The 144,179-nt window shown below is 34.6% G+C and overlaps 8 protein-coding genes across 11 annotated transcripts in view; 6 read left to right on the top strand and 2 right to left on the bottom strand.

Annotated features, from left to right (window-relative positions):
• The first annotated feature begins 2,948 nt into the window (after window positions 1-2,948).
• On the top strand, window positions 2,949-61,314 carry LOC120771408 (serum response factor homolog). 2 transcript variants are annotated; one of them, XM_040099382.1, is made up of 4 exons: window positions 2,955-4,786; window positions 14,455-14,703; window positions 59,968-60,391; window positions 60,746-61,314. In XM_040099382.1, exons 1-4 carry the CDS (start codon window positions 4,157-4,159, stop codon window positions 60,970-60,972), a joined length of 1,530 nt encoding a protein of 509 aa, XP_039955316.1. In that variant the 5' UTR covers window positions 2,955-4,156; the 3' UTR covers window positions 60,973-61,314. The 2 variants fall into 2 exon arrangements, with proteins under 2 accessions (XP_039955318.1, XP_039955316.1); XM_040099384.1 differs by lacking the exons at window positions 59,968-60,391; window positions 60,746-61,314 and having other exon boundaries at window positions 2,949-4,786; window positions 14,455-14,958.
• A 10,508-nt stretch (window positions 61,315-71,822) lies between these two features.
• Window positions 71,823-76,438, top strand: LOC120771317. The gene is made up of 3 exons (XM_040099257.1): window positions 71,823-71,903; window positions 72,820-72,983; window positions 75,824-76,438. The coding sequence occupies exons 2-3, from the start codon at window positions 72,842-72,844 to the stop codon at window positions 76,204-76,206; spliced, it is 525 nt and encodes a 174-aa protein (XP_039955191.1). The 5' UTR covers window positions 71,823-71,903; window positions 72,820-72,841; the 3' UTR covers window positions 76,207-76,438.
• A 9,755-nt stretch (window positions 76,439-86,193) lies between these two features.
• LOC120771602 (muscarinic acetylcholine receptor DM1) lies at window positions 86,194-90,656 on the bottom strand. Its single transcript, XM_040099682.1, has 4 exons — window positions 89,729-90,656; window positions 89,486-89,657; window positions 88,037-88,173; window positions 86,194-87,299 (listed from the first exon to the last, which is right to left on the bottom strand). The coding sequence occupies exons 1-4, from the start codon at window positions 90,649-90,651 to the stop codon at window positions 86,477-86,479; spliced, it is 2,055 nt and encodes a 684-aa protein (XP_039955616.1). The 5' UTR covers window positions 90,652-90,656; the 3' UTR covers window positions 86,194-86,476.
• An 11,119-nt stretch (window positions 90,657-101,775) lies between these two features.
• Window positions 101,776-103,693, bottom strand: LOC120772179 (activator of 90 kDa heat shock protein ATPase homolog 1). Of its 2 annotated transcripts, XR_005705043.1 has the most exons (5): window positions 103,390-103,693; window positions 102,678-103,311; window positions 102,478-102,613; window positions 101,936-102,407; window positions 101,776-101,860 (listed from the first exon to the last, which is right to left on the bottom strand). XR_005705043.1 is itself a non-coding variant. In XM_040100627.1 (4 exons), the coding sequence occupies exons 1-4, from the start codon at window positions 103,535-103,537 to the stop codon at window positions 102,264-102,266; spliced, it is 1,062 nt and encodes a 353-aa protein (XP_039956561.1). In that variant the 5' UTR covers window positions 103,538-103,693; the 3' UTR covers window positions 101,776-102,263. The 2 variants fall into 2 exon arrangements, 1 of the variants encoding a protein (XP_039956561.1); XM_040100627.1 differs by having other exon boundaries at window positions 101,776-102,407.
• Window positions 103,694-104,657: 964 nt separating this feature from the next.
• On the top strand, window positions 104,658-111,270 carry LOC120771692. Of its 2 annotated transcripts, none has more exons than XM_040099828.1 (4): window positions 104,658-104,728; window positions 108,078-108,142; window positions 108,208-108,591; window positions 108,658-111,270. In XM_040099828.1, the coding sequence occupies exons 2-4, from the start codon at window positions 108,119-108,121 to the stop codon at window positions 111,268-111,270; spliced, it is 3,021 nt and encodes a 1,006-aa protein (XP_039955762.1). In that variant the 5' UTR covers window positions 104,658-104,728; window positions 108,078-108,118. The 2 variants fall into 2 exon arrangements, with proteins under 2 accessions (XP_039955762.1, XP_039955761.1); XM_040099827.1 differs by having other exon boundaries at window positions 104,667-104,732.
• Window positions 111,271-118,385: 7,115 nt separating this feature from the next.
• Window positions 118,386-123,132, top strand: LOC120771019 (neurotrimin). Its single transcript, XM_040098794.1, has 6 exons — window positions 118,386-118,913; window positions 121,470-121,952; window positions 122,012-122,455; window positions 122,523-122,603; window positions 122,668-122,802; window positions 122,871-123,132. The coding sequence occupies exons 1-6, from the start codon at window positions 118,736-118,738 to the stop codon at window positions 123,080-123,082; spliced, it is 1,533 nt and encodes a 510-aa protein (XP_039954728.1). The 5' UTR covers window positions 118,386-118,735; the 3' UTR covers window positions 123,083-123,132.
• Window positions 123,133-124,088: 956 nt separating this feature from the next.
• Window positions 124,089-125,234, top strand: LOC120771020 (tubulin-folding cofactor B). Its single transcript, XM_040098796.1, has 4 exons — window positions 124,089-124,309; window positions 124,366-124,725; window positions 124,805-124,926; window positions 124,988-125,234. Exons 1-4 carry the CDS (start codon window positions 124,187-124,189, stop codon window positions 125,106-125,108), a joined length of 726 nt encoding a protein of 241 aa, XP_039954730.1. The 5' UTR covers window positions 124,089-124,186; the 3' UTR covers window positions 125,109-125,234.
• Window positions 125,235-128,917: 3,683 nt separating this feature from the next.
• LOC120771018 (neural cell adhesion molecule 2) overlaps window positions 128,918-144,179 on the top strand; it is a 17,877-nt gene continuing 2,615 nt past the window's right edge. Inside the window, exons 1-5 of the mRNA XM_040098793.1 lie at window positions 128,918-129,046; window positions 139,045-139,344; window positions 139,411-139,733; window positions 139,809-140,204; window positions 140,267-140,428. Of these exons, the coding sequence (XP_039954727.1) occupies window positions 128,980-129,046; window positions 139,045-139,344; window positions 139,411-139,733; window positions 139,809-140,204; window positions 140,267-140,428 (1,248 nt within the window). The 5' untranslated portion in view covers window positions 128,918-128,979. The remainder of the gene's footprint in view (window positions 129,047-139,044; window positions 139,345-139,410; window positions 139,734-139,808; window positions 140,205-140,266; window positions 140,429-144,179) is intronic.

Genomic DNA, 144,179 nt, shown 5'->3' on the forward strand with positions numbered 1-144,179 from the left:
TGCAGTGAAAAAGCCAAGTATCGATCAGAAATTCCGGCCTAAAATATTTGAAAATCCACCTAAAAATCGAAAAGTCTAAAAAAAATATAGAAATATGAAATGCCGTTCGAGCTCAGGCCCTTTGTAGTGAAATGTTTACACCACGGTTCCGTTAACAACAGGCTTCCATTACAACGACAGCAAGCGGCGTAAACCGTAACTGGCGCGAAATCGGATTCTTGGAGCACCTTCCTAAGCTCCGCATTGGTTGACGGTTGCAGCTGTACGCTCCTCAGCTGGCAGACAGTACGTTGCTGTTCCACATACTTTGTCTTCGCTGGGTCAACGACCTTAAAACTAAGACGTTCTCTACCAGCACCAACACTATTGGCATCTCCCTCACCTCACTGCTATCATTATATATCAGCTATACTTTACCTACAGGATTTGGTTCCGGCTGCCGCTAGTATTTTTGCCTTACTGAAGCCAGTCTTAGTCTCAATTATGTTGCTAATGCTAGCCTTTGCACTTAGACCAAGACATCTGCACTCTTCTGGGAACAACCATCCGGTTTTTTTTAATTTCCGGACTTCTTTAAATTTTTTTATTATTTTTTTTTTTTTTGTTTTGGCTTCTATTTTTGACCCACGGCTACGCAAGTAAGGTTAGCTAAGTATAGAGCCAGGTATCAGTAAGCTCCCTTCTGGACTGCGCCCAGCCAGGTTGATCCTCGGCACGGGTCGCAGGACACCTTGATCCAGTCCTTTCTGTACGCCCAATCATAGCAAGATTCCGCAGCTGCTCTGCTAATGAGGAGCAAGGAACATTCAAATAAGAAGTCAGACGTTAGCCAAATACATCACAACTACAACTCTTAAAGTTGCGGCCACTGACTCCGACTTTCGGTTGTAAACTTTAATAATTTCGACGCGTTATTGGATCGTATATCTCTCCATAATGAAATGGCAAATCTCACTGAAGAGAAATGTCAAAATAGCGGGAAAATATGGCGTCGAGACCGATAGGGACAGGCTACTTTTGTAGTGCCCTATTGAAAACCCTTTACGAACCCATAGTGACGGTCACTACGTTGTTGGCCAAACTATGTCAGGATAAATGTATCCAGTAAGCTAGTAAGCTTTCATTTTCTGCTTAGTCTGTAACTGCTTATATCTTTTAGCTTCTTATAGTAAGTTGATCTCTAACGAATCTATGTAGCTGTGGTCTTTGGCTCAATCTTTCTTGCAATTACTCGCTCAGAACACTTGTAGTTTCCTCTGGAGTTGGCTCTGAAGTTATGCCTATTCGATAATCCTTCGATACCATCGAAAAATATAGGTCTGTTGTCTAGTTATCATATACTGGTGTGGTTCTTGGTCTAACAAATCTAGAACATGATAATAGCACGACTCTCTTAACCCAAAAATAGTTAAAAAGATATTTAGATACATATGTATGTATGTATGCATGTTACAGAACATCGCATTTTAAAACCTATTCAAAAATCGCATTACGTAATCCCTTAAGTGTGCATTTTTGCCAGTCACTGTCCATCTACTCGGCTGCATGACATATTGGTGTGCATGTCGCTAGTATTCACCCATAAATTGTAACTATATCGGCACAATCACGTGTGTCGTTTGCCATATCTAATTGCAGGTGCTCTTTTAATTTGGCTATGATCGACATTTTACGCATCGTTGTGACAACAATGTTCCTTTTAGACGGATTCCACACGCTCGAACACCTACAAAAACGCTAAATATGGTCTACTTAGTTGATCCGTAACTAGAATAAAATAAATGATTTCAAAATTTTCACCAAACAAGATTTTCCTGCACATAACGGTACACATACAACTCTGTATGTATATGTGTATGTATAACCACATATGTCATAGCGCTAAGCAGCGCGCTTTAATAAAGGCCTTAACCACATTTAATAAACGTGTAAATAAAACGCTGAAATTACGGTAATCATTTCCTTTGCGCCAAGTGTAAATATGAAAAATTGCTGACAACCATTTGCATATGGGGCGCGTCACTCAGACACTTGTCTCCAAGCGCAATCACTCATAATAATGCCTAACGCCAAGCGGCATACGCGACGCCGCGCGCGGCATTCCTACAATGGGAGGAGTTTGCCAGCGATCAACCAATAGCACCGTAAATGTCTGAGCCGAAGTTATGATTACTGCTTTTTTCGTTTTTGTTGTTGCCCGCCACTCATGTGCAAGCGCCCGCATATATACAAGCTGGCTTAAATACATAAATATGTATGTGTATAAATTTACAAATCAAATCAAAATCGCGCGCGAGCTCGCGCCTTGGACACAACACACAACTGTCAATGTGGCGCGCGCGCGTGTGTGTATTGGTGCTGTTGTATTGTGAAAGATAAGGCCTTCATTGGCAGTAATAGTTAATTAAAGTCTGGCTTGAACGCTTTGAATATTCGTGAATGCCAAAAGAGAAGCCAATACCAAAAAAGCGTATAAGAAAACGAATGCACGAAAACAAAAACAATGCCATGAATGAAGCGCGCACCACAACGCCGCTGAGCGGAGCGACAATAAAGCAGCTAGCTAGCGAATGAAAACTCAGTTTGCGACTTGAAAGAGTAAAGCAATTAAGTCTCCACACAGGTAAAATCTCCAATACTGCTGGACAATGTGTGTGCTTGCTTACAAACTAAGAGTAAACTTAATGCGCGCGCGCTCCAAAACGAATGAGCTGTGTGGCGGCGCTCCGGCTGGCCTGTTGTCTAGCTGGCGCTCCAACAATATTGCTTCACGTGTGTGTGTTTTACTTGTCACCACAACAGCGATGGAGCTCTCCAGTTTGGTGTAGTGAAATAAGGAAAAATAAAACACGGTGTTGCTGTGTGACGCGATCGAAAGCGAGTTTATTCGGTAGCGCGCCTCCATCTAGAGAACATCAAGGTGGTCGCAATAACGACATAAACGCATAGATAATTTCATATTTGTCTGTTACAAGCGATATATTTCCGCAGTTTACGTATTTCTTGCCCACAAGCGAGCGTACATAAGTGGTAATAGCACTCCTTATCAGTTGGCGGAACGGCGTTTGGATTATAGCAATTTATAGCAGTGGCAGCAAGTGCAGCAGCGGTAGCAGCAGTAATCAGCGAAATATTAACAACATTTATGGTGGATATTTAAAAAGTTCTTGACCATAAAAAGCAAATAAACAACTTTATCATAATTTGGTGAAATTCTACGGCAAACAAAAAACAAAAATATTTACTACAACACTGTGGCAACAATTGTACAATAAAAGCACACATTTTGCAACACTGAAACAGCATTGAAATCAATTGACAGCGTCAAAAGAGCTGACAGCAACAACAACTGTGTAGAAAGCAGAGCAATAGAGAGAGAGAGGAGGAGAGCGAGCCATTTATAGTTTGACATTTGTTGATTCTGACAAGCGTTTAGTCGCCGCAGCTGAAAGGAATCGAAGAAAAGTAATAGACCAATAGTCCGGACTGCCAAATTTTCGACGGTACATTCCGTTTGGAATTTGTGTTACATTTAGTTAAAAAATTGATTGAAATTAAAAATAGGAATCGCAATCTCTGCGCGACGTGCTCGTTACCTGTGTGTTCGGTCGTTGTTTTAAGTGTGCAAGCAAATTGGACGAGCCACATGCGTTAATTTGACAGTTGCGTGCAGCTGTCTAGTCGCCTTCTTGTTGTGTGTGGTGTCCGATTCGATTCTAATACGATCCGAGATTCCCTCAAAAAGTGTCAAAAGTGCGTTTTTGTGTTTATTTTTGGAATTCAAGTGTTTGCTGTTTTGTACAGGCCACAAAAGGCACCAATAAGAGCACACACATTCCCCGTGTTTACTCTGCATATACGAATTTGATTCAATTTAGTGTTGAAACGAATGAGAAAGTGATATTACTAAATATTGTAGTGTTGAGGTTTGCAGTGACGTGCCGTGCTGTGCTGTTTGATATCGACTATCATAGCAAGTGTTCCTCCTGCTAACAGCTGCCGTTTACGGTGTATCAAAAGCCTGCGGCAACCACAGTACCACAGCGTTTACAAGCAACCGCTTTACAAACAGCAGTTGCTGCCAAGTGTGTGTGTACGTGTTATTTAATAAAGGTGTAAACATAAATTCGTCACGGTGGAGAACTTCTACCTTAGAATGGATCCTACGCGAGGTGACTCGCGCTACAACCTCAACTATCCTATGAGCGGCATCGGCCTAAGTTTGGCCGATCAAGCCGACTTGTATGGTGGTAATCCAGCGGCTGTTAGTGCGCTTGGCGGTCGTCCACCATCAGGCGGCCTCATACAGCCGATGGGTGGTGGTGCCGGTGTTGGGTTCAGTTCCCGTGCGAGCGGTCTCATGCCCAACAGTACACAGTGTCAATCGTTGGTTAGCGGTGCTGGCAACAGTACAGGTGGCCATACAAGTCAACAGCGCGGCATCAAACGTGCTGGTTCCGATTGTTATGAAGATCATCATCGTAGTAGTAGTGCTACGGGTATGTCTACACAATCGCTGCAAGGACTCGATTGTGTTGGCGGTAGCGCGCAACAAAGTGCACAACAGCAACAGCAGCAGCAACAACAACAACAGCAACAGAGTCAAGTGAGTGGCAATGTGCCGGATGTGGTGGACGACAGTTATACTGCGTTGCAAAACAAAAAGTCACCTCCTGCTAATGGCAAGAAGACAAAAGGGCGAGTCAAAATCAAAATGGAATATATTGATAATAAATTGCGTAGATATACGACATTTTCCAAACGTAAAACCGGCATCATGAAAAAGGTGAGTGTGTCAAAAGTAAATTTATAATAGATAAGTTACTTTTAAACGGGGAAATATGATAAGTGACACTTGATTTGACAGTATTTAATTTATGTATGACTTTGTAAGCCTTGTTAACAGTTATAAATGAATTTTTTGTGAGGCGCTATTGTTTATTGTTTGTAGTGGAAGAAGCAGCTGTTTCTGGCAGAAAAGAGTTAGGTGTAGTCAGATGTGTGAAATGAATTTTAAATACTGTTTTTGTCGGCTAAATATTTTATTTTACAAAAGTAAAAACATCACTAAAGGAGGTTTCAACTTGACTTGACAGAAATTTGAAAACAAAAAATTTAAAGGCATGGCAGTTTGTGTTAATCCATTTTCAACCGATGCTCCTAGCGTTGACCATCAATAATCCTTGAGACTCATCCAAAATCAATCTGAACAAAGAAAATTTAATAGAATAATAACGTAGTGTTTGATCGACTTTTTTTTTAATTTACAAAATAACGGCTTCGGATTTTTTTCTGCAGATTTTCGGGTAAAAACCAAGATAATCCAAAATAAAAAACAAACTCGATCAGGACTATTTTAACGTTTTCAAAAATCTGTATAAATATAATTCACCAGTGGTCACCCGTTCAAAAACATAAGATTTAGATTAATACTTTTATACTCAATTTCCGCAAAGTAATACCCAGATGCCAGAGTACCATTCCAGAACTCCCAGACACTCTTTACTAATTATCGTATTAACTCGAAAAGTATTTGTCGGTTTTACTTCAAAATTTCAGAGAATATTTCTAAGATATTATACTAAAAAATACAAAAATATCGATTGTTTTAAAATTCTTACTACACTTAATCTCTAAAAAAATTAAAAATACTTACGTACGTTACGAAATCATCGCACGATAAGCCAAACGCTTAAGTGGTTTTCATTTAGTTTAAGTCAAATTCTTAAAGTTTATTAAACACACAAATATACATGTGTTTATTTACCTATATTCTTGTTAAGTGCTCCTCTAGTTTGTGTCTTACCATCCATATTATTGGGTACGTGTGTATCCGCTTTCTATCAGTAGGCGTCTTATCTCTAAATGCAGCAGATAGACAAAAAATAACACGCTTTAAGTTTCACGGCCTTTTCTAAGTGCATCACACGAAATAAATCAATAACAAAACTTCAAGCAGTCCGTGTAGATATTGATGTGCTAGCTACTGTGTGTGTGCTTAATACAAAATGCGTTGTGAAAATGTTAAAGATGTGCGGCTTTCAATTCGGCTAGATTGTGCAAACCATAAAAAATAAAGTGTTAACACTTTGGCACACGCTTACGCATTTGCATTTAGGCTATTTTACCTTTTATCTCCATCAGCAATCGAATTTGGAATTTATTGCGGTTGCTAAGTTGGTGTAGTTAGACTTCTGGCTTTAAGCAATTCTTTACTTTTGGATTTAATGCTTTAATCCATACTTTTCGTTGTTAGTTTCTTATTATTTTTTTTATTTTGTAACGAAGAGCAATGTGTAGCAATATTCCTGAAGAAAAATAAATAAATAAAGCCTTATAAGAAAATTTTGCTTGAATTTCTGTCTTATCAGATATACGATTTTATTGCAGGGTAACGCTGTTCCAATTGGAATTTTGTTCGAGATTTTGTCAAAATTCTAATTGAAATCTTATTACAATGTTTTGGCTTTAATAGCACTTCATTTGCTGATTTTGTTTAACATGTGTATTTTGTTATAATAATATATGCAAAAATAATTTTTTTTTTAATTAAAACCAAAAAAAAATCGTTAATTCGGTTGCACCGAGCTATAACATCCACCATAAATAACAAAACAAGATAAACGGCTATCTCTTTCTCGCTACCTCGCTGCACGGAACTTAACACTCTTCCCCACTAAACCCAAAGCGACTATATTGACAAACTGGACGAAAGAGTACAGACTTGACCTTAATATGCAGTCGATGGCGTAATGATTCCGACTGTCAATAATCCTAAAATTTTAGATGCGACTTTTGACAGTCTGTGCTCCTTCACTCCTCATACAAATTCGATTGTAGCCAAAGTACAGAGCCGCAACAAAATCCTCAAATCGATAGTCGGTAGCAGATGGGGAAAGGACAAAGAAACGTTGTTGACAGCTTACAAGGCAATCGGCCGGCCGTTCTTTAACTACCAATTAGTCGCCTGGGGGCAGTGAAACGCATACGCGAAAGCTCCGAACTACGATCTGATGCCTCTAGATGTCTCCTAGCGAGCACCTTCAGAGTGAGGCCCGTATGCTCCCACTTAAGGAGAATAAATCATCCCTGCAGTCACTTGCTCGGAGCGGAACCGCTTCCTAGGAGCATCAAAAGGTCATTCCTCAACTACGTCGACGACATCAAACAATACGCCGACCAGACTTCGGACGCAACTAATTTCCGACAAATTCTGACCGCCAGTCACAGTGCAGCCATCAACACTTTCATCGACTCCCTCTCATTGAATGGCGTACTTGGAGTCAAATCACCACCCATTGCATACGAAGGCCTCGAGTTGCCTCGGGAAACGAGATTGACCCTTGCGCAGCTTGATTCTGGATATTGTAGCAGGTTAAACTACTATTTATTCATAATAGACACCTATGTGCATATCTAATATACATACATACTATGTCCAGCGTGCAATGAGTCCCCGCATGACACTGGCCACTTTTTGTATGCCCTGCTAAACCTTCTTCCTTTGATCCGACCTTGTTGAAACAGCGCCTTTCTTGGTCTTACCGTTGGATGACGTCGACGACAACTATTTTTACCATCTTAACCGGGATTAGGTACCCTTTACAACAACAACAACCCTTCACAAATACAAAAGATTCCTTACAAACACTTTTTTCGGTCAGCGTGCGTTACAGCTATATACATATACATATATATATATGTATATATGTTATCCGATCTGAAGAATTTCTTGGGAGATTACAAGAATGCCATAGACAATAACCCAAGTCAAGTTTCGTAAAGATATCTCGTGAAATGAAAGAGCTTTCCAGACAAGGACCTAACCTACGTCTATCAATTTATATGACAGCTAAAACCTACCAGTGATACTATATCGGCGGTTCCAAAAAATGGGCTGGTTCTTAGGGAAGATAGGTTGTGTGCAAAGTTTCAGATTGATATCTCTAAAACTGAGGGAGTAGTTCGCTTATATAAAGACAGACGGAATTTTATCCGCCTAAAGACTGTCAACTCGGCAACATTCCTCTAAATTTATTTCAGAAATGTTTTCTGCCGCTTTAACAACGACAAGAAAATCTGTATAAAATCGTTCTGTAAGATTTTACAGACCCTGTCGCCGACAGAAAAGAGAAATATCCCCGGCTCAGCGAATTATTTCTTAGACCGTAAACATTTTTTTATTGGAAACATCAGCTTATTCACACGAAGTTCAACGAACTCAGCTTACTTAGTCGAAGCAATATAGAAATAGTGCCATAGTCACACATTAACGGTATTTTCTTATAGTCTGCAATAAACAGGCACTGATTTGGACAAGAAAGTTGCCAAATATGCTTAATTTAGGACAAAGTTCTGCTGGTTAGTTAATAGAAATATGAAAAGAAAACAGCAAAAAACTGGAAAAATGCTTTGCATATAACGCACACACACTTATTCATGTATGCTATGTGTAATGGTGGTGTAAATAGCAACATCTGCCAGAGGTGGGTGGCTGTATTTCATGGTAGATAAGCAAAACTCTGTCAGCAGATGCTCGTAACTACCAAAATTGGGCAGTTTTTTTTTTTTGAGCATTTTGCGTGGTCGCTGACAGAGTTTAGGGCGCGCGCAGCGTTTAACCACGCAAGCGACCAGTGTCCACTGCAAGCTTGTACGTTGTTGTTTTCTTTTAATATATTTTCTACATTTTGTAGATACTTGTATATATTTTAAGTGCTAAATAATGCCAAAAAAGTATACCAAACACAATATTCGCGCACATGATATCATCGTGCGGCGTTCGACCCGGTTCATGATGAGCTGTGCTGCACAAGCCTGACTTCCATTAAGTTTCTTTTATTTTCCTCTTAAGCAACAACCACGCATGCGTGGGTTAAGTTTTGCTCATTTGACTACACAGTGACATGTTGTTGCCGTGTCATCATTCGCCATGTGTTGCTTGTATGCTTAATGTGTGTTACATAGCCATTATTGATATGAAATCTAAAGCGTAGAAACGCAAGAATATTGAAATCTGCACGCCTACAATGCTTGCAGCGGCGCATAATTATACAAATCAAAGTGTTTATTGGAAAATTTATTATTTTATTGTAAGCTTTTTATTATATTATACCTGTTCTGTGGAATAGATGATATATATACAATATTTTAGTAATTTTTTTAAATAAAATAAAAAAAGTTAACTTCGGTTGCAATATGAATAATACCCTTCATAAATAAAAAAGTTTCCATGCAAGCACTTGATTACGAACGTTAAGTTTGTATGGCAGCTATATGCTATGGTGAACCGATCTGAACAATTTCTTCGGAGATTGTAGTATTGTCTGAGATAATAATCCATGCCGAGTTTCGTGAAGTTATCTCGTCAACTTAGAGAGTTTTCCATACAAGGGTTTGGTTTTGATCGATCAGTTTGTGCGGCAGCTATATGCTATAGTGATGCGATCTGAACAATTTCTTCGGAGATTGCAGCATTATCTCGGATAGTAATCTATGCCAAATTTCGTGAAGATATCACGTCAACTAGAAGAGTTTTCCATACAAGCAATTGATCTCTTTCGTTCTGTTTGTATGGCAGCTATATGCTATAGTGATCCGATCTAAACAATTTCTGCGCACGTTGTACAGTTACCTTGAGCAATATTCTGTGCCAAATTTCGTGAAGGTATCTCGTCAACTAGAAAAGTTTTCCATACAAGTACTTGCTTTTTATCATTCAGCTCGTATGATAGCTATGTGATATAGTGATCCGATCTCAACAATTTCTTCGGAGATTGCAGCATTATCTCTGATAATAATCTATGCCGAATTTCGTGATGATATCTCGGCAAAAGAAAAAGCTCTCCATACAAGTACTAGATACTGTTCGTTCAGTTTGTATGGCAGCTATATGCTATAATGGTCCGATCTTGAAAATTTCATCACATATTTTAGCATTGCCTAGTACAATAATTCGTGCAAAATTTTATGCAGATATCATCTCAACTAAAAAAATTTTCTATACAAGCACTTGATTCCGATCGTTCGGTTTGTATGGCAGCTATATGCTATAGTATTCCGATATTGGCGATTCCAACAAATTAGCAGCTTTTTAGCGAAAAAAGGACGTGTGCGAATTTTCAGCCCGATATCACAAAAACAGAGGTCTATTTCGCATATACATATACCAACAGACGGATGAACAGACAGACATATAAGCGGATATGGCTAAATCGACTCAACTCTTCGTGCTGATTATTTATATATACACAATATAGGGTTTCCGACCTTACCTACTGCATGTTGCAAACTTCGTATTAAGCTTAATGGTATACCTTGTTCAGGGTATATAAATTTCAGTTACATTCCCATATGTCCAAAAGTCTATTTCTGCAGTCGCAGCAAAGCGTTGCAAGAATTTCACAAAGCTGCACACATGCGCATAGCGCATGCCATTCTGTCGATTGTGTAGCATGCCAAGGGGTTGCACTGTTGTGTCATTGCGGCTGCCACCATCAGAGCCACCGCCACCGCCATCAGTGCCTTGGCACACAGCTGCCACAGCACGATAAATGGCAGCCGAAACATGAATTCTACATAAACAAATACGAGCATGTGAATGCACTTTTTTCTCACATTGAACGCCAACCAACACTTCACAGCCCACCCCACACATACCCGCCCAGCCGCACAAGAGCGGCAACACGCTTGCGCTCGGACAGGATCAAATGTGTGGAAAAATTGTCGCACGTGCGATGACCACAAATAGAACATGTAAAACAGTGGTAAAAATTAAAATACAAATAAAAGCAGCAATAACAACAACAACACTAGAGTAGCGTAGCGCTGCCTGCGCCTCTTCCGCACTTTCCCCTGCCGGCGCAGACAGCCGCTTGTGGCAGCGCAATTGCGCGCAAAATAACAATGCATTTGTAGAGGCCAATCGGTAAGCGAAAAGGATGCCGCCAAAAGGTGTTAAATTGAATTTACGAAGGATTGCAGCGGCTTGTCGCAGTTTGTCTGCCAAAGGTGGCTGCCGAAGGCTGCTTGCGCCTGCCTGCTTGCTACTTGTAAATCTGCGTAGTTTTGCACAGAAGTGCCAAAGCGGCAGCAACACAACGCCGGCAACAAACACACTTGCATAAAATAACAACAACAACCACACAAGCTGGTTGCTACAACGAGCTTCACACGTCGGCATTACCACTGACAATGGTCTGCCCAGCAGCGCGCTCGTTTGTTCCGGGAGGAAGACACAGTTGTCTGTTTGTCTGCGCATGTTGTTGTTGTTATTGCAGTGATTTCTCTTGTTGTTTTTGCTGTTGCTGTAGTTTGATTGCGATTACGATGGCGTTCGATGCGGCGAGAGATCGGTTGGTTGGTTGGTTAAGCAGCGCGCGCGCGCGCGCACCTAAATTCAAGCGCTTACAACCGCGCGCTGATCGTCGCTTTCCGATAAAGCCCAAACATTGTGTCGCAAACACAAATAATCGCGTTCTAACAAATGATTTGGTCTCTGCGGAGCAAACAAACAAAAGCGTAAACGTAGATTTTACTCGGATGTTAAATGTATAACACGATTGTTGTTGTTGCTGCGCGCGCACAGTGAAAGAACGTACCGACGATTGGGCGTTCGGACGCGCCACGATTGTTGTTGTTGCGCGCGCACAGTGAAAGAACGTATCGACGATTGCGCGTTCGGGCGCGCCGTCATTTGGTCGCAACGTCGATCTCTCTGTTCGCGCGTTCAAGCGAATTGTAAGTCAACGAAATGCGACAACGAGCCAACGCGGAGCCGCGCTACGCCGCCTGTCCGTTGCGCGTACGAACCTCAACCGAACGTAGTTGCTGCTTCTTCTTTTCCTTCTTACCGCGCTTTGCTCCTGTGCTGTCTGTGCCTCTACTTTGTAATTTCCTTGTACTTGCTTTTACTTAAGCAGCTTCCTCAAGCGCTGCGCTCGTTTGCGCTGCTTATTAAATGCAAGCAACTACAACGCACGCACACATACACACACAGACGTACAATGGCTCTCAAGTTAATGTATGTGCCAGCGACTCGGATCGCACTATGCGCGCGCCGTTGGCGGTGCGTGCATGCTCGAGCGCGGCGCTGCGCACACGTAGGACAGGAGCTGCCTTTGGCGCACCATAGGCCTGTCAAGTTAGTCAATGCTGAAGTTTGCATTGGAAATTCAATGTGACGCATGCTTAACTAACCACATACAAACATACCTTGCTTTTATGCTGTATATGCTTTTTTCTGCTTAGCTCCATATATTTAAGTACATACATATATACATATGTATGTATGTATGTTTGCCAGTTTGTATGTGGATATAAATCTACCACGCGTCTAACGATTTAACATTGATTGTTGTGTGCCTGGGAATATTTAGATTGCCATACAAATACATTTTAACTTCTGCCATACGCGCTGATTGCCTGCCAATGTGCGCTTTGCTTGCTTGTTCTTGCCATTAAGCTTTGATTGCGCTTTGAGAAATTATCATTTGTATTGTAATGTTATTAGTTGTGTTGTTGTTCTTGTTGTTGTTGTTGCATTTTATTGCTTAACTAGCTAGCTAATCGTACCAATTATCATTCTGCATGAATACCTGCTCGGCGCAGTTCATAAATAAGCCGAGCGCTTGACTGACAGGTCCGTACAAATATTTTTACTTTGTTAGACAAGCGCGTTTGACAGTAAATATGATTGTTTACCATGTCGCATGTTGTTGTTATTATTATTGTTTTTATTTGTTGCAACTGTAGTTCGATATATATTTTGGTTTTGTATTGGTAATGAGTTCTTGAAATGTTGGCACCTATCTATGGAGACATTTTACTTAGTGTCGACACACCTTTTTTTGATTTGTCTCATACTGTGCTATATATGTAACAGGTGAATTGAAAGGTTTCCAGCCTGACACACATGTAGATGGCGCTACTAGAATTAAATCGATATGATTTTAGTAAGCCCTCAAAAGGAGGATGAAGTCATATGTAGAAGTTCACGTAAGTGAGGAAAGTGCTCTGAGCGCCATTAACTTAGGAGTCCGGAAACGATTCTTTTACGTATGGCGCAAGCAGCTTACGATTTCCGGTCTTAGACCAAATATTCCCTGGACAGCCAAACAACATCTGTTTGAAGTCAAGCTAAAGTGAGAAGGGGAACCATCCCAGGGTTGTGCGCTGGGTTTGGAATCCGCCACGTAAAAAAACGCCTCCAATAAAAAGGAAACAACAGACGCGGATGAGAGACCCTCCTTATGATGACGACCACCGCAAACGCATTAAGGATTTCGATTTAAGGGCATGCAGCTGGAATGTCCTGTCCCTTATTTAGGACGGTGCCGCTGCCCAGTTGGTTGCTGTCCTTGTAAGAGTAAAGACTGACATCACCGCTGTCCAAGAAGTGCGATGGACGGGACAAGAACTGAGACGAGTAGGTCTTTCTGGCATTTACTACAGTGACCATATATCATATCGTGGAAATGAGTTGAGGCTGATCGACTGTAGTATCTGTAGTACTAGATTTCAGCATAGGATAATGCATCAAGCTACATGGTTGCCCCCGGTTCGAAACGCCATCAACCAGATCGATTGTACCAGGTCCTAACATTGACCCAGACCACTATCTTGTTGCAACCAAGATATGCATCCGCCTCGCAAAAAAAGCACGTCAACAAACACAAGGAATGCTCGGCGTAGTGAAGCAGACACAGACAGCCGGACGATTTTCTACCCGACTTGCACTCCTGCTATCTGAGAGCACTCATCCGCATTTGAGGAAACTGCTGTTTCACCATGACAAGTCAGCGGAAACGACGGCAATAATCCATGAATTAGGCTTCACATGCCACCATACCTACCGTATTCTCCGGATCTAGACCCCAGCGATAATTTCCTGTTCACAGATTGTAAAAGGATACTGGCTGGGAAGAAATTTTCATCGAATGAAGAGGTGATCGTACTACAAAAATGTTAACGAAAAGTTGGATGGTCACTATAATCGGTGTATCACCCTTGAAGGGAACTGTGTTGAATAAAACCCCGAAGTTTGTCATGAAAATATGTTTTACTATGACAGGTTAGGGGCTTTTCAATTGACCAGCTTCCAAAAATCTTTCTATTCGGTCGTTCACCAAGTAATTTCGTCTGATGGCAACAACTGATCTAATTTGCCCAAGGAAGACCGAAAACAGCATTTTTGGCACTCAAACAGAAGAGGCCAGAATTGGTCAAGAGAATAAGTATACAGAACCTACTCCCTCAAGTTTAAGACATTAATACATTTAGCTACTGAAACCTTCCATAATATACTCCGACATTATGATTGGTCCAACTAGGTCAACTAGACACGATATGATTAGTCTAAGTCCTCAGACACTCTCTTATAAGTTATTTGTCAAGTTAAAATTTATAATATCCATAATTTCTACATAATTAACACTTGGTTTCCTTCCATTCCAGGCATACGAACTGTCCACACTAACCGGCACCCAAGTGATGCTGTTAGTCGCCTCCGAGACTGGACACGTTTACACGTTCGCCACCCGCAAACTACAACCAATGATCACATCCGAGGCTGGTAAACAACTAATACAAACATGTCTCAACTCACCGGATCCGCCCAGTGTGGGTGGCGGTGATCAACGCATGTCAGCGACTGGCTTCGAAGAGACCGAATTAAGCTATAACATAGCGGACGAGGACTCAAAAGTAAGACAATTAATTTACGGTCATCACGGTCACGCCCATCTCAGTCATCCGCAAGCGCCTGCATCACACTACGGACTCGAGCAGAGTATAATGCAATCGCCATATAGCGGTGGTCAACCATCGCCACTGTCGCATGCGCAAGCATATGCAACACATGGCGGGCATGCGCATCACACGCACGTGCCACATGTGCCACATTCGACGCACTCGCATATGTCGCATACGCATGCGCAGCGATAGGTTAGTTAGGCGTGCATGTGTGTGTGGGTGCCATGCCTGCCTACAAATTGCTGGCCGTTACGAGGTCTACGTTAAGCGTTAGTACTATATAGCAAAAATATAGCGAAAGCATAACAAGCTTTTGAAAGCTTTTGCCGAGCTTTCATGTTTATGAAAGCTTTTGCTGAGCTTTCGTGTTTATGACAGCTTTTGCCGAGCTTTCATGCCTATGAAAGCTTTTGTGAGCTGTCATGCTTATGAAAGCTTTTGCTGAGCTTTCATGTTTATGAAAACTTTTGTTGAGCTTTCATGCTTATGAAGCTTTTACCGAGCTTTCATGTCTATGAAAGCTTGCCACATATGCGCGCATGTGTTTTCGCGCCAGCTTTCGAGTGCGCGCAAAAGTTTGTCGTTTAGCGTTAGTTTATATACATATATTTTTGTGGCAATTTATGGTGTCAGCTGTCAACTGTCAGCTGTCATGTCATTATTTTTATGAGTTAACTTAACACTTTTTCACTTTTTCAACGCGTGTACTTAAACAGTTAAACAATTAGTTAAAATCCAGACATTCCAAACTGTGCCTTACATTTTAACTACCGTTATTTTGTTTGCATACGACAAAATAGTCGTTCATATTCGTAAGCTTTCTCCACTACAATTACACTTGGTTGTATGTAACGAATATAAACGAATATGAGTAATGATCTCGCCTCTAATTAGCACATAAATGCTCAATAATTTAATATGTTATGAACGGTAATATATACATACTTGTATATATATATTAATGAAAGAAAATACGAAAACAAAAACGTACGAATATACGAAACTAGTCATTTATGATGAGTTGACACGAAACTGAAAACGGTAACCAGACAAAATCCACAGACCAACCACTCTCGTACACACCCACTACCCACTCGTACATACATACATATCTACAATTCTGTTCGTAAATCTCAAGTAAGTTGAACTGTGCCATATTTTTACTTCAATTTCACGAAAAGAAGCTGAAACTGAGAACAATACTGCAACGCAGTCAAGTTTCAGCACGGACTGCATAAATATGGGGAAACGCGCTTTTAGGCGCATAGCCTAGCGTCATTGTCCCAACGTCTTCCCTACGTGCAATCACAACAACGTGTACCCCAGTGCCATAAATTGGAGCTTACTGTACCCACTCTAGCAAACAATAGCAGCAACAACACAACAGTTGTTGTTGCAAACGGACGAAAAGTGCAAAAAGCGCGCAAAGTGAGCAACTAGTGAATTGTTTTTTTGTTTAATAATTATTTAATGGAAAATCTTAAACTGAATTCAGTGCCATTTTTGAACCAACTCGAAGGCTTTAAGTTTCAAACGGCTATTTGCAGAAAGTAGAAAAAGTAGCAAGCAACAAAAGTGAAAATAAAAGAAAAATAAAAAACAAACTAAAAAAAATATTTTTTTAATTTCGAATAATTTGTGCAATAAACGTTTTACATACATATTTAATTACCAATTACATAAATGAAATGATATAGTTATACATGAATACATACATACACATATAGTATGTGAATAATATGCAATTATGAGTTGCAATATTATTCTGCTGCAGAGTCTATGTAGTGTTGGCGCATGGCGGATATGAGATTGCGCGTGATCACGTGGATAATGTGTTTGTTTTCATATATACAAGTAGTATATAGTTATAGATTTTGTAAGTAGTAAGTGTTTAGTTGTTGTAAGCTTATATATATACATATATAGACATATATACGTAAAAGAAATTATTAGACACAGTTGCTTATTATTGTTGTTAATGTAGATTTGCAAAATCGAAATGAAAAGACAGCATTTTAATGCTTCCAATGCGTGCGTGTAGTGGTTGAAGAGTTGCAAGAAAACAACAATGCGTGATAATTTCAAACGAAATAACAAGTTCAGTTAATTATAATGTTAAAAATTATTTTTATAAAGTTGCTAGCTCGAAAAGAAAATAAAAAATATTTATTAACTGTTAAAAAATTAAAATTATGTTGATAAAGATTTTACCTTAAATAAAAAAAAAAATAATAATTTTTGCCTTATTTTTTACTAAATATTAAATTTTTAATTTCAAAAAATTTCCAATGCATGTAAAAATTGTTTTAATATCAAATAATTTTAATGATAAAAATTATTTTGATAAAATTATAGAATTAAGTTCTAATATTTTTACCAAATATTTTCTGCAAGATTTGTGAAACAACCATATTTTTGTTTAAAGTTTTTCTTTTAATCCAATACAAAAAATAAATATTTTCTAAATTATTTTGTTACAAATGCATATTAAATAAGTATTTATTAAAGATTTTAGATAAATACAAAAAACAAAATTCATAACCTAAAAACTAAAATCCAAATGTAAGACAAAAAAAATTTACAAAATAAAAACATACAAAAAATAAATAAAAAATTTATTAATATAAAATAATAAAAAAAATAATAATTCAGAAAATTAATAAAAAAATTTACAAAATTACAAAATTTAATTAAAAATAAATTAGCTAAAATAATTAATTAAAAAATTACTTAAATAAATAAAATTAAAAAATATTACATTTACGTATATTGTTTACTAACCCTTTAACAAAATTTGCGAATACTTGTTTTTAACCTCAAATGATTAAACCAAAAACTTTAAAATTATTGTTTGCGCTAAAAATTTACTATCAATTAATTACAAGATTTTAATAAACAGGATAAACTCAATAAATTTTTAAAAGTTTACTAGCAAAAAAATTTTAAAATATTTTTTTTTACAACATTACAAAGATTTTTATTTATAATATTACAAAAAACGTTAATAGAACAACTAAAAATAATACAAAGCAGTAATATTTAAAAAAAAATAATATTAAAAAAAAATAAATATTATAATAATAGAATTTTTGAAATTTATACTGTTTTATTACATATTTGATTTTTTTCTAAATTTTTTATTAAACAAACTACAATATATAAAAAAAGAATAATGATATAATAAAATTAACATTATTACACATATTTTGTTTTTAATTTTTTTATACATTTTTGCTTACTATAATATTCACTTGTCTGATGTAGCAATTAAAAATAACAATTAACTTGCTACAAGTTAATAAAATAAAATAAAATTCTATAAATTTAAAATTAAAAAAAAAATTACAAAAATTTCACAAAAATATTTTTTACAATTTTTTTTTTATTTTTTTAAATTAAAATAATCCGTTCGTGCTTCATAGGACAATAAAAAATGATATAAAACAGAAATAATATAAAAAATTGTATACATACCCATATATAAAATCATACCAAACTTTCAAGCAATATTTATGTAAAAAAAAATTACATAAAAATTTTTCTAAAATTGCAGTTAATAAAAAAATAAAATTCTATAAATTTAAATATTTTTGCGAACAAAAAAAAATTATAAAAATTTCACAAAAATATTTTTTTACAAAATAATTTTTTTTTTAATTATAAAAATTTTTCCTGCATGATGGGACAATAAAAACAGAAATAATATAAAAATAATATGTAAAAAAATCAAACAATAAAATAATAGAATTTTTGAAATAAATATTTTTTACACATTTTTAAACTTCTTATTTTCAAATTAAAGATATTAAAAAATACATAGCAAAATAGCATAAAATTAAGAATTTTTGTTATAACAGATTTATTTATGAAAATTCTGTTACAACAATATTCTCTAGTCTAACTACAAGTTAATAAAAAAATAAAATTCAATAAATTTAAAAGTATTTGCCTTTTTCTTGGCAAATATATTATACATATAATTGACGATAATTTCACAAAAATATTTTTATTATAAAGATCGGAATTATTTTTTTTACAAATTTTTTTTTTTGTAATAAAATTTAATTTTTTTAAAACATTAATATTAAAATTTTGGCCAAAAAAAAATTGAGAATAATTCCACAAAAAATATTTTTTTTTACAAAATTAAATTTTTTTTTTACAAAATAAACTTGTTTTAATTCCATAAAAATTATTTTTATTAAATTTTATTTTTTAAATAAACATTTATTCATATAATTAAAATTATCTCTTTCTCCCTGATGTGACAATTAAAAATAATTTCAAAGGAAATAATCGATATACAAAAAAAGTCAGGCTTCAAAATAAAAGAAGTTTTGAAATTAATATTTTATATACAATTTTGAATTATTTTCCCAAATTTTGTTAAAATAATTTTTATTACAAAATTCGTCCTATCAGTTGATAAAAAATTAATATAAAAATGGATATTACATAACCCACGTATCAAAACCCTATCTACTATTAATAATTATGTAAAATAACACAATTTACAAAAATATTAAAAAAACTGAAATTTTAAAATTCAAATTTTATAGTAAATGTTCGAAAGTTTTTTCCAATACCACCAACCAATTTTTGGCAAAAAATATGAAATTACTTAAAATGCAAACTCTTCAACCATTACACGCCACTCAAGAAAAACGCTCTATATATAATTTTCTAGAATTTTTATGCTTAGCACGTTTGATGTAGAAATTTTTAGTTTTATTTATCATTTAGCTAGTTCTTTTATACATATACATACGATTATTTATTTCTGTCGAACAGAAATTAAAAAAAAGCGTAGTGAAAATACAATACTTTATTTGTATTAATTAATTACAACAACAAAAAAACAAAAATAATTATTTTTAAGCTTAGCAAATGCACTATGAAATTAATCAAACGGCTCCCGAACTATTTTTTAAATAATATATAAACAAACAACATTAAAAGTCAGAGATCAAATAACCGCTGTAATTATTAAACAACAACAAAACAAAAAAATAATAATAATAAATACAAAACTATTGTAATTTTAGTGAATTTTGTAATGATTACAAAGATAACTGTTTGCTTTATTTGTTGAAAAAGTGTGCTTGTGTGCGAAAAACCGAAAAACGATTTCGAACAGCCATCATTAATTTGAATTTTAGGCAGAAATTAAAAAAATTCAAACTCAGTTGCTTCAATTTCAATTCTGTTTGCTGCGCTCAAATTTGACTGAGAAAATTGTCAATCGCTAGAACACAATTGAAATTGAACTCTCTTCTCATCACTTTTACCTTTTCTTAAGCTGCTTATTAGGGATATTCGATGGTTTTGAAACCAAAGAGTGGTTTCTGCTAGCCTTATGTGCCTTGTTTTTCGAATTTTTGAAACATATTTGAACAGTGCTTTGAGCTTTTGTAGTATGCCCACAAAAGTTAGGTCGATCTTAAAGTTTTCTAATGCTTTTTGTTACGTTAGTTTGGTTAAGTTAGCTGGCTGATTCCCAAAAATGGGGTGATTCACACTTAAACTGCTATCTATAGTCCTTTGTGAGACCAAAAAAACTCTTGTAGTTGTCTATAAAGTCTCAAAAAAGAACGCCTTGAGTCTTGAATCTAACACAAATCTGCTTAGGAGCTTTATTTCTTCTTCCGCTATTTAATCTGGTTGTCTAAAAGTATCTCGTACTTTTAGCTTTTAATTGCCAAAGGAGGAAATTCGAGTAAGAAGTGTTGATATGCTTCTATCTCATCTGTTTCGGTGTCCAGTTAAAACTTCTTTAACTATTGAACGGTGAACTTTGCTTTGAGAGCGAAGAGCTCAAGTCTCTTACGGATTACTCAGAGCCAAGAGGCTCTTTTTTACTCCGTTCTTTTTTTTTGTTACTCAAGATTTTTTTTGTTATTCTGTTAACATAGACCCAGAATGACCGACCGACTGTCGTAGGCACGTTATTGCCAGTAATGGTTCCGTGAATTATCAAACTAAGAACGAATTCGATCAGTTTTTTCAGTCTTTTATGATTGGTAGTTCTTCAGGTTTTTGCTTCAATTTTGTTTCTTAATTTACTTCGGTTAGTAGCTTCAGATTTTTTTTTTTGCACTTGATAGAAGAGACTGTAGGAACATGATATGAATACTAGCTGGGCCCCGTCTGTTGGCGACACAAGCCCGCAAAATGGGGCTGACAGATCGAGAAGACTGCACGAAATATCTAGAGGAGCGCACCAGGGAAACTTGGCAAGACTACGCTGTAAGAATCTGGGCTCCCCACATTATGACACACTAAAGGAGGTACCGACAGTGAGGCCGCGGAGTCTGTTAAAATTTGTGTCAAGCAAAGACACCTTAGACGATGACTACTCTTCTTAGATTTAGCAAGTGAACTCGATCTGGTATCGAAAAGGATCAAACTGGTCTATACGTGGCTTATTGGCCTACCAGATTAACCTAACCTAACCTATCTTCTCGCATTACTATTTCTAAGTGATTCTTGAACTCAACTCCGAAGCGTTCGCCGGTAGACCAATATCTTGAACGTAGTAAATGCTTTTCACTCATTGTTGGTGGTTGTTTCAACAGCATATTAGAACGCATAAATTGCCTCAAACTGCTGACTTACCTGATTCGTCTTGTTGAAAGGTCTGAAAATTGCCATACTCGTGTTTTTTACTACTTACAACTTTCCGGAAAAAATATTAAAAAATAAAAACGTATAGCTTAACTTCTCATAATCCCCTTCCAAAACCATAAAGATTGGTTACTATTGTAAGCCTTACACTTTTTTTCTTCGAAACCATGGACCTAACCTAGTAACTGCATAAACTCAACTTCCTGAACTGTGTAAAACAGCAAAGTTAGCAAAAGTAGATTTTTTAATCTCTGTGTCAGGATATATTAAGATTGCCATGCTTAGATAGTAGTTGGTATAAATGATCAGCAAGACGCGCTGAACCGATTTAGCCATACCCGCTAATCTATCTATATATATGCCAACAAGTCCGTTCGTTTTTGAGATTACGTTCTGAATTTTTGCACATGTTCATTTCGCTCCAAGAAGCTGTTCATTTCTCAGAATCGACGATATCAGAGCACCATAGCATATAGCTGTCATACAAATTGACAGATCCAAATTAAGTCCTTGTATATAAAACTTTTTTATTAGAAAATATATCTTCATGAAATTTTGTATGGATTATTGTCCAAGACAAGTCTACAATATCCGTAGAAATTGTTCAGATCGAACCACTATAGCGTATAGCTGCCATACAAACTGATCGATCCAAATCAAGTTCTTGTATAGAAAACTTTTTTATTTGAAAAGATGTCTTCACGAAATCTGACATATAATATGGTCAAAGGCAACGCTACGATCTCCGAACAAATTGTTCAAATCGAACCACTATAGCGTATAGCTGCCATACAAACTGATCGATCCAAATCAAGCCCTTGTATGGAAAACTTTTTTATTTGAAAAGATATCTGCATGAAAGTTTGTATGGATTATTGTCCAAGACAAGACTACAATATGCGTAGAAATTGTTCAGATCGAACCACTATAGCGTATAGCTGTCATACAAACTGATCGATCCAAATCAAGCTCTTGTGAGGAAAACTTTTTTATTTGAGAAGATATCTGCACGAAATTTTGTATGGATTATTTTCCAAGACAAGACTACAATATGCGTAGAAATTGTTCAGATCGAACCACTATAGCATATAGCTGTCATACAAACTGACCGATCCAAATTAAGCCCTTGTATGGAAAACTTTTTTGTTTGAAAAGATATCTGCACGAAATTTTGCATGGATTATTGTCCAATACAAAACTACAACATCCATAGAAATTGTTCAGATCGAACCACTATAGCATATAGCTGCCATACAAACTGACTTCGTGCTTTAAGAAATGCACCTGTGAAAGGCATTTTTTTCTTGTTTTTATTTGACTAATAGCAGTCGATTCATTCATTATATGGCAGAAGCGCTGACTTGATTACTCATACATACGCCTATATTGTTTTTTGTGTTTTTTTTATAAATTTACATATATTTTTTGAGTCAATATGCGTATTAAAATGCATATTGCGTTGTCGCTTCCGCTGCTCGTAAAACTACCGCTGTTGAGCCTACACAAATAACAAAAACAGCAAATTTATAATATGAAAAATATAATATATTAATCATATCCATACATACATACATATGCATTTAACTAGAAAATTATTGCGTTGCTATTGGCTCGGGGCTTAAGCGCAGCTTCACAATCAATCAAGCATTTTGATTTATACCGAGAAATTTCTTCGTTAATTATTGTGAAATTTACAGGCAATTCACGCGCCTGCTACTTAATTTCTAATTTTCCACATTCACTGAACTACGCCAAGCTTTTCCGCACTCTCGCCACATGCCGCCAAACACATTTTTATTGACTCGCGCGCCATACGAATAATGTCAATGTCAGTGGCAGTGGCAGCGTTGTGGACATTAAAGCGTGGGACACAATGACGTGTGCCACATGCCGCCCAAAAGTTTGCATACTACTTACCACACAGTTACGCGAACGCGCACACATGTATACATATTCAGGCTTGCTTAAATTGTAGGCAGCTGAGCGCATGCGCGCAAACGACTTTGCCGATAGCACGAAGCAAATTACAAAAAGTGTTTAAAAAATCACAAAAAACTTATAAATAATATTAAAAAATCAGAGCAACGCGCTGGCTAAAGCTAAAAGCAAAATCTCAGTTTTCCACTTTACAAAGTTTGAAGCTCGAAGCTTGTTAAGCGTAATCGCCAGTTTAGATAGTAGGTGTTACTTTTTAATTTATTTATAAGCGATTTTGTTTTTCCTATGCAAAATAGCGACGGTGTCAGCGGCCGGCGCGCTTGCTGCGCGCTTCGCTAAGTGATCTTCATTATGAGCAACAAGTTCGGCGTCAGCGTTCGCGTCAGCATTCATTATCAGCACTACCTACCTATTGCGCGCGCTTGCGCTTGACTTCTGCGCCACTTTGTAAACAATAGCTGTTTGAATAAATAAGAAAAAAATACAAATATATATTTCTTAGCTTTAATTTTATTAATTTTTTATTGAATGCATATATTTAGAAACGCGGCTTGTTGGCTTGCCGCTTTAGTAGACCAAATTTGGTCGGCGTTGTGCGCTGTGCGCTGTAGGTAATTTCACATACATGTGCGCCTAGCAAATGCATAGCTATAGCGTGTGTGTGCGTGTGTCGCGCTGGTGTTTGTTGAAGCGCGCACGTTCGTATGAATGAAGTATCGCGTGAGCGCGCGTTTGAATTTGTCAATGAGTTGGTAAGCGTTCGTGTCAATGTATATCCGCCATACACACACGCGTTCATGTGTGTGGGCTAGCATTTTTTGCTTTACGTATGTATAGTATGTGTGTGCGTTTTCGTGTTGGTGAATGGGTTAGTGATTCCAATGATGCCGCCAACTCGCACTCGCTGCACAGCTCGCTGTCAAGGTTAAACGCTGAACCGCGCGCGCACCGGTACGCCGTTTCTGGTAGTGGGTTGCGCGTTTTTTAATATTTATTTTTGTTATTTTTTTTTTAATAAAATACAAACATATAGCGCTTTTAATTGTTATACTTAATTTCTGTGTATAATTTTTGTATTTTTTTTATTTCCACTCATTTGCGTCCCTTAGCATCTACTTACAAGCGCGCGCTTGTCTATTTTATTGACTTTTTCTTTGCGCGGGTGTGTGATTACATATTCGTTTTGTTTTTTCCTCTATGTGCGCGCTGTTTTACACATGTATGCATATGTGTGTGCTGCTGCGCTCTTACCGTGACTACCATATATGGTTTGGTTCTGTTCTTTCATGATTTTTCGGCTGCCGCATGGCGTCTCATTAATATTAGTTGCCGTCAATTTAGCAATTCTAAGCGGACAAACAATGTTTTTAGCTGCATTCAATATTCAGCTGCATATACATACATACATATGTATTTGGACTTGTAAGTGCCATTGCATGTGGAGTTCAGTTTGCTCGTATAAATTGAAATTGTTTTTTGTTGATTTAAAATTTACATTTTGAAATTTTTACTAAAAAATTTTTTGGTTTTTTTGTATATTCTTTATTTATAGCTGGATTTTTTGTGTTTTATTTTCATTTTTATTTTTTGTATTTATTTTACAAGTATTTTTATTTATTTTTTTTTCGTTTTTTTATGGTTTTCATGTAATATTTTATTGTCAAACTTTTTTCTACAAATATTTATATTACTTGCATGTTTTTTATTTATATTTTTAGTTCTTTAATTTTTGTGTTTTTTTATTTTCATTATTATTTATTGTTTTTTTGAAATTTATTTTATGATAAAATTTGTTTTGTTACAAATAATTTTATTAACATATATTTTTATTCCTTAATTTTTTTTTAGTTTGTTTCAGTATATTTTGTTTTTGATTTTTGATTGCCTAAAATCTTTATTATTTGTATATTTGTTAATTATATTCTTATTTGTATTACTTTTTTTTAGTATTATTCAGTATTTTTTTTTGTATTTTGTCTTTTTTATTTTTATTGTGTTTATTTTTTTTACTAAAAATATTTTTATTATTTTTATTGTAAATGTTTTCTTACCACCAATAATTATTGGTAAAATTATAATTTTATTAATCGTGTATTTTTTATTTATATTTTTATTATTTAATTTTTTTAGTATTTTTGTTTTCTAACTTTTTTACTTTTTATTTTCAATATTTATATTTATTTTTGTTAATTAAAATTTGAAATTTTCAAAGTTATTGCTACAAAAAATTTTTTATAATTTATTTTTTTCATTTTTATAATTTATCCCTTTAATCACCATTTTTTTTTTGGTATTTTTGGTTTCTTATTTTTATTGTTTTTATTTAATTTTTCGTTGTAAATGTTTTTTTTACTACAACTAATTTTTTAATATTTCTTGGTTTTTGATTTCATTTTTCTAATTTTTATTTTCACTATTTTTTAGTAATTTTTGTTAATTTAAATTTTTAATTTTTAAATTTTTTACTACAAATGTGTTTTTAAATTGTATATTTTTATTCATACTATTATTTTTTAACGCAAAAAAATACTAAATATTTTTAAATATTTTTTTATTTTCACTATTTGCCTTACTTCTATTTAATTGTTTTTTTTTAACATTTTTAAATTAAATTTTATTTATGATATTATTTCGTTCTGCTTTTGTTGCAACGTTTTTATTTTTTATTTCATCGAGTTTTTTTTTATTATTTTTTTGTTATTGTTTTTATAATTTTTTTATTTATACAGTTTTTTATTAATATATATTTTGTTTTTAATTTATTTTTTTTATATTGTTTATATAGTGTTTTTATTCGGAGTTATTTTTATTTATTTTTACAATTTTATTTAATTATTATTTGATTCTTTTTTTTACTTTTTAATCGAAATAATTTTTTTTATTATACAGCCTTTTATTTTTATAATTTTTTTATTTGGATTTTTTTAATATAGTTATTTTTGTTGTTATTGTTTTTAAAATTTTCTTATTCAAAATAATTTTTTATTAATAATTTTTTTTGTTTTTATATTATTTTATTCGGAATTATTTTGATTTTAATTTAGTTTTTTTTGTTTTTTGTTTTTAAATTTTTTCATTCAAAATAATTTTATAATTTTTGTTATTAGTACAGTATTTTGTTTTTAATTTAGTATTTTTTGTTACTTTAGTTTTAATATTTTTTAATTATTAATTTTTAATTATTTTTTTTTTTAATTTTTTTATATTAATTTTATTAAAAATTTAATCTTACTATTTATTCTTTATTCTAATTAGTTATTCATTCATTAAAATTTTTATTATTTTTTATGCATTTTAAATTAGTTTTGTTTTATTTTACCCTTTTTATTATTTTTATTTTTTTTTAATTATTATTGTTTTTTTCTTTTTTTTAATTTTTTTTTTGTAATTCCATAAATTTTTTCTATTACTTCGCAAATTCATTTATAGTTTTGTTAATTGAAAATTTGCGCGCAGCCGCCATAAACGTTTTCCATAAACTCATAGATATGTGCATGTGTATAGTATATTGTATTGTGTGTGCGAGAGTGTAGTAGTAGTGTAGTATATGCCGCTGCAATTTGAAGTCAACCGCCATTTGTTTTATCTATGCGCGGAAGCATTGAACTTATGCCGCGCAGCTGCAGCTAATTCGCATGGCGTTGCGCACACCCACACATACACACATTCAATAAATATATGCGCATTTGTATGTCTATGCATTGCGCGGCTAAACTTCCTGCACACGCCCTACAACCAACCTTCAGCTGACCGCCTTCACATGCGCGCCCTTTTCATATAAGCAGCAGCAGCAGCGCGACTTGCATTGCGTATCAAGCGCCGACGCGCCCCCGCGCCCTGTGGCATTTCATTGCTTTTTCGTTAATTTCGTACGTTTTTAGTGCATAAGGCCTTTCGACTATTTGGTGACCACGTGCGCTTTTACATTGGCAGCATTCGTAAATTTAATTGCGTGGCAGTTAGCGAACGCGATGACGGCGGCGGCGTTGGCGGCAGCATCCAAAGCATTTGAAAAACAACGGCACGCGTTTGCTGGCCGCCGCCACCATCGCCACCGAAAAGCATTATCCTTTGACTAGGCGTATGATTTTTCGACCACTACGGCAGCTACGTGCCTTTATGCTATTGTTGCTGTTGTTACTGTTGACTCATCTGCCTGCCAGCGCGGCAGTTAGCCAGTCAGCGCTGCGCAATTGTTGCTTATTGCGCCAATGCCGCCAACAACGAATATTCGAAATGCATTTACTCAGCCACGACAAGAATCTTAGAAAGCATTCCGCATTGTATTCACCTTTGTGCAGTTTTGCGGGCGCGTACCACAGAAATATTTCGTTACTTCGTTACGTTTGTGTATATACAGCGGCATAGGCGGCGGACGGGTGCGCACACGCGGTAGCACAACGCGTTGCGCGTTGACTGCTCATCTCCTTACCTTGCGCTTTGTTATGCGTCGCGCTTCAAAGGTAACGCGCGCGCGTGCACACATAGCAACATATGCGCGCGAGTGTGTGTGTGTGTGTGTCACCCGTCGCGGTGGTTCAGCTCAACTTATGCCCTCTTAATTTCAATAGTCAACCTCATCGTCTACTTAGTTGCATGCTGCGCCCACTGTTCCTCCGCTTCTTCTTCTTCTTATGCTTGCTTGGCCACACATTTCCCTACGTCCAGCGTCCAGCTGCAGTGCTTGCTCGCAATACTGATAATATCGTCGCCTAAGCGTACTATTTTTGTAATCCAATTGATTGTTTAGTAGTCGCTTCTGGAATTCGGCATTTTTTCTAAAGCGCTGCTACCACGGCAGATATGAGCGCAGCTCACACACATTACTAGTCGTGTGTATGTGGGTTTTGTTGTTGTTGTTGTTCTGGCAAATCCATTGTAGGCTTGCTTGGCGGCGGCTTAACGGCGGTGGCGTCTCTTAAATACGCCTTGCGGATTCTGCAAAAGAAAACGACAATCGGTAAGCTTTGTCTTGCGTAAATATTTGAAAGAATAATGAAAAGATTGTTACAGCGGAGGAGGTAGAATCTTATGCGAATAAGCATCTTTCCATTGCACTGTGTACTGTTAATTGATTTTAGCGTATACTTTTTAGTAATATGGGTAGTCGAAAAAGTCTTTTCGTATTTCTAATCAAACTTCAACTTAAGCAAACAAATATGTATCATTTACGAAAAGACTTTTTTCGACTACCAATAAAATCAAAGTGGTTAACATTTTGAACATCTGGCAATATGATTTTACCGTAATATTTTCTTGCAAACCTTCTCTTTTTCTTTGCTTCGAAGGTAACGAGGGAAAAAGGAAAGAAATATATACGTAGGAAACATTAAAATTGTGATGGCAATACGAGAATCTTAATTCCAATGTTGCTTATGTACATATATTTTCCCTTCTTCCTACTCTTAGCTTCGCAGTTTTCCACTTTTTTTTACTAAAAAATCCCTCTTCAATCCCTTAGTGTCATATCCCTTAGCGTCATATTTGCTACTATGAATTCTCTAAACTCCCGAAGATTTTTGTAGCTCTGGAGAGTAGAAAATGCATCGTAGGTGTTTTAGGAACAGAGCTGGCTGTTGTTGTAACGGTTATCTACTCCCCGTTACCACACTGGCAAGGTTCGGGTTATTTTTCATCGAGTTCGCCCAACAGTAGCCCCAGGAAACGTGCTGTTTCGACGGGGTCAGACCAAAAGGAGGGAAGTGTCAGACCTGTAGGGTTGCCTGGGTATGCAAAGAGGTGGTTAGTGTCATGCGGGGTCTTGGGTAGGTTCCATGTTGTGGCTAATCCAAATAATTATCTTGGCGCTCTGAAGGAACACAGGTTTTGTGTCAAAATTTGGGCACTAAATGGTGTGTATTTATTGACCTTCCTCAATTTCTCTCAATTTTAAGAGTTTAAAAAGTTAATTCTCCTTTTTGAATGCTTATATTTTCGAAAAAACGCCTGCTCAAAAGCGATGTAGGTTCTTATTACCCTGAGCAACGCTCTGAACGATTTTTTTTTGGCTAAAAATTTCGGAATACTTCTCTCTTTTGAACTCAATATACTCGTACATGTATTTTACTATTTGAACATTGTTCCTCGAGAAAGTTTGTGGTATTTACTCGTCATATCATTAATGAATTTAGTAAAGGTAGCTCCAATATCTTCTGGGGTATATAGATAGCGCATCTCTATACTATTTATTTTCCTTCAAATGCGGTCTTCAACTAAGTAAAGTCCATCTCTATACTATTCCTTTTCCTTCAAATGCGGTCTTCAACTAAGTAAAGCCCTTTGACTTTTATACGATTAGAAAAGTGATCATTGATTGAGACGACGGGTATCGAGTTGTTTTGATCTTATTAGACATTCTGCCAAGACCTTTGCTTGGCCGAAATTATCCCATTGTATCGTCGTATATACATTAGGGTACGAATATATTTCTCGGTTGGTACCCTGAAAAATAGGTTCTTAGACTCCTCTACAAATACCTCTCCAAGCATGAGCTCGCTTCCAACTACTTGAAAAAATATGCAAACCAAACAACTGATTTTGGTCGACATTAGCGAAATTCGTCTTGGCGTGATCTACGACCTCGAATGAATTCACCATACCATCGATAAACACTGGTTCTTGGTGGAGCTTCATCGTCAAAAATTGAATTAAGTGCAGCTATGCACTTTTGATTAGTTAATCTACGTTGCAAGTTGTAAAAAATAATTGCGCGAAGATGTTCGAGCTTTATCACCATTTGTCGAGAAGAGTATTTTAAGTTACTGTAAGCAACACAAACAGCGCTCGTATGTGAACATGTTCTGAGTATGCATGCCATCAAAAATGTCACTTTTGCGATAAAGTTTGAGCTGCCAGATGGCAACACTAATGTTACCAAATTCAGAAATCTGAAAACACATAGTTCTTGCTCTTCAAAAAGGTCTCTTAAGGTCCTTTGACGTTGAGAGGTATCCGATAGTCGGGCATCTTTTCGTTCTTAATGTAGTAAATTTCTTGCTTTACAAAATGGTCTTTGAAAGTACTTTGACGTTAATAGGTTCACAAAAGTGATCATTGAGATACTTAGTCTTACAATCTGTCTGCTTGGCTGAAATTATCTCATTCTAGCGCCGTATTAATATTATTGTTGGTGAGTTGACCTTGTCAAGGAAAATTTTTGATTTTCTATATATGTACATATGTGTTTGGTGTATTGCGAAATATGTTGGTTTTTGTTAAAAATTGTATTACTTATTCAATAGTTTTGCGTGTTATGATAGAAGATTTACATATGTTATCCGGTACTAGACACCCCTTAATAGCTAAAAAGTGTAGTGCTAAGAAGGAAGCTAGTGCTTTTCCATCTTTCTACTCGTTTGACATCTTTTTTCATAATCAATTTTGCTTTGATAGTGTAGAAAAATTATTTCTTTGACAATTACCACTTTTTGGGTGTGTATGCTGTCTCACTTGATGTTCTTTTGTAATTCGTTTGCGCTAAAATATTCTTAATGGTATATCTGACCAGCTGAGCTATAGCATTACTCCAAGCGGGTTGCAAATAAGCGAATTTTTTTTAATTTAAAATTTTTGTCGCAAAGTTTTGTCCCAAGTAAGCTTTAGCATTCCTGTAAGGAACCAAGAGAAAAACTATTTCTTTGACAATTACCACCTTTTGGGTGTGTCCGCTGTCTCACTTTATGTTCTTTTGTAATTCGTTCGCGCCAAAATATTCTTAATGGTATATCTGACCAGCTGAGCTATAGCATTACTCCAAGCGGGTTGCAAATAAGCGAAATTTTTACAAAACAAAATTTTTGCCGCAAAGTTTTGTACCAAGTTTGCGCCAAAATATTCTTTATGGTATATCTGACAACTTGAGCTATAGCATTACTCCAAGCGGGTTGCAAATAAGCGAAATTTTTGCAAATGAAAATTTTTGTCGCTTTGAAAGTGCCGCAAAACACACTGTGCGTGGTTTTTTTTTGCCTTGCGCATACCTTTCTGGCCAACAAATGCATAAATGAACAGTATTTATGCAATTTTGGTTTAAATCTAATTGAACCGAACCGCTGTGCAACTCTGTACCGACTCGCAATCATTATAGAACAATAATGAGAGCTCTTCACAGCCATTAAACGAGCAACACAAAGGACACACGGCAGACGCAAAGCAAACAAACGAATGAATTTCGGCAAGAGTCTGCGTATATTTGTAATGCGAAAAGTAGTTACAAGCGTTGGTTTGCTTTTTTGTTTTGATATTTCTTGCATTGCCTAAACTAATAGGGCTTGCGCAGGCGCCTGTTGTCAGCGATTTTCTGTACCATTGTGCTATTCTCACATTATCATATTCATGTTTCCTTTATTGTTTTATTAGTGCGTCTAGATGCATTGTCGCATATGATTGTGATTGCAAGTGCATATATCGATGTGTATATGCTTTTATGGATATATATATGTACATATGTATGCATCGCGCTGTCTGCTGAAATGACTCTACTTGCTGCTGCGCCAACTTATATGCGGCCTTATGCGGGTCTCAGCTAACAACTCATAAAACATATTGTTATTATATTGAATTTGTTTGTTGTTGTTGGTGCAGTTATGATTATGTAGACACATGTTCCGCGCCAATTTTGCATACAATTTTGACTGGATGCACAACAAATACACAAGCCACAGCAACTAAATCAAAAAATTAATAAAAATGATGACACACAGTTAAATCAAAAACAAAGGTACCTAAAACAACAACAACAACAGCAAGGCAAAGCGAAAACTCATAGTTCTTCCTTTGCGCTGATTGCCATTAAGATGTCAAGACGACGACGACGACGGCAAGCGACGGACGACCTTTTCGCTGCCGTTGATGGCGCCGCATCAGCAATTCATTTCTTGGCGGTCTGCAATTATTTGTGAATTAACGTATATTACACTTTACACTGGCTGGCTTAGCTGACATTCGGCCTCACAGCCATCACTGCGCGATTGACTGAGTGACTGAGTGGTTATTGTGGCAAGCTGGCAGCGGCAGCAGCAACCACACACACACACACACACCTACTTACCTACAATTTCATATGTAGATGGCTCAATATTTATTGTGCTACTCATTATGCTTGTTGTCGTTGTTGTTGTTGGTTTCGCCCTGGTGTTTATGGTTGAGTTATTGCTGCGTCGCGGCCAGAGGAGGAGTTTACTTAAAGCGATACCTTTGCACATTGCAAATCAAATTGTTTGTTTCTCCTTCAACTAAATGCGCGCTGAATTGCAAGCGTTCATACAAATATATGCACGCCTGTGGTCAATAAAATGGTTGCAATCGGATTTCGTATGCATCCTTTGTGGCTGATTAGAATTTGGAATTATTATTTTGCATGGGAATATTCGTTTAAGTTGTTATATTCCCTTCGAAGTCAGAATTCATTGTACTTTAGTAACACTGGACAACAAATTTGAGTGAAAAATTTGGGACTGATGAGTTGAGAGGTCTGTGGGATATTTGAGGTGTCGTGATTACGAATTTGAGTTCAACAATTTTCCATCACGTTCAGCTGTTTTTGTTATTTTTGTAGTAGTAGTAGTTGCTGTTGTGGCAGCGGCAGAATTCTGCTGAGTTGACAGTCCTCCGCCGGATAAAAATCCGGGTCCGTTCCGGTTACGTAGACCCGACTGTCGGTTGTTATTTTAATAACTGGTGCTGGTTTCAACCCTAAACTCCCTAACTACAACACAAATATCCAAAAAATCAATTAAGAAATCTTGCCTGTAAACTAGTGTAATTGGTGATTTATTTTGCGAAAATTTTAATTCCCTTAACCCTGTAGCCGATCTCCAGAAAAACATCTGAAAAAGTTGACTAGCTTGGGTTTAGCTACCTAAAATTAGCCTGTAAACTAGTGTAATTGGTGATTTATTTTGCAAAAATTTTAATTCTCTTAACCTTTTAGCCGATCTCCAGAAAAACCTCCGAAAAAGTTGACTAGCGGCGAGACAGATTTTTCTGATGGTTTCCCAAAAATGCTTCGTAATATTTGTAAGAAAATTTATACCTTGGCGTAGCTAAAAATCGAAATTATTATCAAAAATCTTATTCTTTCCGTTATTACCTGAAAAAATAGCCACAAGTCGATCGGTTAGCCGTTTAGGAGAAATTTACTATCAAAAATCGTATTCCTTCGCTCAATACTTGATAAATATTTCTTCTTTACTGGCGTAGACACCGCTTACGCGGTTATAGCCGAGTTAACAACAGCGCACCAGTCGTTTCTTCTTTTCGTAATGTTCTTGCGAGGATGTAGTTTATTTTTCAATGGCGGCGTTTTTTATGTGGCGGGTGCCAAACCCACCGCACAATCCTGGATGCCTTCAAAAGGATGTTCTTTGCTACCCAGAAGATATTTGGTCTAAGACCGGAAGTCGTGAGCTGCTTAAAACATATGTAAAAGAATCGTTTTTGGCCACTCCAAAGTGAATGACCCCAATACACCTGTGCCAAAGTTTTTTCCAATCCTTGAAACAGTTCAATTTCCAGAATAGCCTTTAATGCGTGTAGCGATCCATGTTTAATGTCTTCAATTGACTCAAAACGGTTTCCACGGAGCACTCGCATAACACGCAAATAGTATTCCTTGTTGACAGTTTGGCTGGTCGGAAGGAATTTAGAGTGCACCACATCTCAATAATTGAAGAAAATTGTCAACATAACTTTGATTTTTGATCTGCTTTGGCGTGTTTTATCGGCTTCGGCTCACCTTTGCCACGATATTCGGCCGATTGGTCGCCTGTTTCCGGGTCGTAAGCAAACTTGTATAGCTTATCTGTTAAAATATATGAAGTTTGACTATTTAACTCCTCATCTTAGAACATTAGAGCTTATTCTTTGCTTTTGCTCTCTTATTTAACACTAACATCTGATAATCTATGTGAAAGTTGAATGTTAATACTTGTATATCTCTTTTATCTTCCAATTCGCTTCTTTGATGTTTTAACGTTATATCTTGAATCGAAATTGGAAGACGTGTTTCGAAAATAAAAATAATACTGATGAACCTCCGAAGAGTAAAATTATATTTAAAATCAGATTAGAGATATCGATCTGTAACTGACTGGAGAACTTTTTCATTTTCATTTGACAAGACGACGCTTTTTTCTAGAGCGTCGATCATATCCACCCATCCAGCGCTGTTGAAGGCGTTTCGGACATCTAAAGTCGCCAGCAACACTATTCTTTTGTATTTATGCCATCTCCGCTGTGCTTCTTCTACACTTTAAATAAAGCATTTTATAGCTCCTAAAGCTGATCTGCCGGGTCTAAAGCCGTATTGTCTAGGGATAGTCCTCCAGCTTCGTTGATAGCCGCTTCGTGTCTGGGTTTAAGTAGTCTTTCATAGAGTTTTCCCGTTGTGTCAAGCATGCATAGTGGACGGAATGCTTACGGCAAGTTGGGATCTCTTTTTTCCTTACTAATTAGCACCAGCCGTTGCCTTTTCAGGGTTCAGGGAATATGCTGGCTTCTAGGCTGGTGTTGTACATATTTAATAGTACTGCTGTTCGCTCTGCAGCGATTATTTTCAGGATTTCTGTTGGGACCCCGTTCGGTCCGGTAGCTTTGTTGGCCTTGAGCTTGCTAGTGGCTAGTTGCAGCTCTTCGAGGGTAAACCTTGGGGATTTGCGGAAATCTTACGAGTCTGTGCTGGATCACTAGCCCCTTTTTCGTGTGTGGGGAAGAGTGCGTTTACGATGTGATCCATTTTGTGAGCGGTTAAGTCAGGTGGTCTTGCTTCATTACTATTTTATACCCAAGTTCCTAGGATTTTTGTTAACATTCTCGCTTAGTTACTCCTATTTTCTCCTTTTGTTATCACCGATGGCGTGCTTCAGCTCCTTGTTTACTGCTTGGTATTGCTCGGCTTATAACAATAAAGCATGATGGGAAAGACCTATTCTGTACCTAGCTATTGGCATACCAGCCATTATTACAATAAATATGCCGTACCCACTGCCATGACCACAACTGTACACATACGCTTGTGCAGATTTTTATCTCAATTTAATTTGTGTGTAGTAGCGCGCTTAACTGGTGGTAAGTTTCTCGAGTTAACCACTACGCCCAGGCTAATAGCGGGCCATAAGCGCGTTGGGAAAATACTTAAAATACTGAAGCGCATTTACTCGGGTTTAACATGCACGGATTTAGTGCGTCAACTTGATGTCCAGACGCTAAAAACTTCACAGCCATCACACCTTTTTTTCGCTTACGTGCCGATACTACGAGCGGCATAGAATATGACTTAATGCGAGCGAGTGTGTGCGTGCGTGTGTGTGCAGTGCCGCTGGCATGTTTCGCTAAATATCCGTTGAATTGCTCGGATATCCATTACATTTCGGTTTTTTGTTTATATTTTTGCTCTTGTTGTTGTTTGTTTTGGAACCTGCAGCATAGCACCTTCGCATTGTAGTACTTGGCTTTTGGCGTTGATTGTTGGTGTTTTTGTTTTGGCACGTGTGGCATTTTAACCACAATTTTGTCTGCTGTGTGTTTGGTCATTGCATGTTTTGTCTTTGCTCAATAGGCGTTGATGCTTGGCTGATTCCTGACATGTTTTTCCGTTCTCTTTCACTAATTCAAGCAAAAGCCACTCATTTACTCAGTTTTCGTGTAGTTATGTTGTTGTTGTTGTATTTCGAAATGCATTATGTCAACATCGGTTATATTGTGGTTGAAGATCAGCATTCCTTTTTTCATTTAGTTTGATTAAAGCAGGTCTGTTTTGGGATTTCTATGGAGTGTGGATATCCTTTGTGTGAGCATTGCATTGATTGCGGTGGAGAATATAGTGTATATTGTGCAATTATATATATGTACATACATATGTATAAGTATGTAAATATGTGTATAGTCGCTTCTGAAACTCAAAAATTCGAAGATTTGTTGCACTCTGAAATTTTCCTTCAGATATAACTCTAAAATAATGTTCTATCACAAGTAGAATTTCTTCAGCTAAGCCAGCTGAGCTCATATGGCTTTATCACTGTAAGAAATTCTGTCATAATGAGTATTATGTGAAGGTTTTTCATGGTAGAAATACTTTTGGAAGCTAACCATTGCTTGTCGAATGGTGTTCCCTATTAGAAAAGATACCGAAGATGAGAAAACAAACTAAAAATGTCTTCGGTGCCTGTCGTCAAAAGAATTTTTTGTGAACAGCCAGGATTACAAACCTACTGATCGTTCAGTTAAGGGGATGTTCTGATCTAGAGGCATGAATTTCCGGGTAATTTTGGAAATGTCTTAAAACAAATGCAACTAATAATTTTACTATTTCTTTTTTTGTTGTTTTTTATTACAAGAATAGACAAAATATTCAAAAAATTCAAAAATGCAAAAATTTTCGAAAATGGACAGCTGATGAAGCGGGAATTTGAAAAAGTTGGCTCGTGATCATATCCACGATTTCAACCATCCTAGCAATCTGAATCTAAAAAATATTAATCCTGACTATGACGGTCTGAGAAAAACTTCTTTTACCATTTTTTTTTGACTGACTATAATTTTCGATTTGCTTCATAATTTTATAATATAGTAAAAATCGTATTCTGGGCATATGCTTAGTTGCACCCATAGACAAGTCTACAAAAAAGACTCCAAAATTTTCAGACAACTAGGACAAGTCGAAACTGAGAAATAGTGGGTATCGTTTTGAAAAAGACAGTTTAGATGCGTTCAAAGTTTCCTGAACTGACATAACCTGTTTGAATGCCGTATCACCAAAATACCTACTTATGTCTCCGCAAATAATTTAGTTTTGATTTTTCTTATTTCTGGACCAGAATACCCTCTGAAGCTAGACAAAGGACTGACCAGGGCACGGTTTGTCCTTATAACATATGTTGCCTATGGAAAGAACATTCATGAAGTGATCTAAAGAGGAAGTCAAAGATTCGTAATCTGCGACCGAGACTGCAATACATGTACATATATGTATTATGCTTAGTTTACTCTGGTAGGCTAACAAGCCACGCATAATCCAGTTACGGTCCTTTGCGAAATACATGTATATTACTTATATAAATCAAAATAGTTGGGATGTCTCTTTGTCAATTGATACTTAGCCCACTTAACCAACCAAATATAGTTCAATGCAAGCAATTTGTGTTTGATCCATTAGCTCGTCTATTTTAGTTTACATTAAAACTGATCGGTTATTATTAGAAGTTGTGAAGTAGACCAAAATTTCGGAGCAAAAGTTCACTCATTTAGTTTTCTAAGAATAATGTTTGGTCACGTGGTTCTTCTATTCATTAATGTTTCTTCTTATACACGGTATATTCTATACTGTGGACAAAAAATAGTAAGACTTATAGCTTAAACTTCGAGCGAAAACCCATTCGTCAAAATATTTTTTTCTATCCTATCCTATATTTTTGTCAGTAGCTTGTAATTGCACTCTTAGTTAGGCATGCGTTTTTGACTAGTACAAATTATTGAAAAAGGGTGGAAACATCAACTGATGATTTCATTTAGACCAAAGAAAAGTCGTATTGCTACTGGCGACGTTTAATCGGCAGAATATCTGGACAAAGGTAAGCCGGAGCCGAAAAAACCACGTCAAAGCAGGTCAAAAATCAAGTTAATGTTGACAGTTTTCTTCGATTATTGAGCTGTGGTGCTCTCTAAATTTCTTCCGATCACCCAAACTGTCAACAATAATACAATTTGAGTGTTATGCGCCGTTTGCGCGAAGCTACTCCTATACCGCATTTATTCTTTGTGTATAAGTGGCCAAATTTTCAACCAAGATCGTGCCGCAATCACCCTATTCGAATGATTTAGCTCCGTGTGACTTCTGGCTTTTCAGCAAACTCTAACGATCGCTCCGGGAAAACCGTTTTTAGTCAATTGAAGACATTAAACGTGAATCGCTACGCGCAATGAAGGTTATGCCGGAAATTGTCTTTAACAACTGTTTCGAGGATTGGAAAAAACGTTGGCACACGTGTATTGTTGCCAAGGAGGATTATTTTTTGGAGGACGACATAGATTTTGGGAAATAAATAAAGAATTTTAAAATTATGTACAAAGTTTTACTATTTTTTGCCCAAATTTTTCAGTATTTTATAATATCTTTCTTAATGAGGCGTCTTGGCGTATTTTTTTATATAACTCTCTGTTTGTATGTCCACTTTGATCCTATATTTTTGTCAGTAGCTTGTAATTGCACTCTTAGTTAGGCGTCTTGTGCCATTAAATTTAAAATAAATAGTTTTCAATTCTTTGTTACGAAGTGTCAAGATTTCTTATTATTTATTTGAAATTTAAAAAAAACAAAGTTTAGTTATTAAAGTTTTTGAAAAAAAAATCAAAGTCTATTGTGTTTTGGTTTGATTATAGCACATAAAGCTACCATCTGTTTTTCAATATAAATACATACATACATAAACGCTGGTATTACACGTCGTCTAACTATACTTTATGACACACTTCAAACGATCACCTCGTTTTTGCCGTTTCAATGCCTTAAAAATCACATAGCGAAATTGATATTGAGGACACTTCGTGTGAACGTACACATGTTTCATTTTGTATTTTTTTTTTATTATATTTTTTCTGTTTTATTCTGTGTTTTCGTCAAAAATCTGCAAGTGTTGTGAAATGTTAAAGTCACAACTGAGCTGCGCTGAGCTGCTTAACGGCGCGCTCCAGTAGCTTGAAAGTTAAAAACTACTTAAAATTATCACATTTTTTTATCAGTTGTCAAATCAATTGACTACCGAATTCTCAAGGCGATGAAAAAATGCGCCGCCGAAAGTGTGCAGCCAAAAATGAGCAGAATAAAGAGCCAAAAAATACAATAACAATGCTTGCGGTACTTGTATGCAACCGGTGAGTTGAGTGTGTTCTAAAGCTTAGCTGCCGCAATGTTTGCTTGTTTGTGTGTATTTTTTGTTGTTGCTGCTTTATTTTGTTGCAGTTTAAATGCATGTGTGTGTGTGCTTGTTTATGTGCTGCAGTGCGCTGCGCTTCCGTCGTTGCGTCACAGAGTGCTGAGACGCTGTTGCGGGTTGGTCGCTTGACGTCTTCACGGTTTTGAGTATAATTATGATATTTTTAGTTTTAACGTTTTTTAATTTATTTTATTGTTTTATTTATTTATTTATTTATTAATTTTTGTTGGATACATTTTCTTTTATATTATTATTTTTTAATTATTTTACTTCTAATTTTGTTAAATGCAAATGTTCATGTTTTGCAATGAGGCCTATAAAATGTATGTATTGGGCAGTCGAAAAAGTCTTTTCGTATTTCTAATCAAACTTCAACTTATTTTTTTTATATTTATACTAATAAATAAATAAACAAATATATACCATTTTGGTCGACCACTTTTTGCCATTTTTCCGTTAGAGACATTATTCCATCAGTGTACAACTTTTATCAGTCTAAATCGAAATTTCCAGAACGGAAGCGAGCGAACTATTATTGTGCTACACGAACTGATACAACATGGTCTCCGTAAACTTCACAAATTCCATTGGTGGCTTGCGTGGCATTCTTCCCTTTTTTATACAAAAATTTCAAAATATTGGGTCGTCGAAAAAGACTTTTCGTATTTTGTAAACAGATGTCGTTGCAGTGTATATACTCGAACTAGACTCTCAAATCTTGAGATATGGGTCTGAAATTTTTTGCACGTTCTTTTCATACCAAGAAGCTGCTCATTTGTCGGAAACGCCAATACCGGACCACTATAGCATATAGCTGTCATGCAAACCGACCGATCCATATTGAGTTCTTAAATGGAAAACCTTTTTATTAGAAGAGATATCTTAAAAAAATTTGGCAAGGGTTATTGTCCAAGACAATTGTGCAAGCTCCGAAGAAATTGTTCAGATCGGCTCACTATAGCATATAAGTAGCTGTCATGCAAACTGACCGTTCCAAATTAAGTTCTTGTATGAAAAACTTTTTAATTTCAGCAGCTATCTTCACGAAATTAAGCATAGATTATAATCCAAAGCATTGCTACAAACTCCGCAGAAATTGTTGAGATCGGCTCACTATAGCATATAATTAGCTGTCATACAAGCTGTTCGCCAAAATTGAAATTTTTGTATGGAAAACTTTTATAGTTGACAAGATATCTTCGTGAAATTTGGCAGAGACTATAAGTTAAGTTAACGCTACAAACTCAGCAGAAATTGTGCAGATCGGTTTGCTATGGCATATACATATGTAGCTGGCATACAAACTGAACGGTCAGAAACAAATTTTTGTATGGAAAAGTGTTTAATTTGTCTCGGTATCTTCAGAAAATTCTGCAAGGATTATTAGCTAAAGCATTGCTATAATTTTCGAATATATTGTTCGTATCGGATCACTATAACTTATAGCTCTCAAACAAACTGACCGATTAAAATTGAGCAAATATCTCTTTATAGCCTTTTATGCTATAAAAAATGCATTTGTGAAGAGTATTATAGCTTTAACGTTTTTTGTTTTTTTTTTTTGTTAAAAGCCGTTTTTTCACTTTTTATTTTAATGCAATTGATTTATCATAAATATTATAAATTTTTATTTTTAAATTTTATACATTTGATACATTTATACATATTATTTTATTTTATTTTTTTATTTTTATTTTATTAATTTTTTAGTTTTATTTTATTAAATAATTTTTTTTTTTTTTATTAATTTTATTTTTATATTTATATTTTTATATTTTTATTTTTCTTAATTTTATATGTTTCAAATTAATTATTTTTTAATAAAATATTTTAATTTCTTTGTACAGTATGTTAAGTTACCTTAAATTTCTGCTAATTATTTTTTAAATATCAATAAATATATTCTTATTATTCTTTTTATGTTTTAACATTTATTTTTTATCAGACGCCCATCTTTGCGCCCTCACGCTTTATACTTCTATAATTTGGCATTTTTCCTGCATAACCAAATCTACTACTAAGTTAGCCATACAATATAACTCCACATATGTATGCATGGCTGTGTGTCGCGTGCTGCTACGTCGCCAACGCCAACGACGATCATATGTTCGCCGTACGCCAGTAGCAGACACCAGTCAGCAGCAGTCAACAATCAACAACAGCAATAATCAACGTTGATCGTCGGCCAAATGCAATACACACACACACACATGCGCAAGCAACGGCAAAAGTAACCGATCGATCGATTGGCCTGATCACCAACGATCGTCGTACATACATACATACATTAGTCTGTGTGTTTGCTTGCACTTTGCTTATATATTTTTTCGCCACTGTTGCAAGCAGGCTGCGGTTCTTTGCACACACTAGCTGTGTGTTTGTAAGTTTTCGCATGTTTGTGTGTGTGCGTTCGTGCTGGTAGAGTTCACATTGCGCCGGTTGTTGTTCGGTCCGCAGACTGTCATCGATTGTTGTTTGCTGCTGCTACTATTGCCTTTCAGTTGCCTCGTCATATCATCCGCGCTATCAACGACCATATGGATCTTCTAATCAAATTTGGCCTTTCATATGTCAAATTGTGCATTTAACTTTTGATGAAATATTGTAATTTTCACCACAATCAAACGGAAAGTGCAAACGCAAATCATTTCCAATGCATTTGAGCGAAGTTACAGCTTCCTCACTTCACATGTGTCATCCTTATTTGGAAGCTTGCAATTATTTTTCGATTTTTTTTCTGTTTTTTGTTGTTGTGTTGTTCTTACCCACCAACTACTGTGTGTAAAAGTGATCAATTTGTTTGTAATGGCCATAGCGACTGGCATCGCCGCTGCTCGCCGTTCGCCGCTGCTCCTTGCCCGTTCTAAGACGTTCGTTAGTAGCTGCAAGGGGGTAATGCATCATATGCGCATTAGCTAGCTGCCTGCCTACACACATGCAAACATATAATTTTTTTATATACATATATGTATGTATGTATAGTGTGGCACGTTCGTACGCTGCGGCATATAAACTTTTCATGCAACACTTCTTTTCGAAATAAATAAAAGTGAGTAATTGTAAGAAAATTAAATGAAAAAGCGCGCAAGCACACATAAATACATACATTATGCATGTATATGTGTATGTATGTATGATCGATATTGTGAAGAGTTTATTTAATGCTTGTTTAATCGCTTTGTGCGCCTACTGATTGCCTCACCAACAGCCACAACTGTTGCTTGAAACGTGGTTGCTTTTAGCTACAACAGCAACAATGTGCATGCAGACAACAACAATGCACAAGTATACAGCAACAATGCATGTGGCATACATACAAACATATTTATGCGACATTATATGCCGTTTAACATTGGCATTTGGTCAGTCGATTTTTCGCCGTATTTTTTTTTGTATTTTTTTTGTATTTTTATTTGTAATTTTGTGTTTTTGCCTTTTTTTGATTTTTTTTAATTTTGTCTCTTTGTTTTTTTTTGCATGCTTTTGCTTTTTGCGTGGGTCACATCTGCACGTAAAATTCTATTTTTATTGATTATAAAATGTATATCAAGAATGCAATTAGGCTGCAATTAAGCGTAAATCGTGCAAGACGACCTTTATGTTCGAAAATTTGTGCGGTGAGAGTTCACTGGCAGAGGGTTTCGTGACATTTCGAAATAAGCAGAGCAGCCTACACAGTTCCACTATCATATGTATGTATATATTAGAGTGGGTGAAAAAAAATTTAAAATTTGTTTTTTAGTTGGGAGACTGAATAAGTTCCATATTAGGGTGGGTCGAAAAAAATTTAATATTTGCTTTTCGCTTGGTACGCTGAAAAATAGGTTTTATATTAGGATGTGTTGAAAAAAAATAATATTTTTATTCGTTTGGTATTCTGAAAAATAGGTTCTTAGACACTTCTAAGGAAGTCCTTCGAAATATGAGCTCATAAATGTAACGGGAAGGTCTTCCGTCTTACAGTTTTCTATTTTTTCTATTTCTATCATTATTATCAGCTATAAAAATTCATATCTCGCTTTCAACTACTGGAAAAAATATCTGGTTTCAAAGATTTTTTGGTAAAACGAATCGTTTAAAAGACTCTAACCGTTAAAAAGTTTGAAAATTTTCAAATAATTTTTTTTCTTTTATTTTTTACTTTTTGTTATAATTTTATAACGTAATAAAAAAATTAATTATAAATCGGAAAACTCATATTTTTGTAGAAAATATACTACGCTACCAAAATATTATCTGGTGGAACTATATTTAATAACTCTTACTTGGCGAGACTTTTATAGAGGTCTTTAATAACCTATTTTTTACAGTACCAACCGAAAAAAAAATAATTTTTTTTGACCCAACCTAATATGTGAACAAAAATATTTGATTTTTTTTACCCACCCTAATGTGTTTATAAAAAATATTGATTTTTTCTACCCACCCTAATATATGTACATATTTGTATATGTATGCATATATACAGTTGTCTGTATGTACTCGTATGTTATATAAGCTGTAGGTTTATAAAATTGTTGTGCTTGATCGATTCTCGTTTGAAACCAATTCTTTTTTATTATATAAAATGCGTTGGTTGTTTTAAGTGGTTGCTTCTCTGTAATAATTGTCTTGTTGTTTAATGAATGAATGATCTCACTAAAAATTTTGAACACATTTTTTAAATGATTCTAAACTTCTTTTGTTGGCGATTCAAAAAATCGTGCGACCTTCTGAGGTGATTGGTCTGCTCGTATCAACGATGAAAAAAAAATAAATCTAAAATGAGGTTTGCACTGCGACACCACTGTCACAACGACTCACATAGACTCAGCACACTGATAAATTACAGTAAGCTGCTTGGTACATGCATCCAAGGTCCTTAACCCAGCGTCTGTAGACTGCTATGCAATACTTTTCCCTGTCCACTCTTTTCTCCTTGGGGAGCAGCTTCTTCATGGTATGAGGACCAACTGCAATACAGTTTTCCGGTCCCATCATTCCAGTAGCAGCTGCAGAGCGGGCAAGCTCGTCAGCCTGTTCATTTTCGGCTATACCCTTGTGACTTGGTACCCAGATAAGGTGCACTTGGTTGCAGCCTGAGAGAGTATTGAACCGTTGTATGCACTCCTGCGCCAATAGCGATTTAATCTCGTAAGCTGAGATCGCTTTAAGCGCCGCATGGCTATCGCTGAGTATCGCGATACTTTCATTCCGATAGACACTCGGAAAACGTCCCTTAGGTATGGAAAGTATGCTGCGCAGTCCTGCGACGCTTGTACCAATTCCTTTCAATGTTTTCGAGCCGTTGGTATACCACTTAATTGTGCTATTCCTTGGTAGTAGGTCAATTGTTGAGTCACTGGAGTCAATCGTAGAGTCCATAGAGTACTGTCAAGGGTAATTTTGAACTTCTTTGTGAAGTTTATCTTTTTGATAATATAATCCCTTGGGAGAAGAGCCAGTGTTGTTTCATCACCTATTTCTTAAGTTCTTCCCTGATCTTTTCTTTGCCAAACTCTTCTGCTGTTATTTGAAGCATTTAATTAAACAATATACCAACTGTGAATGCCTTGCTCTCTCTACCCGTATAAAAGCTTACACGCTTTCAAAATACGAATATCATGACTTTGAATTATAAATTTACTAAGTCACTTCTTAAACTAAATTTTCCTATCGAAGAATTTAGAGCAAAAATTTATTTCGGCTTGTATTGGAAACTAACTATCGTTACGGACCCAAAACTCGACGATGCGTGGCTCACTAGCCTACCAGAATAACCTAAGCTGTACTTGAATCTCAACATCTTAGGACTTGAACTTAGCTTTATTCCTAAACCGAAAAAATTACTGGTGTTTTTTAATTTATAGGGGTTTTCTTCGAGCCAAAAAGGGCTTCTATTTAATAATTTTTTTAAATTAAATTTTGTTCCCGAAGTTTTTATTATAAGATACATATTTTACAAAGATTTTGTGAAATTTGCAAATTAAAATATGCGAAACTCGGCCATTATTGCTTACAGGGTTATCAGAAGTAAAAAGAAAAAATACATGTTTTTATTAAGATCATAAAGTAGCTATTGGACGAAGGAAAAAATAAAAAATGGAAAATTAAATTTTTAGCAGAAGTTTTTACACAAAAAAATAAAATTTTGGTGAAAATTTCTAGAACTTTTTAAAATAGTTGCAATTGAAAAAAAATCCTTCGTTCGACTTTGTAAAATATATCTCAAAAACCATGAAAATTTCTCGATGTTTTTTTTTAATAGTTGTAATTGAAAAAAATTCCTTCCTCCATTGAAAAATATATCTCGAAAACCTGTGTAAAATTTTATTAATATCGGTTAAGCAGTTGCGATATGTCTTGATAAACGATTTTGGAAACACAGTTTCTAGAAAAACGCATTCAAAGTTTTAAGTGTCTCTATAGCTGACTTCGAGCGCGTTAATTTTCAAGGCTGTATCTCCAAAACTATTACTCAAATCGACATGAGTGTTCAGGACAATATTCTAAAATGTTATAAAATTACATAAGGCAATAAAAAACGATTTTTGAAGCCCTCAAACCCATGCAACCTCTAAAAACAGTATACTGATAGTTGAAAAAATCTTACACAGCATATTTTATGCTAAACTCACAAGCATAACCCCAGCACTTTTCTTAATATTTTTCACACAAACACTTCTGCAAATTTAGAAAAAAATTCTTTTTCTTAAAAATATAGTTATTTATTGCCGCAGTCAACGCCACTTATCGCATTTTGCCTTATTGCTGAGTAAAAGTGATTTATCAAAACATTTACCGTGGCTTATTTGATTCATGCAACTACCGTAAAACGCTACGCACTGCACGAGCAAGGCATTACAAACACACACACACACACACACAGGATTGTATGTATGTGTGTTTAGAAGATGGACGGCCGGCGGTGAACGATGAGCGAGTAGTCAAGCTGACCCCACAACAGATGCACTGACAATCGGGTGGAAAGTGATTTCTTGTTTGGATTGCGCCGACTTTTCGGCCAAATAAGCATATTGCAGTATATGTTAGCATGTATGTGTGTATGTATGTGTGGCTTATTGTACGCCTGTGCATATTTAATGCAAAAAGCGCATGCGCATTGTTTAACCCGTATGCAGATTTTGCGCTGCTGGCTTCTTGTCGCCGTCGCCGACAGCGGCACCGCTGCTCTTCGCTTGCTTGCAGTTGGCCAGTGTCGCTGGTCCTCTGCATAGGTAAAAGCCGCAAACAGCGCGCCAAGGCATTACAATCAAATCTAAATTATCTTATATTACATTATTTCATATTTTTGCGGGTCAGATGTCAACGACATTAATTTAAATGCAGCGTCAATAAATACTCGTACAATTTTTCTAACAGTTGTTGCTTATTGGCAATGTTGCCTGCATGTGCGTGTGTGTGTGAGTTTGGAGTTTGCAAAATTTACGGTGGATAAAGCGAAAGGATATAGGAAGCATTTAAAACGGAATAGTGTGTTCACCCGCTATCTGAGGCACACATATATAGTACATACATACATATATGTATGTACAGTATATGGTCTCATGTGTTTATAAAGTGAGGTTAGAAGTTCTTTTCGTTTTTTGCGCTTCAGCCGCACACACATAAATTCAAATAGAAGACAGTTAAATACATTTTTATTATTTTTTATGATTTCTGTGTTTAAACTCCCGAACGAAGAATACGCATATGCCGCTATTGTGTGTTTTATGTGAAGCTCAATAGGTCAGAAGTGTCAAAGCTTAGCTTCAGCAAAGAATTGCTTATGGTTGTATGCTTAAATGATAAAAATATTAATTTTGAAAAAAAAAACAAAAACAAGAAAAAACTTCGGCTGCAAACGAAACAATAATAACCCTTACAAATAAAAAAGTTTTCCTTATAAGAACTTAATTTTGATCGGTGAGTTTGTATGACAGTTATATTATATAGTGGACCAAACTGAATAATTTTTTTGTAGATTGTAGCGCTGTCTTGGGAAATAATCTATGCCAAATTTCTTGAAGATATCTCGTCAAAAATAAAAAAAATGCTTCCATACAAGCAGTGGATCTCTTTCGTTCTGTTTGTATGGCAGCTATATGCTATAGTGAACCGATCTGAACAATTCCTTCGGATATTGTATAGTTACCTTGAGCAATATTCTGTGCCAAATTTCGTGAAGATATCTCGTCAAATAAAAAAATTTTCCATACAAAGTCTTGATTCCGATCGTTCAGTTTGTATGGCAGCCCTATGCTATAGTGGTGCAATATCGGCGGTTCCGCCAAATGAGCAGCGCTTTGGAGCGAAAAGGACGTATGCGAAATTTCAGATCGATATCTCAAAAATTAAGTGACAAGTTCGCATATATACAGCCAAACATGGTTAAGTCGACTCAGCTTGTCAAATGTGCGATAATTGTAGTAGGAGGAGTAAATATATGTGAAATTGTCGTAGCTGATTACCATTTTGATACCTGTTAGAGCTTTCTTTACATTTTATGATATACATACATACAAGTATGTCTTACATGTGTCGGTTTCAGATAGACTATCAATTTCACCAGAAACTCTTTTATGGCTAAAATAGACTAAGAGATTTGCAATTTCCTTCCAAGCATTCTTATAAAACCAAAACAATATTTTACCGTTATTAGTTGCAACTGAAATCCCACCTAGTTCCTCTAAGCAGTAGTGCGCATCTTTCACCGCTACGCCAAGGCAGTAACCCACTAGCGCTTGATCGTATTTAAATACGACTGGCAACTCATACTTTTAACCGTATCCTATAGATACGAACCCAACACTTTTTCTAACGTAGCATTGTTTGGTTAAGTATGTTGGGTAAATAGGGTCACGTGAGGTCACGAATAATCCGACTTGGACAGCTAGAGACGATTGTCCGTTGTGATAAAAGATGATAAAAGGGAGAAACACGTTGATTTTCTTGTTGGAAAACTTATAGCATAGTCATGGAAGACTTAATCTGTAGGCAACGGAAATATACCTCAGGTTTCTAGTGGTGTTTGTCATGATTTTGAAGATGAGTTAGATCTTAAAACTCTTTTTGTTTTCGTTACTTTTTTAGTTTATAAATTTTAGACGCGATTTTCTCAAAACTACTTTTTCAAAGTCCGTGTTCACTGTCATTTCAAAGCTACTTGACCGCTGCTTTTCAGACTTTGTACACATTTTTAACGTATAAAATATCTCCCCCCTTTGTTTAGTTAATTTATTTTTTTTTTTTTTGTGCCTTCCACCCAAAAAATGGGGAAATTTTTAGTGGAAAGTAGCAGTTTTTACTTTTAACGGCCGCCAAAAATTTTTAAATGAAAAAAAAAAAAATTGTCAGAGAACGATGGGGGAAAGATTTGAGTATAATTTGATAATTTTTTTTTGGCTTTTTTCTCTCGGATAATTTTCAGTCGAGTTATGGGTTATGGTCAAAGTCTTTTTTTCTCAAGTCGTTCTGGGAGAAGCTCTGTTACCAGCTTATGCTTCATTATTTCTGCTTGAAAAAATTACCCTAGACTGTCAAAAGTATGGTCAGTAATGTACAAAAGGTCCGAATAAAATTACTCAATCCGTATTTAAGAAATAAATTCGCAAAAAAAGTCGTTTTTTTACCTTCAAAAATTAATTAATATTGGAAGCGACCGTTGAATCTGCGCTTAGAATCCTCCTTAACCCACCAAACTCAAGCAAGCCGATTTCAGGGCGCTAATCATAATACAGTTTATAAGTCTGCATTGAAACAACCGCTATTGATGCATTGAATACTTTTTTTTGGAAAAGCAAAAAGGCGATACTAATTTCTTCTCCTATAAAAATCTATGAATTCTTTTCGGCTGTGCTCTATGGTGTATGAAATTTTCTTCAGCAGCTATGCTTTAAAGAATTTATACTACCTACATTTGGAGAGAAGCTTTCGTACATATATTTTAAAAGATATGTTGCCAATTGTAAAGTGGGGAAGAAATTTTTGTTTAAAATTTACTTAGTTCTCAAAAAAGTGTACATGCCTTGTGGTTTCTATTGTGTTGAGTTAGATGGCTGATCCCTCGGTATGGCGGCTGGTTCACACTTAAAATGTTATGTTTAGTCCTTTGTGAAGCCAAGCCATAAACTTCTATCGGCAAATCACTTTGAACCTATCACAAATCCTACAACCATTTAAAGGTGAACCTTGCTGAGAGCGAAGAGACCTTTTCCAATTTGCCGTGTGCCAGAAGGACCTTCCAAACTGCACAGCTGCTGGTAGTTGACCAACGCTTGCTGAACTGCTTTGAAGCCCAGCGGTTTGGAAAATTTTTTAACTTTAATTAGTAGTTATGTGGGGCTGACAGATCGAGAAAACTGCAGCAAATGTCTAGAGCAAGGCACCAGGGAAACAATGGAGCATCTATGCAAATGTGCACTTGTCCCGTATTGACAAGACTCCGCTGTAATCATATGGGGTCCCCACTATACCGATGAGGAAGTACCGATAGTGAGGCCGCAGAGTCTGTTAATATTATGTCATGCGCAGGCATATTAAAGGATCACCACTCCTCATGAACCTAGCAACTGAACTCCATCTGTTATCGCAAAGAACTAAAACTGGTCTATGCGTGACTTATTGGTCTATCAGAACTCAAGGCTAACCTAATTTGTTAACAGGACATTTCAAATACCCCACAGAACTTTTAGCATATCGGACGCAAATTTTTCCTTCAGTTATGTTGAGCAATGTTATTTTACAATTCATTGAAGGACTGTGGGAGATTTGTAAATTTTTTTTGGGGTTATGAAATCGCATTAGAGTTTCTAATATGGTCTATCCATCGATAGCCGAGCTTTTTTTTTTTGGAAATTTGTGCTAATGGGTTAACTTGAAATACATTTTGAGACCGTTTAGTAGCGAAAACCTTGATGAACTAAATTTCATTCTTGCAGTTGAAGCTGAAGCTGTGATATTTTTCCATAGTTAGATCACATTTTATAAAAGCTTTAGTTTTCCTCATAAGCTTTATATTCACTTTATACAACAACGAAAACTGAAGTAAATGAAAAAGTGATTTGAACACTTTATTATACAACAACAAAAACTAAACTAAAAAAGTGTTCAAAAAAGTGAGTATAAAGCTCATTTAAAAATCAAAGCTTAACTAAAATAAGATCTGACTATGAAAAAATATCACAGTTGTAACTTCAACAAATTAAGAATTAAATTTTGTTGCTCACGGTTTATACTACTGATCGGACCAAAAATGTATTTCAAGTTAAAATATTGGCAAAAATATTCTATAAAAAATTTTCATTTGAAAAAACAGACTACTATTGACACGAAAACACTTCAGTGGTTGCTTAAACGTCAAAAAAAATTTTAAAAAATAAAATAAAAATTCGCAATTTATTGTATTTATAAAATATGAAGTATTTTGCACATTTTTTGTAAAATATTGGGTAGTCGAAAAAGTCTTTTCGTATTTCTAAACAAACTTCAACTTATGTTTTTTTATTTGTAATGAACTTTATTAAACAAAATATGCACCATTTTGGTCGAACACTTTTTGACATTTTTACCAAAATTATTTAATGCCATGAGCGAGACCCGTTCAAACACTTAGGGCTTAAAGCTTGTTAAAATTTGTTCGAAAGTTTTTTTTTGTTCTAATTTTCTGATTGCTGAAGCACACTTTTTCAAATACAATAAAATATATAAAAATATTTAATATTCAATATAATTTTTATTATTTAAATTTTTTTCTAAATATTTTTACTTAATTATTTTAATATATTTTTAAATTTTTTTTAAATATTTTTTTTAAATATTTTTTAAATTTTTTTTTTTTTTTTTAATTTTTTTGTTTTTTTTTTTTTTATTTAATAATTTTAATATATTTTTTAACTTACCAATTGATTTGCAGATAAAATTTCCTCCATATTTTTCGTAATTTATAAAATTCACTAACTTATAAAATTTCCAACACAAAATTTGACTTGAACACGATTCACAAACAGTCACTTGAGTACAAGAAAGGTTTTTCTAAGCCAACACCAACAATGTGCCGACGTCGAAACGCCTCGTGAACGGCTACTGATTGGCACGATCAGCGTTGACACAGTGAAACTTAGAAACTGAGCAATCGCTGCGCCTGACAACTCGTCATTATGCCACAGAGCACACAGAGCAGCTGAAAGAGCATGAAAACGACTGCTTTGAGCACACAATAGTTGAGCGCGGAGCGCAAGCCAAGGCTTGAAAGCTTAAGAGCTGTTGGAGCGCCACAAAGTGGAGACTTGTGCTCGTCGTTGTGCCTCTTCGACGCAGCAAGAGCGTGTCCACAACGTGTTTGTGTGCATGTGTTGCGCTTAGTTGCAAGTCTACTCTTAGGCGCGCACTCCTGGGCGTGTCTTAAGCGCTCATTTGAGCTAACAAGCACACACATTTGCACAAACATTTGTACGTGCTGGCGTATATATGATCGTATGACGATCTTTTTTTTTGATTGCTTGCGTGTATTTGTATTTTTATTTGTTTCTTTGCGGTTTTGGGGTTGAGCTTAGTTTGACGGCATGACAAATTTTATTTGACAGTTGAGCTGACCGACTTACTACTGTGACACCTACTACATGCATACATAAATAGTCGTTGGCGCGCACTACTGTCTACTACTACATATGTACACATACATATATATTCGCATGTAGGCATATAAATGCCAGGCGTGTGTCCAATACATACATACATCTGTGCGTTGCCTTTGGCTGGGCTTGGAAATGCTAAATGTAGAAATTCATTGTAGAAAAAATTACAACAAAAAAATTGAAAATAAAATTTACGAAAAAACAAAAACGTCCAATGAACGGAAGAAAAAATAAAGTGGCAAAGAATTAGCTATTTTTAAGTGTTATGTGGCAATACTTAAGGCATAGGCAGCCGCTATTATGGCCGCACTTACAAGTATTAGACCCCGTTTTGTACAGTTGCTGACAAAGTTAAGCAGTTTTTTTGGATTTTTTCAGTAATATTTATTTTATTTTACTTTTATTACTGCCTGAAATCAAAATGGACGCATTCATCGAAAGTCAATAAACTCATAATTATTTTCAATACATACATACATACATACATGTGTATAAAACTAGCTAATGACTGTATGAAAAAGTAAAATGCCTTAAAGGCTTTATAAAATATTTGCAGTGGGTGCTTTAGTTTTGATTAAAGCTGTTTAAAATGGTTCGTGTATGAATTTTATTTCTCGAAAACACCGAAAGGGTTATATGCAGTTGTGAATTTCAAAATATCTCGATGTGATTTTCGATAATATTGGGTAGTCGAAAAAGTCTTTTCGTATTACTAATCAAACTTCAACTTTTTTTTTTTTTTATATTATATATCAATTATACATGAAAATATTTTCAAGTTGATCCAGCAACAAAGTGATCCATTTCGGGGTTCTCTATTTTTTTTAAAGAAAAAAAAAAACGCTGAAACTTCACATTTAATGAGAAACGTTTATTATCATACGAAGAAGCACCCCTTGGCATTTCTATTTTGAAGATTATCTTTGAGTGTTGCCCGCGGCTACGTCTCAGATGCTTCATCCGTTGAGTCCAATTTTCGTTGACTCGTTCGGACATTTCTACTGGTTACTAGCGAATGACACGCGTGATGTTTTGCTTTAAGGACTGAATCGAAGCGGAATTGTCCGCATAGACTTTAGGCTTTACATATCTCCACAGAAAAAAGTCCAACGGTGTGATATCACACGATCTTGGTGGCCTATCGACCGGCCCAAAACATGAAATTATCTGCTCACCGAGTGTTCTCTCAATAAATCCATTGATTGTTGCGATGTGTGGGAAGTGGCGCCGTCTTGTTGAAACCAAATGTCGCCGAGATCACGAGCTTCAATTTCAAGTGTCAAATAGTCGGTTATCATGGCGGGATAATAGTTCGGCATAATATTTGAAGAAATATGAACCAATGATGCCACCGACGCACAAACCACACCAAACAGTTGTTTATTTTCTGAATGAAATAACAGCTCTTGAATCTCTTCAGGTTGCTCTTCGTCCCAAATGCGGCAATTTTGCTTGTTTATATACCCATTGAGTTAGAAATGAACCTCATCGCTGAACAAAATTTGGCTCGAAAACGTCGGATATTCTTGCAAATTTTCAAGGGCCTTCATAGAGCGAAGCTATGTCGTTTGGGAAGGTTGAACGGCTTCAGTTTTTCCACAAGCTGTATTTTGTACGCTTTCAATTTAAAATCTGGACGTAAAACGCGACAAGTCCTTCCATATGTCAGTTCGAGTTGCTGCGAACGTCGCCGAATAGACTTTCCCCGGCCTCCGTGAAACCTCTCAGCCACGGCTGCTTTATTTTCGACTGTTGCAGGTCTCCAGTAGTAGAACACACGGGCAGCACCAATCCGTTCCTATTCTACTGATAGCGTGGCTATAATACCCTTTCTCACCAGCTCATCAGCTTTAGAGTTGCCTCCGATTCCGCTGTTGTCTGCCATGCATACTATTAATATCATTAAGTGATTCCTTACCATTGATAACGAGGTTAGGTATTCCTTAACTAATCCTGAACGCACGGTTAGTGTGCTCAAGGCTACTATCGCCATCTTGCTGTCAGAGTGTATAGCCACCTTTCTGAAAGAGACTGCACTCCAGAGTAGTATATCTACGGACAGCTTAATGACAGCAACCTCGGCTTGAAAAATATTGCAATAGCCAAGGCCAATATACCCATTCAACAATCTTCCCGCCAAGCTTTGACTCATCCGTAAAGATGATCACTGCCCTTCTCCTCCAATGGCTTCTACCCACTCACAACTCCCCCGCAGATATGTGGGCAAGAGAGTTTGGTTTGACGGCTCCAAGCTCCGAAAGATCACGTATAAAGGCAAAGGGTGTGAAGATGTCCGAATGTTCGGACATGTGCTTACAGAAACTCATATTTTCTGAGTCTGCAAGCAACTTTTGCGGCCATACAACTTCCAGCGATATCTATAGCACCCACACGAAAACTCGCATTAAGTGCCATGATTGGAGAGGACCCTAGTGCACCACACATGCTGATGATGCTGATGTGCGTCGTCCGTTGAAGGCGCTCGAGCTGCCTTGCAAGTGTGTTTTTTTCGAGGACTCTACACCACACCATGACCTCATAGAACAAATGGACTTAACTATGGTGTCATAGTGCCAGATGACTACTTTTAGTGAGAGACTCCCACTTTTGCCAATAGCTTCTCCGTCTTAAATAGAAAAAATCCTTAAAGTTTATCGTCTAAACTTTCCTAAGCTTAAAATTCAGACTCCTTTCTCTCACCACTTATTTCCTCATACAACAAAGTAAATTTTCAATTCTAACTTTACAATACGCCAATTTACATGGCCAACTGTACCATCGGCTGCCGCCGGCTGTCCGAGCCAGAGCCACCAACAGTCAATGCCAGCAATCATATGCGCGCATGTGCTCGTACATATGTAAATGGGTTTTGGTGAATCGTGTCACCACCCGCCCAAATGCCAAAAAAAAGAAGAAGAAGAACTTAACAAATGGAAAAATGGCTAACAAAGAAAGCAATGAAATTCATGCGCCCCCAAAGACAATGCGATACAGTATAGTACTCTGGGGTACAGTACAGTTGGCAGGCAACAATTGTGCGTTAGATTTAAGATCGCAAGCGCGTAATACAATTTGCATATTTGTACGAGTGCGCCGAGTCACATGAGTATTCTTCCACTCGTATATTTCGTACGAGCGTCTGCCGAGATGTGCGACAAGCAGATTCGAATATCAGGTTCAAGATTAAGCGGATATCTGAACCTAATCTAGACAAGATCCAAAAGATGCAAAATATCGATATTTTCTTAAACTAAGCCAAAAAACTTCTTAACTCATCGACCAAAATATTTGCGAGCTTATCAGTTTAAGGAACTCAAGTAATTAGATTCTCTTATATCTTTCTTTATCTTCTGTATTAAAAATTTACCTGCCCATTTAACCACACTTTCTCCTTCGTCATATTCTATGCCGAGTTCGACAAGATTTCAATTATTGCTGGAAATGCAATCGGATACCCACCAAATCCACAGCTCTTACGAACTAACCCGAAAACCAAATTTCTCTTTTACCAAATACAATTTCGTTCTGCAAATTCGTTATCTATTTTTGAGTTCTTTACGGTCGAGTCGAGTCTATTGAATCGATCACTTGATGTACTCTAGGTTCATATTAAAATTAAAGTTCCTCTGAAAGATATTTTCTAAGCTCAGAATTTTTAATAAATATTAAAAATATTAAAGAAATCTTTAAGCTGTTTAAGATCACTAGAATCCTCTTGTTCTACGACAATGGAAGGGCACAGACCTCGAATAGCAAACAAAAAAAAAAATTTAATAATAATTCAAGTCGGTAAAAAATGGGGAAAATTATTATATTTTCCCCTTAACTTGTCATTTTGTTGGAGGTTTGCTTTAATGGACGATATCGTCTTCGGTTAAATGGGGTCTGTGAACGCTTTATGCTGTTATATTTTTGTCGACAAGAAGAAATAGTCCAGACATTTTGAGTTATAACGACGAGTTGACAGATCCTGTCCGAATACAAATCCGCATACGCTCCGTTTACATAAACCTGACCACTCCTGAGCTAGGAACAACATTAAGATGGCTGTCTCATGCAGGCTTATCTATGTCTATATTCGGTTAAGACTTTAGATAGACTTATCTGGAGTCAGTTTTGAGCTAATTCAGACTAGCACTTGTAAGGAATTGGTTTCGATATTAGATAGATTTGTCTGGATTAGGTTTAGGTATCTGCTAAATCGTTATTTATAAAGCCAGTGAGACAATAAGGATAATAGCAAGCCATGTTCTGTAGGATTTACCAAGACTTAAATAACTAAGTAGTTGTAGTTGTTGTAGCGGCAGAAAACATTCCTCAAGTAATTTCAGAAAATGATGCCGAGTTGACAGTCCCTGAATGTTCAACCAAGGCCCACTCCGGTTAATTAGACCCGACTGTCATGGGAACCTGGGACTGTCGTCGGAAGTAGTTCTCATTCGCTTCTGTCTAGCATACTTTTGGAAGCTACTCCATAAGGCAGACTGATTTTCATGTTGACTTTTCCCTCCGTAGTTTAAAAAAATTGTCATAAGTCTGGATTTATCCTCAAATTTTCAAATACTTACACAGTGTTGCCAGATTTGGAACCCGTGCTGGGTGACTCTCGTTCGCTCGCCTCGTGTGTATGCATATTTATGCGAGCATATTCATTGAAAGCGCAACCAGGCGTAATGGAAAAGCGCCATCATCAATGAAACTGATCCCTTTGTGCATTTTCGCCACAGTTGAAGGCGCGCTGTCGCTGCCGCCGTCGCTGCTGCTGCTGCTTATTCGTTGGTCATTTGGTTGAGCATTTGGTTTGTCAGCTTGCCGGCTGGCTGGCTGGCTGACTGACCGCGCTACTGGCTTGGCTTAGCAGCGGCTAAGCGTTACTGGCTCTAACTATGCGTGCGCGATGACGCGCCGTTTTCTCGAGCTGCTGGCTATGGTCTCTGTGTTGACTTTGGGCTGGGCTGGGCACGCCGCAACCAACTATTATTTGCTTGGCGCGTATCAACGGCGGCAGATGTAGAAGTTGCTTGCCTAAAATGCTAACGCTATAGCCGCTGCTGTATTTACAAGGCTGGCCTGTGACGACCCGTCCGTCCGTCCATCCGCCCATACGTCCGTCCAACTGTGCGCCTGTCGCATGCGCTGTATAATATTCGTGAAATCGAGAAGGTGCATGCAACATGCACCTACTACAACAACAAAACTCACAATGCATTTCTGCATACACTTAATGCGACGGAAAACTCACCGTTTGTTTGGCCGTCTGTCGCCTTGTGGCTTTGTCCAATTGTTGCTTCAAGTGTATCTATTTTCTTCTACTTCACTTACTTTGCGTATTGTACTTTGTTGTTGTTGTTATTGTATTTTTGGCGGCGTTGGCGGCACGCTTTGCCTTTCAACGCTGCGCTCCGCGAACACATGTTATCCCCTATGTATGTTTGTGTGAGTGCGTGTGTGTGCGCACAATTCAAATGTCCAGCGCGCGGCTCAGCTTTGGCGACAATGCCGTGTAAACTGTCTTAGAATTATCTAAGCTTTATGAGCTCAATTACTGTCAGCGCATTCACGAAATCCAATAAGCTAACTGCCAGTCGCCGTGCAGCATTCGTGTGTTTTCGACCGCAACTGCTGTTGTTGCCATTATTGTTGTTGTTGTTTGTTTGCGTTCGATTTTCGTGCGTAATTAGCCGATATTCGCATAAGCGCTCATGTTTGGCGGCGAAAAATTGCAACAAAGCGTATTAATTAATTTGTATTTTCGAACAATTAATAAAAAAAAGAAAGATTTTGAAACTAGAAAAAAGTCAACTTCGGGTGCAATGCAGCTATAATACCCTTCACGGGTGAATTTCTTAACGTTTAAAAGTGTATAAAAAGTACTTACTCTTATTGCAGTTGATGCGGCATAAAGCATTCCTGAAGTAATTTCGAGGAATGGTGACGAGTTGACACTCCTTGGATAAAGATCCGGATCCGTTCCGGTTACTGAGACCCGACTTTCGTGGGAACGAAGATCCTCCCCTTCATTTTTATCGATTAGTTTGTATGGCAGCTATATGCTACAGTGGTCCGATCTGAAATTTTCTTTTCATAATTTTTAGAGTTGCCTCGAAGAATTATCTATGACAAATTTCGTGAAGATATCTTTCCAAATAAAGAAAGTTCTCCATACCAGTACTTGAGTTTGATCGTTCAGTTTGTATGACGGCTATACGCTATGGAAGTCCAAGCTCCGCAATTTCTGCTGAGACTGTAGGAATATCTTAAATAATAAGCTCTGCCAAATTTCGTGAAGATATCTCGTCAACAAAAAAAGGTCTCCATATGAGGACGTAATTCCGATTGTTCAGTTTGTATGGCAGCTAGATGTTATAGTGGGCCGTTATCGGCGGTTCCAACAAATGAGTAGTTTTTTGAGGAGAAATAGACGTAAGCAAAATTTCAAAGAGATATCTCAAAAACTGAAGGACTAGTACGAATATATACACACAGACGTACATCGACTCAGCCCATCACACTGGCCATTTATACTTTATATTCTATAGAGTCTCCGTCATTTCCATCTGCGTGTTATAAGCTTTGTGACAAACTTCGTACAACCTGTGCTGGGTATAAGTATAGAATTTCTTTGGCGATTATATAAGTTGTTCTTCTGAAATGTTAATTTCGAAAAATATTTTTACTTACTTGTTGACGTCCGCTTTCAGCGCCTCGTAGGCGGTTTTGGCGACACATATGACTGATTTCAAATGACTCAGCTAAGTTGCAATATAGTTTCAAGAACAAACGATGAGCAATATCTGGTCGAATTCGTTGCACAAGTGCGTTTATATCATGAAACCAATAAGAATATATACAAAATATGTCGACAGTATTTCCAACAGCTCTCACCAAAGGTTGTTGTGGTAGTGACAAAAAACAATCCTGAAGTAACAAGTAATTTCGAAGATTGCTGCCGAGTTGATTGTTGAGTTCTTGCTGAAAATTCCGTGTTCGTTTCGGTTACTTAAACCCGACCAACGTAAAAACGGCTCTCACCACAAATATACCCACCTCCCGCTCTCTTTCCGACGACAACTCTGAGACAGTCTGCACTCTAGCGGGCTATAGTGAGCACTAGAAAGGATCCCCACTTTACGGCAGACCTCAGCAATCTGCATTTACTACTTAGTCGGAAGCTCTTTAAACTTGTGCAGCTCAATTGTAGTTTTATGGGAAAGTTAAGTTTACTAAAAATTCATATTGTGTGATCTTAAGGTTTCTTCAGAAAGCAGTTATGATCATTTTAGGACTCTTCGTTGCTATTGTCGAGTTTATTTCAAAGCATGTGATGCTGGTTTGCATCGAGTGCAGAACGTTTCGTTAGATTAGTAGCTAGAATTTTGTGTTCCTTTGGGTAGAGGAGTTATTGAAGTTTGAGAACACACTGTTGCCACTTTTCTGATACCCAAAGAGACGTTAGATATACAGAATAGAGTAGAAAAGCCTTTAAACTGGTAAAAAGTGAAAGGAATTTTTGAAGTATAAAACACCAATGGAAAATGCTAGAATCTTTTGACGCCAGAATTTTTGTTTGAAAATGAGTCTTTTTTCGATTTTAAGTCGAAGGTTTCCTGCATTATATTTTAAGTAAAATATCGGTCTTTGGGAGTAAGTTTACATGAAATTTCGCGAAAGAAATTTTGTTTGTACAAAAACTTGTTTATTTGAATTTTTCTCATCAATTGTGAGGTTATGTGAAAAAAGTGTGAACACAAAAGTAGTAGATCTTTGCTTTACCTACAACTTTGTCCCATAACTTTTTTCTATAGGACTTGTGATTTTGCCGGTAGTCGAGTTAAACCGTTTTTAACGCTTAAAAATTCAACCACGCCCCTCGCCTATCTCACCTCGACCTCAGATCGCCTGTAAATTATTTTTCTTTTCATTTTTGTTATTTCCAATGGGCTTCATCCTACTATCATCTTTTTTTGCTACCAAAAAATATCTATCCTAGTCTAATAAGCAATCTAATTATAAGATTACCTCGAGTTCCCTAGTAATTATGTCTAATTTTTCTTATTTTTCGACATTATTTTTATCGCACACTATACGTTCTCCATTCTCTTCACTTGCAGGAAGATCGTTCACCCCTTTCGTCTGGCAATGAATCGGACGACTCATCCGATGCTGAATCGCCGGGACCCGCGCAATTGCAAGCCGTGAAAAACAGCGCTCTCACCGACGCGAGAACACAGGATAACAGCAAACAACAAGCTGCAGCGGCCGCAGCAATGCCTTCCACATCCGGCGGCGCTTCAACGTCTGCTATGACTAATAAGAATATCGGTTACGCAATCGCCGAAGACTTGACACACAATGCCACAGTGGCTGAGACGAAATTGAAGCACAACACAAATATCGCTAGGCAAGAGCGCCAAGCGTTGACGACAGCCGAGTGCCTCACTAGTTATGCGGCACCGTCCGGCTTGACAGGACTGCCGCAGGATATGCTATTGAAATTGATACAATCTGGCCACTTGCAGTTGCACACAGAAGAAGGTGATCGAAATTTAAGAAAATGTGAAAAAATATTTTTTTTTGGAATTTTTTGGGTTTTTTATATATTTTATTTATTTTTTTTAGCTTTAAAATTATTATTATTTTTTTTGCTCACAGTAGAATGTGATGCAAATTTATCGATAATGTGAAAAAAGGTAAATTTTGGGATTTTTGAGATATTTTATCAGATATTAATTTAATTTTTTTTCTAAATATTTATATAATTTTTTTTCTAAATATTTATATAATTTTTTTTTTATTTATTTTTTCCTTAATTATATGCATATATTTTTTTTATTTTTCTAATTCTTTATAAGCAAATTCCAATATTCATCCATCTATTCGCCTCCACAGATGGCAGCGGCCAACAGTATATTTCAATACCGTTAACAAGCAACGCTGCTCAAACACTGAAGTCACCGAAGGAGCCCAGCACACGCACGGGCAACATTGAGACTGCCAAGGACATGCGCATGAAGGACATGAAGTCGGCGCAGTCGACAGCCAAAGCCGCAGCAACAAATAGTAATAGTGGTGCTGCTGCGATAGCTGGCTTGCCCATAAAGCAAGAGCTGGAATGAGATAACAAAGACTTGTTGCTTGCCAAAAAAAAAACAACAACAATAACAAAATATTAAAAAGTTAAAGCAAAATTTATAAAATTTTAAAAACTGTGTCGGAAAAATGTGACTTCATTTTTAAGCCAATCATACACACACATACATGCATACATACAACACATTAGTGTTCCTAAATTATACTCTCCATGATAAGTGAAGAAGTGGTGCAAGTACAACAACATAAAACCCCACAATCGTGAGAATTTAATATGAAAGTTATTGTTAAACAATTTTGTTACTTTCTGCTTGTGTTTCGAAGCCAAACTAAATGAAAATAAATATTTATACCAACTATACCTATAATATTGAAAAAAAAACGGTGTGATTCTTGGAAGGTACTCAGATTTTATACATATATACAGTTTATTTTTTTTTATTTTATAATATACATACATATAAGTATGAGTGTTTATATTTGAAAATATTATTTTGGAAATTCCGAATTTAATGATTATTTTCTTTTTCAGTTTTATATCTAATAATTTTTAGTTATGTTTTTATTATTTTTTAGTTTTTTTTTTAATTTTGATTACTTCATTTTAAATTTATTTTATTTTTTATTAGTTTATTTTGAAAATTTAAACATTAAAAAAAAATTAATTTTATATATAAAAATGTAAATACAACTTGATTTACTTTTATTTAAATTAATTCTGAATATTTACATACATACATATATCATATAAAAGCAATTAAAGACAAAGCCTATCAACATGCTATTTTTATTTTTAATATTATTTTTGATTTAATTTTTTTCAAAAGATTTAATATTTTATTTCTAAATTTATTACCACTTTCACAACAATTAAATTTTAAAAACTGTTATTGTTTGTTCTATCATTTTTGTTGAAAAATATCTCAAACTCAAATATTTTTATTAATATTTTAAATTGTTAAAATCGACTGTGACAAACTTTTGTAACAAATTACATATGTATTTATGTTTTTAATTTGCATATTACAGTTTGTAATATTTGCTGGTATGTTTTTGTTTAGTTTTTTTTATTATTTTTAACACTTATTACAAATATTAAGATATGTACATATATTACTGTTTTTAATATTTCTTCAAAAATTTTTCAAAACTTTCTTTTTTTTATTTATTTGCATATCTATTTTTTGTATATTCTTTGTTTATTATTATGGTATTAATTAGTTATACAACTTTTTGTTAATTTTTTTATAATAGGTAATAATTTTTTTTCAATTATTTTTATTTTTGCTTTTTTATTGATTCCTGATATATTTTTATTAATTAAACATTTTTTAATTATCTTAATAATAATTTTATCTAATATGTTTTAATTATTTATTATTATTATTAATTAGTTATACAATATTTTTAAATTTTCCTTATATTGTTTTTTTCTATTTTTATTTATTTATTTTTTTTACTTTAAATTATTATTATTATTGTTTTGTTTATTGATTTTTATTTCATATTTATTATAAAAATATTAATACCATTTTTTTATTTGGTTTCTAATATTTTTTTCAATGCTTTTATTTTTTTATTTTATGTTTTCTTTTTTAATTTTTGACTTTTGTTTGATTTGCTATTTTTAAAATACTGATTAGTTATAAAGTTTTTGCTTCAATTTTCTTTATAATATTTTTTCTTTATTTATAATATTAATTAGTTATATTTTTTTTTAATTTTTTATAAATTTTTTTACGAGAGAAAATTTATAATTTTTATTTTCGATTCTTTTTCTTTATACTTTAGTTTAAATTATGATTCTTTGATATTTTTATTATTGTCATACTATTTAGTTATACAATATTAACAATATTATTAAATTTTCTTTATACTCTTATTTTTTCAATTTTTATTATTTTATTATTTTAAATAATAATAATTGTTTTTTTTTTAATTTTTAACTTTAAAATTTTTTTTATACTATTTTTTTCAATTTTTATTATTTTATTACTTTAAATAATAATAATTATGTTTTTTTTTTTAGTTTTAATTTTTTTAAATTTATTATTTTTAGAATACTAATTAGTTATACAATTTTGGTTTTAATTATCTTTACAATATTTTTTTCTTTAATTATAATGTTAATTAGTTACACGTTTTTTGGAGAGAAAATATTTTTAATTTTCTTTAATTATAAAATTAATTAGTTACAATTTCTTTTTTAATTTCTAAATATTTTTTTGCGAGAAAATTTTGGTTTTAATTATCTTTACAATATTTTTTTCTTTAATTATAATGTTAATTAGTTATAATTTATTTTTTAATTTCTTAATATTTTTTTGCGAGAAAATTTGAAAATCTATAATTGTTTTTATTTTCAATTCTTCTTATTTATTTTTCACTTCAAATTATGGTTTTTTTGATCATTCAATTTTTATAATTTTTATTATAATACAAATGCGCTATAATTTTTTTTAATATTTCGGTTTAATTTTCTTTAATTGTAATATTAGTTAGTAATATTTATTTTTAATTTCCTTTTTAATTTTTTCAATACTTTTTATTTATTTATTTAGTATTTATTTTAATAATGATTTTTTTATTATTTTTTTAAATTATTTTATTAGGATATCTGCTGAAATAGTGAAAGATTTGCAGGAAAAAACTAAAACTTCTAAAAACTTGCTTACTCTCTTCTAGAAAGAACTATTTATATAATTCATATGTGTCTTATAATTTATTTAAATTCTTGTTATTTCGTTATAACCATAAATTAAAGCCAATTTACTTATATATTTTATATTATTATAACAATTTGTACTGTGAAAAATTACTGCACAATAGCTTTTAATTATTGTTTTTGTAAAATATTACTTTTTCATATTTTTCAATTCTTTGTTAATTGCTCAAATGTGTCTATTATTATTCTAGCGTTAATTTCCTTATGTAAATTTGCCTGCAATTTTTATAACATTATTCAATCTTTTCATTTAAGCCTTGCTTTGTTAACTTACACACACATACATGCATATATTTAAGTCGATTCTACATATTTGTGCCATTACTGTTCGAAAATGAATATGTAAACTGTAGTCTAATTGCACGCGGTCGCGTCGCCAGCTCCATTGCTAATTGTCTAACTCGCTAACTCTGGCTTATTCAGAACTTAGCAATTTGATGACATTATTTTTATCGATTATGAATTATTGTCGTGCGCACTCGCCGCCAATGTAAGCTCACTTAGCATGCTCGACATACGAACGCTGACTTGCGCATGCGCTTCTTCTTATCATGCTTATCCCGTACGGCCGTATGAAGATAGTTATGCACCGGATGAAATCGCACTAACACGCTTCCCGTAGCGCTAAGCAAATAACAATATGCACGACTGTATGTGTGTGTGTGAGTGTTTGTGCTTGTTGTTGCCTTTATTACGCATTATTAATTTGAAATTTGTGTATGCAAATGTTGTCGGCGACATTCGCCCGAAATGGTAACACAAATTTTTCAACCAATTTCTTCTTTTGTGTGGGTGGAGATGTGGAGCTGGCGCACAAACACACACACATACAGCTATGTGAGTTATATGATGACTACATGCATACTGTTGTGTGTATGTAGCTATGTCATATATAAATATAGCTGTAAATATGTACACTTGGGCGCCCACAATGCAAGACAGGTTAGCGCTGCACACACACACACATGCACACATGTGTAATAGCATCCAATAGCCGCAGTCGCTTTTATCGGCGGCTGCCTCGCCTTGCGCCAGCCTCATCCAGATTTCACTCTCATTGACAAGTGTTTTTGTACAGAAAAGGGCAATTGCAAGTTTCAAAGTTTGCAATTTTTGCTTTTCAGTTTTTTGCTCTCCATCTGTTTGCTTTTGCTTTTATTTTTCGCTCTGTGCTGCATTACTTTATAAGGCGTGTGGCGTTGATTTCATGGCTTTGTGCTTAACTTAATCTAATTAGTTAATTTTAAAATGGTTTTTACATAATATACGTATGCACATACACATACACATGTACATAAATGCTTATAAACGTTTGCGCAAACAAGCGACTTTCTCTTTAAGAGACTGAATTAAATTATTTTTGCAAAAAAAAAAAGAAAAATAATAAATTTTTCATTTTCCAATTGGTATGATGATATAATTTTAAAAAAATTGTATTAAGCTTTAATAATTTGATAAAAAATTAAATGTATTTTGACTAAAAAAAGTTTTTGAGAATTCTTTTCACGAAAATTAAAAAAAAATATGTAAAAAAGTTTCAAAACAAAATTAAAAAAATAAAATGGTAAAACAAAAATTTTGAAAAATATACAAATTAAAAAAATATTTTAATTAAAAAAAATATAATATAATTTAAACAAATTCTTTTATGATTTTTTTTCTATATAAACGCGTCCTGTTCGGAAAAATATTGAAAAGTAAAAAGTAATTGTAAAAAATTTGCTTATTTCAGTGGAATTGCAAAAACTAAAAAAATATGTAAATAATTTGTACATAAATGTTCTACTCTTTAATATATTTAGGCAAAAAGAGTTTCTGAGAATTCTTTTAAAAAAGTTTGAAAAAAAAATTTGTAAAAACAAAAATTAAAAAATGGTAAAATGAAAATTCTGAAACAAATTGAAATCTAAAAAAAATTTCAAAATTACTTGTTTGAAAAAATATTGAAAATTAAAAAAATTGTGCAAAAATTGCTTACCACGGTTGAATTGCAAAAACTAAAAAATATGTAAATAATTTGTATATACACACACATACATACATACATTAGAGCGGGTCGATTTTTTCTATAATAACCGTTTTTTATTGCTTGTTTGGAAAAATATTGAAAAGCAAAAATAAATAAAAAAATAATTTGTACATACATACATACATATGTACATACATACATTAGAGCGGGACGATTTTTTTTATATAAAATCGCATATGGGGGAAATTAAATAAAGTTATGGAAAATCATTTTAACGAAAAGTTTGAAAAAAGTTAAAATGGAATTTAAAACAATATTACAAAAAAAAGAAAATTGTAAAACAAAAATCTTAACCAAATTCAGTTTAAAAAAATGTTGAAAATTGCCTGTTTGGAAATGTTAAAAAGTAAAAAGAAATTGTAAAAAATTTGCTTATTTCGGTAGAATGTCAAAAACTAAAAAAATATGTAAATAAATTTTTTATACACACATACATACATATATGTATGTATGTATGTACATTAGAGCGGTTCTATCGGTTTATTTTTAATTGCTTGTTTGGAAAAATATTGAAAAGTAAAAAAAATAATTTGTACATACATACATATGTACATACATACATTAGCGCGGGACGATTTTTTTTCTATATTTTTTTTCATATAATCACGTATGCGGGAAATGTTCTACTATTAAATATTTTTGGACCAAAAAAAGTTTCTGAGAAGCCTTTTAACGAAAAGTTAAAAAAAAATTATTTTTAAATTTAAAACAAACAAAAATTTTTCTATAAAATTGCCTATACGGAAATGTTCTACGGATCATTCTTAACAACTTTGCCTAAGGAACTATGAATCTAAAACTGTTTTCGAGCCAGCAATTTTTAAGGTTAAGTTAAAAACTGAATAATCGGTTGTATGTGAGATATGTGATTAAGTTGTTCGATCTGGCCGCTGCCGACAAATGTTCAATAGAATGTGAAAATGCAACTACTTAATGAATTTCATTCGGATAGCTCAAAAACTGACGCACAAATTTGTATAATCCCCAGGCAACTTCATCTTAAAAATCGCTGGCTCGAAAGCGGTTTTAGATCCATAGGCGCTTAGGCAAATTTGTTCAGAAAGATCCACAGAACATTTCTAATTAGTTATACAATTTTTATTTTAAATTTTCTTTATATATATATATTTTTTTAATTTTGTTTAATTATAATATTAATTAGTTTTAAATTTGTTTTTTTTTTCTTTATAATTTTTTGTACAACAGATTTTTTTTTTTAATTTTCTCTAATTTAATTTAATTAATTTCTTTAATTTAATTTAATTAATTTCTTTAATTTAATTTAATTTAATAATATTTATTAGTTATAATTTTTAAATATTTTTTTACGAAAAATTTATAATAATTTTTACTTTCAATTCTCCACAGAACATTTCTGGCATATGTGATTTTTTCGTTTTTTTGACTCCCTATAAATCGACCCGCTCTAACATTCATACATACACTTACGTGTCATATTATTTATATACATATTTATTTCTATTACGTTAACAAAAGAATTTTAAATTTTTTGGATATTTTTTCTAGTTGTCAATATTTTATTGAAAAAAATATTAAATTAAATAATTTTTATAAATATTAAATAAATAGCTGGCTTTAAGGAGGTTGTCTAGAGATATGAATTTCAGTTAATTTTTAAAGTGTAGAAAAAAGGCAATTAATATTTTTATTATACATTTTTTTATTAACATTACAGAAATGCAGGTAAAGACCAAGAAATACAAAAATTTTTAATTTCAAAAATTAGCAGCTGATTACTGCAAAATTATACAAATAATTAAAAATAAAAACTAACTAAAAAAAGTATGAATAAATACCATCTAAACAAAATTTAATAAATATTTACTGTAAAATAGTCGCCTAACCATAACTAATACCCAATACCCTACCCCATAGGATATCAGCATATGTAAAAACTTCCGGTAAATGTGATAAAAGTAAGTATTTCAAAAGCTAAAAAGCATATTTAAAAGTACTTTAAACAATTTTCCAAAAAATAATTTCTGCACTCACAAATTTTCTAAGAATTTGCTTAATCGAAAATATTTTTAGTAAGATTTGCTAAAAATTCACTAAAATTTCCTAAAAATTCAAAATTTGCGCGTATCACACGCATTCAGTCGCTTTCACACACACCAGCAAGCGCCATTCCGTGCGCTGCAGCGAAAATAAAAATTGCGTACCGTTTGTCAGATTTGTCGCTTTCCACCAGGTGCCCATAATCGTGCAGCAGGCGGCTGTCGCAACAAAGTTGCCAGCCACATGTTGCTGGCACTACAAGTGGCCGATAAAAATCGTGCTGCCAGCTTGTTTGTTTATTACGTATGCATCACTTACTTGATTGAATTCGTACAAAAATTAGGTGTAATTCTCAAAATTTTGTGAAAAATAAAAACAATTTGAGTATTTTGTTACGTAAATTAGTTTTTATTCATATAATTACTCACTTATTTCGTTACAATTAAGCAATCTATTGGTAGAAGCTGAGTACACTGCCTTATCGACGCGCGTTTGCGCAGTGTGGCACCCCTGTTGTGCCCGCATCGCTTTGTAAACAGCTGTTTGACAAACAACAAAGCAATAATAAACAAAGTGGACAACCAATAGGAATGCATTTCTCGTTTATTAAATTAATATTTGTTATTATGGCACGAAAACGAATACAAACACTTTTTACTAAAATAAATAATATTGGTATAATAACTTAGGTCTGCAAGTAATGTTTTAAGCGACTAGCTGCAGAAATGGCAGCATTATACAAATTGGATGTGTTGCCTGCCCGTGGCTGCGGCTTTGGCTGGAACTTGCAAAGCTGGAATGTGATTGTTTCATGAATATAACGCCGGAAAATTGAAAGTACAGGATGAGTTTACTCGAGTGTTCGCTCAAGTTGTAGCGATTGCCTTTGGTGGTTTAACGGATATTCTCAAATATTTTATGCCGATGCTTCCTTTAAGACACCAGCGCTAAAATATTTAACAAATGCTTATGGTACGTATTACACGCTTGGATAACTTATAAATTTTAAAAATTAATGTTTGACAATATAGCAATATACATTGTATTTACAGATAGTAACATTGTCATGTTACTGAAACTGCAATGTACTTTGTTCCTGTCGCTTGTGATTGATATAAAGTCATTCAATTTACTGTCTGCTTGCTGCGGCAGCGTGTGTTGCCGAATGATGTTGTTGGAATGATGTCGTTTTGCATTATAAAAGGACAACTATTGCAGCAGGAGTATTGTTGGCAATAATTTCTGTATTATTTTAACAGTCAAATGTAGATTCTTAGTAGCAGGATGGACGAATTTTCCTAATGCGACAACTGTAACTACATTTGAAAAAAGGATATAAAAAGCTTAAAGATAATAATAATGTGTATTCGTAAATCAATATTAATGTAAAAGTTAATTACTTAATTGAGAAATAAAAAGCTTTATATACTATATTATACTCACAAACTTCTTTCGCTACAACAACAACTATATTATGCTTCATTTTGTCCCCACACCACTGACAATTCAGTAGTATGATTTGTACCCATTTATATATGTATGTAAGTTTGGTTACTCCAAATATTTCAAGATCCATACGTGCATATATGTACATATGTATATAATATATAACATGTAGACAAACAATCACTAATATTAAGAAAGTTGTCAATGTCAAGATTTTAGGTCAATACAAAAGATTTTAGGTCAATGCTAACAAGGCATACGAAATATTAATATTTGTACAAATAAGCTATTAATGCATGTATGTATGTATGTTTATATGAATTAGATAAGCGCAAGCATGCAAGGAAGTGTTTAGATAAGTGCAGCTTTTACTTAAGTGCATATAGAGGTAAAAAAAGTTAATTGAAAAGTGTTAGTTAATTAGCTAGGAAATAGTATAAGCAATATACATACATATATGTATGTATGCTTAATTCATAGGAATCTAGCATATAATGGGTAGAAATTACAATTTATATACACACATAACTAAAGGAATTCCTTATAAAATTCAAGATAATTTTCTGTTTTCTTATAACAGTGAATAAATAATGTATTTTAAAAAGAATATACATACATACATACATACGTATAATACAAAAAAAAAATTAAAAAATTTTAATAAAAAGAATTTTAATAAAAAAATTAAACAAAAAAATAAAATAAAAAAATATCTAAAAAAAAAAAATTAAAATAAAAATAATAAAATAAAGTAAATTAAAATAAAAAAAAATAAAAAAATAAAATAAAAAAAAAAAATATATAAAATAAAAAAAAAATAAAAAAAAAATAAAATAAAATAAAATTACTATTCTTAACGATGTCGTAAGGAAAATCAGAAAATTATTATTCCGTTATCACGACAGTCGGCTTTACGTAACCGGAACGGACCCCGATTTTTGTCATTTTTATCCGTCCAAGGACTGTCAACTCGGCAGATTTTTACGGCTAAAACAACAACAACGACAACAAGCAGAAAATACATGACTGTAAAACTTATAAAAAATTTCCTTTAGAAAAAAATTAATTATTTTTAATTGTCTATAATTTGTTAGTTATTTTTTAATTATCTATAATTTATAAATATATTTTTTAATAATAAATATTATTTAATGATGCAATTAAAGAATGGTTGAAATTGTGTGAAAAATTGTGATTTTTGCACGTGCATTCGTAGAAGGATATGTTTGTGTATATGTAAGTATGTCTTTATTAATAAAAACAACGGTTTGGTTGCACCGAAGCTAAAATAACCTTCACAGCTAAATTTCTAACAGCAGGGATATGAAAAGACCTCTATCTTAGGCGCAGAGAAGCAGCATCCCGAGAAGTCGATCCATACAAATCAGCAAAAAAGAAGCTGAGGCACGCCATCGAGGAAAGTAAAAAGAAAAAATGGAAAGAACTATGTGAGGATAATAACAAAAACCCCTAGGGAGTTGGGTAAGTAATGTAGTAGTAATGAAGAAACTCGTTGTTCAAGCAAATCCACCTGACTTAACCGCGACCAAAATGGATCAGATCATGGACGCTTTCTTCCCCACACACGAAAAAAGGGCTACTGATCCAGAATATACTCTAAGATTTCTGCAAATTTCCCAGTTTACCCTCGAAGAGCTGCAACTAGCCACTGGCAAGCCCGGACGGGATCCCAGGCGAATAATCACTGCAGAGCGAACGCAGCACTATTGAATATGTACAACGCCTGCCTCGAAGCCGGAATATTCCCTGAACGCTGGAAAAAGGAGATCCCAACTTGCCTTCCACATTCCGTCCACAATGCATGCTTGACACAGCGGAAAAGCTCTATGAAAGGCTACTTAAACCCAGATTCGAAGCGGCTATCAACGAAGTTGGAGGACTCTCCCCTAGACAACATGGCTTTAGACCCGGCAGATCAACTCTAGGAGCTATAAAATGCGTTATTGAAAGTGTAGAAGCCGCACAGCGGAGATGGCATAAATACAAAAGAATAGTGCTGCTGGCGACTTTAGATGTCCGAAACGCCTTCAACAGCGGTAGATGGGTGTATATGATCGAAGCTCTCGACAATGTGTGCAAAAGTTCAAGCCGATATCTCAAAAACTGACCGACTTGTTCACTTTTATATAGACAGACTGACAGACGGAAATGACTAAGTGGACTCGGCTCGTCGCGCTGATCATTTATGTGTATGTACTCGTATTTTATAGGCTCTGGGACGCTTCCTGCTGGGTGTTAGAAACTTTTCCTCTTGCTGTTCAGGGCATAAAAATCTTTGCTTATGAATTTTATATGACCTGTTAATGCCAAATATTTACCTAGCACGTTGTAATAGCCCATATACTATGTCTGTATAAGCACATGTGTAATAAATATATAAATTAATAACATATAGTTACAATAAATACATATCTACATAATATAAATGACCAATGGGCATGCATTAGCGCACTGACTTACTGCCGCTCAGCGCAATTAACTTATATTCAACACGTAAACTAACATTTAACTAACGCTGACGTTGGCCACAAGTGATGTATGTATGTATATACATATGTATATACAGCTATGCGCCCACATTCCGGCCTTTTGGTCGTATATTTCTGAGTTGCGAATCATGACACTTTAGTCCTGTCCGAATGATTGAACCGGAAAGTGCCGATAGTGGCGCAAATTTTTTCTGTTTTCGTTGCTGGAATGGTTGGACAGTAATGACGGTGTGCACAACATGTAAAATAACGGTTATTATATACAGACAGACATGTGATTTGCATGCATAAAGGCATTAGAGGAGAGCGAGTTGTGAAATATATGAGTTAATGGCACAAAGTCATTGGGGAAAACCACATCAATTTACAAACAAATGAACAGTTATGTAGTTATAAGCATATGTATGTACATATGTATGTATATACACACGTAATTGGAATATTTGCGAAATCCATAGATCTAAAACTCTATCAGTCACACAGTGTGGCTGACATTGATTTTGTGGCTTTGTGGCCAACTAACTCGCAATAGTCGCAACCGCAAACTGCAGACGACGATGACAACGAGCACGACAACGACAATGTCTGTTGGCGGAAATCGAATCATACACGACTTTGAAACTAAAGTAACAGGATGTCAGCTTCAAGTGAATGCTTGCCAAGTGTAATGTGTGCGGTTCAGTGCTGAAGGACATTATCCTATCATACATATATGTATATGTACATATGTGCACGTGGGTGTGTGTATGCCAGTTATTAGTCGTGTGTGTTTACATGTGGCGGCACTATTATGTGCATATTTAATCTGTAGGAAATTGTCATAGTTTTGATTGCAATGGACACTCGATCAGAAATCGATTGACAGCGGGAAATTACAGCCGAACATTCATATATGCATGCAAACGTACAGACATACAGACAGACATTTCGTTGCGAACGCAATTAGAATGGCAGTCATTAGAGTAAAAAACAATTAGTGGCAGGAAAAAAATAAATAATAGTAAATAAAAAAAAGACAGAAAAATACAAGAAATAAGGAGAAATCTAAATAGAGAAAGAAAAATTAAATACAAAAAAAATTAAATAGAAAAAAAATTAAATAGCAAAAGAATACTGACAAACAAAAAATACAATATTAATTTAGCTTATAGCCATCGCCCGTTAATATGGGCTGCTCAACTTCTACGCCAGCCGTCAGCGAAGCAAACAGCAAAAGAACCTTGTCGGCTAACAAAGTGTGTGACAACGCCACGGATTCGAAATTGAAAATGGGTGATCAAGAAAATAGTGGTGAAAAGGATACATATCGTAAGTAAAATTAATATACACAAAAAAAATAATATAACATGTATGTATGATGTTATATAAAAAAATACATATATGCATGCATAATTTTTTTTTCGAAAATAAATACAACAAAATTTTTAGAAAAATTACAAGAATACACTTTTATAACAAAATAAATACATAAATGCTTTTTATAAAATAAATATTTTATAATTAAAAAAAAATTATAAATAATAATATAAAAATTAAAAAAATAAAAAAATATTAATATACACATATGTACATATTATATAACAAAATATATACATGCATATATTTTTTATCAACAAAATATATATAAATAAATTTTTATAAAAAATAAAAATGCTATAAAAATCTAAAACTACTAATATACACATATGTATGTACATACATACATATTATATAACAAAATGCATTTATAATGCATAATTTTTTTTACCGACAAAAAATATTTAAATAAATTTTTATAACAAAATATACATACATATGTATGTATGTATGTATATGTATAATTTTTTTTACGAAAAAAATACATATGTAAATACATTTTTATAGCAAAATAAATATATGTATACTAAGTACATTTTATAAAAAAAAATACATACATACATACATATGTATATACTAATAAGTACACCTAGCAAGGCACTACGTGTGCGGTATTTCGTGAAAATAATTTAGAAAATTTAAAATTTTAGACAAAAAAATTGCTGTGAAAGTGACGAAATTGCTATTTGCATTAAAAAAAGTAATATAATACATACAAAAAATAATAAAATACATAAGAAAATATAAATACATACATATGTACATACACAAAATTATTAATATAAAAAAATTAAAAATTACTGGTTTTGTGTAATTTAAAATATTAGGCAAAAAATGGCTGTGAAAAGTGTCAAAGTTAATATTTGCATAAAAAATAAAACAAAAAGTAATGAAATACAAAAATATATGTATATATAAATACATACATACATACCTACATACATATGTATGTATGTACATATATAAAAAAAAATAAAAATTACTGTTTTTTGTAAAAATTATTTTTAAAAAAAATGCATTGCAAAGTAGTGCTTTTTAATTAAAAAAAATTATTGAAACAAAATTTATAAATTTAAACGAAATATATACTAATTAAAAGCTTTGTGGAACTCCAATTCTACTTATACAAATACTTGCATATGTGTATGTACATATGTACATGTATATACATACAAACATATACATATGTACATACAATAATACATATAATGAACATAGGCTATAAAAACATTAAAAATTACTTTTTTTTGTGAAAACTATTATTTTTAGATACAAAATATTTAATTGTAGCAAATTTATAAATTTTCATCGCAAAACAAAAATGTTGTTTTTTTAAAAAAAAGTCATTTATTAAAAATATTTTTTTTACTTAAAATTAATTAAGTGCTTTTTCAGAGCTCCGATTGATTTTCTGTCAAAGATATTTCAGTATAAAGTTTTATTTTTTAAAATACAAAATTATAAAAAAAATAAAAATTAGCAATTTTCCCTTTTTTTTATTTTAAATTAAAATTCGCTAAAATTTTTTGTTTTTATAAAAAAAAAATGCTAAAGTTTTTTCGTTTTTTTTGTTTTTATAAAAAAAATTTAGAATTTAAAAGGATTAGTTAAGTGCTTTTTCAGAACTCCGATGAGCTACAGATATAGTTTTTATTCGAAAAAAAAAAACAATTTTTTTATAAAAAACATTTTATTTTTTTAGAATTCACAAGAATAGGTTTTTTTATTTATAATTTAGTGGAATTAGTTAATTGATTTTTCGGAACTCCGTTACTACTAAATTCAGTTTCAAAGCCACAAGGAAATTTCAATAAAAATTTTATGTTTAACATTACAAAATTATCGAAAAAATAAAAATTTGTAATATACATATGTACATACTATGTATATGTTTTTTTCAATCTATGTTAATAAACATAAAAATTGACAATTATTTCTTTTTAATGATTTTGTTTTTTTTTTGCAGAAATTTTAATGCTTAGTTTTAATAAATTTAATTTGTGCTCTTTCAAAATACAAAACAGACAATAAAAATGGAATAAAGCAAGAAAACCCTTAACTTCGTCTTTGCCGAAGCTATATACCCTTCACAAGTCTATTTTTATAGCTTAAAAGGGGTTTATAAAAGAAAGATAAGAAGAAATCAAAGTACAATTTGTATGGCAGCTACATATATGCTATAGTAGTTCGATCCGAATAATTTCTTCGTAGATTGTACCGTTATCTTGAATAATCTATGGTATGTCAAATTTCTATCTGATAGCTTGTCAAATAAAAAAGTTTTCCATTCAAAAACTTGATTTCGATCGGTCAGTTTGTATGGCAGCTATATGTTATAGTGGTCCGATCTGAATAATTTCTTGGTATATTGTAGCTCTGACTTGAATAATAATCAGTGCCAAATTTCGTTAAGATATCTCACCAAATAAAAAAGGTTTCCATACAAAAACTTAATTTCGATCGGTCAGTTTGTATGACAGCTATATGCTATAGTAGTCCGATCTGAATAATTTCTTCGTATATTGTAGCTTTGGCTTGGATAATAAACCGTGGAAAATTTTGTGAAGATATCTCGTCAGATAACATGTTCAGGCTATAAGAAACCTCGACGTCATATCCTTTTTTTTAGAGAAATATCGCCAAATATATTTTTTTTAAATATTGATAGTTTAGGCAAATACACATTTTTTTTTTATTACTTATTAATGTTTTTTGCATATACTATACACTTTTATACTCCGCATTTTTAACCTTCAACATTAACAAAATCTCCCTATCTTCACTTCTTCCAGCCGCTTCGGAAGCCTACATAATACCGTTAAGCGATGACACTGAGACGAAAGTTTACGCTGCAGGTGCTCCGGAAGCAGAGGACCTACTCGCTGCTACAGTGAAAAAGCAACCACCAAAACGCATACAAGAATTGATGGAACAAGCGGCCGAAAATGAGACGGCCACGCTAAATCTACAAGATTTGGAGGAGAAACTCGAAAAAGCGGAAGAGCGACGCAAGGAATATTTGCAACAAAAAATTACAACAATACAAAAGACAACACAATTGCTGACACGTAGCGGCAGCAAGGAACTCTTAGATAAACTAGAGGCAACACAAATTTTTGATGGCAAGGCAGCAGAGAAAGACAATCCAGATGACAAAGAGGCGGTGAAGAAGTAAATATTTTAGGCTTAAAACTATCTTATATTACAATCATATACAGCTATAAGTGAATAATTATATTAAAAGTATGAAATAAATTGTGTTTAAAGAAATATGCGCCTAAAATGCTGCTTCAAAAATAAGATATTCATTTTAAAATAATTTTAAGCTGTTTTTCATAATTGTGTTTTTCAAAACTTACCTTTTATGCAAGAATTAGTTAGATTTAGAAGTGAATTTGCAAAAAATTTAAAAAGAAATGTAACTTTTGATAAAACAAAATAATAAAAAAATTTGAAAAAAATGTTCGAAAATATTATCCGTATAAAAACATGAAAACTTTCTTTAAATTTTTTTTTGGAAATTACGTATAATTTATATAAAAAAATAAATAATTAAAATTTTAAATTGTTTTTTTAGTATCTACATATGTATGTATGTATGTACATGTACATATATAAAAAGTTTATAAATATTTTTTATTAATACATTTTATTAAAAAAATTAAATTAATTCAATTTTAATTACAATTTGTTTAAATTAAATTAATTAAATTATTTTTATGAATATTTCTATAAAAAAAAATGTTATACATATATAATTAAATTGCTTGTTAAAAAAAATGTATTTAAAAAATTTAAATTTTCAATTATTTGTTAAAAAATATTTTCCGTTTATAAGCATAAAAATATTTGTTTTAATGTTTTTATGGAAATTATATTTTTAAGTAAATGTTTTACAAAATGTTTTACGAAAGAAACATCAATTTAATAAAAATAATTAAAATTTTAAATTGCTCAATTTTAAATTTAAAAATTAAAAAAAAAATCGCAAAGAAAAATTAAAATTTGTTTCATAATTTTTCAAAATTTTACCTAAATGAATGTAAAAAACAAAACATTTAAAACAATAAAAAAAAGTTAAATAAATAAATAAAATAATTAACTTAATTAATTAGAAAAAAAACAATGAATTAATTATTTAATTAACTTAGTTTTTCAAAAAAAAATTATTTTTTTAATAATTTTTTAATTTTACCTAAATGAATAACATAAATTAAATAATTAAAAATTTAAATTAATTTGATTAAATATTTTTTTTGTAAAAAAAATTATTATTTTTTTTAAATTTACCTAAATGGACGTAAAAAAATAATAAAATTAATTAATTAAATTAAAATAATTTTTCTTGTCAAAATTGGTGTAATTTATAAAAAATAATAACAAAAACAACAAACAAACGCAAGCGAAATCACAATAAAAATATGTTCTAATAGCAAAAATTTAATTTAAAAATTAATCGTTAAGAAAAATTTAAAATGTTTTGTATACAATCAAATTTAATTAAATAATTATTAACTATTTTTTTTGTCAATAAAAATTAATTTGTTTTAAACATTTATCAAAAATTTACCCAAATGAATGCAAAAAAAATTAATTAAAAAAATCAAATTAATTTTTTTTTGCAAATTTTTGAAAAATGTTTAAAACAAATTATTTTTTTTTGACAAAAAAACAGTTAATAATTAATTAATTAAATTAAATGAATTTTTTTTGTCAAAATTAATATAATTTATAAAAAATAATAACAAAAACAACAAACAAACGCAAGCGAAATCACAATAAAAATATGCTCTAAGAGCAAAATGAGACCACATTTGCGTATATTTTCAATTTTTGAACTTTTATTTGAACATTTAGATCTTGAAGTTTACGCGTTTTTGCTTCAAACTATTTACAGTATTAATACTATAACCATTTATCGCCAACTGTGTTTTGCTTAATTTAATTCCACCTTTTATTTATTTCATTTTTTTTGTATTTTTGTGTGTTTTCTCATTTTAATTACATCCAGTGTGTGTGTGTGTATATTTTTCCGTACGCCATGTAACGCCGCAATGCACACAGACACATCTAGTTCGTACATACATAGCAAATTTGCCCTAAACTCTATTGATCATTGCAGATTGCACTTAAACCTCTAAGCATTTTCTATTGCGTTTGTGCCCAACTTGTGTTATTTTGCATATATTTTCTTTAGTGTGTTGTTGTTGTTTTGTTGTAGTATTTTGCAATTTCAAATATTTGCACAGTTTTCATTATTCATTTATTTGTTCTTGCCATAATAAAGTTCTGTGGTGGGATTGAATATACGAGTATTTGTTGCTATAAGTACCATTTGTGTTGTTGTTCTTGTTGTTTTTGTTATTATTTTCTTCTGATTTTTGTTAAATATAAAGTAACGAATTCCACGCTTCAACTCTTACAACTTCTATAAACGCTTACTGAAATGTATTAATTCATAGTAGTGTGTGTGTGCGTGTGTGTATGTGTGTGTAAGCGCCTAGTCGATAACTGAGTTGGCATTTGCCTTATTGTGTTGTTGTAGATCGCAGTTTGTGTATGAATTAGGAAACTTAATTAATGCATTAACAATTATAGTTGAATTTACAAATATAACAGATACATATACTATATAATATAACGGTGTTATTGTACTATTTCTCAAACGGTTTGCATTGATATAGTATGTAAATCTTGTTTTAATTTGTACATATGTATTTTTTACTATTTTACTAATAATTAGTTGTATTTTTTTATAAAAAGTCATGACGAATGAAATTTGGTAAAAAAAAGTTTGGATTGTTCATACATACATATGTATGTACATGTATGTACATATCGTCACCTAAAATGCAAAATAACGGAACAAAAATTTTCATAAGCCTACAGGTGAAGGAAAAACGTTATGATAGAAGTCACTCACATTGTAACAAAATTTAAGTTTTGGTTATAAAATGGTTATTATTTTGGTTATCATGTTGAAGTCAAATATGAATTTTGGTTACAAATGGTTATTTATTGATTATTATATCCGATAGCGATTTTGGTTATTTTTTTAATGACACGTTGTTTTGCATTTTAAGTGATGATATGTATGTATTGATTTATGTCTGTATGTTTGTATTTGCAGAAAATATGTTTTCACGACTAAAAGGAACACTTATTCGGTAAAAAATTATTTTAAACCAAAAAAAAATAAAAATAATAATTTAAAAAAATATATTAAAAATAATTTTAACTTTATACATACATATATGTTTGTATGCTTGTATGCATGTATGTATGTATGTAAGTTTGCGGATTTAATATTCGTTTAGGTCCCACTTTTATTTATTTTTAACAGTTTTAGAATTCTGCAAGGCAAGGTTCGGGACTAATACTCGTAATACACATATACTAAAACGCATTAATTACTCGTATATACATATTATGTATATGTTAGTTGTATGTATGTAAGTATATATATGAATTATGTCTCTGTAAACGTAACATTTTTTAATCACAAATAAAAAGTCTTTGGTACAAGCAATTATTTGTTTGTTTTTCTGCTCAGCTATATATTCGTTGTTTAGGAACATTACACAGAAGATTGGTGCAAAAAAAAATTAAAAAAAAATAAAAAAAAATAAAAAACTAAAAAAAAGTTAAAAAATAAAACAAAATTAAAAAATATAACAAAATAAAAAAATATGAAAAAGTTAAAATTATGAAAAAGTATAAAATAAATTTTAAAAATTAAAAATTAATTAAAAGTATAAAAAACAAAATTTAGAAAATTAAACATAAATAAAATTAATAAGAAAATTAAAAGAAATTTTCAATTTAAAAGTATTCAAAATATAATTAAGTAAAAAATAATAATAAGTCAATCAAAAGTAAAAAAAAACATTAGTAAAATTGAAAAAATTAACAAGAAAATTAAATAAATTATTAATAAGAAAACTAAATTAATTAAAAGAAATCTATAATTTTATAATGAAGTATAAAAATTTAATTAGAAAACTAAAATAATTAATAATTTATTCAAAAGTATACAAAATAAAATTAAAAAATTGAAAAAATATACAATATTAAAAGTATTTAAAAAAATGTATAATAAATAAAAAAAATTAAAAAATAAGAAATCTATTAAAAAGTATAAAAAAAAAAAAATAAAAAATTAATAAGAAAATTAAATAAATTAAAAGAAATTCATAATTTAAAAGTAATAAAACTACAATTAAATTTAAAACAAAAATCAATTAAAAGTATAAAAATTATGTTAGGAAAATTAAAAAGAATTAAAAGGCATTAAAAATTAAATTAAAGTATAAAAAATAAAATTAAGAAAATTAAAAAAAATTAAATGAAATTAAATCGGAAGAGCACACGTAATGAAATTATAATTGAATTAAATAATAATAAACAAAAAACAATAAATAAATTAAAGGTATCTAAAAAATAAAATTAAAAAAATTAAAAACAATAAAATAAAAAATTAAATAAAATAAATAAAAAATCAACAAAATTACATTAAAAATAATTACATTAAGAAAATAAAAATTTATAGCTTAAAATTAATCAAAATGTAATTTAAAAAAATAAAAAATATAATTAATTAATTTAACGCAAAAAGAGAAAAATAAAAGAAATTAATAAGAAAATCAAACATAATTAAAAAAAATTATAATTTAAAAATATACAAAATGTAATTAAATTAAAAAAATTATTAGAAAATTAAAAATAATTAGTAATTTATTCAAATGTATACAAATATAATTAAATAAAAACAATTTAAGAAATACCCAACTCAGACGTATGTATATGCCTCCGTCTACGCAGATCCTACACGAGATCAATACAAAGCAGCAAAAAAGGAGGCACACCAAAAGGAACAAATAGGAAGAACTACGCGAGGATCTTAGCAAAAACCCTTGGGTACTTGGGTATAAAATAGTAACGAAAAAACTTGGAACTCGAGCAAAGCCGCCAGACTTAACCGCTGCCAAACTGGATCAGTTCGTCGGCGCACTCTTCCCCACACACGAAAAAAGAGCTAGTGTGCAGAACACACTCAAAGATTTCCACGAACACCCCAGTTTACCCTCGAAGAGTTGCAATTAGCCACTGGCAACACACCCGGCCCAAGTGGCATCGTTGCAGATATAATACAAAAAATTGCAGCAGAGCGACGCCTGCCTCGAACCCTGAAAAAAAACAACGACTGCTGCTAATCAGTAAGGCAAAAAAAAGATCCCAATTTTCCATCAGCTGCGGAGCTCGCTTAGCAACAGAAAACTACTTGTACCAAACTCGAGAGCCGATCAACGAAGCTGGAGGACTGTCCCCTAGACAACATGGCTTTAGACCCGGCAGATCAACTATAATAGGAGCTATAAAATGCGTCATTCAAGCGTAGAAGTCGCACAGCGTTGGTGGCACAAATACAAAAGAATAGTGTTGCTGGCGACTTTAGATGTCCGAAACGCCTTCAACAACACTAGATGGGTGGATATGATCGCTTTAAAATCCCCGACTACCTCAGCTGCGGAGCTCGCTTAGCAACAGAAAACTCTTGTACCAAACTAGAGAAGGATCACGACAGAGGATCCATTTTCGGCCCAGACTTGTGGAACATCAGCTACGACGCTTTATTAAAACTCGAAAAGCCAGACGAATCGTACTTAATTGGCTACGCGGACGACATTGCAGGAAGAGACACGGAAGAGGAGCGAAGAAAGATTAATCAGGTCATGATACGGGCACAAGCATGACACGACTCAAACAACCTCTAGGATCTGGGCAGAGGTGCTTAAAAAGGAAAAGGTAGTGGTCAAAACTCTATAAGTCACTCATAATTCCCGTCCTGCTATATGGTGCAGAGTCTTGGACGATGTTAGCAACGGATGAGTCGACGTTGCGAGTTTTCGAGATTTATGGTCCTTTGCGCGTTGGCCACGGCGAATACCGCATTCGATGGAACGATGAGGAGATAAAAGCAGTACATCGACTACGAATTAAAAGACAGCTACGCTCAGGTCTGGTTGTCCGGATGGACGAGAACACTCCAACTCTGAAAGTATTCGACGCAGTACACAGGAAAGACAGCGAAAAGAGGAAGATCTCCACTCCGTTGGAAGGACCAGGTGGAGAAGGACCTGGCTTCGCTTGGAATATCCAATTGGCGCCACGTAGCGAAAAGAAGAAACGACTGGCGCGCTGTTGTTAACTCGGCTATAATCGCGTAAGCGGTGTCTACGCCAATTAAGAAGAAGAGATGTGGTCAAAGTGCAAAAAGATAGAAAAATCTGAAAATGATGGCTTCCGACGGGAAAAGACAGAAAAATCTGAAAAAACGAGAATGGAATCTATGTATATTTCTACGAGTGAAATTTCGACGAAGGGTTGTTGTAGAAAGAAGTTGGGCATAATTTTAACGAAAAATGGTATAACGTACTTTGAGATTCTAGGAATTTAAAAAAAAGATTCGAATTCGAAACTCCAAATGGAAGCTTTAGCGACTTGGAGAAGCTCTAACAAACGGCTTCTGGAATTTATAGTTAGATAGTAATGACAAATCCTACTTGGAAAGTATTGCGACAGGGATTTTAGTCAAGTTTTTACTAGTGAAAAAAAAACTATTATACACTCTGCAAAATTTTGCAAGTGCATAAAAATTGAAAACGACGCACCCTAATACACACTGTCGCATAATGGCGGAAGTGCACTACAACCGTGCGAAATTTGTGTAAAATTAAAAGGCTTAAAACCTCAACAGACACTCCATTGTTGAAGTGCAAAAACAAGAAAAATCAATAAAAGTAACAAGTAAATGTATATGTGAGTGTGTATGTGTGCACGTGCCTTTGCCACATGTACAAACAACTTTTGCAGCTATTTTGGTATGGATGTACATATGTATGTATGTTAGTAGGGTGTTGTGAGTTGGTAGGTAACGGTGTATACAAAACTGCATATATGCAAGCGCACGAAACGGATTAACGATATAACGGTATGTGTACGCAGTTGACTAATGGAGTTTACGCGTAGCTGGCACAGCTCACCCATACAAACACATGTATTATATATGCTGGTATGTGTTTACAAGGCAAACATGCAATTTTCACAGACACACACACATATATGTATACCTGCATAGATATCGATATCGATATGGATACATTTATATTATTAGCATTTATCTATATATAACTATATGTACATACATATATGTATGCGTGCGTGTGTGTATGTGTGCGTATACTTGCTTGCTGCCGCGCGCAAATGCTGGTATACTAGTGTAACGGTATGCTGCTATATATTATATGCATTTTTTTATTATTTTTTATTTATAAGCGTGGTGTTTCAGTTTTCATAGGTCAACGCCTGTATGTACGAGCATAATTTCGCATGTGCTTAGGAAATTAAATTTATTCGCTAGTTACGCTAATGATTTTTTTATTGTTTTGTGTTTTCTTTTTGTTTTTGTTGTTGCTTTTTTCTGTACACACAATTACATTTTCGTTTATTAAATTTATATATGTATGTATGTAGGTATGCATGTATGTTTGTATGTATGTGTTAGTAATTTGTTTATATTTTTGTAGTATTTTATTGTTCTAGGAATTACGCTAAACTTTATATATGTATATGTATGTATAATACTTTTTCAATTATATTTACGAGTATTTATTAAAAAATCAGTACGTTGGCGGTATAAAATTGTTTCCTATTGCGCGAATACTTATAACAAAATATACACAAAAATAAAGGAATCAAGTCTTTCCAGATAACACAATTATCCTTACTTAGGTCCTTAGGTTAAATGTTATATTGGTTTAATTTTTTTTATGTTTTTGGTTGTTTTTTTTTCATTGTTGTTGGTGCCAAAATAAAAAAATTTTATAATCTAGTTGATACAATACACATATGTATGTCTTTAAATATGTATGTATATATAAATGTTTATACGTATATATTGTATATACGATTAGTTGGGGCGCAAGTACGTGCACACATACACATACATACATATGTGTATATGTACTTATAAACAGGGTTGCAAATAAATAATGTTTAAAAAATAAATGCATTAACATTTAAATGAAATTTTTTTATTTTGTAGGCGCAAAAATATTAATTAAAAATATTTTTCAAAATTCTGATGCCAAAATCGTATTGAAAAATAATAAAAAAAGGTCCGAAGTTATAATTCCTAAACAAATAAAAAAGTTTTCCATACAATAACTTGAAGCCAATAGTTCAGTTTGTATGGCAGCTACATGATATAGTCATCCGATTTGAATAATTTCTTCGGAGATCGTATCATTGCCTTCGGTAATGATTTATGCCAAATTTCGTGAAAATATCTCCTCAAATGAAAAGATTTCCCATACAAGCACTTAAATCCGATCGTTCCATTTGTATGGCAGCTATATGCTATAGTGATCCGATTTGAACCATTTCTTCGGAGATCGTATAATTGCCTTCGGTAATGATCTATGCCGAATTTCCTGAAAATATCTCCTCAAATGAAAAAGTTTTCCATACAAGCACCTGATTTTTATAAATTAGTTTGTATGGCAGCTATATGGTATAGTGCTCCGATATCGGCAATTCCGACAAATTAACAGCTTCTAGGAAAGAGAAGCATGTTTGCAAAATTTCAGATCGATATCTCAAAAACTGATAGACAAACAAACGGCTAGGACTAAATCGACTCAGCTCGTCATTATGATCATTTACATATGTATACTCCTTGTAGGGGGCCACGATGTTTTCTTTTCAGTGCTACAAACTACGTCGCAAACTTAATAATATCCCGTTCAGAGTATAAAAAAAGTTGATCCTAAGAACCGTATTGACCAAAAATTTATTTTGCATTGCAAAAATTATTTTATTAAAAAAATAAATAAATTTTCAACTTTCAACTCCGTTTTTGCAATAATTATATTTAAAATTTTAAATAAAAAATTCGATTGCAAAAATTATTTTATTAAAAAAATAAATAAATTTTCAACTTTCAACTCCGTTTTTGCAATAAAAAATTAAATTTAAAATTTTTGAAAACTTAATTTTTTTTATTTTACATTTTTTAAAATTTATTTTTCTTTAACTAAAGTTATTATTAGATTTAAAAAATTAAATTTTTAAATCCTTTGTCGCAACTAAGAATTAAATTTTTTTCGTAATTTAATTTTTTTTAGTTTAATTGCAAAAATTATTTAAAAAATTTAATTTTCAACTTTTAATACCGTTTTCGCAATAAAAAATTAAATTATAAATTCCAATAATGTAATTAATCAATTTTTAATTATTTAATTTTTTTAAATTAGTTTTTCACTTTTTAATAAATTATTTTTTTAATTTAATAGCAGAATTATTTAATCTAAAAAAAATCATAAGGTTACAAACTTCGTGGCAAAGTTAATAATATGCTGTTCAGGGTATATAAAATTAAGCCCAAATAGCGGAATGTAAAAAACCTGTTTTTTTAATTTAATCGCATAATTTTTTAAACTAAAAGATTTTTTTACCCTGTTCAGGGTATACAAATTGAAGCCCAAATATCGAAATGAAAATTTTTTAATTACAAAACTTAATTAATTAAAATAAATTAAATTTTTAATTCCGTTTTTTAGTGGTTTAATTTTTTCAAATTTAATTACAAAAATTAATCAATTTAAAAATAATTTAATTTTAAATTTTTCAAAAATTAATTATTTTTAATTTAAGAATAATTAAATTTAAAATTTTTCATTATTAGTTTTTATCTTATTTAATTTGAAAATAATGAAAGATTTTTCACAATTTTAATTTAATTGAATTTTTCATAATTAAGTTTTTTTTGAATTTAAAAACCATTAAAATTAAATTTTAAATTTTTCATAATTTAATTTTTTTTAATGTAATAATAATTAAAAATTAAATTTTCAATACCAAAATCGTAATTAAAAACTGAAAATCTGATTTTTAGTCCAATATTAAAAAAAAAATGCAACCCTGCTTATATACCACACACACACATATGTATGTATGTATGTATGTTGCAAGTACGCGTGTTGTTCCAACAAACCGGAAACCAACTGAACCCACTTTATACCTATGTAGTATATGTATATGTGTGAGTATGTATGTGTTTACCAATATAGTATATCTATGTATGTACTGCTATTGTTAATATATGTAAAGACAATATCTAAACCACATTACTGAAACATATAAACGCTAATATACAAATAGTATGCTACATACACATTGTTCATGCAGATTCCCCGCCAGCTGTAGCAACGAAAACCGTTAGCTTCACACGTGCCGCAACGCACCGTACCGCACCGAGCGCCAAGCCAGCGCTTAGCTTATGGCTTACACTTTCATTATGAATTAGTTTTAGGATTCTGCTTCAATTCGAAGAGGCCAGCATTGCCCTCGCGGCGACGCATAATCGTCCCCTCCATAGGCCTTACTCAGTTGTACACGCCACGCGTCATACCCTCCCTATTGCGTGTGTGCCACTTGCAGGTGAGTATGCGTATATAGGTCTTGCGGAAGGATGCATTGCACAGCGCATAGCAAACCGGATTTATGGTCGAGTTGATGTAGCAGAGCGCATAGAAGAATTGCCACAATTCATTCGGTATGCAATCGGAGCATGTGGTCAGCGGTTTGATTAGCACCAGTATATTGTATGGCGTCCAGGTGATGATGAAACTCAAGAGTATGGCCGATAGCGTTTTGGCCGCTTTCGATTCTTGACGCTTCTCTTGCGACTTCTTCTTCTTCTTGGCGACGACGCGCGATGTGGCATGCACATGTTTGACCAATTGTCTAGGTATTACCTTCGCATTGAGCGGTATGCGTACATCGTGTGAGACGTGCGACATGCGTCGGCCCAACGGTAAACTATATTCGGAATCACGTGATGAGAGTGGTCGTCGTGGTGGCGGTGCTGCGCTTATGATCGGTAGCGATACGTCTTCGTGTATCATTTTGATAGATGGCGCTTCTGGGCCATTATTGGCGCTAGCCCCATCCGAGGGTAGCCGTATTAGTATTGTATAAACGGAATCTTGACTTACCGAACGTGAACTGATGCGATTATTGCCGGGTAAGGAGCGTGAATCGCGTGCACCCGATGCAGAGGAGATCTCTTGCAGTTGCGACAGTGGTGTCAGGGGCGGGCGTAGTGGTGTGGGTGAGACATCGGGTAGGAGTATGCTTGGCGGACGTACGCCGCAGGCGCTGCCGCCTAGTGAATAGTTGTCGCGTACCACGCTTACGGATGTGCAGCTGAAAGGGTTAAGAAACCGTAGAATGTTATTGTCAATCTAATCATAATAAATTATAATAAGATATAAATAATTAGAAGGGAATAACGACTAGCGCCAGCGCCTAAAATTATGCAAACGATAAAAATTTATATAAAAAATACCGTTTTCCGATTTAATCATTTTGGAAAATATTTTTAATAAAATTATGCAAATCATAATTTTTTTATTAAAAAAAGCGTTTTTCGATTAATTTATAATATAATTTCTGTTGGACGGCATTTCGGATGATAATAAAATTATCCAACGCCTAAAATTATGCAAACGATAAAAATTTATATACAAAATACCGTTTTCCGATTTAATCATTTTGGAAAATATTTTTAATAATAATAAATATTTAATTAATAAATATTAATGGCTAGCATCAGCGCCTAAAATTATGCAAAACGATAAACATTTTATAAAAAAAAATCGATTGTGCTATAATTTTTTCGATTATCTTATAATTTCTGTTGGACAGCATTTCTGATGATAATAAAACTGTCTAACGCCTAAAATTATGCAAATGATAAAAATTTATATAAAAATTCGGGTTTCCGATGTAATCAGGTTGGATAATATTTCCAATAATACTAAATAAGTATTAATAGCTAGCATCAGCGCCTAAAACTATGTAAAATATTTTTTTTTATAGAAATCCCGTATTTTGTAATTTTAAATCAACTAAACAATAAAACAGAAAATTTTTAAGTTTACCCATAATCCGAAGGTTCCTCTAACTCATAAGGGAAATCATCGGAATCTTCCCGTCCGGAATGCCACCACGCAATACACCATTCCTTAATGCCACCAAAGCAAGAATATGATTTTTTGATCGTGTTGGTGCTTTTGATCTGTAAGAAAAAAGGGTGTATTATAGTAAAATGGTTATAAAAAAATGAATTAAAAAAATAATAATAATATTTTAGAAAAAGTTTAAATATGTATAGTAAAAAAAAATAATAAATAGACTAAAAAAAGTTATCAAAAATTAAAAAAAATAGTAAATATATTAAAAAAAAAATAGTAAATATATTTCAAAAAAATATAAAAATAGTAAATATACATATTAAAAAAAAATTAAAATATATGTATGTAAAAAAAATTATTAATTATATTATTTTTTTAATTTTTGAAAATAATTTTCAAAACAATTAAACTATTATACTGGTAACAAAAACATATAGTATTGACAATTTTTACAAACTTATTAAATTTTTGCCATTTTCGGGCGCTGAAAGCAATATTAGCAATGCTAGCCTAAATGTAGGCTATAATGAAAGCTGTTTACTTTTAGTAAGTAAGACATTCGTTTCTGTTGAGACTAAGTAATTAAACAGTAAATTTGTTTATATTTTTGAAATTTAATTTTCTACAGCTTTGTCACCTCATTGCCATCCTAAATGTAGACTTTGTTTTTTCAATAAGACACTTTTAAGGAGATTTTGAAAGTTCGTTAATAAGTTTAAGTTCAAAAATTGTATACCCTGAGCAGGGTATATAAAAGTTTGATTGTAACACCCAGAAGAAAACGTCGGACACTTTATAGAGCATATATAAATGGTGATGAGCTGAGTCGACGATTTCGCCATGCCTGTATGTCTGTAGTCACTCAGTTTTTGAGATATCGATTTCAAATTTTGTACACGTCCTTTTCCTCTTAAAAAGCTGCTCATTTGTCAAAAATATCGAAATCGGAGCACTACAGCCTATAGCTGTCATATAAACTGAACGATCGTAATCAAGTGCTTGTATGGAAAACTTTTTTATTTGACGAGATATCATCGCGAAATTCGGCACGGATTATTATACAAGTCAAATCTACCACATACAAAGAAATTACTCAGATCGGTCCACTATCGCATATTGCTGCCATACAAACTGAATGATCGAAATCAAGTGGAAAACTCTTCCAGTTGACGAGATATCTTCACGAAATTTGGCACAGAATATTGCCCAAGGCAACGCCACAATCTCCGCAGAAATTGTTCAGATCGGACCACTACAGCATATACATACATATGTAGCTGCCATACAAACAGAACAATTGATGAACTTTGAATTTTTTGATAAGATATTATTAATGTAGGTTGTAAATAAAAAAAAAATAACTTTTTGAAAGCAAAAATTTCTTAATGAAAATAATATAAGCCAGACAATACTCACACTTGATCTGCGTGAATGTAGACCATGATAACCGGTATCAATGACCACATTGGTCATATAAACACTCTCAGCATCGGCAGAGGATTCGGAGCGCGGTCGCCGCCAATCATGGCCATCACCAGCATTCCCAAAGGGCAACATGCCCGTGTGATTGACAGCGGTATTCTCGTCACTGCAAGCAAATTAAAAATTACACAGCTTTAGTAAGCATATATTAGAAACATAGAAGCATGCAGCGCTTACCTTGAGTTCGAGCGCTTTGACGAGTCCTTCTTGCCCGCCTGCAAATTGGGCAAGTCCTTCTGTCGCTTCTTCGTCTCACGCCAAATGCGATAGTATAGCACGCACATAATCGTTACCGGAAAATAAAACGCCGCCAACGCTGTGCCAAACGTGATGTACTGATTGGTCTCGATAAACTGTATATAGCACTCGTATTGCGGCACCGTGCGTTGCCCCTCAATATATGGCCAACTGTAAATCCACGGCGGCCACAACAGCAGACTAACGCCCCAGGCAGCGCCAATCATGACCGCTGCCCGATTGGTGGTACGTTTAGCGCGATATGTCAGTGGTCGTGTAACGCTAAAATAACGATCAAAACTGATGATCAACAAATTCAGCACGGATGCATTCGACGCGAGATAATCCAGTGCGAGCCATGTATCGCAAATATGTGGACCCAATGGCCAATAGCCGAGTATGGTGGTGACCGCAAACAGTGGCATCGATATGAGGCCGATGGCGAAATCGGCAATGGCCAATGAGAAGAGAAAGTAATTACTGATTGTTTGTAGTTGTTTGTCGATTTTGAATGAGATCATAACCATAAAATTGCCCACCACCGTCAGCATGCTGAGTATGGCGGCAATTAAGCCCATGAACACCATTGATGAGATGGAGTAGCTGGGTCCCTTTGGGCCGTAGATGCCGGTGGCGTTTGTTTGATTTTGTGCTATTTCATTATCTAAGATAATCACTGTGGTCACATTGTCCAACATAGCGGTGAATACTGATGGCGCTAATGTTGTTGTGGTTGTCGTAGTTGTTGTTGTGGTCGTCGTCGTCGATGTTGTCGTTGTGCGGAATGACGGTGCCAGCGGTTCCAGTATGCTGGGCGGCCCGTGCGCCGGCATTGCCAGACGTGCAAAAAATAGTGGGCCCATTTTGATTTGTTGTTGTTGTTGTTGTTTGTTTTTTTTTGTCTTAGTTACAATTACAATTTTCCTTTTTAGTTTTTGTTTTTGCTTTAGTTTTTTTTTGTTGTGTGTTAAGTTTTTGCTTTTTTGCTTTTTGGTTTTCTGTTTCTTTGTTTGCTTGTTTAGTTTTAATTATTCCACTGATAGTTTTGTGCAAATATACATATGTATTGCTGTTGTTCTTTAATTAAAGCTTTTGTTGCCAAGTACCCAGATGATTAAGCTTCGTGCAAAACGAATGTATTACGAAAACGTACGAATGTGTTGCCCATTAACTGGATCTGCAAAGAAGCATAAGAGCATTGTATAAGTAAAATATATGAAAATATATATGTGAAATATGTATGTATGTAGATAAGATTATATAATATATGCTGCAGTATGAAACTATAGCTTCGTATTTTTAAGCACCGACAATGATTTACGGAAGTCCAGTTCACACTACTGCCGGTTCTACGTTACCAAAATTGACCAGAGTTTAACCAAAGGTTTTTATTTCGGACAACTTACCACTGTATGGATAGGAAGAAGCATGTTAAAACGACTACAGTCGGATCAATAGTGGAAGTAACAAAGAACTCAGTTCAAAATCAAAGGCTAATAAGGGATTATATTCACTTTTAGCGGTAGTCGAAAAAGTCTTTTCGTATTTCTAATCAAACTTGTACCATTTTGGTGGAACACTTTTTGCCATTTTTACGCTACATAGAGACATTATTCCATTAGTTTTAAACTTTTCTGGTTTCTCGGCGAAAAATTTCGACAAGTAATTTTCACAGGCTGCTCTTGAAGCCAACTTTACTACACTAGGGGAGTTCTGCATTGACCGCAACAAATGTTAGTCCGATGGTGCAAGGTCAGGGCTATATGGTGGTTGCATCAAATCATCCCAGCCAAGCTCTCTCACTTTATGCCGAGTTATCAAAGATGTGTGTGGTCTAGCGTTGTCCTGATGTAAGACGAAGCCCTTTCTATTGATCTGTTTTGGCCGTCTTTTTTCGATAGCTTGCTTCAATCTCATCAGTTATTGACAGTAAAATATAGAATCAATCGATCGACCAGGCTGGAGCAGCTCATAGTGGATGATGCCTTTCCTATACCACCAAACACACGGCATAACCTTTCGAGGCGTCAATTCTGGCGTTGCGACCATTTGTTGAGCTTCACCATGCTTGAATCATGATCTTTTTCGCACATTATTGTCGTATTTGATCCACTTTTCGTCCCCTGTTACCATTCGCTTCAGAAATGGTTCGATTTCATTTCGTTTCAGCAAAGAATCGCAGATGGTACTTTGGTGCATTAAGTTTTTTACAGACAGTTCATGTGGTATCCAAACATTGAGCTTCTTTTTGTAGCTCGCCTTTTTTAAATGGTTCAAAACTGTTTGAGGATGAATGCTAAGTTCCTTAGCGATGTCATGGCTGCTTATATGGTGGTCCAGTTCAATCTTTTTCACAATTTCAACGACTTTTTCAACGATAGGTCGACCAGAGCGAGGTGCATCTTTCACATCCAAATTTCCAGAACGGAAGCGAGAGAACCATTGTTGTGCTACGCGATACAGCATCGTCTTCGTAAACTTCTATACTGACTAGACATCATAGATGAAATTGGTCGAAAACTTGCCCTAGACCCTATATGAAACATACCAAGTTTTTCGAACATCCGGCTGACCTTACTCCATATGATTGGTGATTGTAAGTGAGATACCTAGATGAAATCCTGGGAGCATTTTTATTAATCTGTGGCATATTAATTATAAAAACTTGGTTGCGAATCGAACAAAGTAGTATAAAATAAATATCTGGAGTAATACGACTATAAACGGTATACAACTTTCTTATCGATAGAAATCTTTTATTGTATTCACGCGAATATAAAAACAAAATTGCAAGATTTGAATGCATCGCCCACCCAATGCCGATGCCATACAAAATCAAGTACCTGTTATAACTGTAATAAGCATGAGTACCTGCATTGCTCAACGAGAATGAATGGATGACGGAAGTTTCACTTCCAATTCAACACGTCCGATATGTTGATCGATTCGTTGGTGTAAGCGGCAGTGGCAACTATGCCGGATGTTGCATGAACAGCTGATATGCGTGTCTATTTTAACTGAGTGACAAGTATTATGCAAAGATTGCTGTAGAAAATGTAGAAACATAGCAGACACGATATTACGATATCTATATTAGTGAGTTTCTGCTATTGTTTGTTGCAAATATCAATATCAAACTCAGGTTAAGAGGCTTTTCTGCAGAGTTGCAGGTTCCAAAATCCTTGAAGCATTAGCATATCACTGGGGAAGAGACCGACCCCACGTGTTGTGGATATATTAGAGTTTTTGTATCGCAATGAACGCTATAGTGGTAGCCTAGTGGCGTATGAAGTGCGATGCTGACGCGGAATATAGCAACTCTGTTAATACTCGATACAGTTTCTTTAATACCTTACCGCTGGTGGGGGGTATTAAAGACTTATATTGAGTGAGAATTAATGCATTCTAATTTTTATTCGATATTTCTTTTGCTTTTATACAATTTTTAAATCTAATTTATTTGATTAAATGTATGTGTATTAGGGTGGGTCAGAAAAAAATTTTCCTTAGGTGTCATTAAGTACCTCACATACAATTATCAATCATATGGAGTAAAGTCAGCCGGATGTTCGAAAATCCTGTTACGAAGATATACTGTTATGAGTAAAACACGCTCGCTCTTTTCCAATGAGATAACTCACATATTGGCGGATACATACGGTATAAAGTCACCCGGGAGTTCGAAAATCTTTATAAAAGGTATATAGGGGCTAAGGGAAGTATTGATCTGATCCAACCCATTTTTGGACATACACACGTACTGTTATCAGGAAAGGATTATGCCTGAATTTTAATTATATATCTCACACATTGCAATATATTTGCTGTAACAAGTCGACTATAGGTGTTGGGGTCCAAATATTCGGTACCTAGTGGCTTGAACGGTTCGATTAAGAAAAAAAAAATAGGAAACCGTAAAGAAAGTTCCTCCGCCATAGTTACAATTAAGAATTCATACGTGGAGAACCTATCGCAGAGATTTCTACCAGGCAATTTTTCAGAGTATCAAACGAAAAAAAAACATTCGAATTTGGATCCACCCTAATGTGAATTTTTGTATATTTGTATATAATAAGGTATATAGCCTCTTTTAGAGGTATCTATTAGCCAGTTTTCCATAGAATCAAATGAAAAAACATTCGATTTTTTTAACTCACCCTAATCTGTATTTGTATATTTTTGTTTATAATATAGTATATATGTAGCTTTTCTTAGAGATGTCTAACAGCCAATTTTTCAAAGTACCAAATGAAAAAAAAATTCGGGTTTTGACCCACCCTAATGTGTATTTGTGTATATTTGTATATAATATCGTATATAGCCTTTCTTAGAGGTGTCTGTCCGCCAATTTTTCAGAGTACCAAACGAAATATTTGGGGTTTTTTGACCTACCCTAATGTGCATTTGTGTATATTTGTATGTAATGTAGTATGGAGTTGTTTTAATTGTGTAACTCAATGCATGTGCATATATGTTTTTTATGTTATCTAACTATTTTATGTGTTTACACATATGTATGTATATGTAGTTTACGATAAGTTACTGTTATTATGCAGTGCACAGAACCATAATGCCTAAATGTATTTTTGGAAACACTATTTGCATACAGTTATTTCTGTGTGCATGCGTAAAATGCTATGAAATGCATATAATTTGATATGTTTTGTATTATCTCGGCATTATCGCTGACATACGTGTTCCAAGATATTAAAAAAAAACTCCAAAACTAATTTCCACATACCATTCTATACAACTAGCTGTGAAAGCTTTGAAACTAGCTGTGAATAAATGTTTATTACCAGCGAATGGTTGAATGCTGTGTTTCTTTATATGCCAGTGTAGAATTATGCGACATTCATAAGCCGACAGTGCGAAGAATCTATAAAAACTGTCACTCCTTGATTTTTATATTACATTTAATCCTGGTAAAGAGCTTCAGAAGTTCTAAAAATGTAAAAAATATTTATTAAATCAGAGAAAAAATAGTTTGTTTTTGTTTTCCACGTATTTATAGTCTCCTCGAGATCTGCGGCAATCACAAAAAGCAATTATATCTCTCATTAAGGAATCTCACGAGCTCATTTGTAATACAAAGTACTAGAGGAATGGTTTTGTAAGGGTCAGCTCAAAAGTAGACAGTACAAAGTAAATAATTTAATCAGTCAAAGTTGAATGCTGAACAGGATTGCAGGGTAGTTTGTCTAACGCAGGTGCTGAAGCAGTGTTTTGAATTTTTGTATACAGATTAAATCGAAATCAGGTCTGAAAAATCAGCAATACACGATATTTTTACAAGTGTTCACGGCTCTTTAGAACAATTTAAGCAAAGCTTACTTTGTTGCCACCACTGTCGGATCTACCTTACCGAAGCAGAAACGGACTTTTAGACGGCCAAGGACTGTCAACTCAGCTGAATTCTTCGTAATTACTTCAGGGATGTTGTTATTGTTGTAATGGCTGAATTTCTGCAGAGTTGACAGTCCTTGACCGGATAAAAAATCCGAGTCCGTTCCAGTAGACCCGACTGTCGTGGGAACGGAATTCACTTCAGGGATGTTTTCTACCACTACAACAACAACAACAACATCATGTACACTTAACTAGGAAGCTGTCGATATATTTTCGTGCAGCATATATTTAACCAGATGCTTACTAAGGTATATATGATATTGGCACAATGTCAGCAAGAACAAAACAACCCGTTATATAAACGGGAATGGCTCGGATTGCTTGAAGAAGTCTAGGGTTCTATGATTTTACAGTCAGTTATGTCAAAAGTTGTGGTTCAGAGCTATTAAAAGTGTCTCCGATTTCTATCTAAATTTCTTATACATTGAACAGGGTATATTAGGTTAAGCCGTACTCGTCTGTAAGTCTGTATATATGCGCACCAGTCCATTAGTTTGTGAGATATCGATATAAAAATTTTCACACGTGCTTTTCATCCTAAGAAGTTGGTTATTTGTCGGAATCGTCGTTATTGGTTCAGTATAGCATATAGCTGCCATACAAACTGAACGATCAGAATCAAGTGCTTGTATGGAAAACTTTTTTATTTGACAAGATATCTTAACGAAATTTGGCACGATTTATTATACAAACCAAAGCTAAAATATGCGAAGAAATTATTCAGATCGGACTACTATAGCGTATAACTGCCATACAAACTGACCGATTAAATTCGAATTCTTGTGCAGATTTTTATTTTATTTGGCGAGATATCTTCACGAAATTCGGCGCAGATTATTGTATAAGGAAATCCTACAATCTCCGAATAAATTGTTGATATCGCACTGCTATAGCATATAGCTGCCATACAAACTGATCGATCCAAATTAAGTTCTTGTATGTAAAACTTTTTTATTTCATGAGATATTTTCACGAAATTCGGCACTGATTATTGTGTAAGAAAATGCTAAAATATCCAAAATAAATTGTTCAGATCGTACCGCTATAGCATATAGCTGTCATACAAACTGACCGATTAAATTCGAGTTCTTGTAGAAAAACTTTTTTATTTCACAAGATATCTGCACGAAATTTGGCACAGATTAATATCTAAGACTATAATGCAAGATCCGAAGGAATTGCTCAGATCGGATCACTATAGCATATAGCTGCCATACAAATATGGTGAAATATGTTCTTAAATTAATCTTATCACTTTTCACTGACCGCCAAGCCCTGGTCGTACTCCTTCTCCAAATCTATATTTTGTACACTAATCTCTCGTAGTTGTGTCTGCCTCACCCAGAATGCATGATACTGCCACTAATGCATTTTTAATGGCATACAAAGAGGCGCACTGTCTGCGCGCATGCATCTCAGCATGTAAATATTGACGTATATATGTATTTTATGTACATAAGTACATATAGGTGAGTGTAACACATTTCATAGCTGTTAATATTCAATACAAATAGCTGATTTGTTCGATTTACTCTCTGATATACATATACATACATACATACATAGTTAGGGACTTACCGCATTGTGTTTGTGATTGTGCGTGCTGGCGTTGCCACTGCCTCTACTTCGGCTGCTGCTGCTGCTGCTCCAGTCAATACTTTTGTCTGCAGTTGGCCGTTGTTGTTATACCGCTGCTTATCGTTTGTGTAGCTGTTGTTGTCGTCGTGGTCGTCGTTACTCATGCGAACTCGTCGCATTGCCGCTTTTGTTAGCGCCACAGTTTGACAGTTCATTTTACATGCAAATAAAGGAGTTCCTGTCTTGTGTCCTACTGCCACACTGTCAAGCTGGCTGTCATGCGGGCGATTTCACGTCTCAACAATTGACATACATACATATATATATACACAGCTGTTGTAAATACATACGCATGTATGTATGTATGTGCGTGTGTGTGTTTGTATGTATGCGGATATGGATGCGAATGATTGTTTATTTTGTTTGCGGTTGACGTTGTTGCTGCTGTTGGGCGATAATACAATACAATAGTTGTTGTTATTGTTATTATAATTATTTTTGTTGTTGTACGATTCTTAATATATGCTGTTGATATTGCGGTGGCTTTAAGTGCTATTTTGCTATTGTTATTGTTTTCTTATTATTTGCAGTTGTTTTTGTTGGCATTATTGTTGTCATTATTGTTTTTGTTGTTGCTGTTGTTGTTACAGCTGCCATTGTATTAGCCCGTCACCACACTTTACTAATTCACAAAGTTAATCAAAATGAGAGCACTGGAAAAGCACTTACACACACACATACAGAGAAACACCTATACACGCACACGCACGCACGCAGGCGCGCAAATAAACAGAAATCTGTATGTAATAGCGCATACATACATACACCTACGACATTTAACAATACAAAAATATTGCGTCTGTATGTCACAGTACTTGTATACGTAGATAAGTATTAGCGTGACCGTTATTTTCCAAGTTAATTTTTTTTCTTTGCAAACGCCTGCTGAAGAATGCAGTTTTTGGCTTGAAAAGGCATATAACGTAAAAAGCTCTTTACTATATTCTAAACAGGTTATATTAAGTTTGCCACAAGGCTTTTTAGCACCCAGCAGAAAACGTTTAAGACCCATAAGGTATATACATAGTACAATGTATGAATGACCAATTAACTAGCTGAGTCTGTCCAACTAGGCACTCATTTTTTGAGATATCGATCTGAAATTTTGCACACGTTCTTTTCCCCCAAAGAAGCTATTCATTTGTTGGAATCATCGATATCGGTTCACTATAGCATATAGCTGCCATACAATCTATACCATCGGAATCAAGTTCTTGTATAGAAAACTTTTTCATTTGGCGAAATATCTGCACGAAATTTGGCATAGATTATTATCGAAGGCAACGCTAAAATATCTGCAGAAATTCTCCAGATCGGACCACTATATCATATACCTGCCATACAAACTGAACGATTTGAATAAAGTGCTTGTATGAAAAACTTTTTTATTTGAAGAAGTATTTTTACGAAAGTCAGCATGAGTTATTATCCAAGGAAATGCTAAAATATCTGAAGAAATTTTCAAGATCGAACCACTATAACATATAGCTGCCATACAAACTGAACAATCATAATCAAGTTTTTGTATGGAAAACTTTTTATTTCTGAAGGGTATATGAATTTCCGTGTCACCGAAGTTAACTTTTTTATTTATTTATTTATTTTTTTAATCTCAAGTGTACCCAAATCGGTTTAAAGTGTGTCTAAAACGTTTTACTCTTTCCATGTATTTTACATGAATTTTTTTAACATTTTGTATTAAATAGTTCAACCTACAACAAGAAAGCGTTTATTCTACTACAAAATTTAGCACTCTTCAAAAAAGGTCTAACTGATTTTTTTACATACACAAATTAAAACTTTAACAGTTATTATTAAGTGTATTGCACACACATATAGTACACCATGTCGTATACGCAACTTAGTGTTCATAAGACAACCGTATGAATGCTCAGTACATTGCAAGCATAACTTTAACAGCGTATAACTTTTAAAATAATGTTTTTATAGAAAAAATCATTAAGACCTTTTTTATAGAGTATACAATTTTATATTATAATATATACTTTTCAAAATTGTAGTTATACTTGGATTGAAGTTAAAAGACTCAATGCAAAAGATTAAAAATTTTCATGTTAAGTCAAAGGGAAAATTAAAACGATTGGTCAGGGTTTAAATTGATAATAAAGTGCTTGTTTATGTTCGATAATTTTTTTTATTTTTTGACGTTTGCAAAAAAAAATTAACTTGGGAAATAACGCACACCCTAATATGAATACATATATGTTTATATATGAATTTAGACGTATTTATGTATATACATATGTACATGTGTGTGTCTATATGTGTACTGGCTTATAACAGCTGTACGTATGTTCCCTGTTATCGACGAGTGTAACATCACATCAACGGCAGCAGCACAGTGGGAGCGGGAGCAGGAACACCAGCCCTTCAACAGCAAGAACAACAATAAAAACTACAGCAACAGCGCTGTACACATATGCTGGCGTCTTAAAAGCAACTGCAAGTGTGGATGTGTCCCTATGTATATATGGAAGTATATGTTCGTATGTATGTATGTTTATAGGTATGTATGTATATACAAGTACATATGTATGTATGTGTGTGTTTAGCATTCACATACACTTTGCTTGTGCTGCCCATAGCAGTTGCCGCTCCCTAATAGCCAACTAGATGCTTTGCATTAGTTGATAGCGTTGCTGCTGCTTAAAATATGCTGTGCTAGTGCAACGCACAAACACACACACACACACAAATGCATGTGTAAATAAAAAAATTGTATAAATGTATGCTTTGGCTAAATGGATTTTCAACTTTTTCACACTTTCAACCACTTCACCCCACCCACACACACATACGCGCACCTTGGCACACACACGCACATTGGCACATTTATGAAAATATTTATTGTTGCACTTTGTTTAATTAAATTTCAGCATAACATTTATTTTTGTAATTACATTTTCCAATTTTCCGTTCACAAATCCGCTGCTAATCCACATCCTCGCCGTTGCACAGCTCTACATATGCCCATACATAACATAACACTCTGTGCGTGTGTGTGAGTGGCACACCACCGCGACATTAATTCAACTAAACTGCCTCACAGGCTTGGCTGTGGGTATCCTTATTTTTCTGCCTTTTATGCTCAACAATCGGAGCAATTTCTAAACATACTTTTTTCCACACACACAATTTTCACTTACTTCACAGCAACGCTTTCAATACACGCATGTGTATGTATGCTGCTTATTACAGTTATTCATTATACACTAATAATTATTTTATATTTGATTTTTTTTTTACTTAATTTATTTAAATCACATTTTATGCACTTAATATGATATAAGTAAATAGGTAAGTGAGTAAGTAAGTGTTGATACGCCTAAGTGTATACGTTTATTATAAAACTCAAGTTTATTGCTTCAAATCTCATCCGGGACTGAAAGTGTACCACCAACGGAGCAAGTAATCAGTCTTTAGTCTTTCAATTGCACACGCTCTCGCTGCTGTCGCGCTTTCGCTCACGCTCTCAAATCAAATCAGGATGCTGTGTGCTGGCTTAATTCGCGTTTTTGGGTGTGCGTGTGTGTTGTGTTGCCCACCGTTTCGGGTGGGTGTACTAGTGGCGAGTGTCCATTGGAATTTCAAACACACACTATGTATCTATTGTGATGTTGCTCTGGCTCTCTCGCATTCTGTTGCTCTGTCATCACTCTGGCATCGAAATCTTAAAGCATTTGTTTGTGTGTGTGTTTGTGTATGGCTGGGATGGTGGTTATGTTAACTTAATGAATGAATGAATGAATACAGACACACACAACTGCAGCAAGCTGGCAGCATGACACGTTGTGAGCGCTCATTGTTTCTCCAATGTTGCTGTAGTTGTTATGTATTGAGCAGCGGACTATTGGGTAGTATACATTTAGGCTGTTTACAATGTTAGACGGTGTAAAGGCGCAGTATTTGAATTTACGAAAATGTTGCCATACCGACAGTTGATTAAGGGAACGGTGTTTATTTTTTAAATTAATATTATATTTTTTTTTCAATAATGTATTTTATTTTTTAAATTACAGTTGTAAATTTTTGTTTTCAATAATGGTTTTTATTTTTTAAATTACAATTATAATTTTTTGTTATTCAATATAAGTACACAACACACAGTGCCACAGTAAAATCTGCCGTTTTTGAATTCGAAAATCATATTCACTCAGAAATTTCTTGCACTACAAGTAAACCACGCGGTAAATACGGCAATACTTGAACCGTTACAAATCAGAATTCGATGAGGTAGAATTCTGCCGCTACAACAACAACAAAAACGGGTTTCGGTTTGGTTATGTAGCACCGAACTGTCGTGGCAGCGTTCGAAATTATTTATATTTAAGCTCGACATAACTTTGTGGGATATATTTTTTGCTATGGCAACAACAATTACAACAGCTATAACAACTTCAAAAGCTCAGCACTTTTAAAGCTACAAATTTGCACTAAAGATATCGTTGTTTTTATTGTTGTGACGGCAGGAATCAGCACAGTTGACAGTCGTTCCCACCACAGTCGGGTCTAAGTAATCGAAACAGACCCGAATTTTTATCCGGCCAACGACTGTCAACTTGACCGTCAACAGATAACAGTCTTCGGTCCTTTAAAAATTCGGATCCGTTACCGTTACAAAGAGCCGAACATTGTGGGAGCGACCGATACGCTTTTCCTGACGGTGCATTTTTAGCAAATTTTCGACAATAATCATCACGTCAACCCCACCCATTATTTTCACTCATTTTTGAACTGCTTTAACTTTTTTCAAATTCCTCCAATTTCATTTTTTTTTTGGTTAAATGAAGCTTAAAATCTCACCTTCCAACATCATATGCTATGACATAATGATTGGTAACGCTGGAGATATACGGCTTCATCTATTGACAAAATACGAAAAGACTTTTTCGACTACCCAATATTAAATACAAACTCAATTAATATTTGCCTTCAAACTGTGGCCAGATCTTTCGTTTATTTGCGACTTTTTGTTTTCAAGAAATTACATCGACAATCTAATTTCTAAAATGAAAAATTAAAAAAAATCGAGATATTTAATACAAGTGCCCAAATTAAAATATACATTGATTTCATTACTTTGTTCTAACTTTTTTTTATCCAAAGATTAAGCAATTTTCCTCATTGTTGTTTTATATTTTGCGTAGGAAAAAGAGACGATCAGCTGTAATTAGTTGAAGCCATCACCAAGCGCACGCGAAACTTGGCTGTTCTTAAAGCGTATATAAATAAATTCTAAACGGAAAATAATTAAATAACCTATAAAGTGCAGCTCTTTGTGGTGTTTGTTTGTTTTTGTTGCTCATTCAATATACATAGTCTATATATATGACGTCTATGGGCAATGAGGTTTTTGTTTACATGATATTTTATTTTACTACGCAACGCCTAACACAACTAACTAGTTTTACCATAAACCCGATATAGATAAGCCGAAGCCAAACGTTTGTTTCATGCTCTCCCAGTAGTATCGGTGCCAGTTTGTGGTCATAGCATCATATTCGGACGCAGGAATGCCAGTTTGTGTTAGCTTCAATTGGGTGTTGTTTTTCTGCATATAAAAGTGGGAAAACTTTGTTATCAAGTGAACAAAACGAATATTTCAAAACAAGATTACTTACCGTCTCCTCCAAGTCTATCACAACCTGGGAGTAGTGACCTGAAGGCCAGTTTTTAAGTCGCCAAGTTTGTTGAATCTTCTTTTCTGGTACCAGTTCTTCGAACTTACCTAGCACATTACCGCCATACAAAACGAATCTACAAGTTATATATATTTAACAAATAAATTCACACATATGTACATTATTAACATAACACTTACTCTCCACCGCGCGTTGGCAACACTTTAACTGGTGCACGGGTGAAAGCAGTTAACATATCCTCTTTTGTCAAGGCATTATATAAATCGTTCGCACTACAATTGAACTCAACAGCCATTCTTAACGTTCTTACGTCTAACTTACAGCCAACATTATTCCCTGATTTATCACTGGCTTTCACTGTATTTGCACTATTCGATAAATTAGCTTCCGCTGCGATACTGGATCCGGCTTGTTTTATCTTTGGCGAGACTACAGTATTTTCTTCGCCCTTTTTCGGAAGTATTAAATTTTTGGAATATTCCTCTTTCAATTCCTTGATATACAATGCGATCTGTTTCCGTACAACATCTCGTCCATTATTATACATGAACTGTTTCAGATTTTCCGATTCATCGTTGGACTCGTCAATGGTAATGGTTATCTCTATGTCATCTAAATCGTTTTCTTCGGACAAATTCGGTATAGTTATTTTACCTTTATGCTCTAAATTGCTATTATTCAATAATTTTCCAGTCCATTTAAGTATCAATTTCCATTCATAGAAGAAAATAAGTTTCCCTTTACGATTGTTAACTGTAGCTTCACCAGTACAATCGTCAACATTATCTACAATACATTCGATGCCATCCTTTTCTGCAACATGCAATTAGTAATTTTCAAATATTTTCCGCAATACGTTTTTGAATGAAAGTGCTTTTGCAAAATATTTACCAATCTTAAGTCCTTTAAATAATTGTGCTAAACGGTCCTTGGACCAAGGTGTAGCGTTTTTTTCCGTCCAATGCCAATTGTTGACATTCGTTGCGTCCGGACGTTCTTCAACAATCCAACGTGGATCACCTTCACCCCACTTTGCCATTTTTTATTTTTTACTAAATAATTTACTAAATTAGTTAAACACTAAATATTTGTTCAGTATAACGTTAAAAAATTTCTCCGAGCAATTGGTTCAGCAAAATTAAGAGGCAGAGCAATTTTCTATTAAATCACGTTCCGTGTGGCTATTGACAGACAAAATGAAAATCGAGAATATTCGCGTAAAAACTGACAGCTGATTGGTGTTACCGGATGCATTGGAAACGAAAAGAATTTTAGAAACGAATATTCGTATTCGTTTCTTGGGGAAACTTGATAGCAGACCGAATATTATACAGCTTAGTTTTATATAATTTAGTATTAAAATATTACATAATGTATGTGAATTTTCAAAATTACTTAAAATTAAATAATAAGTAACATTACTTACCATTATTATTATAATAAAAGTAATATAATATTTCTGTATGTTGGATACAAGTTGGTCTTATTGGAAATATACAGATACAATAAGTAGATCCCTAAGGATTGAAATGGAATGGAAAATGTACACTTTGTGATCTATCAATGCTAATTGGTTTTTAAAGTATGGTGGTTAGCTAATTGGGACTGAATTTGTGACTATAAATTGAAAATTAATTTTATGACGGGACTTTAATAATCTAATAATCTCGGGTAGTAACCCATATTTATTTCTAATATCAGAAAATACCTTAATAAACTATCAAATATTCCAACTGGACTCTTAACTTATCTCTGATTTAAAAAAATTATATTTTGACTTGAGATTTTTGATTGAAAATTATTATCATAAAAAAAATGTTCAAACTTGAAAAAACATGTCAAAACTTGAAAAACATGTTCAAACTAGCAAAACCATGTTCAAACTTGCACAGACATGTTCAAACTTGCAAAAAACAGTTCAAAATATTATCTGCTATATAAAAAATTTAAATTATTTTGAACAGCGTTGCCAACGCGCCACGAAACTCCGCGCCTACTGCATGCCAACTAAGCCCATATGTTTTTTTAACGTCGCGAACGCGCTCTAAGCCAAGTTTGAGTTTGCTTTAAACCGGTTTTTGGCCAACAGCTATGCATTTGAGTAATTTCCTTCACGGCTGCGAACAGTTAACGCGAAGACTTTGAACGAAATGAATGTGGTGAACGGTGTTAGAAGTAGCTTATTGCCGTTTTCGCGCTCGTAGACACAAATATTTATTATACTGGAGTAGTGCGTAAGTGTGTCTGTATATGCGTATACTAGTGTATGTGAACGTGTATGTGTCTGTGTGTGTAAATACCAGCCTATGAAAATATTACAAATTAAGCATTGGAATTTTATGGCACAGCTTTACGCCTGCGCTTTTGATAACGCCAAACAACTTTCGCATAGTGAAATTGATGCAACGCCGCATAATAAAAATCTAATGAAAATGACAATTTTTGGAAAAATATTCAGTGATTTTGTTTAAATGCAGCGCAAAAGTGTGGTGTGTGGCTTGAAACACATACGACTACGTCGGTGAGCGTGAGTGCATGTGTGTGTGCAAGTGTTTTTGTATGCGCTGTTCGTAGGCTTAAGACACCAGTGGGAATCAATAGCCTACATACTAGCGCACAAACACACACAAACATATACATACATAGAATTTTATGCGATTTTTATACAATATTCGCCAATTGGAATGTAAATCTGCATACATAAACTACAAATTTACATGGAAAATGTATAAATTATTAAAAAGACAGTTAACATTTTGGATTATATACATATATGTATGTATGTATGTATATGTAGTACATATAAACATTTTACTAACTGCATTTCAACGAAAGAGGTGTACGGTAAATGCGCAAGCATATGGAGGCTCTTTTTTTAGTGGCCAAGTGTTGTGAAAATATCTCAAGTAAACAGTTAATGAAGGCCAATGGCATTGGTGGTAACTAATCTTGCGATATTGTTCGTGTCGAACTTCGTTTTACGCAGGCGCAGAGTGAAATATGCGTGAACATATTTGCTTTAGATTTGCTATATATGTATGTATGTATGTGCATTTGATATTCGCTTAATGTTGTTTGATATGCAAGCACGGTGTGGTGAGGCTTAATGAAAAAGTTATAATACCGAAACAAAACAATAAAACGATGAATGAAAATATTAAAAAAAGTGCGATAGCTACGGCGACATGAGGCAATTTGGTGTGTCTAATTTTGTTTTGAAAAAATATGAGTATTATTAGACGATGATTACACAAGCAAATATCTATGTACATACATATATCATATATGTATGTAAAAATATGCATAAATAAAAACAAAATGAAAAAAAAATTAAGTCAATCGCAGAAAGTAATAAAGAAATAATTAATAAAAATTAGGAGAAACTAAAAAAATAAGGAGTCCTGTCACAAAAAAGTAGGAAAATATTCTTCTTAACAAATCACGTTATTTTATTTTTATTACACTGTACATACTTACTTTTCAGTTGATCTCTGAAAGTATTGCTTAAATAATAAAAACACAACAAAATTAAAAAAAAATTCAAAAGAATTTTTTAAAAATATTGTTTTTTAAATTAAAAGCACATTTTCTTAATTTTTTAATACAAACTGAGAATTTTGTTTTAATATTATATTAGCTCTAAACAAGTTTTTTATAAAAAATAAAAACAAAAATTAAAAATAAATGAAAAAACTAAAATCATATAGAAAATACATAAATAAAAAAATATATTATGGTAAAATAATTTAAAAAAAACTGGATAATATTTCCGCTATTTTTTAACTTAACTTTACTGAAAATATTTTTTTAAAATAAATTTACTTGAAAAATAATCGCTGAAAGTATTGCATAAATAATAATAAAAAAAAAATAAGTAAAAAACATTGTTCAAAAAATTTAGAAAATATTATTAAAATAAATTAATGAATAATAAATGAAAATATAGAAAAGTGAAAAAAGTTGTTTTAAAAAAATTCAGAAAATATGAATAATAAAATATTGTTTTAAAACGACAAATTGGAAATACACTTTTTTATTTACATATTAAAATTTTATAAAACAATTTTTTTTTACTAAAATAAAATTACTTGGCAGTTAATCGCCGAAAGTATTGCTCAAATAATCAAAACACAACATTATGAAAAATAAAAAGAATTAAACAAAAACTAAAAAATAAGTTAAGAAAAAATAAAAAAAAACTACAAGAACATAAATAAATAAATAAACAATATTAAAACAATATTTTTCTAAAAGTTAGAAAAATATTTCCTCTTACTTTTAAACAAAATTGAAATTATTTTCTTAATTAGTATTTTTTTATTGCGCTTTTACAAAAAAAAAAAAGATGATGTGATCCCTGTTCACGTAGATGGAACCCAGGGCCTTGAGCCTGTTTCTGCAAATTGCTGGGCAATCAAGAATCAGGTGTTCTGGAGTTACATGTCGCAGAACCGGCAGTTTTTCTCAAGGAATCTCCCAACGACAGATAATCGTCCTTTGTGTTATCGATAAACTACTAAAAGTGGATCACCAGATTCACCTAAATCGACGAAGCGTTTTGAGTTTATCACAATACCAGCAACTTCGTTAGGTTCGTCTAAGGTGTGTCTACCGAGATATTCCAATCTCAATCTGGTGAAAGTCGGGCAATAGAGTGAAAGTGAAACGCTGATTCCATGACGCCTTTCTCCATACAGCTTTGGTCGCAATCCGTGGTAACCAATTGGACAGAATCTAGTTGGAACAATAGAGTTGCGACGAGATTGGTCTTGTTAAGTGCCAGTTGTTCGGAGGACCAGAAGGATCTCACAGTCGCCCAGAACTTTGCGTGCTCATTTGAGGCCCCAAGGTCAAACGCCAGAACGACAGAAGACATCGAAAAACCGACTAGATTCCAATCCGATGAAATTGGCGAAATGGTTTCTGGCTTCCACTCGGATGAAATTGAAAAAATAGTGGCCTTCTTAGGTAGCGCATCGGTCTTCCGATTTTCGGCGATTCCGCTGTGACCTTGGGAAGTTTTGAGCGAAAAGTCAGCGAGCTCAAAGCTATGATAGTGATTGCACACCCTTCTGAAGAAAAATACATTTAGAGGCAGTGCATCTACTACTACCTTGTTGGCAGCCACAAGCGCTTCAAAGACGCTACAGTGAGCTGGCAGTCTGAAACTAGAGTTGATGGAGAGCCCTGATCGAAGATTCCACCACCTTCCCTTCCTCTTAAACCTCCCCTCTTCACCCTTCTTTTGAGCGTTCTCCACCAGACAATGACCCTAAAAAAAACTAAACCATAACTAAGGTTTTATAGAGCCATAACACCACTTTTGGTGAGAGGCCCCACCTCTTTCAAATTGCTCTTCTACAACAGTGTAAGGCGGCCGATGTCTTACTCACTCTTTCTTCGATTTTTGGTATTCATAAGAGCTTTCTATCATGGATAATACGAAAGTATTTCATCTACTGGTTGAAGAATAGAACTTTCCAACCAAGGAAACTTTGTATATTCTAGTAAATAAAACTAGCTCAATTTCACCAGAGTAAACTTGCTTTAATTATTTCAAATATTTCTGATGCTTACAGATACCATATGAAATAACAACTGCTGGAGACCATAGTTTACTATGCTACCAAATACGATTAGTCAGGTAGGTGTATGAAAACCTAAAAGTAAGAACTCTGCTCACACATTGAACTTTACCTTCATTGACAGGACCGCGGCAAGGACTGGACCAGTTTGCACGAGGCTGCCGCCAATGGCAACGAGGAAATGCTGCAGACGCTACTCGCTGGCAATGCAGACCCCACCGCCAAGGAGACCAAATTAGGCAATACACCGCTGCATGAAGCGGCGTCGCGCGGCTACAGCCGCTCAGTAAAGTTGCTCTGCGCGCCCAAACCCAACACGAAACCGCCACCGAAGAGTAAGCAGAAGCAGGAGGCAACAAAACAAAGTCGCGGCACAATACAAAACGCAACACTGGGCTTACAGAACTTTGCCGGTTTTACCGCCTTACATTTGGCGGCACAAAACGGACATAATCAAAGTTGCAGAGAGCTACTAATGGCTGGCGCCAATCCGGATATTGAGAATTATGTAAGAACATAGGCTTTAGAGATATTTCGACACTTTTCAATTTTAATTTTGCTTTATGTTTGCTAGTATGGCGACTCGGCGCTGCACACGGCCTGTCGGTACGGACACGCCGGCGCCGCACGCATTCTACTCTCCGCCTTCTGCGACGTCAACAAGAAGAATCTCAATGGTGACACACCCTTGCATATAACCAGCGCCATGGGTAGACACAAATTGTCGCGCATACTGCTGGAAGCCGAATGTGAAATCAATATACGTAATTCGCAAGGCGAGACCCCGCGCGACATTGCAATACGTAAGGGTTTCGGCAAAATATTGGACATATTAGACAATCCACATCGCATACGCAATAAGAAAGGCAAACCGGCAACGGGCGAAGAGGATAAGACGAAAGCTGCGCCCTGCACATCTAAAACGCATGCGAATGAGGTCAGTTGGTCGCCATATGGCTGTCATTACTTTCCCGATATGCGCGCATTTCCATCGCCAAAACTGGAGACACTACCCAAAGAGCCGCTGAAGCGCGGCGAACAATACTATTTGGACCTGGCCGGGCATATACGCAAGGGACCGATCGGTATCGGTAATATCTGCTACTGCGGTCCATTCTTCAAGCACATCGAGGATAAGATCAATTCGAATAAGCGGCATTTGCGTAAATACGTACACACTGCCAAGGAACATTTGGACGATAAGGTGCAAGCGTTGGCGGCGCGTACAAATCATCAAATTGAGAAGCTAACGCGCACGATGATCGCCGATCGTGTGGAATGTCAAACTCGACGTTTATATTTGGAGAACTATTTGAAACGTGGTGATCCCTTGCGTTTAACGGCGGACGTTACGACGCGTGGACGAGAGGCACGTGAAATGTTCGACACCTTGAAACGCTGTCGAAGTCTTGAGTTTCTGGAGAAAGTCGACATGTCGGAAAGCAAGTTGGCGAACTCGCGCAGCTACGATCTGCTCGATGCGAATGCGAATGCACCGGAAGTAGTTGTTGAAGACCGTATGGATGAAGCGCTGTGCTGTCCACACTCCACTGAGTTACAAAATCATTTGAGCGAAGACTCAAACAATGAGTTTTATGATGTCTCGAAACGTTTGGGTAGTTTACTAGCGAAGACGAGTACATTTTTGACAGTGCCCGCACATGCAGTACCAAACTCAACGACCAAAGCAACAGCGGCAGCATTGGAAATAGACGCCGATGACGGTGGACTGAGCACGCGTGTGCAAAATATGCATTTGAGTCCATCGAATAGTGAGGCATCGAATATCACTCCGGCTCAGTTGAGCTCCGAAACTGGTGCGATATCGAGCCCCGACTATAATTGTAATTTCCGTACGCCGCACGGCGCGGCGAAACGTAAAGCTTTTGCGGCAACAACAGAAGAAGCTACAACCACAGCATCATCATCGATGGCATCACCAGCCGAACGTACACAATACAGAGATAAACCGATTACTAACTACGGTAATGAAAGACAGCTGGAGTACTTGTACAGCATACAGAAGCGCGGCAGCGTCATACAGAATGTGATAAGCGCATTGCGCAAAAGTCATCAAAGAGCCGATGATAGTTTGGTGTTGGCGAAGACACGCAACGAATCAGAGTACACACAAGAGGATAAGCTGGGCTATAAAGATGAACTCTTTCAGGTGCAACGTTCAGCGGAATGTGAAAGCAAAGAGGCGGCAATGTTGAAAGAGGTCGGTTTGCCACTTGAAAATTTGAGCGTGAGCACACATGCCTTCGCAATGAAGGGTCGAGACTTTAACGAAATGCAACGCTTACAAACACAAATTGGCGAAATCACAACACCAACATACAACGAGCAGGAGACGCGTTATCAGGATTCCTCCTACACGGAAAGTCATCCGGGCGAAGACTGTTTGGATTCGTTGGAAAGCGTACAGCAACAACCGTTACAACAATTTACCGGTGCGAATAATGCGCCATTATATGCGCAACAAGTCTTGGACAAAGTCGGTGTGGCGACTCATGGCTCAACGCCTTCACACGCCACAGACTCACCGGATTCGCAGAATTATGTTTTCCAGACAAACTATTGGCCCGAACGTTATGTGCCGAAAGACGCCTACTTTCACGATTTGTCACAACGCAAATGCAAGGTTGCACAACCAAATGTAACGACAGCCGCTTCAATAGCAAAACCGTCAACCGAAGAGCCTACGGCATACACGAATGCTTTGCCGAAGTTCAAAGTTGCTAATGCGGTAAAAAGTATAGAGAAGCTTAATGGTCAAGTGCTGTCGAATACTTATATACGTGATCCCACCGTCAGGAGTAGCCTCAAAGCTAAATCTTTTGTGGTGCCTGCAGTCGTAAGTACAACGCCGAAGAGCTGCAGCGCTTGTACCGAAGCGATTTGTAATGGAAATTGCACTTATGACGAATCGCTGAAGATAGTACGCGAGCCGCGTGTTCGGCGCCCAATTCACGAAGAGGAACAAAATGAAGCAGTGCCCATTGGTTTCACAACAACACAATCGGCGAGTTTGAACGAAACTGGCATTGTTACAGCATCAGCAGTTCATAACGGGTTAGGACCCTATAGCGCTTACAGTCACGACGAAGCTGGTGCGCTCGCTGGCAAGACCAGCAGGCTGCCGGCAGCGGGCTTCTACGCGAGTAATGTGTCAAGTTTGGTCTGACATTGCTATTAATCCTAAAATTTGTATAGTGTTTAAATATTGTATTATGTTATATAACTAGCTATATATGTATGTGTGATCCTAAGTTATGTAGGAGTGTCCAAATAATTTTAGAACGTAAATAATATTGCTAAGCATTAAATATATTAAATTATAAACAGATATATAAAATGATTTTGTTGAAGTTGCTCTGAATTTTTTTCAATTGCCCTCAGGCTAGGTTAGGTTAGGTTAACAGGTTAGGTTAACCGCTACTAACAGGGATCTCACTTGGAAAGCTTAGTACACTGTTATATACTGGATTATCAGATGCTTTAAAGTCGGCAAAGCACTTTGAACCTATCACAATGGTTTCGAGATGGCTAATGTCAGTTTCGGCTATACCTTCTGGTTTGCCGAGGTTAAGACTTCCGAGATGTTTCAGTCTCAGTCGTGCAAAGGTTGGACAATGGAAGCGAAAGTGCCTAGATGTTTCCAGCTCACCATTCTCCATGCAACTTTAAGAAGTATCGTCCGCCAAGTTGCTTAGCCGCATGAATGCCTATTGGATAGTGTCCAATAAGAACTCCTATGAATGCGGCAAGATGAACTTTGCTCAAGGCAAACAGTTCAGCAAATCTCATGCGTTCTACTCTAGGCCAAAACAATAGAACGGTCGCATAGAAGATGGTTTTCGACTAGTGCACGCGAGGTCCATTGGTTCAGTGCTAGAATGCAAGACGCCAATGGAGATCTAACTCGGTTTAGTTCCAATATGAGCGGATCAAGAGTACACCCTCTGGCTAGCTCGTCGGCTTTGCAGCTGTCAGCGATTACGCTATGTTTTCTAGTAAGGATAGGCACTCCTAGACTAGATTTAAGCGCACAGTTAGCGAGCTCAGACGTAGTGTTGCCGTTCTGCTGTCGTAGTGAATGCTCATCTTGACGAATAGACCACGGCCAGCACAGAAAATATAGCATCCGTAGCTGAGAGTGTACACGAAGAATCGATTCGGCGCAGTTCGCTGAAACTCGGACTGTCGAATGGCCCGACTTGGCGTATTTTACGTCGAGAACTGAAGCCGCTCGACCTTCCCAAGCGGCAACGTTTCGCTCTTCGACGTTTTCTAGCCAATTTAGTTCAGCAGTGAGGCCCATTTCTGGCTCAATGGGTATGTAAACAAGCAAAATTGCCGCATTTGGGACGAAGACCAATCTGAAAAGATTCAAGAGCTACCATTTTATCCAGAAAAGGCAACGGTTTGGTATGGTTTTCTTCAAAAATTAGGCCGGTGAGAATGTAACCGTCAATGGCGACCGTTATCCCGCCAATATAATCGACTATTTAATGCCTGACATTGAAGCTCGTAATCTCGGCGACAATTGGTTTCAACAAGATGGCGCAATTTCTCACACATCGCATCAATCAATGGATTTATTGAGAGAACACTTCGGTGTCCGTCTGAAATGTTGCCGCGGCCAGCATTTTAAAGAGAAAATCTTCAAAAAATAAATGCCAAAGAATGTTCTTTTGAATGATAATAACCATTCCTCATTAAATTTGAAGTTACTGTGTTTTTTTCTTTAAAAGAAACTAGAAATGAATCACCCCTTTCCATAGGTATATATGCTCTAGATATCTTAGACATATTTGTTATGTATATACATATGTATGTATATGGTATATTGGCGGATAACGTCCAGGAAATATCGATGATACGATGAGCTTACCCTATGATAGTAGGAATTTTCAACAATGACACTATTGGATACTAAGGAAATTATGTAAAATGTGTATTGAGGTTATGTTACTAAGAGAAATCTAGGAATTTTGATTCAAAACTTTACTTAGTGTAACATAAAGCCTCCGTATTTATTCAACGTTTAAAGCTATTTGAGATTTGATATCTTTCTGATGACAATATCAAAACTGCAAAGAGCTACTGAGATCAACTTTGGATATATAAAAATTTTAATAAATCTCAAATAAGCCTATTGAGGTATAGAAATGGAAATATGTATGTACATATATACCAAGCAAACTTCTGCTGCATTTCTTTTAGCACTCACATAAATATTTATTCCAAGCCACGAACTTCCTATTCTTCGCTTCATATAAGTACATATGTACATATATACCCGTACATACTTATTCATGGATATATATTTATGTAAGTAAGTACTAAAATAGAATTAACATTGAATTGTCTGTCAAATTGGAAAATAAAAGACCATTATTTTCTTTTGCATTTGAATGTGTTCGGCTGGAAGAAAGCGCGACAAAGTGGAAGAAAGCAATAAGTGGCTGACAAAAGGAGCATATATCTATACAAACAGACAGCGCACAGAATAACTGTATTAAAAATGATATTGAAGATGTTATTTACTTGATTTTAGTGTCAACCAAAACGGAATAATCACATACAATGCAATGTACTTACTCGTAGATCTATGTATGTATACAGTTAATCATAACAGATTAACTTTTTCAATATAGTAAACAGATTTATATGTACATTACTCGTATTATTTCCCCGACCACGCATAGAATAAATATTGAATAAATAATTCAGCTGTTTCGAGGCGTCACATTTTTCAAGAAACGCCTACGGTAGGAAAAAAATTTAAACCTTATAACAGAAGTTTGGCATTTACATATTATTAATATCATAATCCAGTTAAGAACTACAACTAAGCTACTTTAGTGAATGAAATGGACGAGTAAGCATAAATAGGGTTATACACGGCCAATTTTGGCACTCACAGCGAATATTACCTTTCAAAAATAGGATTTAGTTAAAGTTAAGTATGAATAACCAAGCTCCTAATCGAAGACGCAGACTTTTACCTCGAACCAAACAACCTAAAATAAGACAAGCAGTCACATTTATGAACTAAAATACGGCCCTTATGTCTATTATTGATGTTCCATCCCTATTTGGAGAGTACTTTCGATAAGTTTTGCTTGTGAAAATTGGTATATTTTGACTAAGTAAGTTCAGCTGTATTCTGAACGGGTTCATATAGCAACTGGCCGGTCTGTCTAATGGTCTATAACTCTGTAATCAATTAAGTAGGTTGGTTAGGTTAGATAGCTGATCCCTCAGCATAGCATTGAGATCATACTTAGACCGTTATGTTCAGTCCTTTGTGAAGCCAGACGAAAACAATTTTGTAGTTGGATATTTGCTATCGACAAAGCAGCCCGAACCTATCACAAATCTGCTTAGATGTTTTAATTCTATTTTCATTCGAAGTGTTTTTGCCTTGATCTAGCAAAAGGGGGACACTCAAGGAGGACTCGACCTTTTGCGATTTACCCTGGGCCAAAAGGACCTTGCGACTGCGCAGCTGCTGGTAGTTGACCAATGCTTGCTGAGCTGGTCTGAAACCCAACAGTCTAGAAGTGACCCACAAGAAGCCTATGGAGCCTACGCTTTTTCATTCCGCAGTTATTGAGACTGAAGTACCTGAACATGCAAGCTCTTCAGCCTTACAGTTTCCTGCAATAGCGGTGTGGCTAAATCCAAACCAGTCTAAACGTAAAGTAGCTCGGTGGTAGAGATAAGGAGTTTAGATACCTTTCACTAGTATTGAGCGCACAGTCACCAAACTTAAGGCTACTATCGCTGCCCTACTATCAGATTGAATAGTAACCACTCTGAAGGAGGCTGTGCTCAGAAGCAGTAGATCTTTTTATACCTTCATAGGAGCCACCTACGTTTGGAAAACGCTGCAGTGGTCAGGAAGCCTAAAACTGATGGAAAGTTGCCGACAGTGAACTCTTCCATCAAATCCCCCCGAAAGCTTTTATTCATCCGTCAAAAAGCTCACCGACCCTCTCCTCCAGCGGGGTCTTTCTTCCCATTTTTTAACATTCTATTTTTAATTGAAAATTCCATGCATTTTCTTTTCATAATACACTAACAACAGCACTGTAATTTATAGCTAGTAATTCGTGCTTTGACAGTTATGTGGAAAGGTCAGCAACATTGCGAGTCTTACACGTTACACCATCTGTCGCGATGTCGCAAAGTCGTTAATTATTTTTCAATAGTTCATTCTTAAGAGTGGACAGACACGCTCACACACACACAAACTGGGCCACACATTCCCCACATGTCGATATATCAATCGATTTAATGCCATGCTCACACACATGCACTTGAGTGCGTTGTATGTACGTGCGTTGCAAGTTTAATTAAGTATTCTTGTCAACATGCTTAGCCGCCGCCGTCGGCGATTGGCGTGACCGATGATGATGCTCATCTTTTGGCTACACACTTTGTGGTATCATCGTTTAAATTCAATTCAATTTATGACCAATTACTTCATTAAATTTAACTTGAGCCATCACAGCGCTCGCCTTGTCAATGTTTGGGGTGTTGTTCGAGTCGTGCACTTTTCGCTGTTGTTGTTGTTGTCAAATATTTGATTTGGAAAATTAGTTGTGTATTTATTTGTATTTGAGTATTATTCAATTTCTAGTTTTGGAAGTAAGTTTGATAGTAGAAGAAGTAGTAAAAGTGAGGCAAAGCTTTCATATCCGACATAAGGGTTTTGTTGTGACCTCAATATGCATTGTGGTCTGTGATGTACCAATTTCCTCTGAGAAAGTAATGAGGTGTACTTAATTATCATAAAATGTTTCTTCTCATCATCTTTTTCTAAACAACTGATGCTGCTGACATCCGGTAAAAATCTTACTGTATACATCCCAAACGGACAATGTCAAGGTAGAACCTCTACAACTATTGAAAGGTGGCCCTTGCGACTGCACAGCTGCTGGCAGATGACCAACGCTGGCTGAGCCTACGGAACTCCACACTTTTCCATTCCGTAGCTATAGAGAATGAAGTACCTGTCCAAGCAAGCTCATCAGCTTTACTGCAACACCGCTGTGTTCAGGCATCCAAACCAGTCTAATGGAAAAATAGCTCGATGGTAGAGATAACAAGTTTAGACATCCATTCACTAGTATTGAGCGCACAGTCAGCGAACTCAAGGCTAATATCGCTGCCCTACTCCTACCACTCTGTAGGAGGCTGCGCTGTATTTAATTGCAGTCAGTAAGTATACAGTAGTTTGTTGGCTGGACCGATCGACTTGAAGTTTCACACAACCCTCTTAGATACGAGTATACCTATTTTTTAAGATAATGATTGAAGTAATAACTGAAAAATCAACAACTGACCAAATATTCACTGCGCCAAATCTTGGAAAAGACTAGTGAAAAGAGGATCGATTTCAAAGCTGCTTTTGACAGCACGAAAAGCAGCTGCCTTTATGTCGCTATGCCTGAATTTGGTATCCCCGCAAAATGAATACGGCTGTGTAAACTGACGGTGAGTAATACCAAAAGCTCCGCCAGGATAGGGAAGGACCTATTCGAGACGTTCGATACCAAAAGAGGTTTCAGTCAAGGCGACTTCCTATCGTGCGACATCTACAACCTTCTATAAGAGTATACAGCTACTGGCGTACGTCGATGATATTTATATCATTGAGCTCAGCAACCGCGCCGTTAGTTCTGCTTTCTCCAGACTGGATAAGGAAGCGAAGCAAATGGGTTTGGCAGTGAACGAGGCCAAGACGAAATATCTCCCGTCATCAAACAAACAGTCGTCGCACTCGCAACTTGGTTCCCACTGTTAACAGTATTAACTTCGTAGTCGTAAAGTCGTAGATAATTTCGTCAACCTTCGAACTAGCATTACCACCAAAAACAACGTTAGCTTCGAAATCGAACGCAGTATAACTCTTGTCAGCAGGTGCTACTGAGGCAACTGAGCAGTAAAGTCCTCTCTCGCCGAACAAAGACTAAACTCTACAAGTCACTCAACTTCCCCGTCCTGCTGCATGGTGCAGAGGCATGGACGATGATAACAGCTGATGAGTCAGCGTTACGAGTTTTCGAGAAAAAGGTTCTACGGAAGATTTATGGTCCTTTGCGCATTGGCAACGCCGAATACCGCAGTCAATGGAGCGATGATCTTTACGAGATATACGACATTGTCATAATTCAGCGAATTAAGAGACGACGGCTACGCTGGCTAGGTCATGTCGCCCGAATGGATTAAAATACTCCAGCTCTGAGAGTATTCGACGCAGTACCTGTCGAGGGAAGCAGAGCAAGAGGAAGACCTCCACTCCGTTTGAAAGACCTGGTGGAGAAGGAGAAGAAGAGGAATACCTCCACTCTTTAGAAAACACCAGGTGAAGAAAGACCTGGCAACTGGAATCTCCAATTGGAGCGGTCGCTGAAATCTTCTATTTTCGGGTTAGAAAGAAACGACTTCGCATTTACATATACATATAACGGTACTTTAAGTGTTTTCTGTCAGTTGTTGAGCTTACAACATCCGGACTCTCCATCTCCGCCATGATAGTAACTTTGATGCCGTTAATTAACAGCTCCGGTAAAATTTTTATACTTTTTCTTAGTCTTACTTTTTAAATTTATGCTTAAACTGCAGTCTCCCGCTGTCACTTAATCCCGCTTTTAAGGCAAACGCTCATCTTTCTCAATTTCCGTTCGCCATTGAATAATCGCTTTTGAATTAAACGACACACCGCCCGCTAAATTGTCACCTTACAAAGTCGTTTACATATGAAAACAAACACACACAAACACGTGCTTGTTTATATGTGTGTGCCGCGATCTTTTGTCCATTCAGAATTGAGAATAATGTTTCTTTCACTCGACTTCACAGAGCAAAATGCAGCTACGATGCGCAATCTTCCCATGACTTTCTTCTAATGATTATCTCTAGTTATGTGGCGGCAGCACGTTTGTGGGTCTTAACAAAGTCGCCGAAAATTTGGACTTGTAAACACATATACACTACTATAATTAACGAGTGTATGTCAGTCGAGCGCATTTTATGCATTCCTCCAGTGAAGCTGAAGTGTCTCTGCATTTGTTTGGCAATCGAAGAAATACAAAAATAGTGAACAATAAAAGAAGCGGAAGGCAGCAGAAACGGAAGCGAACGACGTCATTCGTTCGCAATTTGTCCAGCTCGCTCTTAGAAAGAACAGCGATCAACAACGCTGGGGTATGATCACTAAAGTGGGCAACAAAGCGGCGCTTACAGTGCTCGAGAGCACGAAGTTAAGACACTTTTTGGCATGCCAGAGGCGCTCAGTACGCGACAAACACTCGGACGATGCGTAACGCTGGCGAAAATGCAATTTCGGAAGCGCTAATTGATCGCAAGACGCCAATACTTGCTTAGAAAATGTAAAGTGCAGTGAGAAAATTGAAAGTTGAAAGAAAATATATTCGGATTATTTATGAAAAGAAATAATAAAAAAAAATTAAGTAAATAAGTGAAAATAATATTGAAATAAAAATTAATAATAGCTTTGCTATTTAAGTGCCCAAAAAGTGTTAACCCATAAGTATATGAAATCAAAACCAAAACTAGAAAAAGTACCACAAGTAACTTTAAAAAATTAACTAAAAAAATCAAGTAAATCTACAATGGCACCAGCGATTTCAACCACAATCCACCTTATCACATTTGCGGTTTTCTTTGCGGTGGCGAGTTCAGCTTTGACGAGCTTGGATAATGCTGTAGAACCTGCTGAGTTGAAACGTGACGATTTGGCGAGAAGATTTCTGGAAAATGACACCGTTTTATTAGCTTGTGATAATCATTGTACGTATTCTGCTTGGTGCAAAATTTGTAGGGAAAGCCTCGATATTAAACTAAAAAGAAGAGGACTGAGAGCTTTAAGGGAGTGTTCTAGTCTAGAGACCCGAATTTCGAGTGTTTCTGGGCAGCTGATAAAAATAAGCATTTGATATTTTTATAAAGCATTTTTTATCAGCTGTTTTTTTTTATAATTAATTTAAAAAAAAGTAGTCCTTGAAGTAGAGGGAAAAAACGCCGTGCCCTCGAGATCATGATTTCTACCTTTGTGGTCAACTAAAAATCAAAACAATGACTCATTCTTGATTAATGCGAAAGTTGCTAACTCAAGAAACTGCAAAACTAAAAAAAAAATTCATAAAATGGTGGCTACTCAAAAATAATTGTCGGTTTTTCAAAAATATTAAAAATGGTCAATTTTTAATTTTTGTTACTTTATGTGAGAAATCATTAAAGATCATACTCAATATGAAGTAAATCGGCTGATTACAACTTGAGATATCATGGCGACCGCATCAAAGAACTTTTGAGAAAAACCCATTTGGAGTTTGGAGGGTTTACATGGGTTTCCTCGCCTTTTTCAAAATTTTTTTTTTTTTTTGAAAAAATACTCTGAATTTAAATAAAATTTTCGGTGACCCCTCGGAAAAAAGATGCGCCCGTGTTGACAGGATAACTCCTTACAAGATCATTTTAGTTAAAGTAGTAGTTAGTTTAACTTGGAACTTGAACGAAGGAAAAAAAATGAAAATTGGATTTTTGGCAGACATTTAAAAAATAAAAAAAAATTAAAATTCAGTGTATATTTTGCGACATCTTTTTTTCAAATAATTGTAATCGAAAAAAATCCTTTATCCAAGTCTTTAAGAATTGTATCTCAAAGACCTGTGTAAAATTTCATGAAGATCGACTTCAAAAACACAGTTTCGAGAAAAACGCGCTTAAAGACTGCGCACTTAGCCTAGCTAGCTTCGAGCGCACAAGTTCTAAAGGCTGTATCTCCGAAACCATTACTCGGGTCAAATTGAAAATTTAGGACAATCTTATAGAGAGGCTGTAAATGTTCATGAGACCACAAAAAAATCGATTTTTTTACAACCCGGAACCCCATGTTACCCCTTAAGACGCCTCTTGTTGCAGTCATCTGCTAAACCGGTTCAGTTGCCATAAACGGTTATAACTTTGGAACCAATTTGATTTTTTTTTTAATTCTTTTAGGCAAATATTTTTGAATATTTAAACTAACGAATTATTAAATTTTTTTTTTGGTTTTGAGTAGAATACCCCCTTAAGTCGTCTTGGAAGTAATTTTCTAGTTTTTTTAAATTTTGATGACAGAAGTATATTGAGTTTCTAAATTTCCTACTATTAGAAAAACATCGTTGTTTGGAACAAACGATTCATGGACTAAAAGTTGCTGATTAGAATAGATTTTTTTTGAGAAATCATTCGCTGAGTAAAACGATATCGGTTGCAACTTAGTATAGATAAGACAGATAGATGGTGGGCAATGTTGTTGAGACTTCTAAAGCAGGATATACCATAGGACACACATCAGGCAAGTTTTCGATGACTTCACGACCTTCACTTACTGCTTTGTGCCACTCAAGCACTTGTGTTTGTGATACAGTAGACTCCCCAAAACACGTATACGACATTTTCAACGATTCCGTAGTCGTGATTCCATTGCAAGCAAACGTTGTTCATTTTTATATACCCTGAATAGGGTCTATTGATTTTGCCACGAAGTTTGTCACACTTTGAAGGAAATCTTACAGACCCTATAAAACATACATACATATATTTAATGATCAGCGGGACAAGCTGAGTCTATTTAGCCATGTCCGTCTGTCTGTATGTATGTATATACATTAACTAAAGCCTCAGCTTTCAAGAAATCGACTTACAAATTATACACGTCCATTTCTCCCCAAGAAGCTGCTCATTTGTGCGGAATTGTTGCGAAAGTTGGGAAAGGCTTACGGTGATTCGGCTTTATCAAAAATACAAGCCTACGAGTGGTACAAAGCCTTCAAAGACGGTCGAAAAATCGTTGAAGCCATGCCTCTTTTAGGACGGCCTTCGATCTCTTCAACTGTTGAAAATATCAAGTCAAGGACATGGTGCTTAAATATCGTCATGCAACTGTTAGATAAATGCAAAGAGAGCTCCAGCTCATTCGAATGATTTTGGTGGATATTTTGCCTAGGTGGCTCTATAGTTGTCTCTCTACAAGACAGTTTTTAGTTTTTCAAATGAGTAAGAAAAACTTCTCTTTTAGGCATGTTTTCCATATAATGTATTTCGTCTATCACAATATTATTAGTTTCGGTTTTAGATGTCGGGTACCTAAAATTCCAACTAAACTAGTTCAAATTACCAAGTTAAGCAGGAAAGCGAAGCGTGAAGACACAACTCCCAATATAATTTAAGCGTGTAATGAAAATGATAAGTCTAAATAATAGGTATTTAGTAAAAAAAAGTTAGCACAGGGTTTTATTTCCACAGAAAACATAGGTTGATCCCGACTGACACCTAAAACTCATAACTTCTATGAACTAGTTTCGTTTCAGTATGTGCGTTGGTACAAAGAGGATCAATTAATTGTCGATTCACGCGACAGCAATGAGACATTAACGCCCGATCGCATACGACTTTGGTCCAACGGTAGTTTACAAATTGCGCAGCTGCAACCGATGGATACCGGCGATTACAGTTGCGCATTGAAAACCGACAATGACACGGAAGTGCAGAAAATGCACAGCATAATAGTACAATATCCGCCGACGGTCAAGACGGAACCGGAAGGTATTATCGAATTGCCAATCGGCGCGGTTTTTCAAGTGATCTGTGAAGCTCGCGGCGTGCCACAGCCCAAATTGTATTGGCGTTGGAATGGCAAATTGGTGGATAATCAGTTGATCGGCAATCGTTTGAGCATGCAAATCGAAGTGGGTTCGCGTGCGCAAACCGGGCCGATCGAGTGTGTGGCGAACAATAGCGTAGGTGAACTTGCGGTGGCGGGCATGTTTTTGAAAGTGCAATGTGAGTAGTTGGGTATAAGATTTCTATTTGTAAATATATTATATAAAAACCGTTATTAGTTCCACCAGAGGTGCGTTTGGAAAGAAATATAATCTACACTAAAGTCGGCATACGCAGCGATTTGGAGTGCCTGATCGAAGCGGTGCCACGCGCAAGTGTTAACTGGTTTCACCATGGCGTACCGATGACCTACGATTCCCGAATAAGTCGCTATGAGCTCGAAATGCAACCGAATGTTTCAAATCTACAATACAACACTGTCATTAAGCATACATTGTCTATTCGAAATGTGCGCGACTCAGATCTCGGTTTGTATGAGTGTCGCGCCGAGAATAAATTGGGTTTCAAGAGCGCGGCAATCGATTTGACTGGGCGTCCCATGCCGTGTGTCTTCAAAATCAATCCAGGCGTGCAGAGTTCAACCTCACATGTGCTTGTATGGCAGACAGAAAGCTTGTCGGCGTTAATGGAGTTCAAGTTGAAATTTCGACAAATACCATCAGGTAAAAATATGCAATTTAACAGCATAAGACATCCTTTTATACAATTTATTTTTACTTAATGTGGCAGCAAGCATTACACCACAAACTTTGGACATTGATTTCAAAACCGATTGGACCATTTTGACAATACCATCAGAGCTATCTGCCGGTAATTTAGTTATATTAAATGATACAAGTAGAAGTTGTAAATATGATTTATTTTCTTTTTTTAGGTCCCATTCACATAACAACATACACCTTACATGGTCTACAACCAGCAAGTGTCTACGAGGTGGTAGTATTCGCACGCAACCACTTTGGTTGGAGTGAGAGTAGTAAAATTGTGAGATTTGCAACGGGTGGCGAAGGTGAGAGAAGCAGTCTTTAAAAACAAAAATAATTATAAAATATATTTTTATATTTCCGATTCATTTAGTTGAATTACCAAATTACTCCACTGAATCGGAGTTGGATAGCAACGAGGAGCAGTCGTCTTTAGAAAGTGTGGAGCAGCCGGAGGAAGACTCGGTGCATTTGAATGAAATTTATGAAAGCAGAATAATTACCTCGGCAGCGGCCAAAGTATGGCAGTTTATGAATTTAGCTGGTTTCATGGCATTTGCTTATGTAAAATATGTATTGATATGATATTTTATAATAATAAATAAAAGATAGTAATATTACAATTAGCAGTGAAATTTGTACATTTTTACACTATATAATAATAACAAATATTTTAAATACCTTATTGGCCTTTTTGTTGCAACCGCATTAAAAATATTCCAAATTGAACGGCGGTTTTTGGTGCAGATGATGGCACGTCATACATGACTTCCATCTCAAGCCATGGAGATACTTATGCATACACATTTGTTTACAAACAGTCATGATATCAAAAAGCGCCAATTTTCCAAAAAAAAATCTGATTAGAATTCACAGGTTAGTAATTTACTTTGCAATGGCTATGAGAGATTCCTTTTGTATAGTAAAAGTTGGCACTCAAGAACTGCTCTTGAATATTTATGTTCGCGCTTCATTCTTCAATAAGACTGGCACAAACTCACATAAACACCAAAATATCACTTAAAACACGAATTTTGCTCAATAAATATAATAATTTCTATAATAGCGTTCATTAATTTGATACGCATATTATCTGCACATGTGATTCGCATTGCACACAAACTAAATTAATGCACTTCGGAAATAAATCGAATACACTACACACACTTTTTTATAAACACGAATAATATTGTTGGTTGTAACTTTTTAATATATTAAAATTCACATTTATTTGAAATTAACAAACTTTAAGCGCAGCGGAAGAATTTTAGCCGGCAACTGTCAAAGACTGGGAACTGAAGATGATTTGCAAGTCAGCGATAGTTTCGAAAATCGATAACTGCTCCAGAAATTAAATTTATTAATGTAATTTCATGCTATTATTGCCATTATTTATTCTAGTAACAAACCTATAAAACATTTAAACAAACAAAAATTTAAAAAAATCACATAATTAAATAATAAACTAAATAATTAAAAGTTAAGATAGCACGAACTGCTTTATCGACACAGAAACGGCGCAATCTGTCAGATGATACATAAACGAAATTGGAACGGCGTCAGATTAGTATGCGTGCGGCACATTACTAAGCAACTGTCATAGCGAAACTGAAAACAACAAAAGCGAATTTCAAGTCTGATTTCATTTAATTAAACTAGCTTTTGTAGTACACATATACCTACGTAATAATGGAGCCCTTGCAGATCAATAGTGGTGAGGATTATGTTAAAGTCAATATATCGAATTCCAAAAACGACAGCATCGCGCTGGACTTGAAATTTGCAAAAAGCCTTACAATCGGCCAACTGAAGGTTTGTAGTTTAACACACCTACACATTTCTGAGCTAAGCCACTTTCCTACCCATAGTGTAAATTGGAAATCATAACAGGCGGTAATGCGGCTACAATGCAATTGGAGTTGTATAATGGCGATCGACTGGTCACAAGTCTGCATGATGACAGCGTTTTATTGGGCGCGTTGCCTATAGAAACGGGTATGCGCATACATGTAATCGACAATTTCAACTGGATAGCGGATGTGGAGAAATTCGAGCTAACCGATGAGCAATACGAAACCAAGCAGGATACTGTGCGTAATTTTCTGAAAAAGAATCGCATGGGCAAGTACAATGAGGAAGAGACGCGTCAGAAGGAAGAAAAATTGCAACGACAACGGCAGCTGGAGCAGGAGCGCGCTGAGTTGTGCACTATCGGTGCGCGCTGTCAGGTGTGTGCTTAAAGTGGTGTTTCGATTTTGATTTTTATGGTATTGTTTTTGAAAGTAATTAAATGCGTGTGTACACTAGGTGACAGTGCCTGCCAATCCAGTGCGTCGTGGTACCGTCAGATACAATGGGCCAATTGATGGCAAGAAAGGTATTTTCATTGGTGTAGAGTATGATGAGCCACTTGGCAAGAATAATGGAAGGTACGGGCATGCTAAGCTTTTACATTTATTTATAAATTTTATATTTTGAAAATATTCACAGCGTCGATGGCAAGGCGTACTTCTCTTGCGCACAAAACTACGGCGGTTTTGTGCCACCAACGGCTGTAGAAGTTGGCGATTTCCCACCAGAGGACACAGGGCTCGAAGAAGATGAGATTTAAAACAAGACGACTTAAAGTATACACTACGCATTTGTGATTGATTTTATTTAAAAACTTAGTAACGTACATACATACACATACATATATTTTATAAAGCTAGTTTTGTATAATTTAAATTAAAACTTTTGGCGCATATGGCGTAATGAAATAAATTTACAAAATCAATGAGGAAAAACACCACCACCCACACACACCTTAATTAACGAGCCGGAACACCTTGCGACCGTTGCGCCTTTTGCGTTTAATTATGGGCATAACTCGCACAACAACTTCACTGCCATACTAATATGTATAGCATTTATTGTTGTTATACGCGTCATCTCATGACTAAGCGCCGGCAAAATGCGAGCAGCCAACCTTATGCCGCTCCGTTGCTGTGCTCCATGTTTTGGCAGCAAAGCGCAATGCGCGATAAAACTTGTAATGGCAGCAAAGTCGACAAAAGCATATACAACAACCGGCTGGGCTTTGGGTGCACACACATACACAGACGGACGTCGTTTTGACAGTTCATTCATTGCGGCGCTAAGGTGCACAAGTGCTAGCATATACTTAGCCAAACGCTAGTACCAACATTTAGTAAGATTCAAATGCGAACGCGGTTAAGTATTGCTAGGCGCGCGCGCTGCTAAACGACAGTAAACGGACAATATATTGGAATTTACGCTGTTTTTGTTGTATTTTTAATTAGTTTTGTTAACACAAAAACAACAAGGCGCTAGTCAATATTGATAAGAATGCAAATTGATATGCAATCAAGTGCAATTGTGTAGTTGACGGAAGCAAAAGTAACAAAAAATAAAACAAAGTAAAGAAAAAAATAATAAAGTCGTAAAAATAAAAATAAGAAAAAAATAAATAAAGCAAGTGAAAAATTGCGCATATACTTACATATGTTTGAAAGGAAGCTGCTTGAGGGCGCGCGAATAAGTGAAATAAATTTAAAATTCTCGTTTTGTAAATGAGTTCGCGCACAAGTCTGCCATATATAGCATTGTAAATTTACATACGATTGATTTGCTATATTATTGGACTTGCATATGCGCGTCTGTAGCTGCTGCCAGCGCCGATTTATTTAGTTTTCATACGATTTTTATTTGTTTTTATTGTTTTTGGGGTCGTAAAACAAGTGTGAATTTTATTTTAGTGCCAGTAATTTGTGTACAATACAATACGCGCTGCTTGTTTTTGGAAAATTTATATATAACTGTGCTGGTATTTTGTACAGCAGATGCCCCCCAATGCACGCAGCGTGAGTGTGTGTGTGTGCATATGAAAATTCGTGCTGCTGTTTAAAGTGTAATAATGCAATGCAATTACGTCTGGCAGACTTTCCCAAAACTATTTATAAATTAAACGGCTGTTTATATTTTGTGAATCATAAAACCGCAATTAACTGCATTTGAGAAGAATTTGGAAACACATTACATATAATTATTAAAAAGAAATAAGCAAAGCGGCGCAAAACGCTTTTTGTAAATATAACGTGTGGATTTAAAATAAAATGTGACGTAAAAAGTGGAAATTCTTTAAAAAATTAAAAAAAAAAACATTAAAAAGATTGCAGAAGGAATTTGAAATTAAAAACCATAAAGATATATAAGAAAAAAAATACAATTTAATTAAAAAACTAAATTTTTTAAAATGAAATTAAAATTTTTTTACTATAAAAAATGTCTTGCTATAAAAATTTGTATACTATAAAAAATTTCTTGCTATAAAAATTCGTTTACTATAAAAAATTCTTGCTATACCTGTTTACTATAAAAATTTCTTGCTATAAAAATTTGTTTACTATAAAAAAAATTCTTGCTATAAAAATTTTTATATTATAAAAAATTTACTATACAAATTTTTTTACTATAAATTTGGACTACAAAAATTGTTTGCTATACAAAAATTTTTACTACAAAAAGTTTTAAATTAAAAACATTCACTATTTAGCAAAAAACCATAGCAAAAAAATTAAATTAAAAAAAAATAGTTTAAATGTGATGCAAAAAGTTCAAATTATTTAAAAATTAAAAAAAAAAAAACATTAAAAAACTGCATAAAGACATTGAGAATAAAAATAAAAAACCAAAATACAATTTCATTGAAAAACTAAATTTTTTAATTGAATTACAAATTTTTACCATAAAATTTTACTATAAAAAATTATTCTATAAAAAAATTTTACTACAAAATTTTTTAAATTAAAAACATTCACTATTTAGCAAAATATTTTCATAAAAAATTAACTTAACAAACAATTCATTAAATGTGATACAAAGAGTGGACATTATTTAAAAACTTAAAAAAAATAAACATTAAACAAATTAAATAAAGAATTTGAAATTAAAAAAATTAAAAAATGAACAACTTAATTGAAAAACTAAATTTTTTTTAAATTAAATTACAAATTTTTTTACTATAAAAAATTTTAAATTTAAACCTTAAACAAAACATACAATTTAATTCAAAAACTAATTTTTTTTTTAATTGAATGAAACATTTTTTTACTATAAAACATTTTAAATTTTAACCTTAAAAAGCATATAATTTAATTGAAAAACTAAAGTTTTTATTAAAATTTTTACTATAAAATTTTTTTACTATAAAAAATATGTTTACTCTAAAAAATTTAAATTAAAAACTTTCACTATTTATTTTTGCTATAAGATATTTAAAATTTTTTTTTAATATGCAATTTAATCGAATAACTAAAATTTTTTAAATTAAAATTTAATACCATAAATTTATTGTACTATAAATTTTTTTACTATAAAAAAAATTTGAGATGAAAAAAATTTTACTATAAAATTTCTTTGATTACAAAATAATTTATTATTCGAATTTGAAGCTAAAAAATAAAAACCATAAAAAAGTACAATTTAATTCAACAACTAAATTTTTTTAATTGTTTAAAAAATTTTTACTACATATAAAACATTTTAAATTTAGCCCTTAAGAAATTTAACCCATACAATTTAATTGAAACACCAAATTTTTTTATTTAAAATTTTTGCTATAAAATGTTAGCTATAAAAATTTTTTACTATACAATTTTTTTACTAAAAAAATGTTTTTACTAATACAAAATTTAAATTAAAAACATTCACTATTTATTTCTGCTATAAAACATTCCAAATTAAAACCATTAAAAAATGCTATTTAATCGAAAAACTAAAATTTTGTAAATTAAAAATTTTTTTACTATAAATTTTTCCACCATAAAATAGTTTACTATAAAAAAATTAATAGGACAAAATTTTTATAAAAAATTATATTTTTACTATAAAATTTTTCAAATAAAAATATACACACAAAATTCAGTAAAATGGTTAAAAAACAAATAAAAGTAATAATAATTAAATAAATAATAGAATTGAAAAAAAAATTTAGCATCCACAAATTTAAAACAAAACATACAATAAAAAAATTAAATTAAAAATTTCCACCCTCTCAGAAAAATAACAAAAAATAATAATAAAAATAGTAAAAAAATAAAATGAAAAGTAAATAAATCGCAAACACTATTTTTTAGTATTCTCAATTAACAAAAAAAGGCCTACACACAAAAGTAGTGGAAAGCATAAAAAAACAAAAAAAAGGAATACATAATTATAATTAAATAAATAAAAAATTCACAAAAAGTAATTATTTTTGCATATTTCCAGTGCGTATGTATGTATATGTAGAATTAATCATCTAATTTGGAACCACATTTTCTAAATTATAAAAAAAAAAACATTAAAAACAATAAAATTTTATATTAAAAAAAACACAAAAATAAAAAATTATATTTCAGATAGTACAAAAACCAAACCAAATTTAAAAAAATAAAAAAGAATCACGAATATTCTACAAAAAAATAAATAAACAAATAAAAATGAAGGGCGGCACAGCACTTCTGTTAACCTTATTTTTTGCTACTATTTGCCTGCAGTTTAACGCTGGTAAGTGTGGAGTTATTTGAGGTTTTCGCTTTTGCGATAACACTTGTTGAATTGTTTGCAATGCTATCGAATAATACTTTTACTAATAGCACTTAATGCGGTTGTTTATACCAATGAAATTAGAACATGCTAGCAATATTTTTTTCTAAATTTATATCTTTATATATAAATATACATATAGTATGTATTATATATGTACATTATTTAGCTTTGATTATTAATAATCTGCCTACACATACTTTTGCAGTGGCGCTTTGAAAAAGGGGGTATAATATAATGGGTTCTTGTGAACTATTCTACACTTGCTGTCACTGAAGGAGGGGCACACAAAGTTTAGGTTAGGTTTTATTTGGTTATAGTTTGGGTTAGGTCGGTTGTCCGCTAAACATACACCTACTGCAGGTGCAGTTTAATTTGAGCTGAAGTAACTGGCCAGGCATGGTGCCTGTCTTTCATTTATAGAGCCAGCTAACAGCCAGCTTCCCGCGAGATTACATTATGACTGTTAAATCACATCACTGTTAAATCACTTCACTGTTAAATCACACCACATCGTAGTGCCAGCGTCACTTAAGCACTAGCAAGGCACGGTGCCTGTCTTTCTTTTATAGAGCCAGCTTCCCGCGAGATTACATTATGGCTGTTAAATAACATCACTGCTAAATCACTTCACTGTTAAATCACACCACATCGCGGTGCCAGCGTCACCTAAGCACTAGCAAGGCACGGTGCCTGTCTTTTTTTATAGAGCCAGCTTCCCGCGAGATTACATTATAGCTGTTAAATCACATCACTGTTAAGTCAAATCACATCATATCGCGGTCACTTGAGCACTAGCCGGTGCCTGCCTTACTTTTATAGAGCCAGCTAACAGCCAGCGTCCCGTGAGGTTACTTTATTACTGTTAAATCACATCACTGTTAAATCACATCACTGTTAAATCACTTCACATCGCAGTGCCAGCACTAGCCAGGCACTCTGCCTGCCTTTCTTTTATAGAGCCAGCTTCCCACGAGATTACTTTATGACTGTTAAATCACATCACTGTTAAATCATTTCACTATTAGACCACATCACATCGCCTAAACACTGGCCAGGCAGGGTGCCTATTTTTCTTTTACAGAGCCAGCAAACAGAAAGGTTCCCGTGTGGTCTCCTCATGACTTTTAAATTATGTTACATCAAAGCATGAGAGCCAAGGCTGTCGAAGATCAGAAGATGCTTCGTACACCCTTGGTTTCTGGCAATAAGTATGTTAGATTTCAATCTGTAGAGAAAGAGGCTAAATCTTTGAACTAGTGAAAGGGACAGTCACACTTACTAACGTTCTCAAAAAAGAGAGGCCAACTTAGTGCAAAAGCAGCGCGCTTTACTTAGGCGCAGCGTTAAGAAACTTTTTAAGCTGACTAAGTTGACCAACGAAGAGTCCGGAGCTGGAGGGTAAACTAAAATGCCCTTCAGGAATATAACAAAAAGAAATTTGTAAAGCCAAGTGGAAGTCGTGGCAGAGCTTCTGCGATAAGTTAGACTGGGTAGCTATGCTTAGGAAATTACTATCTTACTCCGGGTACCACCAGGCCACTAGACAAAAATTGTGGAGTATTCAGTAAGGAATCACTGGTAGGCCTGGTCAACATATATTTTTCAGCAGACTCTACAGATGTCCAACCTATAAGAGATAGCGTCTCTAGAGAAATTATGACGAAGGAAGAGATGTTTTGGGTAATCAACGGCTTCGAACCTTATAAATCACCTGGTATGGACGGTATTTTTCCTGTCATGATGCGGAATGTAGCAAGAACGCCGTTGATCACAATATACGAGGGTTATTTAAGGGTTAACTACCATATGTAACTATTCTTTGGGCAGAGGCGAGTATCGAAGGCGAAGGAGTCCCCCTTTATTCAAAAGGGAAACAAAAATCGTGTACAAAATCTAAATAATTTTAGTAACATTCTCATCGTTTTGGGGGTTTGCTACCCCCTCAAATGGCTTTTAGGCGAGAAAGTATTCGAGTTAGGTGGCAACACTTTGTCGAAAAAAATATATACAACATTATTATTTCTTTAATTATTTTCTAAAAAACGAAGAGTTTTGGAGGATTAAGCGATTTTTCACATTCTCACATGATCCAGGAAATTTTGAATCGGTTTCGAAAACACTGAGACCGTTTTGCTTTCGGAGTTTTGGCACTACTGCATTCATAACATGCCACAATATCTATTTTTGTTGTTTTAATAATAAATCACCATGTCATATAAAAAGTATAGTATGGTATTTCTGCATGCGTGTTAGTCAGCCTTGAAAGCCTCATTAACTGTCATTGCAAATGGGGCTCATGCGGAACGATACACTTTTTGCTGACATAATTTTCCTTTATAAGTGCAACAATTCGCTAATAATGATGAATTTAAAATATCTGTAATACCCAAAACGCCATAACTAATATTTGCAGGTTTCAAAAAATAAGCGTAAGAAATGAAAGGGAAGACCCGCCGAGTTCTAGAGCAAAAAATCGACTTCTCTGTACCAAAAACTGGTCGCAATTTGTGGATTCCACTGAATTTCTTCGAAAAACAGCGTCTATGAAACAATAATTTCCGGCTACAAGGATCTCATGAAAGGTATTTTTACTGGCGATGAGTCTTAGATCTATGCTTACGACCCGGATACAGTCGATCAATCGGCCGAGAATCGTGGTAAAAGTGAGCCGAAGCCGAAAAACACATGTCAATACAAATAAAAAATCAATGTAATGGAAAAGTTTTATTCGATTATTGAGGTGTGGCGCACGCCGAATTACTTTCGACCAGCCAAATTGACAAAAAAGAATACGTTGGTGCAAGTGTATTGAGGTCAGGGGGATTATTTGGAGGAAGACGATATAGATTTTGAAGAGTAAATTAAAAATTTTAAAATTATGAACAAAGTCTTACTATTTTTTGTCTCAAAGTATTATGTCATGCCTTTCTGGATAGACATAGTTACTGTCTCAAGTTTCTTACTCTTGTAGTAGCTACAACTCTTGAATTCTAAACCTTTTGGAAGGAGTGGCTCTCAGCATACAAGTACATATTTGAAAGCGTGAAATAATCACAAAATGGTCTCGAAAGCGCAGCCATGACGATTATTCTTACTTAATCTAAATCTAACAATTTTAGCACTGATTACGTCGACCCGATAGACCTTGGTATAGTTTGTATCATTTGTGTTTCTTCTTTTGTGATTGATAATATTGTGTTGACGAAAAATTTTTTTTTCAATGGACCGAAATAACATCTGCGATACTTTGCGGAAACGAAATGAAATCGAACCATTTCTGAAGCGAATGGTAACAGGAGCCGAAAAGTGGATCAAATACGACAATAATGCGCGAAAAAGATCATGGTCCAAGCGTGGTGAAGCTCAACAAATGGTCGCAAAGTCAAGATAGACGCCTCGTAAGGTTATGCTGAGTGTTTTGGTGGGATTGGAAACGAATCATCCACTATGAGCTGCTCCAGCCTGGTCGAACGAATTGCTTATACATTTTACTGTCAACAACTGATGAGATTGAAGCACGCAATCGAAAAAATGGCCAGAACTGTTCAACAGAGAGGGATTTGTCTTCCATCAGAACTGGGAGTGCTTGGCTGGGAAGTTTTGATGCAACCACCATATAGCCCTGACCTTGCACCATCGGACTACCATTTATTTCGGTCAACGCAGAACTCTCTTAATGCAGTCAAGTTGGCTTCAAGAGAAGCCTGTGAAAATTACTTTTTTTCGCCGAGAAACCAGAAAAGTTTTACACTGCTGGAATCATGTCTCTAGCGGAAAAATGGCAAAAAGTGGTCGACCAAAATGGTGCATATTTGGTTCATTAAAGTTCATTAGAAGTATAAAAATAAATATGTTGAAGTTGGTTTAGAAATACGAAAAGACTTTTTCGACAACCCAATATATAGTACTCTTCAGGGTCTCCGACGTTTGTATCTGGCTATTACAAACAGCGTGCCTAACTTGATATAGCCGAGTATGAAAATTGTTAAAATTGTTGCAATTTTTTTTCTGCTAATTCCAAAACTCAAAAGAAAAAATATCACCAGCTTTTCATAGCCCCGAAAATAAGCGCTGATGTCAGCAGTAATGAGAAAGCAATTTACTACTTTTAGCGCTGACATGATAATTTCTAAAATAGTAAACATTTACTATTTTAATAACAAAAACTATTCATGCTTGGTGTATTTACACATACATACATATGTACATATACATACATGTGTATATCAAAAAAATTTTTGTCAAGTACGTTTATCAAACGAGACTAACTTAATTAAAAATAATTCGCCAAGAGAAAAATGAAAAAAAAAATTTAGATATATAGTATATCAATTTTTAGCTGGAATGTGCTATAACGTGATTTTTTCAACAACAAAAAGGTGCTAAGATAAAGAATGCTGCTTTTGTTAATATTTCAAACAATTTTTCCACAGAACTATCGTGCTGGTTGGTATGTATGTGCGTATAGACATATTCAAATGTATGCATGTGTGTGTGTGAATATTTGTGGTTCTGACGTACATACATGCACATATGTATACGCACACACATGTACAGGCAGCAGATAATTTATAAGGTAAACTTTGATATGATAAATAGCTGGAAGTCGATAAGATAGCAACTTCGCCCACAGGCCAGCAACCGAAAGTCACCAAAAAATGCGATATTTGTTGGTGCGCTAATACTTAACTGAAAAATGGAAAATAATAACAAAGAAAAATATGATTTTGCTTGCACATACATACATACAATGCGTTGTACATAACTGCTAATTTATGTAGACAAGTTCACTTCCTATTTTGGCACGAGTTACTTACAGCTAAAGCCAAAGTTACAAAAACAGAAAAAAAAACCAAAAATAAAAAAATTACAATTACATAAACAAAAATGGTAGAAATTATAAAAAAGAAATTACAAAAAACAAAAAAAATACAAAAACAAAAACAAAAACATTAAAAGTTGTAAAAAAAAATTACAAAAAATAAAAAAATATAAAAAAAAAAAATAAAAAATATAAAAAAATAAAAAAATAAAAAAAAACCTTAAAAATTTTAAAAAATAAAAAGCAAGAAACCTTAAAAATGACATAAACTGCTATAAATAGTAATTATGTACATTGCAGAGAACTTGGCTAAAATGCCAAGTAAATAACACAAAAAAATTATATTAAAAAAATTGCAAAAATAAAAACATTAAAAATTAATAAAAAAAAATTATAATTATTTAAAAAAAAATTACAAAAACAAAAGAATTAAAAAAACAAAAAAAATTAAAAAAACAAAAACATTAAAAATTATTTTAAAAAGATACAATAACAAAAACATTTAAAATTATAAAAAAAGAAATTACAAAAACAAAAAATACAAAAATGTCATTTACAAAAAAAAAAACAATTACCAAACAAAATATCAATAAAAGAGATAACAGCTAAAAAGACTCATTTTTGTATTTCATGACATAAACTGCTATAAATAGTAATTATGTACATTGCAGAGAACTTGGCTAAAATGCCAAGTAAATAACACAAAAAATTAATTACAAAGTAAAAGCAAAAATTTGGCCAAGTAAATTCATTAAAACATGTGCAAAGTTCGCGCATAGTATTAAGGGACGAAATACACACACGAACGCATATATGTACATACATACACACATGCATATGTTATACAATATGTATGTATGTATGTACATATATATACACCATCAGAGGGGGATCAAAAATGTTCAATATGTCGATTAAGTTAGTCAAATGATAACGTCCATAATTTACATGTGGATTTTTTCATCATGTTTGCGAATATGAAGTACGAATATTGCCTTTCGGGATCCCGAATGTATAGAAATAGAAATATAACACCTGATAGAAATATATTGTAAAAACTCAGGTCTAATAATACCAATATTGCATTTCGGGATCCCGAAAAAAGTTGTGGTATAAAACATGAAAACTAAATGTATTGCAAAATCTGAAATCTAAGGGATCTTTCATAAAACTATTAATCCCGAAATTATCGGTACCCTGACCTACCAAATTTTTGAATTCCAGAATTTTGAAAATTCCGAATTATAAAACACAGAACAAGAGTTCTCTAGTACAGCATAAAAAACTACCTACAAAAACTTCTAGATTCAGTTTCGGTAATATTTTAAAAACGGAACTTCGAAAATTCGGAATTATAAAGACTGGAAATTGCAAAAAACCGAAACATAAATCTCCATATCATATCCTTTACCGGTTTATATTTCGGGGCGCCGAAAAATGTTTCGGGATCCCGAAAATATAAAACATAAAAATATAAAACGTAATGGAAATTTATGGTAAAATCTGTGGTCTAATGTCAAACTATTTATCCTGAAATTATCGCGTTTCGGACTTTAATACCAAAATTTTTAAATTTCCGAATATGAAGTACAGAACAAAAACTCTCCTCTATATCATAAAAAACTAACTACAAAATTTCGCGATCTTAATAATATTGTAATAACGGAACTTCGAAAATTCGGAATTATAAAGTATCAATTAACAAAATTGCATTTCGGGATCCCGAAAGCGAAAACATTGGACTATATAGGACATTGGTATTGTAAACTAGCAAGTCTTTAACGCTCACATCATAGAATATTAATCCCGAAAATTTCGAAATCCCAATCTTACAGTTTTTTTAATAACGGAATTTCGAAAAAAACGAAATTATAAAGCATACGGGAATACAGTAAACTGAATACATAACTCTTCACAACTTCAGGATCCCGTCTTTATAGTATTTTAATAACGGAATTTCGAAAATTCGGAATTATCAAAATTGCATTTCGGGCTCCCGAAAGTGTAGACATTGGACTATAAGCACATTGAAATTTTAAACTAGCGAGTTCTTAACGCTTATATCATAAAACATTAACAAAATTTCGGAATCCCGAAAATATATGACGATTGCAATCAACGAATACAGAACTCTCCATATCATATCGATGGCCAATATTGGATTTCGGGATTCCGAAAGTGTAGAATTTGAGTTAAACAGCATATTGAAATTGTAATACAGCGAATATTTAACTCTCATACCATAAATTAATCCCGAAAATTTCGGGATCCCGATATAATAATTTTTATAATAACTGAATTTTGTAAAGTGGAAACATATATGTAGTTTGCAGTCTTGTATTGCATTTCGGGATCCCGAAAATGTGGACATTAATTAGCTTATTGAAATTTTAAACTGTCATATCATAAAACTGAGGATACCAATCAAATATTTTTTTAGTACCGGATTAATGAAAATGGTAACGAGAGAACACATACGAGTAGATATACTACTCGTATAGTAGATAGTCTCTAGCCACTATTCAAAGCATTATAGAATTACCAAAAGTCCCATATTCCCTTCAATCAGAAAATAAATCATAAAAATACAAGAAATCTTGGGTCATTTGAATTCTAATTTCATGATCCCGAAATTTCGGTATTATGAAAGCATTGTTTACCTCAACGTGCTTCCACACACGTAGAGTGCTTCAATCGATGAATTTAGTATACACACAAAGTAAAGCAAGATCGTAAGGTAGCCAGAGTCCTTATCAGAAACATGTGATTGGCAAATATACATACATACATATATATAAAATCGTCAATCGCCAATCGCCAAAAAAATTAAGGTCAACAAAACAAGTTCACTGATTTTCACGCTTGTAGGTTGAAATGCTTGGCTTAATTTTGCACCACTTTCGCCAATTATTGATCGGTGTTATCTATATATACTTACAATACTATTTGTTTACATACACATACGAATAGAGAAGGTGCGCTTTATTTTTGGTTTACTAGGGTCGTTCGAAAGTTGGTCGATGGGTTGATTTTTAGCAATTTTGAGGTTTTCATATCACTAGTTAGAATAGGAGACTCCAGCAAACAATACTGAAATACCTAAACTAAGGAAATGTTCAACGAATGTGGGTGATCGCGGAAATGCATGTGAGACGATTTAGTGGAAAAGATCAGTAGAAAAAATATTGATCGGCATGAGACTCTTCGAAAAAGTCTTCGTAAGACTTATAGATCTATACTTTATGTTCTAATCAAAGACTAAATGTGCTCTCTGCTCGATAGATAGTGCATTAGATCTGTGAGTCGTTAACTATGGAGTATTGTTCTAAAGAAAATTTGGTCGAAAAAGCTCTTGGTGATATAAAAAAAGATTCTTGCAAAATGTATTTGGCGGGCTGAAACCAGCAAAGATTTGAACATGGAACTCGGAAAGCTCATATCAAAATAAAACTGACAGAAATGTTTGAAAGACCAGACCACAAACCTGAAAATTGTATTGAAATTGAACTTCTTCGATGTTCTAACAAATATGTATAGTCTATGACACTAACCACTTCCAATTATAATAATCTAACAAGCTCATGAATCCATTCCCTACTTTCGATCATTGATCCAAATAAAACGCTAACGAAGCAATAGATAGTACAGTTCCTGTAGAACAATAATGGTTCGCTCGCTTCCATTCTAGAAATTTCGAAGTGAAAGATGCACCTCGCTCTAGTCGACCTATTGCTGAAGAAGTCGATGAAATTATGGGAAAGACTGACCAGAATCGTCACATAAGCAACCATGACATCGCCAAGGAACTTAACATTCATCATCAAACGATTTTGAACCATTAAAGAAAGGCTGGCTACAAAAAGAAGCTCGATGTTTGGGTAACACATGAATTGTCTGTGAAAAATTTAATGGACCAAATTCACATCTGCGATTCTTTGCTGAAACGAAATGAAATCGAACCATTTCTGAAGCGAATCGTAACAGGAGACGAAAAGTGGATCAAATACGACAATAATGTGCAAAAAAGATTATGGTACAAGCGTGGGGAAGCTCAACAAGTGGTCGCAAAGCCAGGATTGACGCCTCGAAAGGTTATGCCGAGTGTTTGGTGGGAATGGAAAGGAATCATCCACTATGAGGTGCTCCAGCCTCGTCGAACGATTGATTCTACATTTTACTGTCAGCAACTGATGAGATCGAAACAAGCAATTGAAAAAACGGGCCAGAACTGATCAATGGAAAGGGCTTCGTCTTCCATCAGGACAATGCTAGACCACACACATCTTTGATGACTCGGCAAAAACTGGGAGTGCTTGGCTGGGAAGTTTTGATGCATTCACTATATAGTCCTGACTTTGCACCATCGGACTACCATTTGTTTCGGACAGTGCAAAACTCCGTTAATGGAGTAAAGTTGGAGTTCAAGAGAAGTTTGTGAAAATTACTTGTCGCAGTCGCCGAGAAACCAGAAAAGTTTTACACTGATTGAATAATGTCTCTAGCGGAAAAATGGCAAAAAAGTGGTCGACCAAAATAGTACATATTTGGTTCATCAAAATTAATTATAAATAAAAAAAAATAAGTTGAAGTTTGATTCGAAATACGAAACGACTTTTTCGACTACCAAAATCATTGGTTTATGCTTAAAAAACCACGAATCTTTGAGTCAAAGTTTTAACACACAAACAGATCTTATTGAAATAAGTCACAACAGTTTTGTATGATAGGCTTTCTCACTCCCCGGACTATAAAGTAGCACTACTTCTTGGGAGGGTTGGGTTTTGAACGTTGCTTTCTACTGGACTAAAGACCGCCTTAACGCAAGTCCCCGAAAGGAAAATTATTTCAAAAACTTTAACTATTTTTTCAGGCATAATTCAAGTCGGTATCTCAGAACCGTTTTGTTTTTGGTACTGTCATCTGGTACTGGATGGTTACCAAATCAATCAAACGAAAAATACTTAATTCTAACACTTAAGTTTTCTTCCACTCTTACATCACCGGTTTAGGTTATTGAACTAGTGCTAATTAAATTAATATTTTATGTCATTTACATTTCCACAAATCACTGATCTCACATGGAAAGGTGTGAATTGCGAAATCAAATAATATAAACGTCTAATTTGAATTTTAGGTGTGGCTGCTGAGAACAAGACTGTCACTAGCAGTCTCGTCGGCGACATCGATTACGCAAAAGATGACTATTATTACGATGATGAGACAGACGCGGACGGTGGCGATGTGGACAATGAATATATTGATGATGAGGAAGATGACGACGAAGAATACGCGGATGATGTGGCAAACGAGGCGGCGGAAATGAAAGCAGCAGAGCTCCGAGCAGAGCCACCCTATTTTGAAGAAACGGAAGTTAATATTTACACACGGCCAGGCGAGAATCTACTGCTCGACTGCGCGGCCAAGAATATACATTGTGAGTACGAGGCGGGAAAATGCTGACATGTTGAGACTAACTGAGCTTACATGCGCTTCCTTACAGCAAAAAATGTGATCATGTGGTATAAGGGTAAAATTGTGATTGCAACCGGACAATTCGTTATGGATCCCAATGTGGATGTGCTCAAGAATAATTCGCTGGTGATACAGAATGTGACCTCTAAGGATGCTGGCGACTATTACTGTGAAGTGCTGCCCGAGAAGGTGCGCATGCACGCGCTGGTCGAAGTCGATGAAAGTCTAATGATCTTCTGTGATGGGCATGAGGTAACCAATGAGACTTTGGTTTTCGTACAGGGTGAACCACACGTTTGTGTATGCAAATACTACTCACTGGAAAATGTGCAGATCAAATGGTTCATCGATGTGAGTTGTAGACACCAAAGCAGGTTGGCGTGGACTGAACTTACATAATTTCGTACTTTTTCTCCGTCTCCACAGGGCAAACGCGCCGAAAGTTTGGTCGAGCGTGTGCTAGGCGAACAGCTCTATATTGACAATGTGGATACCAAACATGGTGGCATCTACCAGTGTCTAGCCGATGATCTGTCACAAGAACCGCCGCATGCCATGATCGTGGTCGATGTTGTATACGTGCCGAAGGTCTCCACTTATCGGCATTATGTCAATACGGAACAGGGTGGCAATGCCGAGTTGTATTGTGACTATGCGGCAAATCCGAGCGGTGAAGTACTGTGGCTGCGTAACGGTAAAAGGCTGAATGCCTCCGATAAATATACATTCAACGAGATCACACATAAAGAACGCAAACGTTCGATCTTAACGGTTATGGATGTGAGCGCTAACGATCTTGGCGAGCATGTATGTCAAGTGCAGGTGAGCAGGCATGTTGAAATATATATTTGAGTTGTATTCTAAGTCTTCTTTTAATATACTAGAATGCCATCGGCCGTGGCGAGACGAAAGTGCATATCATTTACGAGCCGGAACATCCACAATTGGAGGACTTGGAAGTTAATGGTAACCAAGCGGTGATACATTGGTTAGTGCGCAGCATACAGCCGTTATCGGAGGCGGTGTTGGATTATAAACTGGCGGGCGTAAGTACCAATTGAAGTTGAAAAATTTTTTTAGCACTTCAGTATGTCAGCTTAGTCAGAACCTAGCTGCATAATATGCCAGCTGAAGGACTTTCAATAGCTCATGGGTTCCGCCTGGTTTAAACGTCGGCAGCCTCCAAGCAGGCTAGTGTTTTTTATTAGGTCTGATTTATAATCTTTATCGTCTAGGAACATCGCAAGCCAATTTTTGCAGATTTTTGCTCATTTTGTGAACAATTTCATAAACGCAGTCCGTCCCCTTCATTGCCGACGAGGTACCCAAGTTGGCTGAGGGTCTGGCTGTCTGATGTGGCAGCTTAAACTAAGACTCCCGGGATCTTACATCCGGCAAAACATACACCTTTCGATTAAACATCCCACGATTCAATATTTAATAGTCTCACGAACCCTATCTACATCTGAGAGAGGAAGCTTTATCGACTCAGCCTAAGAACTACACACTTTATATAATCTCGCAACTGGACAGCTCACCAAAGACGAAAAGTAAATTTTTGAAGTCTTCGTTCGGGAAGATTCTTATATCTTGAAGCAGCGACACAAACTTTTCGGATTATTAATCAGAGCTTTTGGAAGCGAAAAGTACAACTTCATGCAAAATCGATAGTTTCTTCGAACTTTGCGGATTTCAAACCCAAAATTACCTGAATTAAGAGCTAACCTCAGTCCCTTTTTGGTTAACGAGGATACCGCAAAGACCAAAGCCAACTGTAGGCTATTGATTGTCTTAAGCAAAGTAAAAATGTCGAATGATCGATCAGATTGGACCTCAAACCTAAAATTACATTCTGGCTCAGTCATTTAGGTCAAATTAAGAGCTCACTTCTCTCAATAACAGCTAACTGAAGGCCACTCATTGTCTTAAGAAAAGCTTTTTATGTCGGAAATATTGAAATATTGGCTGTTATTAGTTTACTGTTTAATTTTGGTGGAAATATAATTCGAAGTTAGATTTATTGGGTTGTAATGCGTTGAAAGAAACTGAATATCAGAGAGATAGTGTAAAGCGCATTCGGGAAGTTCTTTGTTAGATCTTTAGGAACGCAAAGTCGATCAGAAGGAAATTCCAAACCGAATAGCTGACGAGATAGCCAAAAGTGCCTTGCATCTTGCTACCGAACCAGTACAGGAAATACGGAAATCACTAAAAACCATATGGAATAAAATTTTCGAAAGGGGTGACAGACGGATCAAAGCGAGATGGAATGCCCTCAGGCCCTTAAGGATCGCCAAGATTATGTGGAACAGCCTCGTGGGAAAACACGCATGCTTTTTACTCACACAATCTAGAAGGGACTGCAGGGCTTAATGACAGGCAACAATCTACAGTCTTCACATGCGAGCCGGATGGATATAAGTAACGATATTAAGTGCAGAAAATGTAGGAAAGTAGGCTTGAGAAAGACGCTGAAACATTCGTCATACAGACCGTCAACGCTTTTTGCGAACCTTGAGAACTACTTGGTATCTTGTTTTGATACTTCATCTAGTCCTTTGAACTGCGAACCTCCTAGATATCTAAGGCGATGTCTAAATAATGCTGGACAGAACCATAGCAATTGTTCCAATGTCTCTCTAATTAGCACTTTCTTGCCCTTTCTACATATGTACAAGTATATCGTCGTTACTTATGTCCATCCGGCTCGCGTGTGATGTCAGTAGGTCTCGTCTTAGATATCTAGGAGCTTCGAAGTTCAAGGGACTACTCATATATGAAGTATCAAAATTGGATATCAAGTCTCTCTTTCGTTTTCTTTCGTCCAAAAGAAGCGTTGCTGTCCTGTATGACGAATACTTCAGCTCCAATGAAACCGAACCTCCGTCTGACATTACCAAGGACCAGTAGGTCTATATATGGCGTGACAGCCGACCAGTGTAACCCCATATTTTTGAACCCAAAAATTTTCACTTCTAAAGTTTTCAATATTCTTTCGTTTCCGAAAAGAAAAAACTTTGTATGGTCTGAGTCTAACCCTCTATGAAAATCTTGCTTCTAATACAAAGTCTTCAAGTTATTATGCATATGTATGTATGTAAGACCAACAATAAAAGTGGCATAAATAAGATAAAATTAACATACCTGTTACTCTTGATGGGGATTAACTCACTTCTAGTCGTTGGCAGACTATTGCCTGAGTGATATATCTGTATGTATGTTTGTATTGCAATTACTTGGAATTCAATTATCTCCCCTCAGTGTTCATCTCCACTGTGGTACTATATCATTGCTTGGAGATCAATGTGACTCACTTATGTACATAAATACATATGTACTATGTAAATGAAGGTGTGCTTGTTTACAATCCACAAATCTTATCAGTTTAGCGTTTTATTTTGTCAGCAAGCAAGCAGATTGCGCAAATTTTCTGAAAAAATATACAATTCAGATTATTTATGCAACCGACTTGTGTGTGTGTGTGTGTATGTTTGTAAATGTGGCAAGTTTTGGAAAATAATTTTAATTTTTATTTTGCGAGCTTAAAAGTGCAGATTGCAGCACACGCTGACGGCCAAATTCTTCTGTAAACAAAATGTTATTGCCAAATTGCTATAAATCTTAGAACCAGAGATGGCAGATGCCAAACTGAACGGAGCAATAATTATTTAATGTTTTTTGTAGAATTTTCGATTTAAATAATTATAAACATACAGCTCGTAATGTATTAGAAGAAGAATTCGAAGAGCACGCCATAACATATTCGAGAGACTTCGGAGTAAACTGCGAAAGGTACTTGGACCCTGCAGAGTTTCGAAATAGATCTTTGACATAAGTCAACAAAAGGTTAAGTTAGGTTAAATTCGCTGATCTCTTGTCCAGTCCTTGGTGATGTCAAATGAAAAACTCCTATAGTCGGACATCCTGAATTCAACACACATCTGTTTAGGTGTCTTATTTCTATTTTCCGTATTTTACCTTGATGTCTGAAAGTATGAAATTCGAGATATTTTTGCTTTGATCCGGCAAAAGCAGGGACATTCAAATTGGAAGTGTTGATATGATTCTATCTCTTCTTCTAAGATAAGATATGTAATATTACGGCATGCAACCCGATCGGAAAGTGTTGAATTGGAACACCTACAGTCATTGAAAGGTAGACCTTGCTAAGAGCGAAGAGTACCGTGGACCTATTACGATTTACCTTGGGCCAGTAGGAGCTTACCACTGCACAGCTGCTGGTAGTCGACCAACATTTGCTGATTTGCTCTTAGCCTCAACAGACCAGTGGTAAACCACAAGTATCCAACGGAGCTCCTAACCGTTTCCATTCCGCAGTTATAGAGACTGAAGCACCTGTCCTAATAAGCTCATCAAAGCTGATCTAATCATAAAAAACTCGATGCTAATGATAAGGAGTCTATTCATCCACTCGGTGGTCTAGAGCGCATAGACAGCGAACCCAAGGCTAATATCGCTGCTTTACCATCAGAGTGGATATTCATCACTTTGGAGGAGATGGCTGGGCTCCCGGATCTGTAGATCTACTGTTACCTCTATGGCAGTCACCTCCGCTTGGAAGACGCTACAGAGGTCCGGAAGCCTAAAACTAGAGCTGATGGAAAGCTCCTCCACTAACTCTCCTCATGCTTTCATCCATCCGTAAAACAGCTCACCATCCCTCACCTTCAATGAGTTCTTCTCTCCTATGCTTTGCTCGAAGGTTTGTCAGCAGAGAGGAGCCAGCTAGGGTTAGGTTCGGTGACCTGGTAATCCAAGTATTTTGGAATGAAATCA

This window comes from Bactrocera tryoni, chromosome 3, assembly GCF_016617805.1.
Source record: "Bactrocera tryoni isolate S06 chromosome 3, CSIRO_BtryS06_freeze2, whole genome shotgun sequence".
NCBI lineage: Eukaryota > Metazoa > Arthropoda > Insecta > Diptera > Tephritidae > Bactrocera > Bactrocera tryoni.

What these genes read in the sequence shown, in the direction of transcription:
- LOC120771408 (XM_040099382.1), top strand. Translation starts at nt 4,157, where the DNA reads ATGGATCCTACGCGAGGTGACTCGCGCTACAACCTCAACTATCCTATG. An exon ending in AAACCGGCATCATGAAAAAG is followed by an intron (nt 4,787 to 14,454) that starts GTGAGTGTGTCA and finishes CTTCCATTCCAG; the next exon opens with GCATACGAACTGTCCACACT. An exon ending in TAGCGGACGAGGACTCAAAA is followed by an intron (nt 14,704 to 59,967) that starts GTAAGACAATTA and finishes CTTCACTTGCAG; the next exon opens with GAAGATCGTTCACCCCTTTC.
- LOC120771317 (XM_040099257.1), top strand. Translation starts at nt 72,842, where the DNA reads ATGGGCTGCTCAACTTCTACGCCAGCCGTCAGCGAAGCAAACAGCAAA. An exon ending in TGGTGAAAAGGATACATATC is followed by an intron (nt 72,984 to 75,823) that starts GTAAGTAAAATT and finishes CACTTCTTCCAG; the next exon opens with CCGCTTCGGAAGCCTACATA.
- LOC120771602 (XM_040099682.1), bottom strand. Translation starts at nt 90,651, where the DNA reads ATGGGCCCACTATTTTTTGCACGTCTGGCAATGCCGGCGCACGGGCCG. An exon ending in TCAAAGCGCTCGAACTCAAG is followed by an intron (nt 89,658 to 89,728) that starts GTAAGCGCTGCA and finishes ATTTGCTTGCAG; the next exon opens with TGACGAGAATACCGCTGTCA. An exon ending in GAGGAACCTTCGGATTATGG is followed by an intron (nt 87,300 to 88,036) that starts GTAAACTTAAAA and finishes TAACCCTTTCAG; the next exon opens with CTGCACATCCGTAAGCGTGG.
- LOC120772179 (XM_040100627.1), bottom strand. Translation starts at nt 103,537, where the DNA reads ATGGCAAAGTGGGGTGAAGGTGATCCACGTTGGATTGTTGAAGAACGT. An exon ending in TTGCCAACGCGCGGTGGAGA is followed by an intron (nt 102,614 to 102,677) that starts GTAAGTGTTATG and finishes TATAACTTGTAG; the next exon opens with ATTCGTTTTGTATGGCGGTA. An exon ending in TGATAGACTTGGAGGAGACG is followed by an intron (nt 102,408 to 102,477) that starts GTAAGTAATCTT and finishes TTTTATATGCAG; the next exon opens with AAAAACAACACCCAATTGAA.
- LOC120771692 (XM_040099828.1), top strand. Translation starts at nt 108,119, where the DNA reads ATGCTACCAAATACGATTAGTCAG. An exon ending in TACCAAATACGATTAGTCAG is followed by an intron (nt 108,143 to 108,207) that starts GTAGGTGTATGA and finishes CTTCATTGACAG; the next exon opens with GACCGCGGCAAGGACTGGAC. An exon ending in ATCCGGATATTGAGAATTAT is followed by an intron (nt 108,592 to 108,657) that starts GTAAGAACATAG and finishes TATGTTTGCTAG; the next exon opens with TATGGCGACTCGGCGCTGCA.
- LOC120771019 (XM_040098794.1), top strand. Translation starts at nt 118,736, where the DNA reads ATGGCACCAGCGATTTCAACCACAATCCACCTTATCACATTTGCGGTT. An exon ending in CATGTTTTTGAAAGTGCAAT is followed by an intron (nt 121,953 to 122,011) that starts GTGAGTAGTTGG and finishes AACCGTTATTAG; the next exon opens with TTCCACCAGAGGTGCGTTTG. An exon ending in ATTTCGACAAATACCATCAG is followed by an intron (nt 122,456 to 122,522) that starts GTAAAAATATGC and finishes TTAATGTGGCAG; the next exon opens with CAAGCATTACACCACAAACT.
- LOC120771020 (XM_040098796.1), top strand. Translation starts at nt 124,187, where the DNA reads ATGGAGCCCTTGCAGATCAATAGTGGTGAGGATTATGTTAAAGTCAAT. An exon ending in TTACAATCGGCCAACTGAAG is followed by an intron (nt 124,310 to 124,365) that starts GTTTGTAGTTTA and finishes TCCTACCCATAG; the next exon opens with TGTAAATTGGAAATCATAAC. An exon ending in CTATCGGTGCGCGCTGTCAG is followed by an intron (nt 124,726 to 124,804) that starts GTGTGTGCTTAA and finishes TGTGTACACTAG; the next exon opens with GTGACAGTGCCTGCCAATCC.